This window comes from Numida meleagris, chromosome 1 (genome assembly GCF_002078875.1).
Source record: "Numida meleagris isolate 19003 breed g44 Domestic line chromosome 1, NumMel1.0, whole genome shotgun sequence".
Classification (NCBI taxonomy): domain Eukaryota; kingdom Metazoa; phylum Chordata; class Aves; order Galliformes; family Numididae; genus Numida; species Numida meleagris.
In genome coordinates, this window is record NC_034409.1 from 183,094,401 (window position 1) to 183,238,257 (window position 143,857).

At 44.2% G+C, this 143,857-nt stretch overlaps 3 protein-coding genes across 6 annotated transcripts in view; 2 read left to right on the plus strand and 1 right to left on the minus strand.

Annotated features, from left to right (window-relative positions):
* MAML2 (mastermind like transcriptional coactivator 2) overlaps window positions 1-43,957 on the plus strand; it is a 205,604-nt gene extending 161,647 nt beyond the window's left edge. Inside the window, exons 3-6 of one of the 2 annotated variants that reach the window (XR_002433660.1) lie at window positions 31,531-31,734; window positions 34,770-34,881; window positions 39,256-40,821; window positions 40,896-43,957. Coding sequence is in view for 1 of the 2 variants with exons in the window: in XM_021381510.1 (XP_021237185.1) it covers window positions 31,531-31,734; window positions 34,770-34,881; window positions 39,256-40,235 (1,296 nt within the window). In the remaining variant the exon portion in view is untranslated. Of the gene's footprint in view, window positions 1-31,530; window positions 31,735-34,769; window positions 34,882-39,255 lie in introns of both variants that reach the window. The other variant, XM_021381510.1, reaches the window with a different exon arrangement.
* MTMR2 (myotubularin related protein 2) lies at window positions 59,128-119,357 on the plus strand. 2 transcript variants are annotated; one of them, XM_021381521.1, is made up of 15 exons: window positions 59,128-59,309; window positions 79,231-79,336; window positions 95,959-96,034; window positions 98,321-98,415; window positions 98,610-98,720; window positions 100,711-100,812; window positions 101,614-101,697; window positions 108,214-108,363; window positions 109,166-109,354; window positions 110,317-110,502; window positions 111,374-111,580; window positions 113,125-113,217; window positions 114,779-114,892; window positions 116,278-116,454; window positions 117,345-119,357. In XM_021381521.1, the coding sequence occupies exons 1-15, from the start codon at window positions 59,227-59,229 to the stop codon at window positions 117,504-117,506; spliced, it is 1,935 nt and encodes a 644-aa protein (XP_021237196.1). In that variant the 5' UTR covers window positions 59,128-59,226; the 3' UTR covers window positions 117,507-119,357. The 2 variants fall into 2 exon arrangements, with proteins under 2 accessions (XP_021237196.1, XP_021237201.1); XM_021381526.1 differs by lacking the exon at window positions 59,128-59,309 and adding an exon at window positions 71,969-71,987.
* CEP57 (centrosomal protein 57) overlaps window positions 130,650-143,857 on the minus strand; it is a 14,828-nt gene continuing 1,620 nt past the window's right edge. For both annotated transcript variants that reach the window (XM_021381534.1, XM_021381538.1), the window contains 9 exons: window positions 140,985-141,164; window positions 140,559-140,680; window positions 139,529-139,642; window positions 136,061-136,138; window positions 135,126-135,230; window positions 134,892-134,972; window positions 134,326-134,567; window positions 133,537-133,681; window positions 130,650-131,883 (listed from right to left, as the gene is read on the minus strand). In XM_021381534.1, coding sequence (XP_021237209.1) covers window positions 131,647-131,883; window positions 133,537-133,681; window positions 134,326-134,567; window positions 134,892-134,972; window positions 135,126-135,230; window positions 136,061-136,138; window positions 139,529-139,642; window positions 140,559-140,680; window positions 140,985-141,164 — 1,304 coding nt within the window. In that variant the 3' untranslated portion in view covers window positions 130,650-131,646. The remainder of the gene's footprint in view (window positions 131,884-133,536; window positions 133,682-134,325; window positions 134,568-134,891; window positions 134,973-135,125; window positions 135,231-136,060; window positions 136,139-139,528; window positions 139,643-140,558; window positions 140,681-140,984; window positions 141,165-143,857) is intronic.

Here is a 143,857-nt window from a genome sequence, read left to right on the forward strand (position 1 = left end):
AGATCCAACCCCCCTGCCACAGGTGGGGCCATCAACCTCCAGATCTGGTACTAGACAAGGTTGCTCAGGGCTCCATACAACCTGGTCTTGAACATCTCCAGGGACGAAGCATCCACAGCCTGTTCTAGCACCTCACCACTCTCTCTGTAAAGAACTTCCCCCTGACATGCAATCTAAACCTTCCCTCCCTGAGCCATCCCTGTGTTTCAGAATGGCACCATGAGCTATCTCTGTGGTACAGATTGGTGCCATGACTATCAGTGGGGCCCAGGTTGGTGCTGTAAGCCAGTTCTGTGGCCCAGCATGAGCCCTGTTGACCAGTACAACAGATGAGTCCTATGTGACTCAGTTCTACAGAGTTGTCTAATGATAGAGGGAGATATGCATGAGAGCTACGTGTGTTGAAAGCTTGTGAAAATGCAAACATAGACAATACATTTTTTTGATGAAGATGCTCAGGCAAGATGAAGGTCGGGTTTTCTAGAGCTCTCAGCTTGACAGCAGTCTCTCAGATGTACATCATTTGATTTTAGCAGCCAGCATGCACCTGCCATATCCACCTCCTTCAAAGGCATCAGTGCCAAAAGTCAAAAAATGGGAGCGTTCAGAAAGCTGATCCAGAGCTGCTGGTGGCTGTCATCCCAGGTTTGACGCTGAGTAGTACAGCTTGAAAGGGTGGATGAGTGATTGGCTCATGTAACCGAGAGCTGCTGCAGAGGTGTTAGCTACAGACTACTTACTGCATTTAAGCACTCAGTTTAGGCCTCGCTGAAGTCTCTTCAGAGAGGGGTTTGGACTATTGGCAGCTAGAAAAATTCAGTGATCCCATCTGACAGGAATCTTGAAGTTGAAACACAATTTGAGTCCAGCCCTTGGCAGCAGGTCTCTGTCATAACCCAATGCAACCACCCTTGGAAGGAGAAACAATTGTATTCTTTCTAGTTAGAATAAGATCTGTTGGAGCATAGGAAGAAGGAAGTGAGGAAAATAAAGGAGTATCTGTCTTGTCTACATTTCCATTTGCCTTTCAAGTTTTAAGGTTTTTGGAGAAAATCATCTAAAATAAATTTTGGAGTACATCTAGCCCCATTGCAATGCTCATTTTGAGGCCAGAGCTTCACTGGTTATAGAAAGAAAGGAAGAGAATGAAAAAGATACCTTCTTACTCAACTGATCTGTCCCTAGTGTGCTTGGTGAGTCATATCTGCTTATTTTGCTAACAGAAACGTTTTTACTCTTTTTTTCCCCTTTTTATTAGCAACACATAGCACTTAGAGCTAAGGAAGGACTGATTGGATCATACTCTGGCTCTCAGATGATCAACAGAATACTTAACTGCATTTTTATTACTGTGACGATGCACAAGCTAGAAGAGCACAGGGTGACTTTCAGGTCTCAGGTAGCATTCACAGTCTTGGCTAGAAGGCACAAATGAGGGATTTTGCAATGGAAAGAAAATGTGAGCTCAACCCTCTGAGTATCCGTGTTCATAGCAGCTACTGTGCAAAAGCATGGCTATATAGAACCCCACAAACAGATCAATAGATTGCTGAAAAAAAAAAACAACCCAGCCAGTTGTGGGACAAGTCCTACCCTACTCATGGTAAATCTTAAGCCAGTCCATGTCTTTCTGAGGATAGAGATATATTCTTGGGTGGGCAGAAACAAAGGTGAAAGGGAAGGCAATGGAGCTCTACAGGAGGCCGTATAGAAGCTTTTATGTATTTTTGTGGTCCAAGCCCAGGTATGCATTCACTCCACCAGGCATCACTACCTGAGACATGTTATTGGGAGGATGCCCTCATTACCCTCCCCAAGAAAATCTCCATAGCTGGACCTTGGTCATGCAAATGAATGGTTTTATGAATGATAAAATAGCAAGCTGGTTGATTTGTCCTGTTCAGTCTCCAATGTGTGCATTGACTCGGCATTAGCAGCCTAAGGGCTAAGCACCCCAGTCTGTTTCCCGTGATGAAAAGCAAGATTTACCCAAACTGCGTGGTTAAACTGGGTTAAAGGTGAGATAATATCATAGGGGTATGGCTATCTCTTACTAGCAGAGCGAAAGATGCCAAGTCCCACTGGTGAATCTTGGTTTGTTGCTAACCCAAACAGATCCTATTTAACCAGAGAAATATGCTGGGTAGTAGGTAACGTGAACTTTACACTCATTTTATTACCTCTATCAATTCAGCCTTCCATAAATGTAGTATATGTGGATGGACACTGGTGCCAGCAGTCTTTTTCCCTCCAGTTTCTATAGAGCTGTTCACATGCATGCTATGTACACATATTTACATTCACTAGGAAACGCTCCCCACAGAGGCTGCTCTCAAGCACGCTGCCAGCACACAGCAGAGGTGAAACCACCAGGCCGCAATAAAAAGTTTCACCCTTGAGGCAAAATAGGGATGGAGACAAAAAGCATTTATCATTTCCTGTCACTGTTATTGTCTCCTGGTTCCTCCTTGGCTAATGCCAGACCTCTGGCAGTGGAGCGAGGAGGGATGGGGGAACTCCTGCTGTGCGTCCATTGAATGAACAGTTGGAGGGAAGGGGCTGTCAGTACCTCCTTGAAGAATCAGTTAGAAGTGAACCTCAGGCAAATCTCCTACTCTTTAGGTAGGTCCTTTTAAAGGGTAGGATTTGCCTTGGGAGTTATTTTATTTAGTTTAACTGAATGGTTTCAATTCATTCAGTTAAACTCACTGAAATCTGCAGTGTAATTCTATGGGCTGCAGTCAGTAGGAACTCTTCCAGTGACTTCAGTGGCTTTGATCCCATAAAATAATTTCTTTTATTGTATTTATTTAATTTATTTAGTTGTATTAAAGATTTCTGGCTTAGGAAAAAAAACATCTCTAGCTTCCTGATTTTAATATTAATACTAAAATTGAAACTATACCATCTAAAAATCATGTTTCGGTGAAAGATTTAATTCTACTATCAAATCAAAAGAAACACCAGTGGAGTCTGAGCTCTTCTAATGCTTATCAGATGTGGAGGCAACTTTAGTATGTACCAGAAATAGAAGGAAGAACCTTCTATTAGAATAAGAATCTAAAATTTCCCTCCACACTTTTATCTGCCTTTCAAAGTTGGGTATTTAATTTAGGCTGGAAAGAGACCCAGCACCAAACAAGAAAAACAAAGCCCTCAACATCAAAAGAACTTTTTGAAATACCAGCGTCTCCAGAAAACACTGATGATTTGAAAGCAATATGCTTGACCCTTTCAAAATGAGCATCTTCACTCCCATAGCAGTAGCACTTTTACTTTTGTTGCAGCCCAAAATCTGGCAAGGCACTCATCTCTCCACTGACATCACTGATCAATGCATTTGGCTGGAAGCTCGTGAGACAATACCCTCATGCTCATATTTATACATTTGCCTGATTTTACTCACAGTCCAACTACCATCAGAACCTTCTAGTTCACAGCATAGCTACAAGTAATTATGGAGGCTTATCATTTCACACTTCTACTGTAAAAGCAGATAAAGGTGAGCCAGATCACAGACGTGATGCCCTCAGTACACTCAAATATAAAGTAAATGGCAGTCAGTACACTAAAAATTTTACATATTCTTTGACTCAATTATCAACTGCTATCTCATTGTGATATTTCATATGAATATGACTGGAACTAATCATGCACATATTGCTTTAGTGGAAAATGCTGCCAAAGTGTTTTACTTACCTGCCTCAAAAGAGTTGCCGTTACTTTCCACTTAAACAAAGCTACGAGTCAGAAATAGAGTACAGTCTCCACCCCTTATTCCACACCATTTGTGTCACACTCAGGTTCCACATACTTAGGTATATTTGTATCTTCAGATCATTGTTACACCCAACATGTACATGCATATCAATTATTGTCACCACTATTCCCCTCCCTTAACAGATATTATAGAAACTATCTTCCCATTCTATGGGTCTCTCCCAAAACATCCAAAAGAGCCATCAGCGACTTAGGTCTTTTCTGCCAAGAGGGGTCACTCAGGACAGAAGCAGCAGGTTGGATTTCTGGCTGCCAGCACTAGCTTGGCCCATGTGGTTACAAGGTTATTTAGGAAGGGATCCCATAGACTTGATTCTCACTGGGTGAGATGCCATAAAACTTGCCTTGCCAGGCCTCAGATGGTGTCTGGAGCAATGGCATGGTTTGCTTCCAGCCACCTGGTAGTTGTTTCTACTGTGCTGACTATGTAGCATGCAGAATCTGCTTCAAAGATTGTTCTTCACCAGCTTTAAATATTTTACTTTTCAACCAGATTTCGGGACTGATATCTTTTCAGTTTGGAAATAGCACAGTTGTACCTTCAGTCTGACCTCTCAGCTGGTGCAAGGCCAGGATCTCTGCCAGCTCCTCTATAGCAAGCAGGGATGAGAGTATATAATGCAACACAAATGCACTTCATTAAAACCAATTTTGAAGTGACATCAAGTCGGGGGGACAGCAATTTCTTAATGAACACCAAGCTGATCCCTTGCTCCTGTCTGCCTGTGGCCAGTCCAAATGCTCCTGTAGGGCTCTTTTCTGCCCTGGTATGTGAAGCCTTCTGTGGCATGTCTATGTGCCCCTAGCTACAGAAAAACTCTTGCATGAGATTGTTTTGCTGAATCTCATTTTGCACTCATACTTTTAGTACAAGAAGTGGTCCCAGGCGTTCTGCAGCTCTCATTGTTTTGCATTTTTTGGTATAAACTTCTGTTCTTTCATACTTCTGCTGTGATGAGGAATCAGGGCCTTCCTGCCAGACGTGGATGCATAAGCAAAACTATGTCAGGCTTTGAAGGCTGAGCCTAGCACAAAGCATTCTCAGTAAGATCTGTGTCATGTATGTGATCTCTTCTGAAGTATCCCTTAAATGCTACACTAATTGTGAGGCATTAGTATGGGGAGGAATATCTGTTCATTTAATCATTCGTGACCAAGAGGTTTCTTGTAAACGTGATTCACTCTCTCATCTCCAGAAGTTTCATTCTTCTATCTCACTCCTCATTTGAAGTAGCAATCTGCTACTTATCCTGAAACAGTTCTCTCCAGGCCAAAGGAAATGGTATGAAGCGGCTTTTTCCTTCTCGCAGGCCTGCGGCCAGGACAACTGGGTCCAGAAACTTGCTGCTGAGTGTCAGATGCAAAGTCCCAGCGGGGACCGACACTGTTCACAACCTGGATCAGACGTGGGGAGGTGATGTCTTTCCCCATCTGCAAATGTCACATTGCCTGAGGAAAAGAGCTAGTTTTAATGTCAAAACAGAAAAGGAAGCCGGTGAATTATTTTCCATAAAGTTTATTTTTATTACTTACCTTGCTGTCTGGGTGATGACTCTTATAAAGCTCATGACTTTCCCTCTTCCAAGTTGCTTTTTAGGGTGGGGGTACCCCTTTGAGTTGGTGGGTCTCTGTCATCACCCTCGAGCTAGAAATGCAAGGAAGAAAAGAAAGAATGAAAATCCTGTACAAAGGTCAGAGAAAGCTTAAAGCCTGCAACTCGAAACCACTGGCGTGGTGCTGCAGCACTTCATATTTCTGCTGGGAAGGGATCCCGCCTGTGGAATCAGAATAAAAGAAGTTCTTGTGAATCCTCAGAGTGAATGCAGCGATACACAGAACTATGTGTGTCTGTGTGTATACACACATGCATGCTTGTTATATATGTGTGTGTATATGTGTATATGTGTGCAAAGATGGAAATCTTTAGGGGTAGTTTTCATTTGAAATCCTTGCTTACTCCTGGGTGATTAGAAAGGATAATAATAACAAAAAAATACCCTCAAATGGGGATTAAATCCTCAAGAGAAGAAGTGCTCCATTTATTGGAGCCTTGCTTATCTCGCACAGAGTAAGGGGATTATGCGATTGCTTTTGTGCTCTGAACGATTGTGGCTAGACAGTTTCTGACATAATAGACTTGCCTACTGAAATAGAAACATTACTGTTATATGGATTTGCAGCTGGCTGCAGAAATGCGTTTGTCTGAACAGAAATGTCCCTTGTAACTCACTGAAACACTGGCTTTGAGTGTGGACGCTGGGCCTTTTGGGGAAGGCATACACTGCCTTTTGTTACGCTCGCGAGACGCCGCAGCCTTCGGAGACACCAGCGAAGGGACCTGAGTTCAGAAGCCCTTTTGAATTGAAAACGCAACCCAAGACGGAGGCTGAGCATGTAAGAAAAGCTGGCTCCTGGGATGTGTTGCTAATGTGCAATCACTAAACGAGGAGCTTGATTCATAGAGGGTCACAGTGGGGTTATGTGGTCAGCTGTCGTGGGCTGTCCCTAAAAGCAGGGTTTGGAAATATTTTGGTGCCAGAGCCCCATCTCTCTGGACATGCAGCGTACAGGCTCCTTTGTGATAACCATCGTCAGCTTTGACTGCTTTTGGGGAGATTCGGGGCACTTCGCTCTGCTAATTCACACTGAACTGGGTGATGTGTTCCAGGGCTGCCGGGCTGCATTTCCTGGGTACTGATGCCCCCGTCTCACTCTGGTGTCGTGATCAGAAAGGAGCTCTTGAGTGTTAGAGGCAACTTGTAGAGGAGCAGAGATCCTAGGGGGACAGCTGAGCCCATCCGCCCCTTCCACAGATGGAGCAGACTCATTGGTGGGAGCATCTCTGGGGGCATGGCAGCCCAAACCACAGGAGTGCTGCAAAGGGACAGCAAGGGTTAAGGTGTTTGGGCCATTGCAGCCACATCAGATCTACTCTCCTTTCCTGTTTTCATTCATCTCTGGCCACTTCCTCCAACACACCCACTCCCACCCCTTCCCATAACCTGACCACTTTGTTTGGGGAAGACAGTAAGAAACTTCAACAGTGTTTCTTTTACTGCGCTGGGTTTTTTTCTGTTAATTTTTATTCTTTAAGATTATGTCATTTATAAATCGTTTCACTTCTAAAAATGACAATAAACTTTACACTTCCCTGCTGTAAAACAGGCCAGTGCTGTCACTCCTCTGCTCGTTCTCAGGGATTTACAGCCCCGTGTCTGATGTGATGCAATCCTCTCAAATGAAAAATCATCACGACTGAGCCGTAGCACAAAGAGACGATTTAAGAGGAACAGGAATAATTAAGGCCGCCCCTTACAAGCCCGGCACAAAGGCATTTCTCAGAGCGGCCTGAACTGCTAGTGAATAGGCAGAACGAGACCTTAGTTTTCCAAGACAGAAATCCCCCCAAGTCTCACAGCATCTGTGAGTGAAGGCGAGCCTGTGTCCTTAGCTGGTGCTTGGGGAAAAAATCAGCACTGCCATTCTGGGGGGATTTTTACTATCCTAGCCCTCCAGACCCTGCTAAGCCTTTTTAGGGGAGGCCAGTGCTGAGTGTGTGTTGGATGGCTGCCGCACCCACAGGGCTCTGCATGGAGACACTCGAGGTCAGGTTGAACGGGGCTCTGAGCACCTGATGGAGCTGCAGGTGTCCCTGATCATTGCAGGGGGGTTGGACTAGATGGCCTTTAAAGGTCCCTTCCAACTCAAATGATTCAGTGATTCTATGATTCCCTCAGGGGCCCAGACACCAGACCCCTGTTGTTCTCCCCAGCTTGATGCCACCAGGCCTCCAGTGCTGCAGGTCCATCAGGAAGGGTCCTGTGGAGCAGGGATCTTCACCTCTCGTGCTTCCCTAAGGCACCAAACTGCCTTTGTGGTGCCAAACTGCCCCATAAATGTGTTTCCTCCTGCCCATCTCTTACATGCTTGAAATCAGAAATTGGAGTGCAATTAAAACGCAAAAAAAATCCATTTAAGGAAGAGAAAAAGCCATGTTATGAGTGAAGTAATAGCATGTTCTATTTTGTAACAGTCCCCACAAAGACATTTTCCACAGAAATCCAGAGGATTTTAGATTGCCTCTTTAAATGAACCACAGTAGGTGCTTGGAAGCTGGCACGTGTTGTGTTAGCAGCTCTTGCAGTCGAGCTGCTCTGTCTTTGGGAGAGCAATTCATTTCTAAAAGTAAAAGGAAATGACCACTCCACTTAAATGACAGGGTGGTAATTTCAAAACCACACAGCTTTAGTTTATCTGCCCCTCTTCAACTGAAAAAAATGACCAGACTTTGGCTGAAGTATCACTCATTATCTGGAAATGTTACTGAACAGAGTACAAGCAAACACATTACAGAGATCCAGTTTTTATTTATACAAGATTTTGCACTAAATAATGCATATATTTTCTAATTTTCAGTTTGTGGCGTGGCTTTGTCTGCCCTTCCAAGAGGGCAGCTTCAGATTATAAGGACAGGTCAACTTGCGGCTGAAAGCACTCTAAGATCATCATCTTTGCAGCACTGTGCTCACAAGTGGTGCAATTTAATAAAGATAATAAACGTACCAAATTTGAGAAGTGTGCCAGCACTAATAGCATTTCATATGTGAGGGGCTTTTTTAGCCTTAATGAGGGGAAAAAAATATATATCTATCTTTGATGCAGCTCCTCTTGTTTACCATCAGTTCTGTGATTATTGTTTTATGTACTTTTAAAATCTAATTACGAATGTGACTCACTGGTGTTCTCAGTAGACTGCATTCAGGGAGACTATCTTGTCAAAAATTAGAACTGAGAAAGTGGCTCATTTATTCTGCACGCTCTCATTTTCTGTTTGTAGGGCATCTGTGCAAATTCCTGATATTCAGATAATTGCTTTGTTTGAGTTTATTTGGAGGCTTGTTTTTAAACTTTGGACTGATCATGAAGAATGCTCTGCGAGCATTTCATGGCTGAGTTGTTATAGTTAATTATACGTGGCCACACCAGCCCAGTGGTATCATTTCTATTTGTTCATTTGATAGCTATAACAGCTAGGTTTGAAAAGGCAAGATCTGTGTTCCTCCAGAATACTGGTTTTCACTGGTCAGTAAAGCGATGCCAGTTGGAGATCACATCGAGCTGGCCTTAGCCAGCATGCTGTCCCAGGAAGCGGCACTGCCCTAACTTTTTCCTTTGTTGTGTCCCACCATTATGTCTTCACATTGTCACCTCTCCCAAGACTCCATTCTAAGCACCTTTTCCATCTTGTTTTTTCCTACCTCCTCCAGCCTTTTCCCATCCACACCACCACTCTTAATGGTAGAATTCAAGCTTTGCTCTTCCCGAATGCTGCTCCCATCCTCCTCTCCCCAGTTTTTTGTCCACTGTCTCTCCCTGTTTCTTTCACAGTCTACAAAAGAACTGGGCTCTGAGGAGCATCTAGAGGTGGATCTGCACATCTGCAGAGCTTAAATTGCTGCTGTGTCTGCACTAGTCAAAGCCTGAGCCAAATCCTGCCAATTTAAACTTACTAATGGGTGTCACTCAGTCACAGGCTCATAGAATTGTTTCAGTTGGAAGATCATCTGGTCCAACCCCCCTGCAATGAACAGGACACCTACAGCTCCACCAGGTGCTCAGAGCCCCATCCAGCCTGACCTTGAGTGCCTCCAGGGATGGGGCATCCACCACCTCTCTGAGTAATCTGTGCCAGTGCTTCACCACCCTTATTGTAAAAGACTTTTTCCTTATATCCAACCTCAATCTCCCTCTTTTAGTTTGAAACCATTTCCCTTTGTCCTGTCGCAACAGACCCTGCTAAAGAGTCTGTCCTCATTCCTACAGCTCCCCTTTAGATGCCAAAAGGCCGCTCTCAGCTCTCTCAGGATCCCTAGCTCTCTCAGCCTGTCCTCATAGGGGAGGTATTCAGTCCCTTGGAGCATTTTTGTGACCCTCCTCTGGATGCTCTCCAGCAGGTCCATGTCTCTCCATGTCGTGCTCACATTGTTATCCTTTGGAGTGGAATGAGAGAACAGTTTGCAGCTAACTGCACAGGAGGATCTGAGGAAGAGTTCCTCTCTCTGCATGTTTGCTCAGTGTCTGGCTGAGGCTTGCAACTCCTGCAGCTCTTCAGCTCTTGCTGAGACAATCTGACACTTGTCTGGCAGCCCCATTGCCCTTGGTACTGTTGCTCCCGCTTGGTTTGGTTAAGGATTATATATTGTTTTGGAGTTTCTGTTACAACGCAGAGCAAGTAACCTTCGTCCTTTGGTTGCTTGCATTGCACTGACCTGTGAATAAACATAAGTTTTCTAGTGGTGAAAACCTGGAGTTTCCTTAATGCAGAGAAAAACACAGTGGATCAGGCTGCAGAATGGACATGTACAGGGTGGATTCAATCCTATTTGCACTTTGCTTCAGCACATTTCCTGCACAGATAGAATATAAAACTGTTGTTTTCAAAGCGATGGTAGGCTCTGTCTTTGGCACATGGTGAGCTTTGGTAGAAGTTAGGGGGAGATGCCATCTGCTGGAAAGCTTGGACATTGTCAGAAGGAGAAACAGAGCTGAAACAGCTGTGAGCAAATAACACGGAGGATTAAATTAGCGCTCGGCATCTGTGCGTAGCAAGGGTCTCACCTCTGCGGCTCGGAGCGCTGAAGCCGTGCTCAGCTCCCAGCGGGACGCTGGTCCGGCCTTGCTGTCTGCAGGGAGTGCATGGCAGGGAAGAGAGAAGGAGGACAAACAGAAGGATTTAGGACAATCACTAAGAGTAGATGTAGAGGCAAATGAAGGGTTAAGAATCTAGAAATATGAGCGGGAAGAAAAATAAGCCCACAGAAGCCTTGGAAGAGAAAGGTTTTAAGAGCAGGAACCGCAATAACAATAATTGTCATCAATGGGGACTGATAAATGTGCATCTGTAATCCAACAAAATGCTGAACTTCACTGCACAATGCTACTGACACCTTCGTTAAGTACTTATGCAAGTGCTCGAATGATAAAGATAAAATGAAGCCAAATGCAGGAAACAGCATGTCAAGAGTAAAATTGTTAATTGTTTTTTGATTTAATCCTCTGATTCTCATTACTGCTTCCCTCTACTACCCACTGTGTTTTCACTGTAACTTTCAAACTTTCAAGGTGGTTGTAGAGAAATAGGTAGACCTTAGCGCTTTCTTCATTTCCCCCCAGTGTGTGATTGCACTAAATGTGTTTTTAATATTGCTTTTTACCACTTTGATATTTTATTTTGTTGTTGTTGTTGCTCACATCAGAAAACCACAGGGTAGGCATTAGATATGATTTATCAGGAAATATCTGGGGCTACGCCAGCTGATTAAGAAAGAAAAGGAAAACAAGCACAACACACACGGGAGGTGAATAAGATTCACTGGGCAGCAGTCGTGAGAGAAGCTCTCTGCAAAGTGGAATTGGATGAGCTCACAGTAATAACGATAACTGTCTCCAGCACAAAAAAGGAGAAATGATACCTCATGGCATATACTGGTAGGAATTAAAAATAATGCATTCAAGCATCCTTCTTTAGAGTCATAGTTCAAACATATACAAATGTATATTGCTATGGAACTCCACTGTCAGATCTTACCTAATATCCACATGGAACCTTACAGGGAAGTGTTTAAAAAATGGATAGCTGCAGCCCAGTTCTGCTCCTGTCGGAGTGGATGGGAGAGGGAAGAAGCCACCACTGACTTTATGGCCAGTGTTTAGCCCTTGGGAACTGTGAACTGTGGGGCTTGCTGTAGCAGGAGGCCCTGGCATCATCCTTAGGTGGATCTTGGGGCTGGGGAGTAGAAACAAGACGGCCATGGAAAAGAAGAAAAGGAGACGGAATGCAAACAGAGAGAGGAGAGAACAGAAGTGTAGGTGCATTGTGTATCTATTTTGTGCTGTCAGCTTAATTTAACTTGGAGACTCAATGTCTCCCTTGTACTGGCAGCAATCAATAGCTCATAGTAATGACTTGCAGAACTGTGAATCATTAGAGAACTGTAAGGTTTAATCTTCAAATTTCTTATTTCAAAGACCATATCTCAAAGATCTAGAGGAGTTAGGATATAATGGTGATGAAAAATAGGTAGTTATATAGGTAGCTGGGTAGCTGCATATGTAAATGGCTAACCCAGCAGCTAGCCAGCCAAGTATTTTTAAAAAGTGCCTTTTGGAGGATCTGTATTTCATTTATTCAAATGTTCAAATCTTTTCTTCATCTTCTGGATCCCAAAAGTGGCCACTGGAGAACTTGCAGTTTGCTGGGACTATGACTGTTCTCTATGAGGGTTTCATGCCACGAAGCACATCACCCTCAGGCATGGGCTCACCTCCTCCTGTAGTCAGTATGAGGGGATGGATGTGATCCTGCAGAGGGAGTCCATACTGTTGGAAGCATGCCATTGCCTCTCAAAACCAAGTCATGGCGAGAATTTCTCCCAGCATGAAGATGGGAGAATAAGACCGTTTGTGCCATCCTGCTACCAACTAGCTCTGCGTGGGCTCTGGACAGCAGCTCCACAGGAAGCGGAGGGGTTGTTCCAGCTTAGAGGAGAGAAGTGGTTTGCTGGGAGGGGAGAGCAGGAAGCAAATGTGTCTGTTGAGATTCACCTACTACTGAAAATCAGAGCTCTCTAAGCTTCCTGTGTTTTGTTCTTATATCTAAAGTTTTCTTCGTGCTTGTCCCTACACTTTAATGCCACAGAAGAAAATAATCCCAGAGAACTTCAGCAGAATGCAATAAGACATTCCATGTAATTAAACTAGTACAATATGAAGAACAACTCCAGTAATTACAGTAGCCAGAGGAAGAAGAGAGGTTGTAAATCCTCCTGTTTGAAGAATTCTTCATACACTCAGAGCCCATGAGCAGCATTGCTGTTCTCAATGCTTCTTCTCCCTCCCAGAGAAAAACAAGGTATGCCCTCCCACTACAGAATATGCCAAACCGCATGTGAATCAGCCCAGGCGCTCTGAAATCCTATCTGGAATGTTAGGGGAGTAGTTACGCAGCTGCCTTCTTCTTGTCATAAAACTCGATAGGTTTTGCAAATATGTACAAGCAAAGGTTTTGTTTACTTTTAATGCGTTTGAACACGCACACTGCCAAAAACATAAGTACCTCCAACAAAGCCTGGTATCACTTCCTTCCCATCTTCACTTGGGTGCATATAGATTTGGCAGAAGGAATTTACCGGACTTTGGACAAAACAAAAAGTAACCACAGACTCATTGTCCAACCTGAAAACTTCTAAGAAATAATGAAGAGTGGACATTTGATAAAAACCTGGTGTTCTGAGGATGGAACAAGAAAAAGGGGGCAGGGTATTGAAATACCTTCCTCCACTGTCTAAAACACTTGTTCCAAACAGGAAACTTGGCACTTAAAGCTTTTATTAAATCAGTTCAGAGGGATCTGTTTTCAACAAATGAGATAAATGTCAAGATGAAGTTTTTAGGCACTCACAGTACATCATATTTTCCTTCCCCAAGAAAGCAGAACGAAAATGTGAACAAATGAAATTACTTACATATGTAAAAATTACATTTGTTTAAATGATCTTTTCTTCCTGGCCAAATGTATCAGCAACGTATCAAAGCTTAAAGTCGTCTTTTAAGAGTATGATTATTTGGGGATGTTTTCATCCTCTCTACTCCTTATTGTTAACCTACATCAAAGCCAACCTGTAAATACAATTTACCTGGATAGCATCTTGATTTTGGTCGCTGTGGTTCTGGATGCTTCCTATGTGTATGAGGAAAGGGACTCTTTACTCTTTTACATCAGTAATAATTCTTTACTTTTTTTTTTTCTCTTATCCACTTAGGAACCTCTCTCTTTCTCTCTCTCATTGTCTCATCTGCCATTGTATGCTTTTCAGACAGGTCCAGCTCCTGGAAATCTGCTTTTTGTCTGCCTTCTCTTCATCACATGCTGCGGATGCACTGGTAGTGGTGGACAGGGGAGAAGGTCTGACATGGAGACGGAGTCATGCTGTTCTCATCAGCAGCCTTCCATCTTCCATTCCAAGTTTGTCCAGGGCCTTTCTGCCAGCTGAGTTCTTTGCATTTTAGTAGATATATGGCCATGGTGTTGAGTGTTTATATTCCCCTTTGTGGGAGAAAAGTGACAGAGAATGTGCAAGTTGAGAAAACACTAAAACACTTCTGGGTCTTGTGAGGTCAGAGAGTGGGATAACATTGATCCCATCACACTGACTCTGTTCCCTAAAGATCCCAGCAACATGCCTAATTACCCACGGGAAGGAAGGCAGCTTTATTTCCCATTTCTCATCTGAGTACCACCTGATGATGCTTTTGCAATACAGGGAAGTGAGCATACACACAACTTAAAGAACTGGGAGGGTGCTGTGGGAGTCTTTTGATCCCAAAGCTTTGTAATCCTTACTCAAGCAAGGGAAGGCTATTGTCAATAGTCTCTTGATATTTAAGCTCTCCAAACCACTGAGTCATTGGGCCTACTCGTCTGAGTCATTACAGAAGGGAGGGAGCACTGCAGTTGCACAGAGGTCTGTAGCAAAGGCCGGTTTTCAGAGGATATCCCACTGGGCAAATCTTCTCCTATCTGAATGTGAAGAAAGGGATATGGTATCAGGTGGGAGGCGGAAAGCAGAGAGGAGGACAACAGATCATCCAGCTTCTGTCTTCTCCAGAAAACTGTTTGTCATCCCTGCTTCGTGGGATTCACTTTTTGCTCTCCCATCAGAAGTATGTCTCACAAAATCAGGAAAGAATAATATGGAAGGAAAAGAAAGTTCGTGTAAAAGCAAAAGCTGAGAAAGGCTTGGGGGAAAACAAAACAAAACAAACAAACAAGAAGAAAAAAACAACAAAAACAGGCCTGCTCTTTCATTTGTGATAGGAAGAATCTGTGAAGAACCTGTGACATCTCATATGGGAAACTTGAGCTGAGTTGCTTATATTGTGAATTTATCAGTGATATTTGCAAATTATTATGGGTAACCAAGAAGGACAGGCCAGACTTTTGCTGAGGCATCAGCTACAATGAAGGGAAACAGGCCCAAGTTTAGCTTGTGGGCAGAAATTCCCCAGAGTACATTGGCAACCGGGCAGAATGAGCACGCTGGCTGGGCTCCCAAGCACATTGACTCCTCGTTCCAGCACAGGAACAAACCTAGGCAGTGTTTTGTAAGCCGGGTCAAATTCCTCAGAAGAGACAAGATTCAAAAGTATCTGCTAGTCCGTGACTGTGCCCGAAGTCCAAGTGTTGCAGCAACTCCACTGCACAATAGGAAAGGGCATCGCATGGTGACACTTAATGAGGTGTTTCAGATTGATAAAGCTGTCAGCTACCTACCAGCAGTTCAGAGGAAAGCAGAAGTCGCAGCAATGTTGTTGTAATTATTGGGATGCACTATCTGTCATCGTCCCTAGCAACACTCAAGCAGTGAACGTGCCCCTTGTTATGGAGCATCACGAACAATTGTTGTGTCACACTGATACTCCTAATAAAAACAAACACATGTTGTATGATTAGTAGTGCTGCCAAACAGTGTTCTCAGCTGGTATTTCAGATATCTGACCTACAGTTGGTGTTATTTTACTGTCAGTGATAAGTGATCATCGTTTTCATGTGGGTCCTCAGTTCAGATGAGAATCTCACACCACTGCCCCAGTGTCACAGCACTCCAAGGACGCACTTGGCCCAGGCACCTCTGTCATCCTGTAGGAGATGGGAAGTGATGTGATGAGACAGGGCGCATACAGCAAGGCTTTCCTGATGGTGAGCATGGGCTTGGATTAGATCTCACAGCATAGCAGCACTGCAGGAGTGGCTCAGACGCTGGAGGACATTTCCTTAAGCAGGGCGGTTCACCTCTGGACTGAGGGAGGCACCGCAGGGTTAACTGCTGGCACTGTTTTGAGGCTGGCAGCAGGGATGTCAGGAGCTTCTGAGCAGCTAATCAGCATGCTGGGAATGGCGTGCTGAAGCATGAGCTCTGCCCAGACTCATTTTCCTTGTTTCTGAGCTAGCTCAGAGCTATCGCAGCATCTCTCTGAGGCACAACATTGTGCAGCTGTCTGATAGTTCCTCCAGAAGTCACATGGATGTGCTCTGTTAAAAATGGGAAGGAACTAAAGGTCCTTGCCAGCAGACTTTAGAACTGACTATGTCTTAATTTGTCCATGGCAGAGTGTCTTACTCAGTAGGTGAGAATTTAGCTATGAGTATATCGAGTAGCAGCCAGCTTGGAACATGAGTCTAATTTACTGTAACTCTTGCTACATTCTGTCTGATCACTATCGGGCTGAACAAAATGTTTTTAAAGTGCTTCTGTAGGGTTGAGTGACTTACTCAATAATTTATACCATTTTGGAGGGATTAGAGGATGAATTTAAGTCATCAAATAATGTCATTATGGCTCAATGACTACGTTCTTTATCAGGAAAAAAAAATCAGTTGTAATTACACTCCAAAAGACAAAGCCTCTTTATTCAGCCATTCCCCCAAGAACAATGATATCAAAGATGTTGATAGGTCTCTCAGCTGTACCAAGGGCTGTCCCTCTTTGTTAGGAAGGAATAGATCAGCTGCCATCTGCTTATCTATATAACCATTGTGCCATTTATGCCACATATTTTCAGCGTGCCATGCTTCTAAATATCTGCTCCTTGCAGAGGCATGTGATCCTTCTGTGTACAGAACTACATGCATCCCCCAGGAAGCAGGAGGGGAGCCCATGGCCTTGCTTGTGTTGGTGGAAGTTTTGTCTTTAATTTCAGCAGTTTTCCCACTGCAAGAGCTCATGGAGCAAAGAAAGGGCACTGTCCTTGTGACTCTCTGGAGACTTTCACTCACACCAGATTGTAGGGTGTCAGTCTGGCCCTTAGGATATTTTTTCCCCTTTGTTTTTATTTATCTAAACTAATAGTTGCTGTAGCTAGGGCACCACTGGTGTGTCAAGTAGGATGTGCTTTCCCCTGGTGGGCTGAGCACTGCATGATTTCATTGGAGCCAGCTTATGTCTAATGCTGGCATACTAGGGGTGTAACCCAAAGCTTTCATTTTCTCCTTAAAGGTATCCAGCGAAATCGTGAAATCCTGCTCACTTGACCTCTGAGCTGGCTTTTCAGACCAGCTTTTAGCAGCTTAGGAAGACTTATCTCAGAGAGGAAAATCAGGTCATGCAGTGTTTGTGGACAAAGACAAGATAAGTCTGATTTGAGCAAGGGAGGAAAATACATTAGATCATCCCTTATCCTTGCAAAATGACTGTGTGCACAAGATGGGCATTAGTTGGAGTAATTCCCCCAGAAAACCTTGGGAGGAGCAGGCCAGAAGGAAGCAGACATCTGCGTGAGGGTGTTTTGATTTGGAGTTCCCTGCACGTCTCCACGTTCCTCAGTGACAGCATCAGCCACAGTCAGGCAGGACACAAACTGAAAGTTTCTATTAAAAACAAGAGCAATGAACACAGAGAACATTCAGTTTAATGTCTAAATGCATGTAGATTACTCCTATGCTCTCTGTACTTGAACAACCTTCTGTTGCAAGCATTGCCCTCCACATGATTTGGTGTTACAGGACTTTTCTAAAGCACACTTCTCCTCATCCAAAATGCCAACTGGCTCTCCATGGCTGCGTCCTTCCACGTCACATGTACCTTGTGCCAACAAGCAGTGAAAGCTGGAAATCCCTGTGTTATGCAAGAAGAAGCATTCCCCATTCATCTCCCTTCCAGCCATGCTTTCACAGGTTGAGCTCTGAAGGAGACTGGTCTCTGCATTCCCTAAATTTGTTGTCAGTGCCATGGATTCTGCGGGCTAAATGAAGCTATTAATGGCAGGTTTGCTGTCCTGTTAGTATGTTAATCTTTCAGAAGAGTAAAGAATGGAAAATATTATGTTGGTGACTCAAGAATAATAGTACCATTCAGCCTTCTTGTCTGGTAATGGTTTTGGCTGTACAGGGCTTGTAGGAAACAAAGGCAGAAGTTGATATTTTGGCCAGCTTCACCACGGCACTAATCTTTTCATTAGGGCCCCCAAGGCTCACTGTTTTTCAACCAGAATACACTTCAGTTGGTCCTCACAGCTGGGCAAAAGAACAATTCTGCCAATGTGGGAAATATCTTTATGCGGGCACACTGAAAATGCTCAGAACTGTGTAGGAAAGTATTTGAAGCGCAACTATGAGGAGAGTCTTTGAATTGTAGTGATATCCCTCTGATATCCAGCTGAGAAAATTAACAAATGTAAACATATGGTTTGGTCGTGGTCTTGATTGCTAAATTTGATATGCATAAGAGGAGGATAAGAAGGTGTCATTTTACCTTTTTTTCTTCGTTTAAAGGCAAAGCCAGCCTCTCTCTAATCTATGGCATTCCACTACATTATCCTTTTCTACCAACACTACAGTGAAGGAACGGCATGACAAAGAAGATTTGCATGTGAAGATAATGCATGCAAGGGTAGCACCACAAAACAAATCAGAACAGAAGCACTTCCAGGTCCATGCCTCTGGAGGCAACTAGTTGCCTTCTCCCCATGAACATCATAGAGAGCATGAGTGACTGGATTGGATACCTAACCTTCTAGTGACATGAGGTGAATCCATTTCAGGCTCCTAAACAGAACAACACAGTATCATTGAACTACAGAATCATAGAATGGCTTGGGTTGGAAGGAACCTTAAAGGTGATCTAGTTCCAACCCCTCTGCTGTAGACAAGGTTGCCAGTAGCTGCTGTCCATTGCATGTCTAGGAAAGCAGGGACTGGTGGGTCTGGGTATTCAAACAGCTGTCTGAATCACTCAGCACTGTCTTGAATTAGATGCTATAGTAGTTGCGACACCTAATTACCCATGCAGAGTAGGTGGTCCAAATTGGAGTGCACAGCAGAGCAGCAAATGTAGGTTGCTGCTGTCAGATTAGATTGAGATTAGATACTCAACCCTATATTTTCATTAGATTCAGCTCAGATTAGTCACACAGCAATTATTACAGAAAAGCAGAAGAGGCACAGTCATTATTAAAATCAAGGAAGCATTTTTACACAGCAAGATCTCACTAGCAAGGGGTTATTCCCCGAGTTTGACACCTCTTTAGTCTGGACAATGAGATGTCCCTGGAAGGAGCTCTCTAGCATGCCAAGCAAGTATTTCCTAAATGTGCCCTTTGCTAGCCCTACACATCCCAAGCCATCTGATTTTTATAATCACACATATTTCAACATGCATTTGAGGTACTGTATGCCGTTGTTTAAAACTCACATTATTTGCTGTCATATCACTTCTATATTGTAATAATAAGAGGTTCACAGTAGTACAGAGATGCTTTATCAAAGCTCTTTCTAACACTAGCACAATTTATCAAGATTCTTAGTGTCAAACCAGCTTCACTTCCCAAATGCCACATCAGAACTCCTTGCCACTCAGTTTCAAGTCATTTTCATGATATTCTAAATAATGTGAACTCGGAATCACAAGACTTTTTCCCTTTGGTGGAGGTAAATTCTTCTCTGTCAGAGCCTCCTCTTCTGAATCCATGAAGTCTCCATCCCAGTAGACTTCTGCATCCACCATACAAAAAATTTACGAGAAACTTTTGTGCTGCCCCCAGAGGGAAGGTCATTTGCAGGAGAAGCCATTTGCTTTGAGTAAAATTTATTCCTGTACAAGATAGTACAAACCAGTGAGCCAAGTAAGTTACGTTTAGACCTTATTTTGAAGCTAAAGGAGTAATATGCTCTCTATTGTCCAAGACTGAATCCAACTTTTGCTTTCTGGACAAGAAAAAAAGTGTCAAGATCATTTTTCAGCAGAACAAATATGCAGACTTACAATATCTGAAATCCTACATAACCCAAGTTTGCAATAAATGAATGCTTCTCGCTTGTCCTGAATTGTTGTTGAGCTGTCAGGACTGCAAAGGGATGACCTCTGGCCAAGCCAAACCAGGCCAAGCCAACTCTTGTTTTTTTCTTAACCACTCTGCTTTCTAAGCATTTGCATAATGTAGTTTAACTCCAGTCTACATCAGTGTTTTGTCTGAGTTATATGGTCCAATACATCTCAACAGGCATTGCAGATGCCCATGAAAGGCTCCTTACTGTACAGCTGTCCCCTCAGCTCTGCCACCAGGTAGTGGGAAGGATATACTCTGTCACCTGAAAAGCCTGATAGTAAATCATAGGGCTGTGACCATCAGGTTGCATCATTCTCAAGTCTGTTTGTTCTCTTCTTCATGGATTGTACCCGGCCCATCCAAACTGTTGGAGAAGAGCTGAGCAGTGTAACACTCACAAAGAATTTCTATATTAGTTGCTTCTTATGTGGGAAATGCCACAGCACAATTTGAGGATGATTTGGAGGCACAGCAATTGCACTCACACTTTCCCCTGCACAGGACTTGTGATATTGTCCACCTGTTCTTTTTTAAATGTAGTTCTTTTTTAAAAAAAAGAGGATGCAGAACAGGTCCTTCACTGCTCTTGCACAAGAATAATGCAAAATAAACCAAAGAAGCCCACAAAGGTTTTTGTTGGCATCAGCCTCCCTATTCTCCTGAGTCGCACTTCATCTGATAGCTGGAATATGGTAGGCCCTGGATAGTCTCTTCTCATTTCCCACGCTGCAAGGTTTGGGCAGCAAATAGCTTAAATAAATGCCAGAAGTAGAATTCCTTTTGACTTCATCTGAGTTAAGGAAGCCTTTCTGCAGATAACTCCTCCCCAGCATGCTGTCCAATAGTCCCTGGTGGACTGAGCTATTCTGACCTCTGTAGCTGGCTCCATTTCAGCTTTCTGAAGGTTGGACTTAAAAACAGAAGAAACGAAGCACTGCATCCACATACTATTGGACATGTCTTTGAGTTCAGGGAGATGCCTGGCTCGCCTTGAAGAGCCTGTGCCATTACACAGTGCTTAGTGGCCTTCTGTCACTTTCAATTAACCTTTTCTTCTTGTGATGCTGGATAAAAAAATGTATCTCTCATGTCCAGCAATGCTACTAGAGGCAGTGAGCAGCAGATGAGCTTCTACAGTGGAGATCCTGGCCAGGTAAACTCTGCCGGGCTGAATTCAGAGGTTGGTGAGCTCCGTCTGGTCCCACTGCCCTCAGATCAGCACTGAGAGCCTCCAAGATACCCTGTAAATCCACACAGCCTCCTCCATCTTGAGTTTGTGATGAAAAATGAAGTGAATCCTGGGAGTGTTCTTCAGGAAACTTGCTGTTTTCTCTTTGCAATGAAACTGCTGCTGGCACAGACAGATCAAGGATAGTAGCTCTGTCAACTCTCAGGTTGCTGTGACTACTGGCATCATTTTATCGCATCGTCAAGATGGCAATAGGGGATGGCTAGAGCCTAAGTCTCATGAGAGGAGATTTAGATTGGATATAAGGAAAAAGTTTTCTATGATGAGGGTAGCAAAACACTGGCACACATTGCCCAAAGATGTGATGGATGCCCCATCCCTGGAGGTCAGACTGCTCAGAGCTCTGAGCACCTGATCTAGCTGTAGGTGTCCCTGTTCATTGCAGGGGTGTTGGACTAGGTGACCTTTAAGGGTCCCTTCCAACTCAAAAAATTCTATGGTCCTGTGGTTTTATGAAATTAGTACCCCTCAAATTGCATTACAGCAATCATTGCAAAGGAGGTCATTCCTCAGGACAAGAGAAGGGTGCAGCTTGGGCTGTACACAGGCTGAACATGGAGAGGATGGCTGGCCCAACTTGCTCACCTTGAGCCCCCTGTTGTGCACAAGGCCGGGGGCTGTCCTAGGGGGGGATGATTTGCTCAAGGAAGGGGTGGAGTCACCATCCCTGGAGGTGTTCAGGAAACATGTAGATGTGGCACTGAGTGATGTGGTTTAGCGACGGGTTGATGGCTGGATTTGATGGTCTTAGAGGTCTTTTCCTACCTTGATGATTCTGTGATTCTGTGATTCTATTTTGTTGCTCCCCCAATGCCTGGGGATGCTTGGTCCCCAGCTTGGATGCTGATCTCTGCTAGCATCTGTCATTGTCCTGCAACAGGCAGCATGGAACAAAGAGATTCATCCCCCTGTGTGTCCCAGGGCTCCCACCCAAGGCTTTGATCAGCACATGCAGACGCAGGTCAGAGGCATTCCCTTCGCTTTGCTTTTCAGCATTCGGCATTGTTTTCCACCAGAGCTGTGAGTGTAGAAAGCAGATCCCAGGAGGCTCCGGTTTGAGGATGCTCATGTTCTGGCTGCATATTCTCAGCAGGACAGCTTTGTTCTTAATGTGTCTCTGACAGTCGTGTCACCCATGTTGTGCCCATTTGCATTCAAGTGTTTGGTCCCAGTGATGTGGTTTCTCTGTTGTTGTTGTTCTTTGCATTTAATTATTCTTTCTTCATTAAACATGGCATTCAGGTTGCCTGCTCCCTCTTGCCCTCCCACAGAAAAGCATTTTGTGGTGTTTGCTTTACTTTGTTTTGTTGCTTGAGGAAATTTTTCACATTACTTCACCATCTCATTTGTTTTGTGATTGTTATTTTGAAGCAACACAAATGTGTTTAGACTGGAATTAATGGGGAGGGTGAGTCCTAGACCAGGAGAGGCATGGAAGGTGCAAAGAAAACCTAGATAAATGCAGTGGGAGAAGCTAATGAAACTAGAGAGTAGTGTGGAAATCAAGAGGAAAAACAATTATGGTGATTTTCTACTGAACTTTGGAACTTTGCAATAGTATTCTTGATCAGAAAGAGACACAGATCTCAAGTGTCATTTTCAGCACTTCTCTGCAAACTGGGTGGTTATGGGTGAGCACATCTGTACGAGAGTGCCTCCTGTTACCCAGTTCCCAACATTTCCTCTTACAAGACCCTATTTCTGATTGCTTATGCCTTTTCTGAGTGGGCTGAAATTTTCCATGCTCTGTATCATCCTCAGGCTAGCTAATTTTGGGGAATGACAATAAACATTTGGCAATGAGACAAGAACATCTAGATGGGTAAGATATGCATATCCACAGACAATATATACCCACATTAAAGATACAGACAGATAATCACAAGTGTTTCATTCAGTCAGTTTAGAAAATTCTCACTGCCCCAACTGGAAGGTACCACTCCTTAGCAGGCAGCCTGCAAGCATGCACGTACTTCGTCCTGGAGCACCAGGCAGAACCAGCTCCTGCTCTAGTTGGAGGAGTAACATCTTCTTCAACCTCTCTAATTTGGTTTCCTGCAATTGTGGGGTGATACGGTGAAGAGGTTGGCTTGCTGTAATATGGTTATTGCATTGTACGGACACTGCAAATAATGATGCTAAGGTAGAGCAAATCAGTATGTCTCTGATCTTGTAAAAAAACTTCAGTATTCATCATTTACGGTTATTGGCGTACTTATTTCAGTGTGAAGTTAGAGCAGAGAGCTCCCCATAGACCTCAGGGGACATTTGCCCAGGTGCATCAGTGGAGTCTCATTGCTGGTACCTGCCTGAACCAGAAGGTGTGACTTGATGTCATGCTGAGCCAAGAGTGCCACTGTGTCCTCATGGCCAATGGAGACCTGGGGTGAATTCATGGCCCTGCCGGAGTCAGCTGGAGTTCTGCCATCAGCTCTGATGGATCCAACATTCCTGTGCTGACATTTCACAATAACTTCCTCTGCTGAATTTTCAACACGTGCGCGTTATTTTCATTACAAATAAACAACATCTTTCTAAGATGGAGACCTACATACATGCATTGTGCCCAAACATTGCACTAAAATTTCATCATGATTAAACACTGTGAATCCATCCTTGAAGTCTCTGGGAAAATTTCAGATGTGAACAAGCCCCATTTAGGCCGTTGAGGCTGCACATCCAGCCATCAGATGTCAGCTGGGGGTTTATGAGTTCTGCAGAGCGCACACGCGCTCGGCGTTGGCCATGCTCAGGAGCGGGGACAAGCGTTGGGCTGCGTGCTTGGCTTTGGGAGCAATGTCTGTGTGTCCGTCCACAGGCCCTGGTACAACGCAGACAGGAAACGTGCCAGACTGCCTCGGTGGGAGGCTGCCTCCAACACGTGCAGAAGGGAACAAGAAACTGCTTAATGATTAATCACTGTCAACCTTTGTTCTCGTTAAAGACTGGCTTGTTGGACAAGGCTGCTAATGAGGCTCTGTTCTGGGTCTGTTGCTATGTGATTGTGCAAGAGCTGGTCCGCCATCCATGCAAGACACAGCTCCCACTTTGCCCAATTTTAATGAGTTTGGGTGGAAATGTCGTTATCAGAGTGCCTGCTAGTGGCTATAGGGCTGCAGCTCTCCAGCAAGTGGCCTCCTCCCTCCTGGAGATTATCATGAGACGACACATAAATCACTGGCGGCTGAGAATCGGTTCACAGGGATCTCAGGGGTGAGCGGCTTGCTTGTTGGTGCTGAAAGGCAAAAAGCTGTAAAAAGGTCAAGGAAGAACTATGCAAATAGCTATCTGTAAAATTCCTTCTGACTTCTGGCTTCTCATTGAAAGTAGATGTAGATGCCTGCGTGATATCAGATCACCCATTTTTAGCTGGGAGATTGCGCACAGTATCACTTTTTAATTATTTTTATGCATAAACTTTTAAGATAATATAGGTCTACCTTTCTTGACAGATATTTAAATTTTGCAGAATAAAATCACTGAGGCATCAAAAAAACCTACCTCTGACTCTTGCTCTCTTGCTGCCTCATGGGACTCTGCAGGTATGCATACAGGTTGTGCTGGGTGGCAGAACACTGTGCCCTGTGAAAGCATCCATCCTGCCCAGCTGCCCCAGCAACAGCTGCAGCAGCTGGCTGTGCTGAAGGACATAGAATCACAGAACCATTAAGGTTGGAAAAGACCACTAAGATCACCTAGTCCAACCATCAGCCCACCCCCACTGTGCCCTTTGACCATGTCCCTCAGTGCCACATCTCCACAGTTCTTCAACACCTCCAGGGATGGTGAGTCCACCCCCTCCCTGTGCAGCCTGTGCTGATGCCTCACCACTCTTTCTGAGGAGAAATTTTTCCTAATATCCAACCTGAACCTCCTCTGGTGCAACTTAAGGCCATTCCTTTTGCTTGTTGGACATTTGCTGCAGCAGAGGCTTCCCTCCAAATCTGTCACTTGTAGGGTGAGTCCTGCCGGAGGCTGCAGAAATGTGGAGTGCACTCAGTCTTGTCATGACCATTCCCAGCTCTGAAACATCTGGAGTGATGCGTCCACGTTTCCTCTTAGAGCTCCTTTGCTTGGTTTGTTGGAGGAGTCACACAGTGTTTATTTCTTTTCCCTGGTTGGACAAAGGCATAAGTATTTCTGGCAGACAGCCTGGGCTTGTGAAATCACAAATGCTGGTGTCCATGATTCCTTGTGCATGTGCTTTGGAAACATGGCCCTGAAATACTTGTGCTGAGAACTCAGATTGTTCACGGGAGAAAAACACAGGAGATGGCCCCATGTGACTGAGCCAACTTCTTATAAACATTCCACAAAACTCCTGAATGGAAACATCTTGCATCCTTCTCCCAGCTCTATCTCCAGGTATTAGATGCAGGAAAACAAGTCTCAGGATCTTGCAATTTTCAGGTTTTTTTCAAGTGCTATTTCCTCTAATTTCATCTAACTGAGATGCTCAAATATACCTATGAATGTGATCTTGCTAGAACCTATAAAACCCTCTCTGGTGGGGTATTAGGAGAAATTCAGCCTATGACAATATATTCTACACGATTCACTTGAGATGCTTTTAGGTCACTCTGTTCAACATCCTTAAAAAGCCATTTGCCAGTGCTTCAGTGTTCACGCTTACTCTGCCAGGCATCTTGCTTAGGTGTGACTATAAGCATCTAAAATTAGGAGTGAAAGGGAATGTTCCTATCATCTAATTCAGGCTCCTAACTCAGATGTCTAAATTAGGCACCTAGAGCCTAATTATACAGCCTAGTGCCTCTGTGTAGTGAAGGGGTTTGGAGAGAATCTGTTCTAAGCCTTTGGTTTCAGACCTGAACTCAAAGGAAATTCACTTTTATGCTGTTAGTTCCTCAGATGCAAAAAGATGGAATGAGTCTAAGGTGCTCAGCAAAGTACTGTTTTACAGCCCAGTTGGGCTGAGTGAGCAATAAGGAAGGGAGGATCAGGCTGTGGTTCTGCACAGTCTGTGTTATTTCCAGCCCTGATACGTAAATCACATCCTCAGCTGTTGCAAATGAGCATAACCCAGGAACTGCTTGGGGCTCTCACAGGCGCAGAAAGCAGCCCTCTGCGTTCCAATCAGGAGTAGGAGTTATTCCTAAAAATAAGAAAACATTTTTGCTTTTTCAGTATCACTAAAGGAGCTTTCGCTCCTCAGGCACCCTGCCACGGTCCTACTGCAGTTTGGTTTTCCTGGCTGCAGCAAGGACAAGGGCGGGCAGTACTCAGAGGCGAGACATCACCAAGTGAGACTGGTTCTCCTATAAGCGTGGTACTGCTGTGTGCCGGGAGCTGCTGGGGAAGGTGAATTTGAGGCTGTGGAAAGGAGCATGCCAGCAGAAGCAGTTCAGGTTCACACCGGCGGTCTGGGCTTTGCCACCAGCCTTGCATCACTTAATGGTGTGGCAGGACCTTGGGCAACAACTGCTTGCAGCCCTCCTCCTCCTTGTCTCCTTCCTTCTCCTCCTCCTCCCAGCGCTCAGCATCTGTGGTCTATCCCTGAGAGGCTCCTGGAGTCAGACAGTCACCATTTTACATCCTTGTTTTACAGGAGGAAATCCATAGAGGTGCCTTGATCCTGGCCTGTATCAGAAATAGTGCAGCCAGCAGGAGCAGGGAGGTGATCATCTCCCTGTACTCAGCGCTGGTGAGGCCGCACCTCAGTGTTGTGTTCAGATTTGTACCTCTTTACAGGAAGGACACTGGGGCCCTGGAGCGTCTCCAGAGAAGGGCAATGAAGCTGTGAAGGGTCTGGAGCACAAGTGTTATGGGGAGCAGCTGAGGGAACTGGGATTGTTCAGTCTGGAGAAGAGGAGGCTCAGGGGAGACCTTATTAATCTCTACAACTGCCTGACAGGAGGTTGTGGCGAGGTGGGGATCGGCCACTTCTCCCAGGTAACAGTGATAGGACAAGAGTGAATGGCCTTAAGTTGCACCAGGGGAGGTTCAGGTTGGATATTAGAAAATATTTCTTCTCAGAAAGAGTGGTGAGGCATTGACACAGGCTGCCCAGGGAGGTGGTGGAGTCACTGTCTTTGGAGACATTGAACAACTGTGGAGATGTGGCACTGAGGGACATGGTCACTGAGCATGGTGGGGATGGGTTGGGGTTGGACTATGTGAGCTTAGAGGTCTTTTCCAATCTTAATGATTCTGTGATTCTCTGATTCTATGATCTCCACTGTGCTCACTCTAAACATCCCATTAGGTCAATTTATGTTGCCTAAACTACACTGAGTATGAGTGAGGATGAAAGGCAAAGGTTGGTGACCAGATACATACCAGCTCTGGCCCTGGAGAGCACCGGGGAAGCAGCTTTTGGTGAGCCCCTTCTGTCGCTGAGTGGACTCTGAAGCCTTTTGCTTTTTTTCTTTTAATTCCCCTCCCCTTTTGATGGAAAATCTATGAGACCCAGGAGCCCGCCCTGCCACTCTAGTGCCAGCTCTCCTGGCTGAGAAGCCAGCAGCTTCTGCAGGCATTGTGGTTTAGCATAAAATTGGCCGATTGTTTTTGCTCTGTCCCACAAAACTATTCATCAGCCCAAGGCATTTCAAGGAGCGGGAGGCAAGAGGCTTGCACATGCTTCTGTAACCAGTTGTCCCTATCAGCTCCTGCATGGTGAACTGCAGAAGACATTCAGGGCGTCCTGACAAGAGGGGAGGAAGGGAGAGGGCCGCAGGTTGCCCTCGTGGCAAAGGAGCCCTGCCAGCTCCTAGTCGTGCCAAAATCCCTCTCCAGCTGCACACTGCTGTAACTGCTACAATACAAAAGCTGTGATCAATCCCCTATTTTCCTTGGTGACTTCACCTTTACAAGCTTTGTGGAGAAAACCAAAATGAGTCAACCTCAACACCTGGAATGGCCGCATGAGGGCAACAGATTTGATACTCAGCCATACCCAAACCCATCAGCAGGGTCTGCAGCATGGGGAGGAATAAACCGTGAGGAATGGACTTATTCCCTCTACCTGGGCAGGTAAAGCCTGTCCAGGACACAGCCAGGATGGGACAGCCCTGCAGAGAGCCTCTGCTCCACCTGCCAGCATTCCTGCCATAAATGGACTCCCAACAAATGCCTTGGGCCATCCTCAGTGGGCAGGAGGCTGGGCTTATTGTCATCTGCTTTGTAAAATGGGATTGGTGCTTCCAAGGTCCACATGGTAACTATGTTGTCAAGCAGACAGGACAGGAACCCAGATCTGAAGTCACTGCATGGAGTAACTCTGGCATATGAAAGGGAACGGAAGTGTAGGGAAGGTGGAAGAGAAGGGAAGGGAAGGGAAGGGAAGGGAAGGGAAGGGAAGGGAAGGGAAGGGAAGGGAAGGGAAGGGAAGGGAAGGGAAGGGAAGGGAAGGGAAGGGAAGGGAAGGGAAGAAGAATAGAAGAGGAAAAGGAAAAGGAGAAGGAGAAGAAAAGGAAAAGAAAAGGAAAAGAAAAGGAAAAGAAAAAAGAAAAGAAAAGAATAGAAAAGAAAAGAAAAGAAAAGAAAAGAAAAGAAAAGAAAAGAAAGAAAAGAGAAAAGATTTATTATTCTAACACATATGTGAGTTAGCAGCCAAAGCCTCTCTTTATTTGCACGAATAAAAGTCAGTTGCAGCAGGGAAAGTGAAAGGCAAATCCAATCTTAAATGCTTTGATTTACTGCTGATCTAAACATTTGAGCATAATGTTCTTTGTGGCTCTGGCAAACAAAAGCCCAGTTGTGCTCCCAGCTCCGCGCTGTCTCGTCTCGCTGTCCCTGCCGCTCTCCTGCTCCTCAGCGGTTCTGTCTCTCTCAGTAACTTTGGTGAGAGATGTTGCCAGTGGCTGTGAACCCCTCCTGGTCCACAGGGATGTGATCGAGGGGCAGAGATGGGCTTCAGGAAGGGTCACACAGATCATCCCTGTGCTGCTGGAGCTGCTCTGCCTCCTCCTAGCACACCACTGCCCATGGGAGCATGACTGGATGAGGAGCACAGCGCAGCCTCATCGGCTCACGCTGACATTTCATGAACAGCAGTGAAAGGACTGAATGCAAAAAAGCAAACTGGCTCCGAGTCCTTGATTTATGCTGTTTTCTCAGGGCCTTTTTGCCAAGCAGTGAGCATGTCGTGCCAATTGCTGTTATAGAAAAGCTTTCTTTGATAGGTAGCGTGAATGGACACTGCCCAGTTTATGTTAAACAAAGTCCCTCCCCACAGCTCACAAGGGGCTGGCAGGGGATAAGGGAGAGAGAAAAGGTTGGGCTTTGTTGGTTTGTTGTTGTTTTTGTTGGTTTGGGGGTTGTTTTTTTTTTCGACTGGACTATGAAAGCACATTTGGTGGAGTCTGCATTATCTGTGCAAAAACACAACAGATGAATTCTATTAATGGAAATAACATGTGGCTGGGTTCAAGCTAGAGTGTCATTTGAATATAGAAGTCAAAGCCAATTTATTGTAACATATTTTTCTTTTCAAAATATTTTAAGAAAGACAAAAAAGTTTGCGCAACAACTTGGCAAGCAGGTCTGTTGAGAGGAGGTAGTTTCTATCTTGCAGCGAACATAAGGGCTGAAAAATGTGGCAGTGCTGAGCAAACCCGGATCCTTTCTGGAACTGAAGGAAAGTGTGCGGGATATAATTGTGTAAGAGCCCAATAAATTTGCAAGGGTGGGTTTGTAACACTGCCCTGGGGGCTGCAGGTGGCTCGAGAAGAAAGTCATGGTTTTTATTTCATTAAGAGACATCAAATACTTGTATCCAGCTAGCTCTGCACTTGTGTAGCCCCATCTAAAAGCCACAGAATTATTTTAAAATAGAAATAACTCCAACAATCATTGCGTTTCTTCCATGCCAGATGGTATAAAGATAAGTTGGATTAGTTTGCAGTATGCATGTTACTGTGTGTGAGAGAGTGCTTTTGTGTGGCGAGCAAAAGCTAAGATGTGGAAATGAGCTTTCCTGGAGTTTTCAAAGTGATTGCCATTGATGCCCTGTGGTCTGTGGGGTGTGGGAGGCTGTCTGGCCCGTCCTTATTTCACTGTTGATTGGTCCTTCTTTCCCTGGATGCCATGAGAGGCCATGGTCATGGAGCAGGGCTTCACCCTGGGACTACATCTCAGGACTGAGAGGTGCCACTGCAATGGGCATCGCACTGCCCTTGCCATGGATTTGCCCCAGTGCTGTGTCACAATAGGCCACTGGATATTAAGTTATATGGAATTCACCAGTTGGTTCCTATGGTGAATTGCAACAAAGCAGAGTCAGAAAACTGATGTTTCTCATAACAGTTGTGACCTCTCCAGCCCTATTTGCTTGCAGCTAAGGAGTACCTGACTATCAAGTGATCCAACATAGACTGAATATTTTTGTGGGCTAGCACATTTTTGTGTGCTGATTGAGAAAGCTCTTTTCCACATTTGGTGAAGGTCCAAGTTGCAAACTCTGGTGGAGCAAGTAGACAGAAAACATATTTCTGTCAACAGAAACCATGGGTAAAAAAAAGTGAGCAGCATATTCTCATCCCATGTCTGTTCTCAACCTGAATGTTCACAGTCTGGACTTCCCAAGTACCTTCCCCATTGAGATGACCTTTTGCCAACCTTTCCACATAGAATCATAGAATCCTTAGAGTTGGAAGAGACCATTAAAGGTCATCTAGTCCAACTCCCCTACAATGAACAGGGACGTGCAAAGCTAAATCAGATTGCCCAGGGCCTGATCCACATGAAGCTGCCCATAGGTTGAATATTAGGAAACCTTATTCTCTGAAAGAATGGTCAGGCAATGGAACAGGCTGCCCAGGGATGTGGTGGAGTCACCGTCCCTGGAGGTATTCGAGAAAAATGGCGTACTTAGGGACATGGTTTAGTGGGCAATATTGGTGGCAGGTGGACAGTGGGTCTAGATGATCTTAGAGGTCGCTTCCAACCTTAACGATGCTATGATTCTATGATATGGGGAAGAGGAAACATATTGAGATTTGTAGAAAAGACCAGGGAGATCCTAAAGCTCCCTTCAGGGTCCTGTCCATTTACACATTTGTTTTATCAAGTAAGCCAATAAGCTCTAGGCCTATTTATTTAATCCAGTGCTAATTGAGTCAGCAATCTCAGAGACCATTCTTGTGAGGGAAGTGAAGGGACAAAAGAAAATACCATCACTCACTCCACTGCAAAGTTGCAGCTTCCAGCTTCTGTATTTTCTAACAGTAGGTATCACTTGTAGTAATGAGTCTTCTCCAGCAATGAGTCTCTAAACAATTCTTGCTGCTGCTCACCAGGTGGTAGGAACCAGCAGATGGAGAGGTTGTTCCCTTGTGGTCAAACAGGCTGCCATGTGGCCCAATGGAAGTTTCCTGAGAGGTCCTCAGGACAGCTCGGTTACTTCTGCTAATGTTTCCCAAGCTCCTGGTACAACATCAAGGTTTTCCACTGGAACCACCTGGCAAGTTTTCATAGTCTTCCATGAGCGATAAAGTTACCCCATCCCTTCCTTATTTTGTCAAAGCCTTTGTATCAGTCACTTCTCCTGAGGGTCTGTAGACTGTGTCCTATACTTGAGCAAATTGCATAAAAGGGATTATTTCCTTCTCTTGTTGCTTGTTATTATTTTCATCCTTCACGAGCCATTTTTTCTGTTTCAGGATCAACACTCTGTGGTAGGCCAGGGAGCTGGCCCCACTCCAAGCTCCAGTTCTTGCTCAAATCCAAACACTGGAAGTGGTTACATGAATTCATCCCAGCAATCAATGTTGAATCAGCAACTGATGGAAAAGAAGCAGGCTCTGCAACGGCAAATGATGGAGCAGAAACAACTCCTCCTACAGCAGCAGATGTTGGCAGAAGCTGTAAGTTTTCCAACTCCTTATTTTACAGGGAAAAGATTTTTATGGAAATAATAGAAAAGTAAGCTAAGACAGGGAGAAGAAAGTACCCAAGACTTTGAGGTCATTTTGGCAAAGCCTAGGCCTTCTAGAGTATGCCTCATATTTCTCAGCACTTTGCTAAGCCCTTTTGAAACTCCTTCAGTTTATATGAAACAACTCAAGTATCAGAGCTACCGTGGTTTCCTTATAAGAACTAAGCATATGCTTAATCCTTGGCACATGAATATTTTCAGTAGTTTTCCTTGTAAGATAAGTTAAGGTGCACTGTTGCACTGCCTTGACCCCAGAGCAAATCTGACTTCCAGGCTATGCAAACTAGGCAGCATGGTATAAAGGCCCTGCGTATAAGAAAGGATTGAGTACATTGATTGTAGTGTTCAAAACAAATATGTGTGCTTGGCTGGGATTGCCCATGAATCCTCCTTTCTCCATTTCTCTCTGTACATTTCCAGATAATCGTAGCCATTTCTTCTCTCTCTCTCGTTAACTGAGGCAAGGGAAATATGTGTGGTCTTGATGGGAGTGATAGACCCCAGCACCCACTAGTTTTGTTCCACTAAACTAGCATTGTCATTGATAGCACATCCAATCTGCTGAAGGTGCTAGATGAGCATGGCCAATGCAAAGGAACATCCCAGCTGCCCCAGGTCAAGGCGATACCAGATCCCCAGCCTATGGCTCATGTACCTCGGGACAGCCTACAGGGCACACCTGTTCATGCTGGCATGGCATTCTGAATCCAGAACATTCTCTTCTATATAAAAACAGATTCAGAAAAACTGGCATATTTAGTGAATGCCACTGAAGAACATAGAAATGGAATAACATCCATGGCTTGGTGTGGAAAATTTCAAAACAACAGCAAAAAAAATCCATATTTTTACAGATATTTCTTTGTTTACAAATGTATGTCTATTCCAAAAATACAAATTAAAAAGACTTGAGTTTGAAATTCAGGATTTCATTGTCCTATAAGGGAAATAACTGTTAGCTTTTTAATTTATGCAGAAGAGAACTGAAGTGTCAACTCAGCTCTGTGCTGCAGTTTTCTGAATTCTTATCAGAACAAAAAGTTAATTGCTCACATAGCTCTTCTTAAAAATAAGTAAAAGCTAAACAGAAATTAAAATAACTCTACAGAATGAGATTTTTTGATCAGCTGTTGTTTGCTTTGTACTGTGGACATGGCAGTATGCACAATGCCTAGCTGCATTTTTTGCTGGTATCTCAGGGATTGCCTGCAAGTTAACTTGCCTTTTTCTTACAAGAGTTCATGCTGACTGGTACATTGAAATGAACTCTATAAATCTCACTCCTAGAAGGCATTAGGGAAATGCCTAAATACTACAAGAAAGGCTTCTTCTCCCAGCATTTCTGAGTGCCTCTCACAGCAGGAAAAAAACAGATTTTTCCTAAGAAAGTCCACTTGTATGCTGTTTCGAGTAGAAGAGCCCTGAATAACTCTGACTGGCTTCAGACACACACCAGGCCTGGTCCTCTTCCGCAGTGATGAGCTGGTTTGCTGTTTGGGCAGATCCAAGCTCCTTAAGACAAATTTGCCACTGGGCCACTGGATGCCCTCGGCCACTGCCCAGAAAGGATTTTTCCCCTCATGCCCGGGCTGGAGTGTACCAAGGGGAGAGCTCAGGGAGCCTTTGATATGGTTTCCCCAATAGATTTTGTGTGGAAATTGCCATGGATTAGCCAGCCTCAGGCCTCCAAGCACAAAGCTCAGGTGCATTGGTGAGCATGTTGTGGAGAAGTGAGCAAGGCCTTCCCAGTGGGCCTGACTCCAGGAGGCACACATACACCAGCAATGGTTTACTGAAAGCTAAGGTGATCAAAGCCACATTTTCATGCCATGGAGCCACATAGCTCAGAATCATAAAATTGTTAAGGTTGGAAGGGACCTCTGGGTCCATCTGGCCTGAACCCACAGCCTCTGGGCAGCCTGTGCCAGTGCTTCATCAGCTGCACAGCACAGAATTGCTTCCAGTGTTGAAAGGGCGCCTGTTGTGTTCCAGTTTGTGCTGGTTGCCTCTTTTCCTGCCCTTGGGCACCACTGACAAGAGCCTGGCTCAATCCTCTTTGCACCCACCCCTCAGGTATTTATGGACATTGATGAGATCCCCCTGAGCCTCCTCATCTCCAGGCTGAACAGTCCCAGCTCTCTCAGCCTCTTCTCAGAGGAGTGGTGCTCCAGTCCCTTCACCACCTTGGTGGCCCTCTGTTGGCGGCCAGTAAATCCATGTGTGTCTTGTACTGAGGAGCCTAGAGTTGGACACAGTGCTCCAAGTGTGGCCTCACCAAGAAGCTGCAGGGCAGGAACACTCCGGAAACACCAAGTCACAGCACTGGTGTCCAGTAACAGGGACAACTTCATTGTGCGTTGATGCTGATGAGAGATTTGCAGCTGACTCCAGCACTTGCACTTAGCAAGTCTTTATGAGGACAGGACAATTAGATTTCAATTCAAGGACGTGGGTTTCTATCTTCCTTTCACTAGACATGTGTCCCTTCAGATCCAAAATAAAAATGCACCCCTACTACGTAGCTTTTTCAGCTTTCTTTCCTCACGGTCCTTTCCCCGGTTCTTGCACTCCTAGCATACGAAGTAAAACAGTGCTGTGTACATTTACAGGGAAACACAGGGCAGTAGTGAGTGGTATAAACAACCATTCTAGCACAGTCTTTGCTAAGCCCTGGCCACGTCTCCTGATGGTATCTGTGATGAGAAGAGACATGAGGGGGACATAAGGGGGATCTCATTGATTTCTGTGGCAACTCCTCCCATGTAGGAGGAAAGAAAGAGGGAGCGATAGGACAAAGCATGTTTAATGGCAAGCTAAAATCCTCTTTGCCAGCTGTATACATTGACCCAGGTCAGCCTGGGTGAAATGGGCTGAGAAATATTGACATAGCCAAGGGGCAGGTGTGGACCTTGCAGGTCTGGACTCTTCTTGCTAAATTAATATATTTCTACTCTCATCCTCTAGGAGAAAATCACTCCACAAGATCAGCTGAACAGACACTTGACACGACCACCACCGGATTATAAAGACCAAAGAAGGAATGTGGTCAACATGCAACAAGCAAACCAATATGCTGGTGAGTGTCCATGTACTAAAAGAAACTTTTTCCTCCCCTTCAGTTGCAAGAGCATCCAGAAGAGCCAGGCATGCACTGATAACAAGGGCCTGATTTTCTGGGTACCCTCCCCTCAGCACTGCCTGGAGAAGATGTGCACTGAAATACCCAATACAGATGTGTCTTCATGAATGTGCAGCCTTGCTCTGTCCAGAAGTTTCTCTTCTGGTACTTCTTGTTTCAGGGATTGAGATGAGAAACATTCCTCCTTTCAAACAGAAGCTTATTTACAGCATGAAGACTCTTACACTGATTGTTAAGTGTTACATATGATGCCACCATGGGCATCAGAGCCACCAGTTGAACTTTTAGTCCATGTTTTAATATGCCTCAGTGCTTCACAACAAGCAGCATTTCAACAAATCAGCCAAGCAGTGGGATAAAAGTCCCTGTGTTCAGCCACAACTGCCAAGAGTAGACAGGTCCTTTGTTTCAGCTCCTGAGCCCTCACCTCCTTGGAGAGCCTGGGTTGGGAGCACAGGACTGTTGGGCTTCCATGCTGTCTGTGTTGCTGGTTGGCTGCAGGCTGCTCTGAGTACAGAGTAAAGAAAAGGTGTTGGGGAGAGAGAAGAGGAAGGAGGGAGTGCAGCAGGTAGGATCAAGGATGTTCTTTATCCTGTGGTGTTTGTGCATTTAAGTATAAAGGGATCCTTGCCTTCCAGTGATCTCTGTATGCAATACACTGAGAAAAAAACAGATGTTTTAGTTTTTTTCCTTAACTGTTGGCTCTGCAAATTCAGCAGGGATATGAGCCTTTCCTTCCTACCTATCCTTTGTAGCAAGACTTCCTCACTTTCTCTTACCTCTTTAATGGGTTCCCATGTGCAGCTGACTCCTTTGCCACCCTCTGCCCAAGCTGCTGCCACAGCACCAACATGGAGATGTTCATGCACTGCTTTGCTGTTTGCAAGTCCCAGTAGTGACAAACTTGCTGCATTCTACAACCTGCTGCTTTCTAACAAGTCTGAGCATTTCCTGTCTTCAGTAAATTTGCACGAGCATCACTGATGGCAGCATAACTGATGCCAGCATAACAGCCCACTGTGAGGGCAGTGCCACAGGGCCCTGTTTGCTGGCTGGGTACTTCCTGTGCTATTACAACAAAAGCTTTGACAACGCTAGCAGCTTTGCTAGGGAATCCTGGGATTTCGTGTGTTGCTTAAAGGTTCATTCCTGGAATCAAATGATTAACTGAGATTCTTGGCTTATACTTGTAAACAACACATCTCTAGCCTGAGAGAGAACATGGGAATGGCTGCAGCCACGTCTGCAAAATGCTCCAAAACAAGTAGACCGCCATTGTTCTGTGGCCCTCCTTGTTTGAAATCTGATGGACTCCTTGCCAGGCCTCATGGCATTTGGAGACGCATCTCCTGGGTTTGCGACATGTGGGATTGGCAGCACTTGCCCATGCGAATCTCCCCTCTGAGGAACACCAGGGAGGAGAGAAGCATTTTGGGTGAGCCTGGGAGAAAGGGCTGTGCTGGGAGCTCACCACACAGCTACCAGATGGGGTGGTTAGGAAACTCTTGCATAAGGCAGCAACACGGGGAATCTGTTCCCTGTTTTTCTGGGAAGAGCTTTGCTCAGGTCAGGGAGAAAAAAAAAAAGCAAAGTTAACTCAAATTCCATAAAGGCCTGAAGACATGTGGTGAAGTATTTTATTCCTCTCTGCTTTTCCCTCTAGAGCTGTGTCACAGCAATAAGCCCCTGACGCCAGCAGGTGAATGGGGCAGGGAGGGCGTTTCGAACTGCTGCCACCCGGGGTGTCCAGCTGCCGTGCGCAGCGCTGCTCGGGGAGAAATGTCTTCCCATCTGGAAGAAATCAGGATGGAAAATATTCGTGTTAAAAATAAAAGGATTAAAATAGCAATACAAAAAAAAAAAAGAGAAACTTTGTCTTTTGCACAACATGTACAACCCACGTCCTGAGCTCATGCTCTTTAAAGTGCGTGGCATTTGCACAAGCAGGATGCCAAACCTCGGGCTGCCCCACAGCTGGCAAGGTCACCCCATAGGGCTTCATCCCGCAGCGAGTGCAGTGACCCCTCCAACCTGTTGCAGCTGCTTCAGTTTGACTGCGGAGAGAGGATTGCTCTCCCCTGATGCTGTTCTAGGTCTTTGGAAATGTTTTCTGTGCCATTCCTCCATCTCATCAGCAGCTTAAGGGAGCAAAGTCTGTGGGCCCCAATTACTATCACCCCTACAAGCAGAAAGCAACACACAAACCACCAGCAAAGCCAAAGACAGGGCTAACTGTGAGGCCTTCTGCATAGCACTGATTTTCCTCCCAGGAGCAGTGTAGCACATGGGGGAGAATCCAATGGTGGGCTCCTTGGGGTGTCTCCTGTCCTAGGGGCTGCTCAGCTCTGGGACTGAATCAAGATTTTAGATCATCAAATCATAGAATCGTTAGAGTTGGAAGGGATCTCTAATGGTCATCTAGTCTGACTCCTCTGCAATGAATAGGGACATGTACAGCTAGATCTGTTAGGTCAACCTCCCTAAACTGTTTTGTAAGTAAGCATCTCCTACTTGGAGTCAGTTTGTGAAGAGCTCACCTTCCAGGATAAGGTGAGTTTCTCAGTCTAGGTATCTGTTTATATTGACTTGGAATAAGCAACTCTGGTTGTGGAGTCACACTCGGTGTTAATAATGAATTGGGAAGGGATTGTTTTCAAGTACTTCAGTGAAAAAGGAATCCTCTGCATCCATTACTAAACAGCAATAGCATATGTATAAAAATAATGCAGAAACAGCAGAAATGTATGATAATTCTTTTATTCTGTTCCATTCTCAGTGAACTGAACATCTTTATGGTGAAATTTCAACAGGAACACATATTAAACAGCTGTTACTGTTTATAGACTTTTTAAATATGTATGTGCATGATTTGTGTTCAAGAGTTCTACAAGAGCAGGCTGAGAGGTTCTCCAAATTCTTAATGTCACTTTTTATTCAGTCCTGAAACTCCAAGGAAGAAAACTAAAGCCATAACAAAAATTAAATGAGTAACAAGGTAATTGATACCGTAGTGACCTAATGTGGAGCCCAGCAAAAGTACTGGGGATCTAATGTAGGCTATATAATGAAGAATTTAAGAAGAAAATACAATTAATGTCAGGCAACCTGGGTTTTTCATAGAAGACATCTTTTCAAACTGTCATGGTATTTTTTTTTTCAATGAAACCACAACTTCGGTTGATAAAGGTAATAGTTGTTCAGGTAGTGTACTTTAAAGCATACGACTTGGAACTGCATATTTTGATTAAGAAACCAGAGTAATAAAAAATTAACATGGCACGTAAGGAAATGGCTAATAGGCCTCCAGATATCCCTGCAAATGGGCTGTGCAATTACAACTGAAAGGACACAGTCTGAGGTGATGCTGAACAAGAAATAAAAAGCTTGCTTTACATCCATTCTGGAGTTGTGCAAGAGCCATTAAATACTGTGGGTAGCTGTGATGTATAGCCTTGAAATCAAATGCTGAAAACTGGCAGGTTTTGAAAAGAGCTGAGAAAGACTGAAGGACTGGAAAATATGCCACACATTGAGATACCGGAGAACACTGCAGACACAGTCATGGTCCTCAAGCACCTGCATGGTAAGAAGGGTTTGATGATGGACCAGCTGATAAAAATTGTCGAACAGACTAATGCATAACAAAATTTGGTGATGAAGTCAAAGTTAGTCAAATTCAGCCTAGGTTTGTAGATGGTTTCAGCCATCATTTATATCTAGAAAATGTTTGGTCTTCTTCAGCCAGCCAGTGGGGCCTGGAATTGAATTCAGACCCTTGCACTACATAAGCAATGGTCTCATGCCTGCTCGGTCACCACACAGGAGCAAGCAGGTCACAGGACTGAGCAGCTCTCCTGGCATCTGCCTGGGGCAGAGCCTGTGTGCTGCAAGTGGATGAGATGCAGTCCTAGCTGGGCAGGAGAAACGGGAAAAACGAGTCTCACGTCACTTAAATGGGTTTTGTCCTGTATTTCTATCATTTCTATTAAAAAAAAAAAAAGGCTGAAAAGTGTTTGTTCCTTCCCATTGGTTCTGTCTGTCCTTCCTTATTCCAATATTTCTCCTCCAATGAGCACCACTTCTGGCTTATCTGAGGTCCTCTGAAAGGATGGAAAGACCACCAGTGGCTTCACATAAAACAAACCACCCTTTAGCTGATAGGCACCTTTAAGGCTTGGATCAAGTACATGCAAATCCTAACAGAACAAAACAGCTTGCTCAAGAAATTCTGGATTTTTAATCTGTTGGTATTTGAATGACACTATGCATCGATCCACTTCTGTTTTAACACACTTGTTTTCTTCTTTCTAGGTGGTTCGCCAGCTGTGAGCATGAGCTCCAGCATGTCCTTATCAAACCCAATTTCAACACACAGCATCATGCCTCAGAGCTCCAGCCTCATGTCCACCCCTGCTGGGACCCGAATGCCTTCTGTTCCTGCTGCTCGGAGTATGGGCTGCTACGGGAACCTTCCTTGCAACCAACCGAGCGCGTACAGCGTGACTTCAGGAATGAACCAAATGCAGCCACACAGAAACCAAAACCAAGTCCTGCCCACTCAGAATAACTCCATGATGTCTCGACAGCAAACCATGACGCAGAGCAACAACGTAGCTGCTTTTGGGACTGGGTCAGTGGTCAGCTCACAGCAAGTAAGGCCAAATTTGAACCACGGGGCCACAGGTATCCCTGTGCAAAGACCACCCAATGTGATGATCACAGCTACGGCCCCTGCTCAGACCTGGGCCCCGCAAGAAGCTGCTGTGAAGCAGCAGGACGCACTGAAACCCGCAGGTGTCCGTTTCCCCACAAGCACTCCATATTCTAACCAGTCTTTGCAACGCAACGTGGGCAGCCAGCATTTTCCTCAGCGTGCGTTGGCACCTCCTAATCAGTTAACAGCGGGAGTCCAAATGAGGCCTCCTCTGAACCAAATGCACCAGACTGTAAATGGACAATCTGCTGGTTCGTTACGAGGCCTAAGTGTAAGGCCTAACCAGCTAAGAGGACAGACTGTGCCTACGCTGAATCAGCCAGGAACAAGTATGACACCTCCGTCATCTCTGCCATCTACCAGTTTCACGTCTACCAACCAAAACTCCCGGGCTTACCAAGGAGGTGACCACGGTAGTGACCTAGCATTTGACTTTCTGAACCAGCAGAGTGACAGTATAGGACCTGCACTCAACAGTGATTCAGACTTTATAGATTCTTTACTGAAAACGGAACCTGGTAATGATGACTGGATGAAAGACATCAATCTTGATGAGATTTTGGGGAACCACTCGTAAGTGGCAGTGCCAAGGGTGAAACAGATGAAGAAGCAGTAAGGACGTTAGCTTTTTCTTTAGATGCCAACAATCTGCTTTATTAATTTACACTCCAGTAACTGGGCTGTCCTTTAAAATACCACATAGGGCAACTGCCTTGTTTGAAGAGTTGCTCTAGGAACAGCATTGACGTCTCCCCGATCAAACGATAATGGAAATGATAGTCATGCCTGCCAGAAAGGAGTGAGAATACGTGAAGGGTCTGTTCCCCACGCTGGTGCCCAGCACATTGCAAACTCATTAGTTCTTCTCATGGGTGCTGTGTGGAAAAACATTTAGCTTCCCACACGCTCAAGCACCAGAGAGTAGTATGGGCTGTGAAACATCATTTCTCTGAGCGTAAGTAGCAGCCCAAGTGGTCCAGAGATCTTCAGTCATTGTCTTCGCAGCCCTTAACTACCTTGGGACTACTCAGCCCTGACAGGATCAGGCTCTGTGTAAATCTTATGGCGTTACAAAAACTGTTTACTTCTACATAGTACAGACTCACACTTGTGTTTCCAATGGTTTTGTTTTAAACCTTCCATGTTTTATACCACACAAAAGGGTAAGTGTCCCATCCAAGGAAAGAAGGAAACAAATCATGCAACAGACGTCAGTGTATAACTCGGTGTGCTCTAGTTTTTGCTTTCTCTCTTTTGCCAGTACCTGCAGCCAGTATCAGAGGAGGCTGCCTTCCTGTCAGCAGCACATTTGGAGCACAGAGGGAGACATGACATGAACTATGCCAGAGCTCGGGAGCCTCGCTTTGCCACCTTGCCCTACCCCAAGAACACCAGTGACTTAATGGACAAATTAATTGAGAAAGGTGCTCACAGTTTGACCCTCATGGGCTACCTTCCCAGTCCAGCTTACAGGAGGGCAAATACATGACGTGGCTCGGTGAAGCCACAGCAAGTATCCCCATTTTCATCTTAATCCAAGGTGCGCGCGGGTCAGGTAATTCAGCCCAGTCCCATTCTATCAAACAGGTTCTTCCCCGCAGAAATTCAAGTCTCTCTCTGGAAGAGGCTACCATTTTAATTGCATGGTATTTTGGCTCCATCCCACTAACCAAAGCTCACCTTTGGCATATGAGGGGAGACAAAAGAGGTCCAATGATGGATGATGTCAATGCAGCTTCCTTCAGCAGAGTACAAGGGTTTTGCCTCCGGAACCAGCGTGCATACACATCCCTTGTAACCACCTGGGTTACTTGCAGTATTCACTCAACCACATCTATGCTTGTAAATTGAACAGTTTTGAAGAATATTTCTGGGCACTGGACTTGGTCATCTGTTCTAGTTTTTGGGATAGTTCAGCTAACATTGCCTTGAGCAATTTCAGTAGGAAATTAACTTGGGTCATAGCGAGTTTGCAGCCACCTTGCCTTGGAGGTTAACAGAACAGAGTAGTAAGGATATGGGTTCCACAGTGCTTGACTTTGCTACTAGAGAATAGTCTTGTCCATGTTAAATTTTCTCCTATAGGCTAGGCCAGTAAGGACATCAGAAGGAGGTTCTATGTCACAATAAAGTAGCTCTACTGTGAGTCTGGCAGGAGGATTCAGAAATGGGAACAGATCTTGCAATTCAAATGAAAATGCTGTTCTTTAAAATGATGTGGCGAGACGTGTTTCACAGCCTCCTCTGAATTAGCTAAAACTGGATGTGGCAAAAGAATACAATGCCTACGTTCACATGCCTCAGCGCCAAGAGGCACTGCTCTACCCCATCCATGTAAGTGCTTTATTCATCCTTGTTAGTGGCAGTGGGATGAGTAGACTATCTGACAATAGCCTGTGCACTTATCTGACCTATTTCTCAAGAGAGGTTTTAATAAGCCAGTTATTTCACCCTGTCATTTCATGTAGGCACAATTTTTCATGATGTTTCAAGAAGCAGAGTCACACACATGAGTGCCAGCACCTCCAGGAAAGGTGTAATGTGGGCATTTGGTGAGACGAACCAGTTGAGGCAGGTGGTCCAAGATGCTATTAATTCCCAGACATATTGTTCATGGGAGAGATGAGAAACCATGCTGGAGTGTCCCTTCTGCCCCACCTAGTGATCGTTGCACATCGCTGCCTTGCATACTGTGGTAGCTCGGCTGCCCAGAAAGCTCCATTTTATCCCCAGTTTTCACTGGGGTGCATGCAGTACAAATGTTTCCAAGTCTTTAAATAGCTTTGCAGCTCAGGCCGCTGGCACCCTACCTACTTTGCGAGTGATACAGATGCAGTCTAACAAATACATCCCCTATACACTGTGCAAAACTAGAGTGAAACAATAGCTACAGGAGTTTAAAGTGGAAAGAAGATCAGGGCACAGGCGCACACACCATCTGTGAGCAGGTCAGCACTGACCACCCAACCTCTGGTATGAGCAGACAATTCTGATGCTAAGGCTCATGCTTAGTTGGTCTCATCATGAGCAATGAGCACTGAAGTCTGCTAACTTCAGCCACACTCACATGCCATTGAGAAAGCCACCACTGGTCTCTGTACTGAGATCAGACTGTTTTCCACATCCTCAAATGATGTAAAATAATGCTCAGCCGAGGAGCTGGTCCCAAGACTTCAAGCTGTCATCCAGTGCTGGATTCAATGCTGAGCTTTGTCCTGTTGGCCCCAGCCTGCAGTGGAGGAGACACTGGGCATCCCTGGGATCAAAATGTCCTTCTGTCTTAAGTAAAGCCAGCAAGGCAGAGGCCAGTGCAGTCCTGTAAAGATAGGCCTGATGCATTTGAAATAGAAACCGGCGAAAGACTTCTTGCTACCAAAACTTGAATCCAATGTCATTTCTTCAGAACACCTGTGTCCGAACAGAGTTAGTGTCATTGTTCTTCTTTCTTTGCAATGGCAAAGTGCACTACCCTTAGAGTCTATTTTTCACCATTGACCGAGCACTCTTCACAGTATTGGGTTGTAAATATAAAGAATTATTTGTTTTGTAAACTTTTGTAAAAAAAAAAAACAAAAAAAAAAACAAAAAACAAAACCAAAAAGTAATAATATTTTGGTAGGAATAATAAAATCATATTATTTGGGTTATATTTATACATATGTGAAATAAATATACTATCAGAAAGTTGTATTTTATACAAAAAGACAATGGTTACCTTTTGTATTCTATATACAAAGTTTTGTATGATACGATTGTTTATTTTTATCTGCAGACTTCGGATTTTGGGGGAGGGCAGAATGGGATCGTGCTTAAATAGCTGGGCCTGACCCCAAGCTCACTGAAACCAATGGAGTCTTTCCATTGCCTTCACAGGGCTTTGAATCAAGCCTTTAAATCAACTTCAGGTATATTTGAAATCTGAAGCTCTCTGGAAACCTCAACATGAAAACATTCCAGGTTTCAATTTCTTTTTTCCCCGAAAAAGGCTTTTATTATTCTTCTTGTTGTTGTTGTAACTCCTGGGAGGCAGGTGGGACCTCTGTAACTGTCACGTCCTTGTTGCATGTATGTCTGCTTTATATTTTCCCCATATTATAAACCAGTGTTTCTCTATACAGACTGAAAAAGAAAAGTTGCTGTACAGAAATGTTTGTGTTTATGCATTTTTACATGTGGCTGTATATACCTCTTAGTACTATGCAGTGACACTTATTTGACTCCATTTATTTTTCACCTAAACATGAATAGTATGTTTTTCAGTAGCTATCAAAACTCTGCCAAGTAAATCAATCAAAATTATCCCGAGTGTCTCTTTTGTTAATGTGAATTTTAAAATTAATGTCTGTTTAGTCAACGGCTCATTCATCTGAGTAAATTAAAATTACAGTTCTGTTTTAGGAGGGGGTGAGAAAAATGTGCATCTGGCAGCTTCTGGGAGCTCACTCTGCTTCTTTGCAAGAGAGCTGGGATTTTTTTCTCCTGACTGGAGCAATAGTTTTGTGCCAGGAGGGGTTAACGAGTAACATGTGGGTATTTTTGCTCCTGAGGAATAGGTTGGTGTAGTCTTGCAACACAGCAATTTGCTTATATGCTCCTAAGCCCTGCTGCAGCAATGAGCTTGCAAGTATATCTGTAAGCCCAGAGCGTTCATGCATGACATGATCCAACATTTCAATAAACCTCGTCAAGCTTGTACCGAGGATGTGCTATCTAATTCATGCATCACCTCAGAGTGAGCTGAAAAACAGCCACGAGGAAGTGATTTCTCATTCCTTGAGAGGCTTCCCTCATAAGCCAGGCTCCATCTCCACGCGGATGGAGGTGACACAGGGGTCTCCTGGGATGGACAGGGGAGAGGTGCTGGCATTTCCACTGTGCCTCAACTGCCCACAGTGCCCACATCTCCCACAGCTCTCTTTTTGCTTCAGCATCTCCAGGTGGCAGCCCAGGCTCCCCTCTCACCCGGGAGTGGAAAACAGGGCACAGTCTTGCTCATCCGAGAGCATGCCTGAAATAGGTCACAAGACTCATGCCCTAAAGTGCCTCTTTGTCTACCCCAGCTGTAAAGGCATTCAGACAGCCACTTCAGACACTTACCCTGGAGGCTCATCTGGTTGGATGAAACCTCCCTAGAGACAGCAGCAGCAGCAGGACAGATGGAGGAAAGAAGTCTCCTATTTCCATTGGTGCAGGGTGGTTTCCAGCTGGCCGGGCTGCCCAGCATTCTGGTGATGCTTGCTTGCCAGAGAGCACTTCCACCTCATCCCTCATGCCTAGCTTAATCCATAGCCAGGACAGAGCTGGTGGGACTGGAGAGCCTCAGGCAGGGCTGTTGATTGGCTGAAAAAGTAATATCTATAGTATTAAGCTGAAAAACAGTCGGGGGTGGGGGACCTCCCAGGCCTTGGTAGTGCCTGGGTGTTACGACCACTGCCAGGCACATCCCACATTCACCACCAAAACCATTCCCACTGTGGATGCAGTTTTGCTCTGCTAAGGGATACGAGGGTGTGATAACATGGACACGAGTCACCCTGCACCACATGTTCTCAGCACCACAGAATGTCCCCAGACACATTCCGCGTGCCTGGGGAAATGTGGTCAGAGAGACCACATGGGAGACAAGGGTGGCAGTGAGCATTTGCCCTGCCCAGCCAGATGCACGACAGCAGGATCTGCACCACATCTGGGCAAGGGCTGACCTTTCCCATCGCAGTGGAATCCCATGGGGACACACTACCAGATCAGTGCAGAGTGCTGGTCCCTCCCACGGCAGCACAGCAGCCCCACAGCAGCAGGAATGTGGGCAGGATCCTCCTGTAGTAAAAACTTACACCATGGGAAAAGCTGACATCACGCCAAATTTTAAATAAGGCTTTCTGGGTCATGCAGGCTACTTTGACAGAGCTCCTTTAATAGGGATTCAGATCATTTCCCACTGACAAATAAATGACATATAAAATTTCTTTTTTTTTCTTCCAGCTCACAAGATCATTGCACACTAGCTCAGCCACAAGTTACTGTATTAAAAAGATTGCTTTTTCTGCAATGACTCAGCCACTTCTGTGCTGAAGAGCACGCACAGTTCCCGTTGAGCATGTGGTGATGTTTGCCTTACCACTGCATGATTAGAATCATGGAATCATTAGGTTGGAAAAGACCTCTAAAATCATCAATCCAACAGTCAAGCCATCACCACCATGCCCACTAACCACGTCTCTAAATGCTGGATACCTTCCTTACTCATCCTCAGAACCAATAGTGGGCTCCTGAAGCTGCGTGGCCGAAGGCTGAGGGGCTCCACTTGTGTGTAAAACACAGCCCTCACTCCCCAGACATGGCATGCATTCCTCTGCAGGGCTTGAGACAACAAAGATGTGCTATCTGTGGTTTTTGGAGGGCTGCCTGCAATGTTTTCACTCTGACTGACTGGTCTGCCTTGTTCTCCAGACATAGTAACTGTTTTATTCTATGTGCCCATGAGCACTGGGAAAATCCCATGGTACTGTTCAGCTTTTGGGTGAAATGCTGAGTGTAGGGGCATCCACGAAGCTTGTGTTAAAGCTGGAAAAATCTAATCCTCAAAATCTATTTGACATGAAGGAAAAAGTTCCTGGTCATGGTGATGGTCAATGAACAAGACATAAGGGCAGGATTTTCCCTTGATACAGTTATGTTGAGGTGACATGCCAAAATAAAACCAGGCAATGTATTCAAATTGCCTTTTGTGCTGACCTGGTCTCTAAATACAGCAGGGAATTTCAACTCCGGTTGCAAAGCTATTCCAACAGGTAATATTCTGCTGAATTAGTGCCTGAAGAGCACTAACACCAGGGTCTGAGTTGACTGCAAAATCCTTATCAGGAATTATTACATTGTCATTTGAGAATCAGATTTGGAAGGCTTCTTCTCATAGGAATAGCCCATAGGGTTTATTCCATACACTGATCTCATGACAAATGATGGGGCATACAGGCAAGTCGAGTTAATATGTGAACATAACTCATATAAGAATGTAATTTCCATCAACGAAAAGCATCTTTCTCTAGGGAAGGCATATTTTAAGCATATTGGCTGCAACTCTTTAAATTTTTTTCAGAAAGAATTTGGTAAATTTTCCAAAAGTGTAGATTTTAAAAAGGGAAATGTGTTCAAATGTACCTGGCATATGATTCTGATTCATCAAGCTTACCAGTAACTCTAAGGTAGTGATGAATATCTAAGAACATATGCATTGGCCAAAACATCCCTTTGTGAATCTGCACATGAACTTTGCCAATGATAGTTTATTCCTCTTTTGAGTTCCTCTTGCTCATAAGGTCCATGATTTTATCCCGTGTTACTCATCCTCCAGCAGGACTTCTACCTGGCATAACATTAGTCCTCACATCTCTACGCTCTGTACTAAATTATAACAGAAGTAAAGAAACCTGTTGGACTTTCTCCTGTGGCTTCTTCAGTGTGTCAGATGACCAAGCTCAAAGAATGTGTGTACCAGAGGGAAGACCTACATGTGTGATCCCAGAAGGCTAATCAAAACTGCAGGGCCACGTGGCATCCTCCTTCACATGTGAGCAACAAGTTAGCTATATTAGTACAAATAAAATTAGGATTTCATGCATAACCCCACCTCAAAGTGAGCTTTTCCCTTCATTTAAGAAACAAATCCCCTAATTAAAGGAGTTTCCCCATAATTACACTGCATCTTTATATTATAATGTGCCACAGTTGTCTAGTGGAACTTACCATAGCAAAACCATTGTATGCTAATCTTATTCATTAACTTTCCCTTCAACCCATGCCCTAGGACTTAGCCTAGTCTGTTTTACAATACAATCTGCTAGATTCTTACATACAAATACCAACAGACCATCTGTTTATGCCAGGGAATTTAAAACCTTCCTGTAGAAAATGTCTGAAGTGTTTTAGAGGGTTACAAAGAGAAGCTTTAAAACGCTGACAGGATAGTGAAAAATAAGCAAATTGTTAAGAAAGAATAGCGAAAAATTCCATCCTAGGATATGTTTCGTTACCTCCTCTACCCCAGAAAAACCCCAGAAATCTCCTTTTGCTATATTATTCTTCTGAAGTTTCATTAGTTGCCTATTTCGGTTTTCTGTTCCATTTTTCAGCTTACACTTTTTTAAGGAAATGGTGTCCTTTTGATACACTTGGCTGGGCCTCCAAAACCTCTTGCTGTTAGATGGGTTTTAGCTTTCAGTAAGCAAGAGCAAGCAGGCAGAAGGAAGCAATGCAAATGATCAGAAGTCTAGAAAAGATAAGAACTAAGGTTGTTTAGCCTATGGAAGAGAAGGTCTGAGTTGGGGTAGGATGAATATTCTTCAGATAGATGCATTGTTGCTGTCAGGGGAAAAGAGTTACATATTTCCATACTGATTTCAACAGTCAAAGAAATAATGGGTTCAGGACAGCTGCCAGGTGGAAATTTTTAACATGAAGGGTAATGCATGGGTGGACTAGGTGAGGAAAATATGGAGTCTGAAGTCTTTAAGGCCTGGTTAAGCATGTCAGAAATGAAACTGGTACAGGTTACCATGCCTTTGGCCAGTTGTGTGGACTAAATGTCTTTTTGGATCCTCACGGAAAGAGAGTAAAACTGTGGAAAACAAGTGGGAAGTTTTCATGTGAAGGAAGAAAAGGAAAAGAATCAGTAAAGGCAGTTTTATGGGGCACAGGTCAACTAATACTCACAAATTCACTTAAGCATCACCCTCTAACCCTATAATGCAGCTATTTGAATCCCTCTGCTCCCATAGCATAAAAACACTGCAGGAGACCTGAGAGATGTTTATCCCAGTGGTCTTGCCTGCATCATCACGCTTTCTCCTGGGGAGGGAAATGAAGGAAATCTTCCATTCGAGCTCCTTTTCTGTAGAGAACGGTTTTTACTCTATGCTTGCCCTTTTGTGCTAAAGTTACCAAGGCACACTGGCTAATCAGCGTGCCTTGATCAGATCAGAAGGTCATTGAGATACCCATATCCAGCACTGAGCATGTCTAAGTTGATGTCTTTGTTCACCTCACAAAACCAAACAAGAGTAGTTTGTGTGTGGATTAGATATCTGCAATTCAATCCAGATGATCGCTTTCTTACGGAAAAAAAATCCCTCTTCATACCACCCAGAAAGACAGCCATCATGGGATGAAGCATCACTGGCTTCTGTTCCACCCCAGTTGAAGCTGCAGACTTTAAAGGCAGAGACAGAAGAAGATGTACAGCTGCTGAAGGAGGCAGGCTTACAAGTGTGTGAACACCATGTGCTTGTGAGGGAATCTAAAGGATTAGGGGAGAATTAAATGTTGTCTGTCTTTGTTGTTCAGCACAGCTTCAAAGCTGGAAGACGATACTAAAGATGATATTTCCTCTTTTTAAATACCGGAAGGGGACTCCCAAAACAATAGCTGGAAAGTGCAGGCATGATCTCACAGATGTATACACAAATATGCTGGATGATTCTTATCAGATGGATGAGGAACATACTATTCAGCAGTATAAAACAGCGATATAAAGCTGACAATTTTAAATACCAGTGAACAATCCTCTGTGTGGACAAAAAAGCCAGCTCAAAATTCCTTTCCGGGAAATAGAAGGCAAGCATCCTGGCTGCTGATTTCAGTGTATCTTGCCACGCTGCCCTGGGGATTAATGAACCAGCATGAAAGTGGCATTATCCACAGCCACTTCTCAGTGCGCTTCTCTTGGGAAATGTTTGGACAATGCTCTCAGTCATAGGGTTTGAATTCTGGGTTGTCCTGTGTGGAGCCAGGAGTTGGACTCAATGATCTTTCTGGGTTCCTTTCAACCTGAGATATCCTATAATTCTACAGATTTTTAGTGAACAGAGAAACCTGCAACTCCGGAATGGGGCTGAAGTGGTCTAAAGACCCCATGGCATGACCTCGATCACGAGCTATTCTGCATAGCTTAGGCACTCTTGAGAACTGGGATAAATAGTGGCATTCTGCTCACCCCTCTGGGTGCCATAGATCTGCTTGGGACAGTCTCTGTCTAAAACTACGCTCTTAGTCTGGGCCCTTGTCTCCAGCATCGTCTTTTTAAAATACCACGGTCAGTGCTTCTGAAAAGCATCTGCAGAAGGCAGACTGATGGTTGTTTTCTGCATGAAAGAACCCCTCTTCCAGCTGAATTTGGGGGTTTTATGGATTCTTTTTCACTGCTCTGATTCTTCTGTTCATTATAGAAGAAGCAGAGCAAAAGTGAAAAGCTTGCTCGTTATCTCTTTCCTCTCTCCTGCTCCAGCCTATCTGTCTGAAAGGTGTTATCACTGAAATAGTTATTTTGGACTAGTAGCAATTGATACCATCCTTGGATCTCTGCAACAGCAAACACTCATTCTGAATAAAGGCAGTCCAGATTGCCTAAGCTGCCCATCACCTAGCACAGCTGCACTACTTGAGACTTCACAGGCCCAACAGTGAAGAAAATAACTTTCTTTATCTTTACTGCAGACACTGGATACATTTAAAATGTGATAGGTTTTGTGTTAGTTTTAATCAGCACAGGAATGTTCTCTATAGAGTATTATCCAAGCGTTTCTACAATGGGCACTGAACAAGTAGACATTCAGGTTATTGAGCAAGGTTATTATATTCATGGAGCCACAGGCTTTAAATCTTGTCCATGAAGAAATGTTTGAGTGGGACAAGGATATTTCTCTCCTTTCTTTCTTTTTCTTTCTAAACCTGAATGAATCTCTGTTACAGGGGATGCTGGATCACCCTACATTAAGGTTACGTAATTCTTTCTGTGGCACAGGATTCTTGTGAGCTTTTCTCTAGGAAGGGATCACACCTCCATTTTTTGGTATTTGACATTCGGTGTGGGCAATGCCCTCAGATCAAAGGAGCTTCTTTGCCCTGGGAAATTCCACTCTGCTTTGCTTGAGACATTTAACGTTAAGCTTCTGTTCTTTCACTTTTCTCAATTTCCTCACACTGGAAAAAGTGCTGGCAACGTGCCTGAATGACTGAAGGATCGGAGGGAGTTGTGAGGCACACTCTGGCAGTTCATGCTCCGGCTCATTCTGGATTCCTGCTGGTTTCAGGCACTGCCAACCCCACAAGCACCTCTGCTCTCCGCAGTTGCTTTTGTAGCAGAGCTGGCCAAAGCAAATATGTCCCATTCGAAGCATCAGACTCCAAACTGTCTCAGCTCACGAACCATCAGAGGTTATCTATCAGCATGCTGAGGATGGGCTGAACCTGTTGGCAGAGCAACAACAGGTAATGCCCGGAGACCTGCTAAGTCACCTGAGCTGCTGCAGTGGGGAGACAGAAACTGGTGCCTCGTGCCACAGCCCTGTCACAGCACCCCGAGGCCCATGCCTCGTGTCATAGTACCCTGAGGCCTGTGCCTCATGTCATAGCCCCACCACAGCACCCTGAAGCCCAGTGATGTATGTAATAAGGTTGCTCTGGGCTTCTTTCTTCTCCCTCCCTGGTACTGCCACCAGCTCCAGCACCAAAACTGAATTTTCATCCCTTCCCTTCCTTGCCAGGAATTCCTCGGCTCTCAGGGCTGAGAAATAAGGTCCATAATCTTCCACTCATAAACTTCCCAGCAGTAGCACAGATCCCTCTCAATCTCTCAGACAAACTGCAGGGACATGAGGCCCTTGTCTTCCAAGGGCAGGAAAGAAGATAGTGGATTGTATTCCTCCTCTTCATTGTTTGAACCAAACAGATGCAGACAGAGATCCTTTTCAAACATCCCAGACCCCAAACACACACACATGCACAGAGCAACAAGGATTTCTGGGTCATCAAAATCTCTGAGTTACGGTACGGAAGGCTCAGAGGTCACCCACTGCAGATGACAGCAAGGTGCTTCATTACATCCACATAAGACTACTAACACTTAGATACAGAAATTACAGGATTTTATGTGTCAGCACTGCAGGTGAGTCTTGCTCTTCAGGGTACAAGTAGTTGACATCCAAATGCTGGAATACAGCCAGAAATTGTATATTTGGAGTTCCTTATGAGGCCTGAATTCAGCCAATGCTTTTGTGCAGGCATTAAAATTATGTTTAGTTACACAGTCCCGCTAAGCTATTTTTGAACACTCATTCCATCCGGAGCATAGATGGGATATCTAAATGGGATCCACGGCATTGTAGCTTAAAATATTTCTTTCATACTTTCATCTGTTGAATGCAACATAGATTTGACTATATGCTGATCAGTTTCCTGTGCAAATCAGAAGAGTCTGAGACAGCTAGTAGGTCACCGCACACTCATGTCTATTTTGGAGGGTACTTTGGATACACATCTGGTAGGAAGGGAGACCCACCAGGCAGGTATTTCCATGGCAGGAAACGATGGGCAAGTCTTGCACATCTGAAGGCATGGGTGCTTGACAAGGAAAGCTTTGTGACACTGTGCCAGAGGCTGGGCAGGGAGCAGGGAGTCTAACCTGGTGCAGATCCATCCCTGCCTTGCACAGCACTAATTCTGAAAGGGCAGTGTGGGTATCTTGAAGACAGCAGATTGAAGCAACCCGGTCAGTAAGCTAAAATTAAGCAGTGTGATTAAAAGGCTCCAGCACTTAAATTTGCTTCTTGTGCATTTGGCAGTATCAGCAGCTCTGTGATCTGCCATATCTAAATTACAGTAATTGAGTAAATTACTGGAAAAAGAAATAATCTGCCTCCCTCATTCGGTCCAGTGGCTTAGCATGTCCTCACTACCTTCCTGTATGTTTTTCACAGCTCATCCACTGTAGATAGATCAGCAACACTGAGCAGATATTCAAACACCTCTCAAATGCTTCATTTTTATTGCACTCATTCTAAAGCTTGCAGCTCTCCAGCCCTTTCATCACCGGAGCCACACACTCTATTGCTTCTAAAACAAAATCAGGCAACAGCATGAGCCTTCCACATGGAAATGTGAGCCATCAAGGTAAATAAAAGGAATTAATTCCTACTTCATTTTATATTCTAGATGTGCCTTTCATGCTTTTATTATCATTTCCAGATCTTACCATCATTGTTTTACCGTGTTTTATTAAAACAATAACACAAATGCACATTTTCCTTAATAGGAAGAGAAACGTAAATGAAATAAAATCAAGTATTCTTAACCATTTCCCTAATTGTAGCTCTCAAATACACCAGTTGTAAACTAAGATTTCACTTTGAGAAATGTGCACAAAGACACAATATAAAGACACCACTATTTCAGACAACGTAGACTTAAAATTACCTGTATTTGGAGTGGCTGTTTGCTTGAAAATTGGTGTACACGTATGTAAAATAAAGATGTGATCTAAGAAGTACAGAGCTCTTACTCTGCATATGAACACCTATTACTGTTAATAAGACTGCTCTGTGTAAATGCTATTGATAATATATTTTTTTTTAAAAAAGGAAAATTTTTGCTTAAATGTCCTTCTGTCCTGGCCTGATCACCCTACCAGTTCCAGAAATACACTTGTTTCCAACATTTGTGGTTTAACAAGCACAAGAACTTTCAGATTTAACTCCTGTAAGTAATTCTTAGTGTTCACCAGACTGGAGACCATTACACAGATGGCAAGGAGCTGCTGAAGTGTTGCAGCTCAAACTTACAGGCAGCTGCTGTAATGCATTTAGTACTTCAGGAAGAAAGGTACTATACCGCTTTATTCAAAGTGACACTCAAAATTGATCTCCTAAAACTATACTGTGTTTTGCAGTGCATAGTGGAGGTGCTGTCCCTAGAGCCACAGGAGTGCAGCGCACAGCTGGTGAGGCAGCTCCCTGTTCTCCAGAAAAAGGTGTCTGCACCTCCAGACTTCACAGTCAGCCTCAGACTGGACTGGTATTGCTCAGCCATACGCAAACGCATGCTACAGTATGTTGCAATAAATCAGTATTTGCAGAGGCCATTAAAAATTAAAAGCATAAGGCAATTAAAAGGCGGGTGAAATGCCTGACGCCAGGTAGTGGTCTGCACACACTGAGCACATGTTGGAATGGATTCTGACATACTCGTTAGCCTGTCTGATATGTGATGCCTGCTCCATGAGCAGTAACTAGCTGGTGGTGGGAGCAAGGACAAGAAAGCACTCCACAGGCAGAGCAGCATGTAGGGTAAATACTTGGCCTCTCAGCAGTGCTCTGCAAACTACTGCATGTGGGAATAAGTTCAGGTTGAGTCCAGAGCTCCACATCTGTAACACTCTGTACGAGTATGTGCATGACTGCATAAGAAAGGCAATTAAGTGAAATAAAAGAGTATCAGAGGCCCACTGATCATTAGCTTCTGCTTCTATCAGATGTGTGGGATGCAAGGCAAAAGCGTTCTCTGGGTGTCATCACACCCAGCAAAGAACCACACCATGGGTGAATGAGGGTAGCCACTCTGATCAGGTTAACCTCAAGTACACTAAGTCTCTCTCTGGGTTTTGACTGGTTTCCAGCTTTGACAACACAGGCATCATGCATCAGCAGGATCAAATCTGTGCATGTGCCCTGTGACCATCTTGTAACAGATGTTCTCACCACCACAAGCAGCTCTAGCTCCAAATCACAGCCACAGCATGCTGCTCTTCATCAGCCTCTCTGTGTGTGCCAAAGCTCTCGCTGTTTCTGACCTCATGCTTTATCAGCTGATGAAGCCTGACAAAAGGGATACGTGCCACCTTCAATGTGATTTGGTGATCATACATCACAGTGGGATCTAGTCAGTGACAATCGGCCCTTCCCAAGGCACTGAGAATCTTTTATCAGCTGCCCACTGCCCTTAAGCTGTACATCAAGGAGACAAGAGAACTTAATAAATCTGAGAGCCGTTTTAATGAATCAAAGGGAGAGATGAGAGTGTCTCTAGTCGTGCGGTTTTTAGAACAATTATGGGATTGAGTCATGCTGCAAATTTGTTGGACCCACTGATGTGGACTAGTAGAGAAGAAAGCACAGTGTGTGAAGCTGCCACTGCCTTGAGTTATTTAATGTGTTGGCTAACAAGGCACAGGCAGTGATACAGGAACACATGAGTAATTTGAGGAAAACATGGGCAATCCACAGAGTTCCAGCAAGAAGAGCGAGTTTAATGTTGGCGTTGGAGTGAAGGGGAAAAAGGTATTAGGGCAGTCCTCTTCCCTTATTTACAAGGCTTTCAAAAAACTGTGTTGTTTGACGGAGAAGGGGAAGGAGGGGAATGTGTGTTGAGCTGTATGATGGAAGGGTAGGGTATGATAAAGATTGCAGCAGGAGAGCATGCCTTCTTAGAATGGTTTGAGCACACAGTCTTTTCCTTTGACCAGGGTAGAAGCATGACTATTGCTCTGCTCTGGCACACAGTTTCCCAGCTACATTTGGTCAAGGAGTCCCAGACCATGACCAAACATCCCCACAAGATCCATATGAGCAGGGGACAGAGTGAGGCTGTGCTGGGATGCTAGGTGCTGTGACTGTCCCCAGCTCTGGGGAGCACTGTGCTCATAGTGCCAGACAGTGCCTGTGTTTGGCTGTGCATCAGCCAAGGAGTTCCAGGATTGGGATACTTGTAACATCTGGCACATTCATCTATCATACACCAGATGTATGCACTACATGCACACATTCAGCTAGAAAGCCCTTATTTTACAGACACGTAGTTTAGATATAATGGATGCAGACACTATCTCTTTTATGTTGAAGGACTGAGCCAAAAGTTTTACTTCCCCTCACTTGTTTTATATGCTACATAAAATTGTCCCCTTTTCTTTGTATTTACCACAGCTTTGTCAGCCTCTAAACACCTAAGAAAGAGAACCCAAGTTAGAAACAAATACAACTTCGGAAAGTACTGGCCGATATCCACCTGTCCTTGGGCAGGATCTTCCACAACTTTGCTTCAAGAAACTTCCTTGGCCTTCTTTAAGGATATCATTTACCTCAGCTGTGTCTTTGAAGATGAATACATCATTTTGTTACCTCTCCTTGATGTTAATTTTCTTTTACTGTCTTCTGCGTTCAAATCACAAAATGATGGAGTGTTCCCACACAAAAGAAACCAACAACTGATATTTATAAGATAATGGTAATAAAAGGGACATGGCAAGCAAAGTAGGTTAACATACTGAAACATGCTTATTTTGTATCAGTTATAAAACAGTCTTGTGAATTTTCCTTAATTGGTTTTGGTTATGTCAGGGCCTTTAGTTAATTCTCCACCACTTGCGAGGGCCCTGAGGTAACTCACTTCCCAGGGAGAAAATTCTGCCTGACTTTGAAAACACTGTATTGCTGAGCAAAGAGACTCACTGAGCAGACTGGTAGTTCTTTTCAGCAGCAGGAGAGATCCAGGAGGTGATTAGCTTTGTTCTCATTTACAAAGCACCAGTGAGAATTTCTAAAGGGTTTCACAGGCCCTGGGGATAAGGCCAAGAACAAAACAGGGCAGTGAAAAGCAAATAGAGCACTTCATCAATAAACTTCTTAGAGATGCCACATCAATGGCAAATTAGGATGAAAAGAAGGCACTCTAATACTTTCACATAGCAAAGGGGGCTTGTATATTGTTTTTATTCCTACTTGACTTTTTTTTAAACAACTGCACCGCTATCAAACTACATATGCAGTGGGAACGAAGGTAACAGCAACTCACCATAAGGGTATCAGTCTGATAAGATTTGAAAGGGAGACATGCACAGCTCTGTACCACTTCTACAATACCGACCTCTGCTAAGGGTTACCACCTTCAGGAACTCAGTCCCAAGAGGGACCGGGAAGAGAATGCAGCACTGAGGAAAGGCTGCCAGGAGTTAGGTGACCGCTTATCAGAGATGCAGATCTACTGCTGCCTCTACACCCACTGCCAGCCCATCTCCAACAAAAGGCAGTGGGCACTCCAGAAGGCACAGCCTATTTGCTGCAATAGCACACTAGCAATTAGTTTATGTTAAAAATCTCACTTTAAAACAGAAAACACTTGCATTTTAGAAAAGCTGACACGAGCTCAGTTTTCTAGGCTGGAAAAAAAAAAAGACTAGACAAACTCATTTGCCAATTTATAAACTTTTCAGTAAAAAAAAAAAAAAAGTGAAAATTTGCTTTGACGAAGCTGTGTTTTCAAGTTTAAGCCAGCTTCAAACCATCCCACATCGAGCTTGCTCAACAGCAGCTGAAAGACACTAAAGGGAAGAGCGAGGGAGGAAATTTCACAGCAGCTTAATGCTGTCTCAGGCAGGGCTGCTGCAACCCGGCGTCAACATCCTGCTCGCCTTCACCAGCTCACAAGTGACTCAAACTGCTCTGGAGTTATACCCCAGTGACAGGAGCAAACTGGGAAACAACAGGAGGCGGTACATCTACTGACTTACTCTTTGGAGAGCAAATGGGTGATGAGTAACCATTTTATAGCTACAGAACATTCAGATTTGTAGAGGATTTATGACGTTTTGAGTTACTGTTTCAAGCATGGATGTCCCCTGGGAGTCATATTTATGACATTGGGTGTTCTCTTGCCTCTACCAACAGGCAGCGCTGACAAGCAGGCTTTACTGGAAACCCACCTGCTTGCTAACAGTGTTTTGGCTTCTTGTCTGCCTCACAGAATCTTCGTCAAAACAGCTGTGCATTCAGAAGACACCCTCCCTCTGTGAGAGGGAAGCATCGGCTGCAGTTCCTCCTAAGTCCTTGTAAATAATGTTAAGAGCCTTTCTCTTGCTCATCAAATTGCTCCAAGGAATCAAATGTCCTCCCTGCAGAAGGACTTGCCTTTGATAGGGCAGCCTGATCTAGTGGTTGGTAACCCTGTCCATCACAAGGGGGTTGGAGCTCAATAATCTTTATGATCCCTTCCAATCTAAGCCATTCTATGATTCTACAACAGCAATCTCTGTAAAGCTTCCTGGGCACAACAAATACATACACAAGCTCTCAGCCTGGTAACTCCTTCCTCCACGAGCACACAGCTCCAGCACGCCGCAGAGCCATGTAATTTGGACCTGGCACATACACAGCTCCAAACCCAGCAGCTTCTGATGGGATTCTGGAGAACAGAGGCAATTAAATATTGTGGAATACTTAGAGTTGGAAGGGACCCTCAAAGGTCATCTAGTCCAACTCCCCTGCAATAAACAGGGACATCCACAACTCTATCAGGCGCTCAATGCCCTGTACAGCCTGACCTTGAGTGTCTCCAGGGACGAGGCTTCTACCACCTCTCTGGACAGCCTGTCCAGAGCCAATGCCTCACTACCCTTGGTATATAAAACTTTTTCCTTATATCCAGTCTAAATCTCCTCCAGTTTCGTTTGAAACCATTTCCCCTCGCCCTATCATCACAGGCCCTCCTAAAGAGCCTATCCCCTTCCTTCTTACAGCCCCCCTTTAGATACTGAAAGGTCGCTCTCAGGTTTCTCTGGAGCCTTCTCTTCTCCAGGCTGAACAGCCCCAGCTCTCTCAGCCTCTCCTCGTAGGAGAGGTGTTCCATCCTTTGAATCATTTTTGTGGCCTCCTCTAGATGTGCTCCAACAGCTCCATGTCTCTTCTGCACTGAGGACTCCACATCTGGATGCAGTACTCCAGGTGAGGCCTCATAGCACAGAGCAGAGGGGCAGGATCACCTCCCTCGCCCTGCTGGCCGTGCTGCTTTGGCTGCAGCCCTGGATACAGTTGGCTTTCTAGGCTGTAAGCGCACACTGCTGACTTGTGTCCAGCTGCCAAACACCAGTACCCCCAAGTCCTTTTCAGCAGGGGTGTGCTCAATCCTTACACCCCCAGGTTGTATCGATAGTGGGGTTACCACAGCCCAGGTGTAAGACCTTGCCCTTGACTTTGTTGAACTTCATGAAGTTCACCTGGACCCGCTATTCGAGCCTGTCTAGGTCTCTCCAGATGGCATGCCATCCCTCCAGAGTGTCATCAGGAAACTTGCTGAGGGTGCACCGATCCCGCTGTCCGTGTCATTGATGAAGATGTTAGAGCTGGTCCCAATACTGACCCTGACACCACTCATCACTTATCTGCATTCAGGAGCACAAGTGCATTTCATTACGTGTACAGAATGAAGCACAACAGGGGCCTTAGCTGCCCCAGGTGCCACAGCAATTCGAAGATGACTTCAGGTGGGTGCAGGACACGAGATTTCCTTGCTTTTAGCAATGACTGTCACATCCAGATGCACAGGGGAGAGGACAACCGCAACCCCTGCTGTTGGGGAAGTTATGAAGGGGGGATCCTCACCAACTCCGACGCACCCTCACCGCGATGAGCACACCCGCTGCCCCTCCCGTCTCTCACCCCACGCATCCCTCCTGCCCTAGGGGGACGCGACCACCACCTCCGTCCACGGCGGCCCTCGGGGCGCTCGATGACGCCCGTAACCTCTCCCTCAGCGACCGCATCCCCGCCCTCTTCCCCGCGCCGCCGGGCCTCGGGCAGGGGGAGGCGTGCAGGCTGCGGCAAAGGGAGCGGCGGTGCTCGGTGCCGCCCCGCCTCGGCCCGCCCTCCCCGCGCGGCACGCCGGGCCGACATGGCCGCTTCCTGCGCCGCCGGGCGCTGCCCCGCACTCGGCTGACAGCCGCCCGCCCCGGGGCCGCCCCGCCGCCCGGCATGGAGGAGAGCTCCAGCTGCGAGAGCCTCGGCGCCGGGCGGGCGGTGGCAGCGCGGCCGCCCAGCGGCGATTCCCTCTCCAGGTAACGGCCGCCGCCACCGCCGCGCCATCGCCCCCCGCGGGCAGCGGGGCCGCCGCTCCTGCTCCGCAGGGCTGGGCCCGAGGGCCCCTCTCGCTGCCCGGAGCCGTCGCGGGGCGGGGGGAGAGCATCGGGGCTGCAGATGATGCTGGTTCTCCCGCCGCGGTGCCCCGCTGCTGCCCGGGGCTCGGTTCCGCTGAGCCCTGTGCCATATTAACAGGAGCAAACGTCGTGGGGTTCGCTGAATCCGTGTCATTTTGACCCCTGGCAGCTTTAGGAGAGCCTGAGATTTTAGTCTTAATGACATTTAAATGCTGCGTGGGTGATTTCCGAGAGGAAATTACCTCTGTGAGGCTTCTTGTGGGTATCTATGAGGTGTGGATGCTGTGACTCAGGATCCCTCAGTCCTGCTGGCAGCAGGCACGGCTCAGAGACCAGGTCATGCTGCTCCTGGAAACGTGCAAGGATAGGGACTGCCCATCTTCCGTAGGCTGTCCATCTCCTTGGTACCTTCCGTGTAGGTTCTGCGGGCTGCCTGTGGGTTCCTTCAAAGTTTTCCCTGCTCCAGGCTGACCAAACCCAGCTCCCCCCAGTCCCTCCTTATGGGGCAAGTGGTCCAGCCCCCACCCTCTCAGCGGTCTCTCCTGAGCTCCATCCAGTTTGTCAGTGTCTTTAGGGAACTGGAAACTATGCAGATCCCAGAAGCACTCCGATGGGTGCTGGGCTGAGGAGGCGATCCTTTCTCTGGTGTTGCTGCTGTTCTTATAGCCCAGGGTGACATTGGCTTTTGCTCTCAGGACACCCCGTGGGTCCATGCTCTGCTGTGCCACCCAGCAGGACCACCAGGATCTTCCCACAGTGCTGCCCCAGACAGGCAGTGCCTGCTCTGTGGCTAGAGTGCTTTCTTCTCATGTCCTTCATGACCCCTTACCTTCATTTCACTGTTTCATCAAACTCTTCTGTTTTCTGTATGTTTCTTTAGTGCAGTTTACCTGCCAGAAGCGTAGAGGCCTCTTTTTCCCTTTTCCTCACTTCCCCAATATACTTTTCTTTCTCCCTCTGCATCAACTTGGGCAACTTGGACGCATCTGAAGGTCAGTCACTGTATGGGAAACTGGGACCTGTGGTCATGGAAACACAGCTTATCTTGGAAGAACCTTACTCAGCAGCATGCTCTGTACGGATGGAATCACTGGGAGATGGAGATGGTAAATCTGTCTCTGCTGAGCATGCACAGGACTGTCCTCCAAGTCTTGAAAAGGCCTTAACTTGAACAGTTTTCTTGGAGTATTAAGAACCTTATCTAATTACCTTCAGAATTTCAAATCTTGGCTCCAACACTTTGAACTCATAAAAGAAATCTGGCTAATTTTTTGTATGAGTTCCAAACAAAATACCTTTTTCTCTGGCTGATTATTGGAAATTGATAGACCTTCTTCATATTCAGTTATTAATTAAAAAAAAAAAAAAAAAGCTTATCTTGAGTTGGGCACGTTAGTTGAAATGGTTAAGGTTAGGGTGAAATTATAAGAAAGTAAAATGAGGCTCTTATAATGAGAAATGCCTAGTGACCTTCAGGATGTTTATTACCAGCTCTCCCTCCAAATCTAATGGTACTCACACACAAATAATCAATTTTCCTGTGAACAGGACTGTAGATCCCTTGTTCAATTACTAAGTTTAGATTTTAGATCTGCAGTGCAGTCTGATTCTGTGTGCCAGAGCATTGCCTCTGAAGCAAATACTTTGAAACATATTTGTATGGACATACGTATTTTCATCTCTTTCTTATTGTGGTACATTAGGTAGGACAACTTTGATCTGTTAACCTATGACTATAGCTGTGTGAAATATTTGTACTAAGTGGGTTCTTTTGTTTGTTTTTAAAAGTTTACTTTGGGAGCATATGAGGAGTGCAGTGAACTGAGGAGGTGCTGTCATCAGTGTTGTAATCTGTTTTATTAAAAAGGAACAACAACAACAACAGAGTAGAAAGGCACTCATCCCAGATTCACAGTGAGGCATTAGTGAGTTGTGTTTGAATTGCTATGTGCAAACTTTGTAATACTTGGAAAGGTGCTAGGATTAAATATATCTAGCAACACGTTCTTTGGATTCTTTCAGCTCCAGCTGAGAAGTTAAGCGAGTTTCATATTTCTGGAGATACTTACATTCTGACCTCTCAGTAAGGCATGCCTGGTAGAGTTTACCATAAGTAAGGTTGCTCACATGAATAAGTGCCTTAAAAAACACGTATTAGAATGTTTGTCTTTCAGTTGTGCAAATGGGATGTGGCAGTGGTGACATTTGACAGTGAAAGCTGCTTTGATATTTCAGTAGACCTGAGTAATTCACAGTACCCGTTTTCCTGGAGTAAGATACAGGAATAGCCAAAGAAATGTTACCTATTTTCTGTGGCGCCTATAAAAATATTCCAAAAAGTTTGAGGCTCACAGTACGGCTGTTTGTACATTGCAGACAATCCTCAGCTCTGGGTGGAAATACTGAGTTGGTTTCAAGTGAGCAGGTCATAGCTAAGAGCAGAAACAGCCTTCTCATTGTGCCGGTACAGCCATTTTGCTTCTCCGCTCTGAGTTGTCTCACCTAGTGCTAGCTTTAGGTGGTAGAGCACTGGGTTCTGCAGCCCTCTGGTTTCCAAAGGGCAGTATTTAGGGTGGCCTTTCTCCTTGGATCCTGTTCTGTGGAAGACGGGTGATCACAAGCCAACCAGTCATAAAAAGGTGCGGTGGCATTCAACTAGCAGCTTGCAGGGAGCTTGTGTGTGTACTCAGACCAGGAGCAACCATGAGGCAGAAAGGAGAACGGTAACACTGATTCTAAGGGTATCTGAGCTGCACTGTGGTTATGTCGGAATAACACAGAAGAACAAGCTTTATTCAGTGATATGGACTTCTTATATCTGTAAAAATGGTCTGGGGCTTCTGGGTGAGTGATAAATACCTTTCTGCTGTGCTAAGTAATGCTTTGGAAAGACTCTGTGAAATTAATGCTTTTTAGAGGTTTTTTTTTTTTTTTTTTTTCTTGAAGCTGCATACGGACCTTTGGAATTCCAAGTAACAGCCAGCAAAATTCTGCCATGACCACTCTTTCTGTGGAAGGAAAGCCAGATATAGCCACACATGACTTTAGTGAAGTGCCTGGCTTGATGAAAAAGGCAATGTCAAACTGTAGGTGTCTAATTTACATTTCATTAAAGGTGATAAGGCATTTTGTTTTGTGATTACGTGTCTTAGTCTCCAAATGAACAGATCTTTTAGTGTTTCCATAAAATGTTCTCTGAAAAACATATTATAGCCCTGTCTGAACAACAGTGAAGTAGAATAGCCAGGAGTCTTTCTGTTAGGTCCCCTGAAAGTAAATTTGTACTGCCTGTGCTAAAGCGTGGAGGTGATTGTACAGGAAGGAAATTGCTGCAGGAGATGTCGGTGATTTTTCAACCTCAGTCTAAAATGACAGACAGAGATAAGGCAGTGGGCAGATGTTTCCTGCCAGCGTGACTGTAGCAATGTTTGATGTTACCACTTTCTGGTTGCTTGTTACCACCTTTCTGCTGGCGGTTATCATCCGCAGAAGTCTGCAGGCACAGTGAATTCTATGCACTACACTTCTGCTGAAGCATATGAAAATAATCACGCGCCTTGTCCTTAGCGTTTGCAGGGATAACTTGGAAAACATAAGCTCTGTGTAAATCAGTGCAGCAAGGTCTGTTGAAGCAATAGCTCCATGAGGTATGAACTCCTCCGTTCATCTCAAATAAGGTCCTGTCAATACCTGCTCTGATTTAAGGCTATGTTGAAGGAATTCTTTCCCCACAGATGAGAGTGATGCTGGAAGGAGTTGGATCTGTAAGCTGTTGGCTGAGGAGGGCTCGCTAGCACCACATTGCTACCAGATGTGTGTGATTTGCTGATGGAGTTGTTTTGTGATGAGTCATTGAAGTTAGAGTTTGAAAAGGAAGGGTTTTGCCAGTTCTGGCATTCAGTAAAATGCGAGTAGCTGTCTTTTTCTTCCTGGACTTTGAGAGCACTTCTTGCTTTTGATTTCTTCTATGCGTGCAGCAGGATTTCTCAAGAGTTGTTGCTGTTGAGGACAAGTATGTTGCTTGCTGAGTGTTGATAATGAAATGATTTTTTGTATCTGAGAAAATTAACACTATCCCTAGAAGCAATTAGCAGCTCCAGGCAGGCTCATTGTCATTAATTTTAATATATGAGTGATAATTTATAACACTTACTTTCGACTGAGGTCCATTCTGAGATAGATTTTCAAGTACTGTATATTGTGAAGACAAGGAGTAGTTTTGACTTGCAGAATGAGGAGAGTCTGTTGTTCGAGGATTTGGTAGAAACTTGATAAAATAAAGCTGTAGAATCTTATTGGGTGAACATTATTTGCAATGCACTTGTGAAAAGAAACTCTGACCTTTGAAGAATATGGGAATTGCTTTTAGTAGCAGTCTTTGGCATCCACATTTCAGTTCCTGCTTCTCTTGGCCTGTGAGACCTTCAGCCATACAAGTTTCCCTTTTGGGCACACACAGATTCCTTTGTCCAGATTCTAAACATTCAATAAAAGCGCACGTGTTGTTCTTTTTTTTAGGTATGTTTTCCATTTGAGAATACAGAATACAATTGACATTCACCTATTTCTTGTATTCTAATTAATCTTAAATTATTGGTTAGAGGCCTTACGAGAATTTGTGGTTCTACAGCTGTAGCTGCTGTACAAATACAGAAAGAGGTGATTTCTGCACTGGAGATCCAGGGCTGCTCTATTTTTACCAGTGCCTGGCGGGTAGTTTTACTGAGCTGTTGGACGTGCAGGAGAGTGCTGCGGCTCCTCACTGAGAGATGGAGCGAAGAGCGAGAAAGTCTGAGAATGAGATGAAAAAATGCTGTGGAGAGACGAGGCCAGATCTGACAGCTGATGAGGAATAGAGCGAGGCTAAGAACACGGCCCTCTGGGGTCCTATCAGGCGCTGCCTTTTCTGAAGAGAGATGGTGCTATTATGTTGACTAATAGTCTGTTTGCTAGACAGTTTTGAGTCTTACGCGTAGTTCCTTAACTACAGGCTATTTACAGCAGGAACACAATTACAGAACCTGAATTTTAAGACTTGGGATGACCCAATGATGTCAGTGACACAATTCCTATGTATTATCTGATTCTCCTCCGGCTCTGACTTCGGTTAGAGGGTAATACTTATCTTCAGCTGTTTAGTTATCTATTTCTTATATTTAATGGTTGCTTTTCTTCCCTTCTTTTATTGCTCTTGTCGAAAGGTAAGAACTACATTTAGAAAGGTCATAACACCTCTTGAATGGCTCAGCAGAATCAATAGCCCACAGCTTCTTTTTCATTAACGTTTTCCTGATGACCTGCTTTACTGTTAGCATTTTTTCAGTGTTGAAAGCATGGGGTGGTGTAGAAGAGACCTGATCCATACCCCTAAGAGCTTTCGTTATCTGAAAACTTTGCTGGGGCGGAAGAAAACAGCCAGCATACATTAGAAACGCATCAGAAGCTTTCCAGAGATTGCCATGATCAGGTGTTATATACAAGGTGTAGTTGTATAAGGGGACGTAAAAAAAAAAAAAAAAAAAAAAAAAAAAAAAGCAGTCTTGTAGTTTGTCCATGGGAAACTCATTCCACTCTAAAGAAGAGGGTGATGGGAAGGTAATGAAGTGCTTCGCTTGTAGAGGTGTTAGGGATAATAACCCAGAGAAGGGAAGGTACAAAAAGGACATTGTCACAGTAATTACCCCAAGTCTTCATTTTCAACTGAAAAACATCTGGCTGTTTTATAGCCCCAGTAAGTAGGAGCTAATTGAAGAAAAATTCTGTGAAAGACAACAACAGAAAATCAGTGGAACTTTTCAAGTATTTGTTTTTCCTTTTCCTACCATCTGTAGTTTCCTTTGCCAGACAATGTTCTCACTCAGTAATTTTCCAGAGATTTCAAGGTAGCTCTTTTCCTTGCCTCTGTTGCCTTTCTGCTCCATGAATTCTTTCCCGTTGCTTTCTAAGCCCTGATGTATTTAATGAAGAAAAACTGTTAGTAGTTTTCTAGTCCATAACCCCTTCAAAATGATATTCTAGTCATCTTGCTAGCTATGCACAAATGCTCCCGCTTGACAGACCTAGCCTTTCTGTAGGCTTCTGGCTGAGGCTCCAGAACCACTAACGTTACATCACCCAATGGTTCAGAATTGATCTGGATCAGGTGTGGGTATGATCATGTTTCTGCTGTCAGAGAGCACGAGCTTATGGTGTTCTTTTCTTTATTTTGGGAAGATGGGCAACATCTGGTTAGAATAAAACAAGAGTTTTATTTGGATTAATTTATTGTGATGTAAAGAGCCTATGTCCCGGTACAAAGTGTTACACTCAAAATCTTGTTCATTGGCGAAAGGGCAACACGTCTTTATATAGCCAAAATGTATTGTTAGTGTAACTGAAATCTTGAAAGTCTAATCATTATCAGTCTGGATGCAGTTTTTACAGAAAAAGAAAGAATAATCAGTTAAAACCTTCACAGACTCAGGTTTTTAGCTTCTGCCCCTCTTCCTGGTACTGGGCTCACCCCTCTCCAGCGCGTCTGGGTCCCAGGCTGATGGCATTACTCTGGCCCTGGTGGATCTTACACAGTTGTCAGCATCTGGAGTCATTTGCCAGGAGGATTGAGGTTCATGTTGATGGTTTCTTCTTTCCAAAAATTTAACTGGTGGAGTGAATATACATCTTACGTTTCTCGATGTATCTTACATGGCTCAGTGTTTTGTGAGCAAGTTGTTTTTGTTCATGGTTTTTTGTTTGTTTGTTTGTTAGTTTCCCTGCCACAGGAGGCACTAATTCTTGAATTACTTAATATTTGAACTCCTAAACCACAGCCTCATTCATACCTCTTGTCTTTCTTGAGAATAAAGAATTCCTGTTGTATCAAGAAGTCCTAATGATTTTGACTGATACCACTGTTACAAGACAGTGGTCTTCTCAAAGTGAAAGACTGCGGGGATGGACAGGACTAAACTCATCAGTTACTTCAGTAAAATCTGCATATGGATGAGCTGAAGCCAAGGAGTGAGTTGGTTATGTGTGTAACGATAGGAGCTGTTCCACAGATGCTGGAGATAGTGGGAAGTGACTGAAACTTGTGCTACCCGAGATGTGGTGCTAGAGGATAACTGTCAAAATCAGCAGTTGGGAGATACCTTTAACAAATAAAAACTGATCGGCATCTCTGGTTAAGAAATATCTGGAATCTTCTGCTTCCATTTCACCCAAGTTAGCTTTTGGAGTAGACTTTTCTTGAAAATTCAAGCTATGTTCTTCAGTCTAGAATTGGACATTCCACTTCTACACCGAAAATGTTATTTGTGTATTCCACCTTCTGCTTGCATCTCTCATGAAGAAAAATACAGACCTCCTGGATAAACTTCATCTCATCTCACTGCAGACCTCTCTGATACACATCTGTGCCAGTCTCTGGATTTCTTTTTGTAGACAATGGGAATCAAGTGATTCATCTCAGTTTCTCCCCAGCAACTGTAAGGAGAGCCGACAGTGAGTAATTCAAATGTGAACACCTACACAGAACTCTCTCCCCATCTTGCATCAGGGTCAAAAAGTGTACTGAATTTGGCTTGTTCTCCACTCCAAAAAAGGAAGGAGCTATTAACTCATGTTCTTCCTCTTTTTCATGTTGGCTAAATGTGTTGGCAACTGAAAAGAGAGCAGAGATTTATAGCCTGGTTTTCTAAGCCATGTTTCCTCATGTATCAGTGTACATCTGTCTACTTTGTTCACCATTAGCTTCTGTAACCTTTGGACAATCTTAACTGTGTTTGTCAGAGGAGTAGAAGTAATAACTTATGTCATGTTTTGCATTTAAGCAAAGATGGAGATGGCAAGGGTGTCCATGTCAGTTTTTCCATTAACAAAAATGCTTGTTTCCTTTTCAACATAAGGAAATACCGTGATGAGAAAGATGTCATGAACATGTGGAAACTTCTCTTGGATCAGACTTCTCTCAAGTTGGAGAAATATATAACCTTTTGTCTCTCATTTTTTTGCATTTTATTCTTTTCCTGTGCTTTCTCTGGAGCCTGCAAAAGGCTGTGTTCTGTTGAAAACAAAGCATATACAAACTTATTTGCCACATGACACTCATCTTCTGGAAACCAGAGTGGGATCTGGTTATCTCCTAGAAGGTATCTAAAACCACTGTACCCTCAGCAGGGTCAGTACACAAACTGAGCAAAGATAGATGCCCACTCTGGCAGCTGAATCATTTTCTGGATTTCATTGACTTGATTTCAGTTGAATAATTGGGAACAGACACCTGTTGCATGTACCAGAAGGAGCTGAACCTGTCCAGACTTGGTTGTTCCTGCTCAGTGAGTTACTCCGATTTTTGCATACACTGATTTCTACAAGTAGAAGTCTCAGGAAGAAGTGGCTGTGGCTAGTGGCTGATCACAGAAGGTAAAGCCACATTTCAGATGCATTGGAATTGATGTACAGAAAAAATTCAGATGAACTTGTAAACTTCCCATGTCTCGTGTCACTTTAAGATTTATGACCTTTGTTTTCAATGTGTATCTATGAATGACTAGCCAGGGGGGTGAGCACGCAGAGCACTTAGGCTAATGTGGACTGTAACAGGAGTTGATAGCTGCTGAGCTCTTAGGAAACCAGGCTTTGTGTTTAGAGAATAGATGGGATTGAGTTCTTAGGAAACTTGGACCCAGGTGTCAGTGTGGAACATGGGGACTTTGAAGGATCGTGATCTGCAGCGATGCTGGGCTCTCTGAAAATTGTTACACAGTACAGGTGCTCAACATTTATGAAAACCTCCTGTGTTGTCTTAGTTTGAATTTCTGGAAATAAACTCCACAAGTTATTGAATACTTGGTAATATTTTAGCTTTGTGACTCCACCAGGGAACAACTTCACGCAGGGGCTGTGTTGCTGACAGAATTTTGTTGTTCCAAATCCTTTTTTTGAGCTGAGTCTGGCAGAGCATGCTGTTACAAAGTGTCTTTGAAAGCATATCAAGGTGTTATGCCACCTCAGTTTTGCTGGGTGATGCATGACTCTTCAGATTGGCTGTATTTATATGTTCTTTCCTCTGTTTGATTATTCGCAGTATGGGAACAACTCATGTCATTGATGAGTAAATTGCTGGTATTTTTAATTCCTGTGGATGTTTGGTTTATTAGGGTGAGGGGGTTGTGTGGTATGTGTTTGAAAGAAAATCAGAACATTTAACAATACATGTTGCTTTCTTACTAAGGTGTTTTTTAAACAGGGAGATAAAAAAAGAATCCAAAGAAGAAATGAGACAGCACATGAACTGTGGGAAGTATACATGTATTTGTTTAAACCATGCATAACCAGCTCTTAGTTTGTAGCTAGAGATGAAGGCACTGCCAGAATACAAGTAGTAAAATAAATCTATCTTTTTATCCATATTTCCTTCCTGTCTTAAGTGCCTTCTCGTATAGGTATTATTTCTATTTCTTGATCAAGTTAGTATGTTTCTTAAACAAACAAACAAAAAAGAAAACCAGCCAAAGAACCACCCCAAATAACATTTTAAAACAAGCAAACACAGTATTTGAGGACATACGTTGTTTTCTGTTCCTCTGTTTCTCTTTGCTCTCACACTCTTATTGTTGTTATTGCATGTTACTGCCCATATTCCATTAGCATGGGACTGTCTGAATTTGTGTCAAAAACTTTGTCATTTTCTACTTGCATGTTTTACTCTGATTTAATGTACTTTAAAGGAAGGAGGTGGAAGCTTATATGTTAAGTACTGTAAATAGTGAGAGCGGTTTTGAATTGTGTTTAGGATTTCCAGAATGACTTCTTTTTGTATTCACATAGAGGAGATAGCAACACTATCCAGGACTCTTCTCTGCACAAAATATCCTGAGCCCTGGAATTGGCTTCTTCCACTGATAGTCTTGTAGCACCAGCAAATCACAGAATTATAGAATGGTTTGGGTTGGAAGGGACCTTGAAGATCATCTAGTTCCAACCCTCCTGCTATAGGAAGGGACACCTCCCTCTAGACCAGGTTACTCACAGCCTCATCCAGCCTGGCCCTGAATGCTTCTAGGGAGGGGGCATCCACAGCCTTACTGGGCAACCCATTCCAGCATCTCACCACCCTCACAGTAAAGAGTTTCTTCCTATTACCTAGTCTAAATCTACCATCTTCCAGTTTAAAACCATTTCCCCTCATCCTATCACTACATGCCCTCATAAAAAGTCCCCCCCCAGCCTTCCTGTAAGCCCCCTTCAGGTACAGGAAGGCAGCAATAAGGTCTCCTTGGAGCTTTCTATTCTCCAGGCTGTAGAGCCCCAGCTCTCTCAGCCTGTCCTCGTAGGGGAGGTACTCCAGCCCTCTGACCATCTTTGTGGCCCTCCTCTAGACCTGCTCCGACAGGTCCGTGTCCTTTTTGTGTTGGGGGCTCTGGAGCTGGATGCAGTAGTTCAGGTGGGGTCTCACGAGAGCAGAATAGAGGGGCAGAGTCACCTCCCTTGACCTGCTGGATTTGGATTCCTGAGTTGCCTTTTTGCTAGTGAAGGTTGTGCTGCATCAGAAGGACTGTGGCTGTAGGCTGCCCAGGCAGTGCTTGAGCTGGTCAAGAAGAGAGCTGTGAGCTGAGACAAATGCTGATCGTCATGGCCTGAGAGACTGCTGGCTGGACAATCCTGTAGATGTGGAATCCTAGAATCTTAGAATATCTTGAGTTTGAAGGGATCCACAAGGATAGAATAATAGAATCACAGAATATCCTGAATTAGAAGGGACTCACAAGAATTATTGACTCCAGCTTCCCGCTCCACTCAAAATCAAACCCAATGTCTGAGAGCGCTGTCCAAATGCTCCTTGAGCTCCGGCAGTTCGGGGCCGTGCCCGCTGCCCTGGGCAGCCTGTTCCATGCCCACCGCCCTCTGGGGCAGGCCCTTTCCATAACCCCCACCTGCCCCTCCCCTGACACAGCTCCATGCAATTCCCTCAGGCCCTGTCGCTGCCCCTCCGCTCCCTGTGAGGAGCTGCAGCCGCCATGAGGCCTCCCCTCAGCCTGCTCTGCTCTGGGCTGAGCACACCAGGGACCTCAGCCACTCCTCATCCATCTTGTCTTCTAGGCCCTTCACCATCTTTGTAGGTCTCCTTTGGGTGCTAATAGTTTAATGTTCTTCGAGTATTGTGGTGCCCAGATGTGTTGCTGATCTCCCTGAGGGCCTTCTGTCTGTCACTTTGTGGTGTTTCTTCAAAAATCTCAAGCTTTAGTTACTGGAACTTTTCTACCTCGACCATGTTTTCATGACCCAGAAATTTTGTTTACTCAGAGTAGTTCTTTATTTGGAGTTCAGTTCTACCCTCCACAGCATCTTAGATTTTAAAACAAGGGCTCTGGCTCCTTCTGAACAACCCCAAAAGTAGAGCAGTAGCCTGCGGCGTAGGAAAACACAGAAATGGGTGGGTGGGAGCACTGTTCTCACAAGCAGTGTTGTGTTGACAGTGAGCAGGGTTGCATTTTGAATCCCTCTTTACCCTATAGTCATAATTTATTTTAAATGCAAAGGGTCTGTCCTAGAGAGTGGAAATGCAGAAGTTTGTAAGCACAGACCCAGGTGTGCACAGACATCTGCAGAAAGCACGTCAGATCTCTCTGCCACAAGAAATAGGGCAGAGCCATAGCTGCTGGACTGCCTTCCCACCTTGTCTCACCTGGAGGAGGTGGGCCATCTACCTTGCCCAACCATCATTGCTGTCATTGTTAATGCTACAAGTGAAGTTGCTTGCAGTAGTATTATTTTTGCAAAGCAAATGTATTTCTAGTAAGACCTGGTATCAGACTGAAGTGTTGGATTGCCAACCTGTTTTCAGGATGTAGTAACTAATTTTGAACTCTGTGAAGCTGGTGAAACAGAGGTATGATGTCAGTTCCAGCAAAAGTTTAATAATTCTTTGAATTTTTTTTTCCCTTCTGTTTCCTTTCCTGTAGCTGAGTACCACCCCATACCAGCCTGGAGCTTCTTAGAAACCCAGCGCCCCTTTTGTTCCTGTTGTGCATACAGATAATTTTGTAGTTATCTTCCACATGCTGATCAGGATATTTCAGTTCAGGCCTCTGATTGCTGCTGTTCTTCCTGTTTTTACCTTCTGGGGTGTTTGACTCATGAAAGCATGATACTGCGAGCTGCTTGCTGTTATTAATTATGTGCTGCATATTGGTTTGTCTTTGGGTGTTGGCTTTCTATTCCTGGAATCTTGCAAATATTTTAGACAATCAGCCTATTGTTTAGCAAGTGCTCCACACGCACTGCAGGCCTTTTGTGAATTTCTTTAAAAAAAAATAATAGAAGAATGACTAATGGAGCATGAACAGTGCTTGTGACACTGTAGTCCATTGTGTAACTTCTGAGAGCAGAATTTGCATTCCTAGAAAAGCTTGTTCACAGTCAAAACTTAGGACATTCTCTTTATGGCTCATGGAAAAACATGTACCATATATTCAGCTTGGGATGCAGCTTTAAGGATCAACTTAAAAAAAAAAAAGTCATTCTCTTTCATTGGAACATGAAGTCAGACTGAGACCTGGGTTTGCTTGGCAACAGAAGTGAATCTTTTCCATTCAGGCAAGTGGCGTGGGGGGGCTATTTTAGGTCTGTCACACACATGCACGATAATTTGTTTGCTGAAATGGCTTCTTTTTAGTATGTTGTTAAGCTCTGATGTAGCCAATCCTTTTGCATGGCAAGTGTATATTATTATGTAACTGTCTGCCTCTCCGGAATGCCAGAGGAAGCCTGGCAGTTGGTTCTCTTCTTTCCTGCGAGAACATATTTGCTTCTGGCTTTTGTCTGCCTCTGAGGTAGCTACAGGTCAAGCAGGGTTGAGGTGGGATATTTAAATGTTTAGAAAGATTGTGAGTTTCATGTAGTTCTTAAGTGTAGCAACTGTGTATCCTGGATGTCTGGAAAAGAGGGTCCTGTGTATTCTGTGAGAGTAGGAGTGCATCTTGTATGTGCTATATGTAGTTTCTTTTGGTACAGAAAGTAAAATGAGCCTGTTCTGATGTTTGTTTTTCTGTGAAAAAATAAGATTGAGTCCTTCCTTCCTGCAGATGCTGCTCCTTTCTCCATCCATGGAAGCTCTTCAGGAGAAGGACTGCCAGTTGTTTTGGGCTTGTGCAGTGCTGAGCACAGCGGGGTTCTTGTCCTGGGACAGACAGAATGTAAAGACTCTAAAACTTAATTTACAGCTGCAGCGTTTGTTGTGGCTCTGGCAGAACAGATGCCAGCACAGAATGCCCTGCTCCTGCTGCGAGGCCCCAGGTCCATCAGGCACCAGCTGTGCTGTAAGCCCTTCCCTGGACTAGGGGGAGCAAGGGATGCTTGAGTACCCTTAGGATCTGTGTACCAGAAAGGACTATAGGGTTGCTTTGCATCCCTAGAGCCACACAGAGCTGCTGGAAATGGGAGCCCTGATGTGGGCGACAGCTGGATTTCCCAGGCCAGATCGGGCAGTACCAGCTAGGACAAGGTGATATTCATGGGAAACAAACATCACTTTGTCTCCTGTTGCTCTGATGTGACCCAAAAGGTTTTTCAGTATTTCTCTGAAAGAAGCAGTAGCATTGGAAGTATTGAAGAGAGAAAATTGCCAGCTTGAACTGGGGAAGTGCGCAGGGAGTGCTCGATACCTCTGTGTAATTATGCTTTATAAAGAGAGTGTCCAAGTACTACAGGTGCTCCTATTTATGGTCTTGCTGTAAATCTGAACCTTTTGGATCCTGTTCTTTTGGCATCCAAAGCTTCCATATGAAATTGTATTTGCCAGTAGTCAACATTAATTTGCAGTTTGCACTTTGATTAATTTTTAGGAATGTACATAATGAGAAAGTTTTACAAAAACAGGAAGAGAGGAAATGGAAATTTGCACTCTGCAGTGCTTTTCTCATTTATGACCTTTACAGCTCAAACTGTATTGCACAGTGGTGCGTTTTATCACCTGTTTTCCATGTCATTTCAGTGACTATTGAAACAAAGTGTATGGTTTGATAGAGAAGAAATTGTATGAGCAGCTGATGCCAATTAGCATCTGAGTAATTGGCACACCTTTGCAAGCAAAGAAGCAGCTACTTGTAGCAGCAGGGAAGGAATATTCATAAAGAAGGCATTGGAGAGCTGACTCTATCATCTGTGACTGCATTTCAGTTGTGTTACTTATAGGAGTGAGCTCGGTTAGTATTTTCAGACAATGGTGTAGGAAAAAAAAAATCAAACAAAAAACCATTCTAAAGCCCTATGTGTATGTTGTTAAATGAAAATGCCATATTTTCCAGAGATGTATTTTGCTTCTGTCTCATCAGGTTTTCTGAGAGTTTTGGATGTTAAACTCATATACAGATTCTCAGTTGTAGATTTAGGATAGGAACTTGAGGAAACTGTATGCTTCTGAAGTCTGAAAAAAATTAACCTTGGGTAGATTTCTGGAGAGTTGCTACTCAGTCCCTTTTTGGACAGGATTGTTTCTTATCTTTAGGAAGGTGTATATTTATGTGGAATTTTGATGTTCTTGCTGAACAGAGAGAGGCAAGCCTCCTAAGATGCTTTCTTGGAAACAGCAATTCTCAGCAGGTACAAAGAGGGAAGGAAGGTTCATCTGAATCATGGTGATACCATGACTTTTGCCTAGTGTTTTGCTGGAAGCTGTTGTGCAGTTTTGGCTTGTAAATGAAACTGGCTGTCTTGTTTTTCTTCTCGGGTCACACGACCTGGGAGAAGAGGCTGTCCTTAAGCTTGGCTTTGGGTTTTCACACTTGGGTTCTGACTGTTCCCTTGCATCTCCGTGCTTGCCTCCTATGTAACCTGAATTCTCTGGGCTGCTCTTGGACCCTCATGTGGTCATATTGCTGTATGTGTGTTTTTTATTCTGTGAAAAGTTATTGCTTATCTGCTCTAGGAAAGCAGTAACTGCATATTCACACTTACGTAACAGCAAAGCGAATAGCAACAAATTTTTATTTCTTTTTCTTTACCATTTTATACACCATGTTACTTGAATTAAAAGGGTCAGAGGGCAGAGATTGCCTCAGATGGCTCTGGCTGTTTGATGATACTTTTTGAAGTGACCTCAGACTTTACCACTGCTTTCCGCAAAAATATTTCCCCGCACCTTCATAGTGTAAGAGGATAAGTTTGCGTGTCTCAGACACTTCTGTTTGTAGTTTCTTTACATCTTTGTTGATGGCTTAAGCGAAGCATGCTGGCATTCTTTCAGTTCTGCTATGGAGGCTGTAATACCTTTCAGTTGCCTGAACAAGCATCACCAGAGGGCATCTGTCTGAGTTATGCTTGAAAACCACCTGGCGTATTGTGGGTTAGTCCTAATAATAACAATGAAGGCTTTAGCAAGAGTTGAGTCATTATGCTTGTTTTCCGTTTTAATTTCCATATTAGTTGCATATATGTATTCCATATAGCCAAGGGGTTAGTGCTGCGTGCAGACACTGTACGAGACAATTGTGCTGACAGATCTCATTTAGACTCATTTATCATTCAGAATCTGGCCATAAAAATACATTTAAACAATAATTACTAAGTTGAAAGACATGTATCAGTGCTAATTGCATCCTAAACCTGTTTTCTCCTTCTGCTTGGGGAGCAAAGAGGTAGAAATGGGAATAGCAGCAAAAGGGGCAAGATACTTTTCTATGGAGGTGCTTTTGTGTTGTAGGGGTCTGTTGTGACACTTAGCACAGACATCAGAATGGGTGCTGTGGAGCTGCCTGTGCAGCATGGGAAGAGAACTGCTCCTGGAAGTCCTCGTTCTTCACAGGTCGGCTCTGAAGCACCTGAGCTCTGTTTCTTTCCTGGAGGGAGAACTTAAAGTATTTTGTGAACTTGAATAAATGCTGCTTCCTAGAACCTTAGCGAGGTTCAGAGATGATAGTCATTTAGACTGAATCATAGAATGAGTCATAGAATGGCTTGGGTTGGAAGGGACCTCAAAGATCATCTAGTTCTAAGCCCCTGCCGTGAGCTGGTTGCCACCCACCAGCTCAGGCTGCCCAGGGCCCCATCCAACCTGGCCTTGAGCACCTGCAGGGATGGGGCACCCACACATCTCTGAATAGCCTGTGCCAGGGCCTCATAGCCCTCTCAGTGCAATATTTCTCCCTGACATCTAACCTAAATCTCCCCACTTTTAGTTTAAAACTGTTCCCCCTTGCCCTGTCACTGTCTACTGAGTTGCACTGAACCAGACTTTCTGCTGGCAGTGATGGGCACAGCTCCAGTGATTTTTAACCCTTGCTGAAATCAGGCCACACGTACCTGCGTTCTCAAATGTTTGTAACCGAACTCAGCAGTGACATCTGACCATCATGTATGTGCTGTCACACAGGTTTGCCCTGTTCTGCCTTACTTGTGAAGGTCAGGAATTTGGGGTATTTCTCAGAGGGGCCCTCAGCACTTTAGACTAGCATCAGTACTACCCCATCCCACTGCCAAAAACGCTGTAGGAGACATCTCTAACTTTGCATTCGTAGAAGGTAGGTTAATATGGAGAAACTGCAGCAGCAGCAGGATTTGCCCTGGGTGCAGAAGAGCAGGTGGCAGATGCAGAGGGAGCTCTGCTCCTTGCGTAGTAGCCGTAGCACCCCTCTCCTTCCCCCACCCCGCAGACACATTAAGCTGCATGGCTTGAACATCTTTCTTTTTGCTTTGACAGTAGGGAGAACTCCATGTTTATTAAACTACTGAAACTAAAAAAAACTTCTCATGTGCCTGCAGGGACATCAGGTTAATCACTTGGCTGAGCAGCAGAACTGGAGCCATGCAAGCTGCCTGAGCATGGCTGGAGGGAGTGGCGAGGCAGCAGCAGTAGCTCAGTACCCTGCACCTTCCTCCATCACAGCTCCCTGTAAGTGACAGGTGAGCGCAGAGGCAGCCAGCCAAACATGTGCAGCCTGTGGATACTGCATGGTATTGCTCACGTGTGTGCAGGCAGCGATTCCCAGAGCTGTCCCCGGTGTCACAGGAGGTGACATGGCTGCTGGAGGCTGCCACAGGAACACAGGGGGCTCTGGTGCTGGGAGCCTCTGAAAATTCCCTTCTAAAATGCAAATGCTTCCGTTCACTGAAACCCACTCGAAGCCAGGCATGATCAACAAACACAAAACACTTTCACAGTTGTTATTTTTTTTTACCCTGCACAAAGCAGTTGGCCCCTCAGCCTGCTGAAGTAAAATTAACTAACAATTTCATAACAAATTTTGGTCTGTTATGGTTAGATAATCACCGCTAGTGTATTTGGTAAAGGCTGGGGATGTAGGAGGGCAGGCAAGTTGTGCAAGAAGAACAACTGGTGGATTTTGACTCCTTTTGTTAATGCTTTCCCTGGCTGGGAGCAGTGATGAGCAGGTTAGGTGGACAGGCTGCAGGGATTGCTTGGGAATAGCTAGGGAGAGACTACTACTACTCATGAAAGGCCTTTCCAGCTCCATTTTCTGTGATGAAAGGACATGAAATTCTTGATGCGAATCCTTCTATTACTGTTCCTGTGCTCAGTGATTTAGTGCTGGTCAGTAAGTACGCTGCTCTGCATGGTGCAAACAAATGCCTGCTCTGTGCAGGCACATGGGCTTAGATTAGCTGCCGGTACATCCCTTGCTTTGCTATTTACATTTGTACTAAATGACTTCTCAACACTGAGCTGTGTCACTGACCTTAAATGCATTTAAATACACCAAGAGGTTTCTGCTGAAGCTTTGGTTGCCTTGGCTGGAGCTGGCTCCATGGGACTGAGGCAGAGGAGGCAGAGCTGCTGACTCCCAGCTGAAAACTGTTGGTGCCATCCCTGTATGGGCTGCTGCACAGTACGGTGGTGCTGCTCTGTGGAACGATTCGATGGGGTGATTTTAACATGACTTTAAACCACAATCAATTAAGCAGTTGCAAACGTCAAGGCGAATGCTTGGAAGGTGAAGACTGAATGTGCAGAAAAGCAGGCTGAAATGAGTTTTGAGGGAATACATGCAGGGCTCTGAGCTGGTTTAAGTAAAGCAATGTAATGATGTGGTTTAGGGCTAAGCCTCATTTAGCATGCCTGCGGGCTGCTGTGCGCAGAAGTGTTTTCAGCCCTCCTCATCATTTCCAGATACAGATTCCCTCCTTCTCCTGTGCACTGCCTCTGATTTATGTGGCCACGTAATGAATCCAGTCAGCCCTGTGATCCAGCAGAAGACTTTCTTCATGTTTAGCAATCGTTTGCTGCCCCTGCAGATCAGCAAATCAAACCGCACCTCCTGGTGCTCGCAATGGGAATGCATGGCAGTGGAGTGCAGCCCAGGTCGAGGAGAGGAGGAAGAGAGTAGGAGCATGACCAGCATTCAGCAGCAGTGTAGCTTTATCAGTTTGGTTGTAATGTGGAACTGTTTGCGCATTCTGTGTATCTGGGAGGCCCTTTGTGCTGTAAGAACAGGTGGCTTTGCTGAGTTGGTTCTTGTTACTTCAGCGTGGGATTATTTTCTGTCCGTCCCTCTGAAAAGTAACGTCGTGGTAAACTCAAAGAGTTAAGTGGGTTGGATGCAGAGTGGTTAGCTGGTGAACTGTGTACAATAAATGCATTCAGTGGAATCGGGCTATTCAGTTGGCACAATGGTATCGTTTATTTAAATGGTTTTTTACTGTTCCCAAAACTTTGGTTTCAAAGTTTCTACATCATAGGATTAAAAGCTTGCCAATGCTCTTTAATCCTTGGGCAGAAAGGAGTGACTCCCAGCAAGAGCCCAGCTTTACCATAGTACCTCATGTTTTTAACACTGCCTGCCTAACGCTTTGCCAAACCTCGAAGAATAGAAATAAAACCAGAACGTTCTGGCCTCTCAGTGGCTGTTTAGCAGCAGTTAAGCAGCAAAACAATTTTCAGACAATTAACAGATCTCCAGGCTCTTTGGAAGCTCAGATAAAGCTGATTGTAGGTTGTCAAATGATTAATTAATACAACTAATAACATAATGCTTGTGTGGGTTTTCTGCCTTGGTCAGGTAGCTGCTCTTTAAGGGTGTCATAGCACCCAAGTGAAACCTTTCTGGGGTCACAAGAGTGTGGGAATGAGCTGCTCCAGGTAGTGTTTGCTGTTGTGCCATGGCAGAACATTGCACCACAGAGGTCTTTCTTTGCAGTCCTATGGGGCTTTAAAAGCATTATTATCAAATGCTAATTTCAAGCAATTACGGTTCTAGAAAAGCTTGCAGCATGAAAATGTCATAAAATAAGCTTATTTTAATGGCTTACAGCTGTCCTAGAAAAACGGTGTGGAAAAAATGGTAACTGTTTTGCTTTGTTTTTAGCAAATCACACTTTGTATCACCAGAGAGGTATGCTGGGAGGGTCTTCTTCGTTCTCCTGGGGCTGTGCTTACACCTGAAAGGGGGAAGTTAAGTGTGGTGGAAAGAGGTTTTTATTCTGAATTCATTCCACCATTGTAAAGCTGCGGTTGGAGTTGTGCTGGCGTGCATTCAGGATCCTGTCTGTTTTCATCAAGTTGCAGTGCACTAATTTCTCCCATCTGAAAGCCTGAAATGGAGGCCCTTCATTTCGTTGATTTAGGATTTGATCAGGTTTGCGTTCGTGACAACGCTGGCTCGGTGTGAGCTGCGATTTGATAAGGAATTGTGTGTGCTTTTGTAATCCGGAGGAACAGAGGGTAAAACAGGTTCTCTGAAACCACTGCTGAGGACTAAGTAACTGAGAATGGAAAGGGTGGAAACCAGGGAAAATTGCCTGATACAGCTGCAAGCGAGTGGCCTTATTTGTAGGCTTCTGAGCAGTCCTGAGCACCGTTTTGATAGTGTGGTATTTCTCTTTTCAGTGCTTCCACTTCTCAGTCGGACCATTCTGCTCATACAAAATCCGCTTCTGTTGTATCATCGGACTCGGTCTCCACCTCAGCAGACAACTTTTCTCCAGATTTAAGGGTATGTATGCTTTGTCTGAACAAAGGAAAAAGAATCTGTATCTCTCTACCTATCTGTATATGTTGTGGTCTCCATCAGTGACCATTTCTTGCTCCTCTGAGTTTGGATATAGTAAAATGATTTTAGCTTTCAGGTTAATGCCAAATTTTATGTAGCCAAAGCATGAAAGGTCCCGAAGTCAAACAAGTGAAACAGAAATTGAACTTTAATCTCTACCATATTATTTCCTTCTTTATAAAGTTGTTTAATCTTCAAAAAGCTGACTCTGCAACCCACATTTGGAGATGAATTTTCAAAGGAACTCCTTTTTCTTTCAAGTGCTTTAAGTAAGTGAAGATCCTCAACCAGCCAGTTGTATAATCGTTTTTTTTTTTCCTCCTCTGGTGTGTATCTGAGATGGTCTCTTTTGAAAACTCCTTCTTGTTTGTAAACAGGGAGTCCTTGGAAGTATCTTCTTTCAGAGAAAGATTGTTATCTTCAAGCTGCTAAAATAGTCTTCTGTTACAATAAATGGCTTTCACATAAAAGTCCCAAACAAGGCTCTTTTAAGTCTGTTATTGATTTGTTAATTTCAAATCCAAAGTTCTTGTTTAGCTCAGAAGAGTTTTGAGAACTCTTTGTACGTTTGCCTTATGAAACCAAGGGGTTTGCTAATATTCCTCACCTTTGCAAAAAGCTCCCTTACTGTAAAACCAGTGGTGTTGGGACATTCTTGTAATGACTTCTAGCATTTCTCAGCTGCAGCTGAGCAGTTCTGTAAAATCAAACACCATAAGATTGCATGGAAGCTGTTAACACAAAACTAATTCCTTTCTCTGACAATCCTAATATTTTGTCCTGTGAGTAGTTACAATTAACAGAAAGTCCACCTGTTCAAAGGTGGCAAGGATTTTAAAGAGTTTTATTAGCCAGTATTAAGCAGCAATTTGTTAAAGAATCAATAGTTTATGTGTAAATGTTAGTTCACAACTTTTACCTATGGATATGAAAGGTAATCCTCAGAAATTGTTGGGGTAAGGTGCTCTGTAGCAGGTCTGAAGCTTTTCCTCTGTGAAGTTGAGGTGTTCATTTTCTCCTACACACAGCAGAGGTGAAGCAATTCATTGGTATAAATATATATGGTGGCAGGCGCTGCCACAGCTGTGGTTGTGTATGTAATGTCATAAATTTTTCACTGACTTATTTTCTTCTTTCTTTTTATTTTACATAACTGGGAATTGTTTTACAATTCTGACGCGCCGATCAACTGCTGTTTTGCAGGTTCTTTTACACTTGAGCATTTCTGTTACCAACAGAGAGCCATCAGTATTCCTTGTCTAGATTCAGGGCTTTCTTTGCTTTGTGGTGGCTTAGGTGGCTCAACATGTTTTCCTTGTAACTCCAAATGTGTCTTCTTGTCTCCTTTCTTTTTGTCACCTTGGCTGTGTGAAATCTCTATTAGACAGGGATTCCTCATACCGTGGGTTTGTCAGGTTCCCCAGCCAACAGGGCCCTCAAAATCACTAGCAAACAAACATGATGTTTGCAGAGGAATGTTCACTTAGCAGCATGACACATTTTTCACTTGGAAGATGCGTATGTATTGTTTGCTGGAGGTCATTAGAAACCCCTTCTTCCTTGCTATCCTGTAATTTGCAAGACAGTTTCTTCACAGCTTGCCCTTTTTTAAAGAAAAAATTATTAAGCAACCTAAATTTCTGCTGTGGTTGGAAGAAGTGCTGTTCCCCTTTCATTTTAGAATAGCGTTTAAGGAGAGGTGGTGAAAGCAGGGAATTATTTTTCTAGAATAAAAGTACTTGAAGCCAAGTGTGAGCACATGCCTCTGCTGGCAGAATGCTTCCTCCTGTTAACCTGCATCAGCGCTGCGGAGCATCAGCATCACCCGCTGTGCTCCCCCTACAGCTTGCTGGTGCCAAGGTACTGTGAGCGGCTGCGATGCAGTCAGATGGAAGCAGAAAACTGGATCGTGCATTTACACCTTGCTGGCTGCCTGTCAATGCTACGCAGGCCTGCAGAGCATTGATTCCCATGGTCCTCCTTGTGGGGGAGTATAGTGAGAAAAGTGCCATTTCCATTAGTACAGACTGCCTTTCTCCCTCCTACAGGAATTCATGCAGTAACTGTTTATCTCCTTGTGGTTTGGAGTGGTTGGTACTGGAGAAGAAGCTTGGGTCTGTCCCCTTCCAGTGGGCAGCCTGTTATTTTGGTATTGCCAGAGTGGGCGCAGTCCCATCGGCTGAGATCAATGTCAGTGCTTGTGTGTCTGTGCTGGGATCGTTCCTGGAGCCTGGTGTGTGCTCCTCAGTGAGATGAGCTGGGAATGGGAGATTTATTCTGTGGTGATCGGCTAAAACCAGTTTCTTTCAGCTCTCACAGAAGATGAATGCTTTCTCTGGACCCATCGCTCTTCGTTCAGTTTTCTCTGAATTAACATCTCTGTCCTGTGACAGTTCCACCGTTTTTTTTTAAAGCCGGTTCGCTGAGAAGTTTTTCAAGGTCCTGATTGCTCTTACAGTTTTCTTTTTCACCCTTTTGATGTTGCAGATGATGCTGTGCCATTAACTGATACAGCAACACGTTTTGTGGTAGCTCTGTGGTATGTGAGACAAGTGCCTGGGCTGCACGATGTTCTCACAGGAAGGGCTTGCATCAGTTAGCTTTAAGAGGCTGAAAATAAGCATTTCAAGATTTCGAAGTGGATCTGCCAATTGTGGGTTTATGCTCTTGATGTGTATTTAAATTTTCCCCTCTAGAATGAATTGCTGCATGGATCCGTCATCACTCCTACCTCTACTTGGTCTCTGCCTCTGCGTGTGCATCGACTCAAATTTAGGAATTAAATTTCTGTGGTGATGGAAAAACACTTTGTGATAGCTACAATTAGCACTCTCTTCTTCTGTGGAGAATTTTTAGAAGAATAGTAGGCGTCCATCAGGGGGAGGGAATGAGGGGAAGGACCCATATCATTTCTTGCAGTCTGTGCCTGCAGATTTCTTTTGGAGTGCAATTAACACTCAGTGTGTGTGCGTGCATGTGTGTAATGAGGTAAATGAGACAACCACTGGGGATTCCTACTAAATGCATATGCAGTATTTTTCCTAAATCTTTCTCCAAAGTATTTCATAATAACTTTTATGAAGTTTTGTTGTATTTTTTTTTTCAGATGTATATTCAGCATTTCAATATTTGGAGCTAAGATTAAATTGTCTTTCCATTACAATTTATGGAATTTTCACTTCATAAACTATTTCTAAATAAATGTTGGCTGCTTCAGTTGGCTGTACGAAAAACAAAACCCAAAAGAATGCCACCCTCCAAGTATCCCTAAACACTGTTAGGTTCTGTTCCCCTACTGCCCCGTTCCTTTCTGATCTCAAGTCTGAAGCTGTTCAGAATTTATTATTCAGTGGGGAATGCACTTTTTCAGGGAATTTTTAGCAAATGCACAGCCGTATGTTTTAATATACGTTATAGATCAGGCAAGAACACAGTTGAGTAGTAGTAATTGAAGTGAAAATGAGCTGGAAATTCATAGATACTCTGTAAATTGGAATGAGATTTTAAAAACACCATAGAGCCAACATTGCCAAAGGTACCTAAGTATGTCTCACAGATCTGGGAACGTGGTGATCATTAAAGTACAATGAGTTTGTTGCTCATCAGTCTTATGGATGTTGTTTTCCCCTGTGTCTATGGGTAGATAAGCCTGTGCAGTTCATAGTGCTTCCCTTAAGCTTTGTTGCTAACCCTCTAGCTTTTATCATTTGGGACTTTCATTTTGAGTTGGCTGTTGATTTATAAGATAATGCCTGAAGTTTACCATATTCAAAGCTTTGGAGTAGCTCTCATAAAAGGGTTGGATCCCTTCCATCGCCAGATGGGAAGAAATGCATGCGGCCAGCGGAGCCTGCTGTCACACTTCCCTTAAGAACGATACCTTTGCCTTGAAAGTTAAAGGTTGATTGTGCTTAGTTTTAAATTGTATACAGTAACAGCCTGAACCAGAATTCGGAAATTCATAATGTTGGCTTTTTGTTGCTTCTAGTCTGTTCTGCGGGCAGAGGAAAATCTGTTAGCAAGCCTCCAGCATGGCAGACCCGTACCTCACCTGCTTAGTTGCGCAGCCTTCACAAAAAGTAGTTCTAGTCTTTGTTCTTGCTGTTTGGTACCACTAAGGTTTTCTCCTCTTCGAGGGTGATATTGAGATTCACAATTCCCGATGTTCCTCTGAGATCCAGTAAAATGTTGTATAAGCTCATGTCCCCTTTTCTGTGATTGTTTGCTCCATCCACAGTAAAAATTTTCCCCTTTAGTATAAGAGGAATCAGTGGTTTTGCAATGGGTTTATAGATGCAAGAACATTATTGTGGTGTGCCCAGGACTCGAAGGTTAGGAAAGGAAAGGAACACACAATTGCTTGCATAACATTCATTTGTCATCCATTGCGTGCTTTGTTGAAGACTTAGGCAAGCCTTTGTGGTTTGTTTTCTAAGATACATAACTGAGGCATGACAGAAGATATATGAAGTAGTTTTCTTCTTCCAAGATAGTTAACGGATGCCCTTGCTGTCTTCTGTAGATTTCCAGAATGAAATTCTTTAGGGCTAGTCTGCATTCAAGCTAGTCAACCACAATTCGTTTGTAGTCAGTGGAAAGAAAGACATTGTTTACAACGTGATTTATCTTGGCTGTAAAGAAATGTCCACACTAGGTGAGAACATCATGTATAGCTAAGCTATAGAAGCTCTTGCTGTAGGATGTTGCGAAGAGAGTTTAGCTTTGCTCCAGTAAAGGTGTAGTTTTGTCTCATTTGAAAACTGTTTCTCCTCCAGTTATGAAGACAGCTCAGGATAACTTGTCCAGATGTAAACCTTTAAAATTCAAGTAAATCCTGTCTCTCAGGCCATGTTGGGCAAGATTAACCAAAATGCCAGTTACTGACTTTGCCACCTTTGTGTTACTTTATTCTAGCTTAAGTGCAAAGTGGCTTAAACTGGCTTTATGTAGAGCATGCACGTTAGTAGAAAAACATATTGAAGAAAGATGTGATCTTTTTTCCCCCATCCTTTGCTGTAAATCACTAAAACTAGCCTCAGTGAGCTTTTCCATTGCTATCTCTCTGCCAATGCAGGAAGTGTCAGGCTTTGGTTATGTGTAACACATGTTCAATAAGAGCTGGGTTTAGAGAGAGGCATAACTTCTTAAGCTTTAAACGTTCATGTAAGCTGTGTTTTTACTTTTGCTTTCAAGGGACTTTTTGCTTAGTGAATGATGCTAGCATTGAAGCACTAAATCATGGAAAAACCTCTGCCTAAGCACCTTCAGGGTTGTCCAAGACCCTGCCACTCGATTCCATCCGTCGCTGAGCAGATGTGTGGGGATAAGCTCTCCTGTTTTGGACTGGCCCTTGACTCTTTGCGTGGGACTGCCCGTAAGAAGACTGGCTTATAGGAAATGCGAAGATGTCTCTTGTGATGTGAGCTGTTCTTCCCAGTGCACTGGACTGTGGCTATATTAAATTACAGACCATATTGCCTAAGCCACCATATGGCGAAGATAATTGACCTGTGGTCACAAAAGACTTGGCTAGATGCAAACACCAGTGAAATTAAATAAACAGTATATCTTTTTACTGTCAGTTTGGGAAGATCTGACCATATGTGTTTCTCTGTGTCACCACTTTGGACTCCATTATATTCTCACTCTGAGCACACCTTGCATTTCTGTGGGTGTACAGGAGTGGAAGCTTCACGGGCAGAAAGAAACCTTACTGTATATGAATGTAGTGTTCCTGCAGGTCCCTTTGCATGCATAGCTGAGCTCAGGGCCTAATCCAAGAATGGCTCACACTGTCAAAGAAATCGAGCAGAGGGACTTAAAATGTCTGAGAAGTAGGAAAATCTTACGGAGGACAATTTTGACTGTGTTGAAGCTCTGATTTTTGGCTATACTAATTGCGTGTGTGCGTCTGTGGGAAATGGGTTTCCTTTCTTTGCTGGAGCATTAAGCTGTTGATGAACAAAGGCACAAAGGTTCTGGAGCATGAATAATGCTCTTGTCCATAACCATGGTCATTCCAGGACAGCCCAGTGAGTGGCTGGAATTTAGCCCCTCCATTAACTTGTTTTTCTAGGACTCCAGTTTCTAGGACTGTAAATACTACATCTTTCATGAGAATTACAACTAATTTTCTTTTTAAACTGCAAAATCTTGTCCCTCCCCACCTCTCCGTAGCAAGGCCTTTTCTGCACCTCCCCCTGTCAAGGAAGCAGAAATACAAGAGTAGCCAAGCTCTGGGTTGCAAAATATTGATTTCATGCAAATGAGATGGGGAAGAAAAGCCAGATGCAGTCAGTTTTCTGTCTCCTTTACACAGAAATAATACTCCCTAAGTGCTCGTCTAGTTAAAAGAGAGCAAAGACAGCAATCATTGCTAATTTTTATTTTATGGAGGTACCTGCATGTTTGAACATGAAGTAATGTGCAGTGAAGGAAATCTCTGGAAGCATTTATTATTGCCTTCTATTAGGAATGGAAAACTAAGAAGAAAAAGCAAATGGCCTTCAGATGTTACTCAATAACATTTTCAGCTCTTCCTAACCAACTGCCATATTTCTCCTAGCTGCAAAGTGCAAGAATTCTCCTTTTGCTGATTAACACTGGGTAAGAGTTATTCATATTCTTATAGTTTTGTAGACTGAAGCAGAAATCTGACAGGAATGAACAAGCATGGTATTTAAAAGGAGCTGCTGGATATGGGACTTCATGCGGCTCTTGCCAAGATTTGATTTTTCTGAGTATGTTTTTGCACTGAGCAAAACATCCTTCTCGGTGTGCTTGTTTATTGACTGCAAATATATAATTATTCATACCTCGTTTCCTTATCTGACACGATGGTTTCCTAATCAAAATTCTTGGTAACAAAGACACTTTTTACTGTAACTTATTTTGGTTGGCGGAATATATAACCCTTGGTTGTCAGAGCATTTTTCTGTTATTTCTTCAGACTGATGCTGTGAATTTCACTGAATTAGTTTAAGGCTTTCCTTGAAAAATGTAATCTGCTTTCCCTTATCAGCTATTTTTTAAACAGAATACAGTAAAAACCAAAAAGAGGAGGGAGTAAGACTAATGTGTTTTCCAAAGTTTTTGAGCAGCGAGTGGAGAACAGAACTGTTGTCTTTCAAGAACCCTTGGCAGTGAGGAAGGTTCTGCATTAAAAAATGTTGGGCTTGTCTGAATAGATAATATCAGCAACCTTCTGTGCCAGGAACTGTTGCTGTGTTGAGTCAATGATGACTGGAGCCCAATAGGAGAATTGTCTCGTGGCACCAAGCCATACAAACTTGAAGAGACAAGCCAGCCGTGGTGGATCGAGTGGCCCTCAACAGTGTGTTCCTTTGAGCTTCTAAGCTTTGCCATAGAAGGTAAGGGCCCACGAGATTCACCAACCCAAAGAGACTTCTTCATCACTAGAAGCTTGAGTCTGAGGGGAAGAGGTTCATCGTGGAGAAAACAAAGCAGAAAACCCCAGGAAAATTCTGCAGAGTGGCTACTTCCTCCTCCAGGGGAGTTCCTCTCTTACACTGCTGACCGTATTATTATTAATATTATTATTTTAAATACACTAGTCTTCGGTTTCTGTTTAAAGATTTTTTTTAAGGCAGTGGGAAGTAAGGAAGTGGATTTCTCAAGCCTTTTTATGCTTTCTGAAAACATACACGGTAGGTCTGAATCACAGTTTGCAATTTGTGTTTTTGGACTAGGAACACATAACTGAAAATTCATTTGTAGCATATGTTATATGTGATTATTGTCTTCTAGAGTCGTGTATTAGTCTTAAATTTTTAAATTCCTTAATGTGTTGGAATTCCTCGTGTTGTTTTTTTTTTTTTAAACAAGCTAGGAAGCCACCCTTAGTTGTTTTTTCTCTTAAGAGCTAGTTTAAGAGTAAGTTTGATGTGCTCTTTATCTTTAACAGTATGTTGACTCTCTGTGTTCTACTCTGGAATGCTCTATGTGCCCATGGTCTTTTCCCTTTTTCAATTTCTGATGTCCACAAGAGTAAGACACAAAGCATTTCCCTGCAATTAATGTCTTGCTGGTCTGAATGCCTAATTTTCCAGTGCATCTGGTCATAATCCTTAGAAAAGTCCCTGTGCCTCAGTCATGCAGAGATACTGTTGTTCTTTCTGCGATGGTATTCTTACTGATTCAAAAATAATCAACAGAGTCCATTTACTTGCTCAATTTATGTTTTATTACATTTCCAGTAGGATGTGTAGTACATAAATCTTTTTAAAGTACACTTAAAATAGCCTTAAATGGCAGCTGAAAATCTCTCCAAAGTACAATATTTGCAGTCTAGAGGAGGATTTATCATGTAAGCACAGCTACTGTTTTACTGCTTTCCTAATTGAGCATTAGGAAGGCAGAAGGACAGAAGCATTTTGGCAGCAAAATGCTAGAAAAAAATGTGCCCTCAAAATTTGCCCCTTCTCTGTCGTAAGAAATGTTTCACTTAGAGTGGAAACCAATGCACTAATGAGAAATTATCCAAGATAAGAATATGAGTCTTGATTTTGTGCGTATTTGTATAAGTTCTGCAGCTTTTGGTAACATCAGCGAGACAGAATTAGGCCTCCGTGTACTTTCTGAGGTGACTGGAAGGAGTATTTGTGTCTATTTTATTTCAGAGGTTCTCACACTATTGTTAGGGTAATGATACACCCTGATTCATGTAGCACGGTGGCACTGTCCTTTGTTGATTGACATGCATGGCAACAGCCATGGAGAAAGAAAGGGATGGGGGATGGCAGTTTAGGGGGAGTAGTAGACAAGCATGGTCTGAGACAACCAAAAGACACTTAAAAGGAAAAGGTTTCTTTGATTTACTACTTTGTACTGCTTTGATTTACAAAGAAGAGTTTTAAAGAAGAAAAAATAAAGTATGCAAAAATAATCCTATGGCTAAATCTTTGCAGAAAGGCTGACTTCCCTTCTGTGGTTCTCTGAGACATGAGAAAGGAGCCAGCTCTAACCCAAAAGCTGTTTCTGGTAACTCAGCTAATAAGCCTTATGCTATGAGCTTTGAAGTCATGCCTGTTTTACTGATGTTCATGCAATTCTGGATCTGAGTGGGCTCACCTTTTGCTGCCTCTCTGCACACAGTAAGTTTGGACTTCTTGAGAAACTAGTTTGACTGCTCTGTCATACAGAGGTATCCAGGTTGGGCACTGCTACACTTGGCACTGTGAGACACCAGAGCTGGGTTTTCCCTACCAGATGCAGATGTCTGTGTCAGATTTATTTACCCTTGTGCTCTGCCATTGCTGGGAAGCAAGGCAATCATCCTGAAGATAACCTCCTAGGTCTTCTTTCTACTGGCTGTACAGAGTGCCTGTAGCGACTAACTCAGATGCAGATCTCTGGGTTTAGATGAAATAGATATTCCTGCAGTTTGCTGGCCACTCTACCTTCAGAATGGTGAGACTGCTGATTCAGGAGGGCACTTACTCATGTGCCAGCCCTAGAAAGAAAAGCACTTAAAAACAACAACAAAATAAAAGGAAGGCTTAGATTTTATAACTATTCTCAGGTAGTCCGTTAAAATTTGAAGTGTCAGGCAAATGTCGTCATGTAGGAGATAAAACTTTTCACTTGGCTATTAAGTTTCTAATCCACAGTGTTCACCCATAATTTGAAACCTACCTATTTTTAAATCTGCTACTTCTGTGTGTGTATTCTTTTGCTCATACATAAATTCCTGTCCCCTCTGGCTATATCCTGCCTGTTGCTGCTGACCAGTGCACAGTCACAAGACAGACATGCCAAACCTGTGAGTTCAAGGGCTGCAGATGCAAAGGCATTTTTTTTATGTGTGTGTGCATAATGTTTGTCTCTATGTACAGGTTATATATGCTTATGTCAGGGGATCAGTTAAGAGACCCATTTCCTGTTACAGGAAACAGAACAGAACTGTATGTTGCTGGAACAGAAGCAGCTCCAAGCTTGGCTTTTGAATAGGCAGAGCAGAGGTGGTTTGGGGAAGGCAGTAATGCAGGAGCAAGGTGGTCGCAGTGTCAGCGTGTCTCGCACCAGCACTGTGGCTTTGTACATCACAAATCTGTACAAAATGTGCAAAATCATTTGGAGTGTGTAGGAGGTTACCAAGGAGAAATTAACTCTGGGGAAAAAAATCACAAAAAGGGTACATTTTAATTTTGTCTAGAACAGATTATTTCTGTTAATTCTGGCTGCTTCAGAATAGAAGAATATATGCAGAATTGGGCCAAAACGGCCATTTGGTGACACGAACCTGTAGTCTCCTTTGACACTACATAAAACCAAAAACCTCCCTTTGTGTCTGTGTTTGGTTTTTCAGGACTCAAGTACTCCAGAGAAAGTCGAAGGGAGTAAATAGAAAATGAGTGGGAGAGGCCTCAGATGCTCTCTTGGCCTATCTCTGTGTCCTGAGACTCTTAGTCTACTACATGGAAGTTGCAGATGTTGGTGTCCAGGGCTAAAGCTACTGGATTATAGGATGGTTTGGGTTGGAAGGGGCCTTAAAGATCATCTTGCCCAGCCCCATGCCATGGGCAGGGATGCCTTCCATGAGGTCAGGCTGCTTGAGGCCCTGTCAGGGCCTAGCTGCTCTCCCTCCCCCACCCTGACATTAGGCCTTCCTGGTTGCTTGTGTAGTCACACCCCAAGCCAGTCCTGTCAAAACAGCCCTGGTTACAGAAAAATATATGTGGAGAAAGCCATTAGGTTAACCCAGGCATCTTGACTGAGCTAGATATGGGAGCAATTACATGAGCCGCGATGCTGGCAGGTTTGCTGGGAGGAGGTAATCCTGGCTCAGCCTCAGCCAGAGCAGGATGTCTGCTGTCATCCTGGCTGTGCAGCTCAGCTGGTAGGTAAAAGCCTGCAGGAAGTGCAAGAGGAAAATGTATCAGTTGTTTTGTTCACAGGCAAAAGAGAACACTCAACACAGAGTTAGGAACACCCTCTCAGGTATCATGTCCTGGAACAGTGTCCAGCGATGCTCAGAACTTTGAGACCCTGTGGTTGGATTTACAGTGCAAGATTAACTACAGTGCAAGATTATGCATGAGTCGTGCAGGAACATGAAGCAGGAGAGGGATTTTTTTTGGAGCAGCGTGCTGGCTGCTGTGTTCAGAGGCAGTGCAAACACGGCTGGGGAGGCTTGGCAGAACTGAATCGCAGTACAGAGAGATGAGTGATGAGGCAAGGAGTTCTTTAGCGTGATGTCAAGCTCTTCCCCTGGCCCCATCCATGACAGCAAAAGAGGGGATCACTTGGTGCTGAGATCTAGAGATTGTGCTGGCAATTAAGGGTTTTCCTGCCTTGGGCACTGTAAGTGGGAGAGTGTAAAGGAGCTCTGCACCTTCAGCTGTGGGTAAGTGGGATGAGCTATCACAAGATGGGATCCTGGAGTTCGAGAAGCAGTTGTTAAATGTAGCAGGTGTGGGTTTGTTCTGCCAAGTCACTGCTTGAGAGGAGAACACAGGTAGGTGGTGGCATGAAGTCCTCACACCCTCCCTGAGCTGCGGCAGGACTTGCTTAGGTGCTGAGGTGCTTGCTCACTATCCTGGCGAGCTGCTGATGGGTGTGATGGGTAGAGTATGCTACACGGTAGAAAACAAAAATAAAGGTTATTCTGGTATGTAATTAAACTCTTCCTTCTCCCAGACAGTTACCGAGCATAACATTTTTGTGGGGAAAAGATACTGAGGAGATTGTTAAGCTCAAAGGTAATGCAGACTAGGCTACAGATTTTTGGTGCTTGTATTTGTTTCTTACAGAATCATAGGGGTTGGAAGGGGCTTGTGGAGATCATTTAGTCTCCCTGCTAAAGCAACTTCCCTACAGTACATTGTGACAGATAGAGTCAGCGTGTGGCTTCACGACAAAGTCCACCTATTCCTAAGTAACGCTGATTCTCCCCAGCTCTGCCTGCAGCCTTTGTTGTAGATCACAAAGCACTCTTTGTTTTTGTTATCCTGGATGCTTTAAAAATCGGAGTCTCAAAGACGTGGCACTTTTCAATTACAGATATATCTAAATGTCTCAGTTACGTTAATGCATCAGTAGCCAGCCTGTCTCTCTAGCCTCTGATCCTTTGCTCTTCTGCAGCCGGGTTGCTGCAGCTGTGTCTCTGAGCTCCCCTGTCTACTTCATTGCCTTACTGTGGCCCTGAATTCTATTTAGCAAGGATGTGCAGAGGGCTAAATTTATTTTTTCTTTAGGGTCCAGAAGTCTTATTTTTAGAGTCTTGAAAATAGGCTTAAGTACATAAAAAGATTTTTCTGACTGTTTGATGAACCATTGCTGTAGGGGGAAGTAAAGACGTGGAGGCTTTCACGTCATCTCCTTAGTCATATAAAGGGCAGAAGGTTCTAGAAAGTTTCTGTCCTCTCAGAGCTGCACACGACCGCTTCATTGTCCCCTCCCAGTCTCTCCCCTAGATCTATTTCCAAAACTTCTCTTTCCTTATCCACCCGCTTTTCTTCCCTCCTGTAACATCCTGACCTTTAGCACTGCCCCAGATGTCTCTTTCTGTGCCCGCTGCTTGCATTGTCACCTGCATACAGATTGCATTTCCCCAAATCAATTTTAAGGAGACACTGATGGAGGTGGATTTCAGCAAAATGCCTACTGTTCATTTCTAGGTTTCTGCCAGGATGGGTTTCAAGAGTTCACATTCCATCTAGGAGGTTCATTCAAGGTCTAGAGCTAGGTGGATGCCATAAAGACTAGCACAGCAGAGAAGTGTTTGGGTTGGGCTTTCTGACCCTGTGTGTCACAGCCTCTTGTGAAGGGTGAATGTTATTCATAGGTGATGTATATGGACTGACTTTGCAGTCATCTGGAAGGCAGTTTGTACTGGGTTACGCGAATTAGGTCACATGGCTGAAGTCAGCTGGAGGATAGTCAAAATAATAGTTTAGTCCTTAATTGTACAAAAAAAAAAAAAAAGAGAGAGAGGATCAGTGGCTTCTGCCTATCGTTTTACTTCCTTTAAGTGTTGTGCTTGCAGGAGGTTATCTGTCCACTACCCTGTGTTGAACTGAACTCAGATTTGGATCGCTAACCCCTACTTCTGACCCTGGGGACTCCACATTTCAAAGAGTGTGAGTGAGCAGCTGGATTTTATTACACTTAGAAGAGCCAGTTTTTAAACCAAAAATGGCTTTCAACTTTAACAGAATGGTGTGGACGCGGAGATTTTAGTCTTGCCTCCTGCTTGCCTCTTCATCCTTCTGTCTCCTGCTTTCAGTGCAATGTTTAAAGCCCACCTGTGCACTGCCCACCTAATGACCGCAGCAGTTCTTTGTCCTGCTGAACACTTTCTGTATACCTTACCTCATATTTATTTTGGCTGAAGATACAACCCAGTCCTCCAAATGTTTGCTGCTGGATGTGCTCCCGCCGACATCTGCAGGAGAGCAGTGAGTCCAGCTGCTGGCCCCAGCAATCCAAGAGCAGCTGCTGCCCGTTTGGATACAGACCTTCCAGGAGAAGTTGTGTATCCTGTCCTGAACACAGAGCGTATTTTTCACTTATGTCCTTCCAAGATAAAAGGCAGCAAAGACGACCACCACTTAAGGACTAATTAGCTAGAAGCCTCCATCTCATTTGGCATAATCCAGATGTTATCCTGCTAATTTCAAGGCTGTTACTCAAGCACAAAAATTGACACAGAGGAGTTGAGTCTGGGTCTACATCACAGGCTTTTGCTGGGGAGGCCGTCAATCAGGGCTTTGATGGAGTGTGTGATCTTTGGCCAGCACAGCTGTGCTGACAAGAAGTCCCCAGCATAGGCTTCTGCTAGTTATACTGGTAAAGCCTTGCTTTTTGTGGTATTGCTGATGGTGTGGGAGAGAAGCTCTCTTGCAAGTTCCTCACTGACAGTGCTGACCTCCCTTCATCCACCCCCATGCACATCAGTCCAGCTGCACTGGCTGCTTCCCAGGTAAGAGCTGCCCCAGGTTGGCACATTGCTTTATTTCTCCAGTAGGGAGGTTCCTATTAGGAAGTTAGGACCACGCTTGCTTTTTCGTTTTGATTGTTGTAATTTTTAGTCATTTGAATGCACTTTTTAAAATGTACATCTTGTTCTCAAGAAGGCTTTGATCTTAGCAATCTTTTCATCTGTACATCAATCTGTTGTGTGAAAATGTTGGAACGTGCTTTCATTGTGGCATGGGATTTCTTCATTTTTTATTTTCATTTCTTTGTGTAGTTGAGAGAATTTTTCATCCCTGAGGGTCTCCCTTTGGCTTGATCCTTCATAAAAGTTGACCACACATGTGTCAGGCTGTAAGTGCCACTTTAGGCTATATCTTTCAATTTTCTTTACAGGGATTTCCTGATATTAAATTAAGCCAGTTCTTTTTCCTTCCTCACATTAAGATAAAGAAAGCATTTTGGCCAAGTCTGCACATTTTTGTGAGCAGACGTAAGCACTCACTGCCTATCTCCACTAGGAAGGATGCACACCAACTTCAAACCCAGAGTCTTGTGGTTGCTACAGCATGAGGCAGAATCTGGACTGACTTACCTGTTCTCCTCTGTGCTATTAGATTGAGCAATCAAATGCTGCTCGATGTGGTCACTTGGCCAGTTCAGGGCATGGGCATTATGATTCAGATCCATCTGCATTTGGCCATGCAGACTTGGCCTTAATCTTGATTGCTTACACGTGATCTTCTTGTCTCCTTCCTGCCATAGGAAGTAAGTTTAAGCATCGGGTGAAAATCGTAGAATCATAGAATCCTTAGAGTTGGAAGGAACTTTTGAAGGCCATCTAGACCAACTCCCCTGCAGTGAACAGGGACATCCACAGCTAGATCAGGTTGCCCAGGGCCTGATCCAGCCTTGCCTTGAAAGTCTCGAGGGATGGGGCATTAAAACCACTTCTCTGGGCAGCCTGTGCCAGTGCCTCACCACCTTCACAGTAAAAGACTTTTTCCTTTTATCTAACTTAAATCTACCCTCTTTGAGCTTGACACCATTTCCCCTTGTTCTATCACCACAGACCCTCCTAAAGAGTCTGTCCCCTTCTTTCCTGTAGCTCCCCTTTAGATACTGAAAGGCCGCTATCAGGTCACCTCAGAGCTTTCTCTTCTCCAGGGTGCACAGCCCCTAGCTCTCTCAGCCTGTCCTGTCACCTGCAGGAGAGATGTTCCATCCCTTGGATCATTTTTGTGGCCTTCCTCTGGACATGCTCCAACTGGTCCATGTCTTTCCTGTTCTGAGGACTCTGTATCTGTATGCAGTACTCCAGGTGAGGCCTCACCAGCGCAGAGCAGAGGGGCAGGATCACCTCCCTCACCCTGCTGGCCATGCTTCTTTTGATGCAGCCCACGATATGGTTGGCTTTGTGGGCTGCAAGGGCACAGTGCTGGCTCATGTTCAACTTCCTATCCACCAGTACTCCCAGGTTTTTTTCGGCAGGGCTGCGCTCAGTCCTTTCATCCTCCAGTTTATATTGGTAGTGGATGTTATCTCGACCAAGGTGCAAGACTTTGCCCTTGGATTTTTTGAATTTGTTATGCTGCTATAGTTAGAGACATGCTTTCTGAAAATATGTATCTCCTTGCACTGTGCTGTTCCAGTGAAAACCCTTGTGAAATACTGTTATATCTGTGAGAAGTAAGTTTCATCCCAAGGGAAGGTGGAGGAGGGTTTTTTTGGCAGACAGCAGAAGAAAGGTAACCTATACCTCCTGTACATGCCTATAAGAATGTGACATTTTTAAGAGATTATTACCACTGAGCCAAAAGTGTATCTCTGCTGTTCCTGGACCATCATTGAGGATATTGATGTGATAAGACATCTTTCATCACTTTCCTTAGTGTGAACTAGAAATTGCTCTACTTCATAGCTGGCAGCATCGTGGTAGTAGTTGATCGTTCTAACCTACCCCTCTGGTTCTTTGTGTGCAACTGTGGATAGAGAGTTTGGCTTGTAATGATATATATATAGGTTGAGGAGAAGATTGGTGTGTGGAAGGCAGCCACTTTGTATGGGTGCTGCCAGAGCACAGCCTGCTTGAGCAGCTTCTCCATCACAGGCATCCTTGCTTCAACACTTTTGCATTGCCCGGTGGCATGCTCAGAGATTGCAGGACTGAGCCATAGTCTCTTGCTTTGTGTTGACCTTTCAGAGGCTGAGGCAGTACCTCAGCATCTTTGAAAGTTTGTTGTTCATGATGAGCTGGGGGTCGGCCTCTTCTCTCTTGTAACTAGTGACAGGAGGAGGGGAAATGGACTCAAGTAGCGCCAGGGAAGATTCAGGCTGGACAGTAGGAAATTTCTGAAAGAGTGGTCAGGTGCTGGAATGGGCTGCCCAGGAAGGTGGTGGAGCCACTGTCCCTGGAGGTGTTCAAGGAACATTTAGATTTTGTGTTGTGGGACATAGTTTAGTGGGGTTATATCGGTAGTAGGTGGATGGTTGGACTGGATGATCTTGTAGGTCTTTTCCAACCTTGGTGATTCTATGATTCTATGATGTTGTTGACTTGTTGGAGATAGGGGTAAACTTCTTGCTTCATGAAAATGTAACTGATTTATTTTTCTGCTGCTTTTGTGTAGGTCCTACGGGAGACTAATAAATTGGCAGAAATGGAAGAGCCACCTTTGCTGCCAGGAGAAACCATTAAAGACATGGGTAAGCAAAGAGTATATTTCTTACTGTTTGCTTGACCAAATAGAATACCAATAGAGCGAAATACTTGGGCAGTCACTGACCAACGATAGCAAATTGCTGACGTTTTGAGGCCTGTGCAGGTTGTTTCAGCAAGACTGTATTTTGAAGTCTTCAGGGAGATCAGCGTTAACAGTGTTTTATCCATTGGCAAATAACACAGTGAGCCATGTGAGTCTGTAAGGCTAGGTGGCTTTCAGAGCGCTGAGTGAGACTGAGCATATTAGGCATTCCCTTGGTAGCAGCTCTAGTACAACCTCTTTCATAGCTGGCATCCACATTCTCAAAAACAGTGGAGGAATTTAATGCCATTTTAGGATTAAGATGAAACAACTGGACGTTATAGATACGTATGTACATGTGCAATGTGATTAAATAGAATAGATTCCTTAGGAAACCAAGCTAATGTAAACATGACAGGTGGTGTGGCTTATAAATTGGCAAGACTAGTGTTTGAGATTATGCCTAAGATTCCTTACCTAGAAAACATTTTTCTAGCACCTTTTCCCTTTACTGAGAATTCCTGTTCTTTTTCAGATGTGTGTGCACGCTCCTCCTATTAGTAGTTGGTTTTTTTTTATTTGTTTAGAACATTTAGAAACTGCATTTTCAATAATGAGAACTGGAGCGGAACAACCAGGCCGGGTGCCCTTATGTGTTTCATGAGTCTGCTTTTAAGCTCCTGTCAATCTACTCTTTGGAAAGAAGTAATTAATAATCATGAGTAATGAAACAAACATTGGTTTAATTAGAGCTGAAGCATTTTGTGTTTAATAGCCCTTACAACAGAGGCATTTCATTTTAAGTAAATGAATAATGAGGTTGCTAGCATATATATTTTAAACCAGAAATTCTCTGCTCCTTATTTTGCTCCAGACTTGTCATTCCTCTTCTCTTTTCCCTGGAACTTTCTAGCAGAGGCTCTGAAGGCAACCAGAGCAGGTTCTGGCTGCCTGCCCTCTGTTGGTTTTTAAGGATTCCTCTCAGTATCCAAATCTAGAGAGTCAGCAATGACGTTGTAGAAGCAGAGCTGACATGAGGTCGAGACAATTGTCCTAGAGTAAGGCAGTGTCCCTCCCTCCAGACTGAAACTCATGGGATAAGGGTGGAAGAAATTTAGGTCCCTGTGACACTTCAGCAGCCTCGCACTGGTGTGCATGGTGGCTGTCACCTGGCTGGGAGGTGAGCTTTCTTACTGCCTTCTTGCAGCCCTTGTAAAATGGATCCCTTAGGGTTTGTAGGCTTAAGGTTATTAAGATGGGCTGGGGATTTTGTTTTCTTTTCCAAATTTCATGGATCTGGCAGCTGTAGTCTGCGGGTCTCCTTCTGAAAGGATGTCTGTGTTTAAGGAATATTGCTACCAGTTGGTAATAGCATCACCACGGCACAGCCAGCCCACTGTTCAGTGACAGAAGGTGTGACAGGTCTGATAGGTGTTGGTGGGGGGGAACAACTTGAATGTTGGCATTTTTAATTGATAGAAAACAGAAGGGCAGTTAGAGGAGGTGTTTGCTGTGGAAAACCAGCAGCACCTCTTTCCTTTTGCTGGCGCAAGCGAGAAACGTTTGAGGCCTTTTACGAAGGAGACTGGTTTGAGTCACCGTCACTCAGGTTCAGAACTAATTGAATTGTTGCAGAGTAACTTGATCGCTGGGTTAAGGTTTAACATCACTGGCAATTGGGTGCTGTACAGATTTTTGGTTGCTGGAAGTCACCGCAGCTCTGCTGGCTTCAGTCGGGGCCATTAGCAGGGACTGCATCCCAGGGCTGACTCTGTGTGCATGAGGACCTAAGCATCCTAAAAGCCATCTGCAGGAGAGCTGTCTTCTCTTGCTCTTGATGGCACAGAACAGCTTACTGGCAGTCAGTTTTTATGCAGATTGTTGTCAGTTTCAAATATTATGTTTAGACAGAAATTGTCTCTTCTCCTGCACGGTGTTGTCTGGTACTGGTACTACTGATGAGACATTGCTCAGGAAGAGTAAACAGTTTGCACCAAATGCTGACTTTTCTATTGGGTTCTGTGCAAATGTGAGATTCCAGGTGATGGTACTTGCCTTTAGTTTGAGTGTAAATCAAACTCTTATCTTCGTAACAGAACTGAGTTAGTTCTAGGCTAGCACGCCCGATTAAGCCTGTTTTCATTTCATGGTCTGGAGAGTAGAACACCCTGACTATATTTGCTATAATAATTTTAATCCCTTAAATTAACCATGAAATTCACTCCTTCTTTTTTTTTTTTTTTTTAAGCTAAAGATGTTACTTACATCTGCCCCTTCACTGGAGCAATCAGAGGAACCCTTACTGTTACCAATTATAGACTGTACTTTAAAAGCATGGAACGGGTAAGCCTTTGTAACCATCTGCTTCTGTGGGCTGTTCAGACTTGAGGGCCTAGGTGTATTTTGGTTTGTTTGTTGTTTTCAGTGTAGTTGTGTGTGAATCATAGCTGTATGTTTGGGAACATAGGCATAAGGGAACAGGAGCTGGGATTTTCCCCCCTCCCCTTTTTAAACTCACAAATTTCAACTGTCTACAGGACCCTCCTTTTGTCCTAGATGCATCTTTAGGTGTTATCAACAGAGTGGAGAAAATAGGAGGTGCTTCCAGTCGTGGTGAGAATTCGTATGGGCTGGAGATTGTATGCAAGGTAAACTTTTAAGTCTGTTTTACAATGGGAGAAAGGGAAAATATATTTTAAAAGATTTTCTCTATAATACTATAAGAAGTTGTGGAAAACCTGATGGTGTTTTTTCACACACTTCAAAAATGTCTGATTTTGCAAGTCATTTTCAGGATTCTCTAGCATCACTCATTAGAGATGAGATCCAAACCTTTATTAAGGCTTAGTTCTAGGTAAGATCTTTTTTCTTCATAGCAGAAACCTAAGTCTGTATTCCAGCAGTGCAATCCTCAAGACTTCCACATTGCTTACCAGGACATCCCGGAAGGACTCTACTCATTGTACAGTATGGGATGCCTTCAGTACAATTGCACTTCAGGAGCAAAAAAGGGGTTCATGTTTCTCTGGAGGTCATTAGCTTGTGTCCACCTGCTGCTGTGTTTTGTGGTGAGGGACTGGAGAGTAACCTTCAGTTCCCCTTGAGGCTATTCTTGCATTTCTTTCAAGGTAGTAAATTTCTAAAGTATGCCTCTCAAGAGCTGTTGGAGTCACTTGAAAATGCCAACTATCGTAGAAATGATCAATTCACCTCCTAGTGTCTACTTGCTGTAGACCCCAAAGTAGATAAAGGCAACATCTCTAGTCCTAAAATCCATACCTCTGCTCACCAAGGCACTGCCCTTCTGTTTTTCTCAGTGGCAACTTGGGGAGAGCTAGATTCTGAACCTGGTAGGTCTTAGGATGCTGCTTTCTGCTTGAGAGCAGATGGATGCATGAAGATGAGTCCCAAGCAGCGCTGGTCACTGCTGTGATTTTGAGGCACCTGGAAGCTAAGCAGACTTTCAAGCTGTGGGCATGCTGAGTCACGAACAGTTGATATAATCTATACCAAATCACCCAGCTGCTCCCTCAGCCTACTGCAGGCATAATCCTCTCTGGCTACCATGGGGGTGCCTGTGCTGGCAGGCCAGTTTGTTCTCTGTTTTGCTTTGGATTCTTAGTCCTCTTCTCAGCCATTTTGCCTACATGCAAACTTGCATACACAGTGAGTTTGGAAAGAACTGTATTGTTTCCCTGGATGGGAAACCCAGGCACAAACTAAAAGATAGATTCCTTAGCACTACACAACATACATATATATTGCTGCCCTCTTGGCCCAGGCAGCAGTTTAGTGCTGGTACACATACAGCTTATGCATCATGAAATTTTGTGTGAGACCTGTCACTTCATCTCAGTCTTGTTAGACAGTCTTTTTGCTATTTTCCTTATTCTCTGACTTAATGTACCATCTTCATGCACTTGACCTTGATGGTTCACTTCCTGCTGGTGGCTGTTAAACTGTTTACTACAAATGTTTGCGTTTGTAGGCTTGCCTGGAAAATCATGGCACTATAGAGATGCTTTATTTAGTTCCTGAATTTGATTTTGTAGATGAGTACAGGAAGGATGTCCTGGGTTACACCTCTTTGTGGAAACTGCTGCTATACAAAGTGGAGGAGTTCTCAGTTTCACTCCACCTTTTGAGTGCTCTGAGTTGGATGTTTTAAAGGGAGTTGGCATTAGTTACTTAGCAGTGAACTAGCTGGGCTTGGGCTCCCTACATGAAGTACCTCTATGGAGATGCTTTTTGAGGCAATCCCTTCCAGTTGTCTTCTGGCACAGCTCAGCTGGGGAGCACAGTAGGAGCTGTCTCACAAAGTCCTGCCAATCAGGGATGGTTGTCCCTGAGCCAGGTCTCTCCCCTAGACTTTCAGCAGGAAGAGAGCTTCATATAGAGGCAACGGACTGCCCATGCACTCCCTTTACTCCCTGTGGTTGTGGCAGGTTTTGTTGGAGGCTACAGCTGGCCATCAAGCCAAACCCAGGGCTGCTGTACAGTGCTGTTCAATGTGCAATACTAAATCAGTACTATAAAGAACATCATGATGTGACCTTGCTTTGATTGCTGGCTTTTGGAGTTCTGATGGATGTTGAAGTGGTATGGAAATCTACCGTTTGGTTTCCTTCTTCTTCCTAGGACATTAGAAACCTAAGATTTGCTCATAAGCCTGAAGGAAGAACTAGACGATCCATATTTGAGAACTTAATGAAATATGCTTTCCCAGTTTCAAATAATCTTGTAAGTATGTTTTGTTTTGTTTTCTTCCCATGTTGTTATCAAAAGATGCAGAATGGCAGTAAACTGTTTCGTTGAGTTTCATCTACCTGGTAGAATATTCACATGACGTGTTTTATGTTGAACAAGGTGAAATGCTGTTTTAAATCTGTCTGAAAATTAATTTGGTCAGAATTGTATAGAAAACAGGAGAAATCTACTGCCATTTGGCTGGGTTACTTTGTTAATGAACAATAACTTTCTGATCATCCTCATAATGGCTGTAAAATATTCCAAACACAGTGACATCCATCAGAGGTTTACAGCTAGTGGTGACTGCACTGCTTCCAAACCTGGAATGCAGTTCCTCTGTTCCGTCATTTTATGACTCTGCAATTGTTGCTTCAAATACTGATCGAGTCACACAGTCACTGGATGGTTTAGATGGGAAGGGACCACCTCTGGATCCATCTGGTTCAACCTCCCTGCTCAAGCAGGGATACCCAGGTTGTCTAGGATCATGATCATGTTGGAAAGATCTAGTTCTTAATGTGTAAGAGTGTTCTTGCACAAGTAGTCTTTTCTTTCTCTCTTATAATGAAGTTCTTTTGTCCGTGAAGTACTGGGTGATAGACAAGAAAGACCAGGGTACTGAGGTAGATACCTGTTGTACAAATGAGCACGCTGATCTTTTTAACAAATCCTTAAAAGAAAAGTGAGGGGGAAAAAAAAGGACCCATCAAGAGTTCTTACTTCAGATATTAAGCATCCTGGAAATGGACACTCACTGAGTGGGCTCTTAACAGCAGATTTTCTTTTTTTCAGCCACTTTTCGCATTCGAATACAAAGAAGTTTTTCCAGAAAATGGATGGAAGGTGTATGACCCCATCTGGGAGTACAGAAGACAAGTGAGTACTGTGCCATACCCTTCCTAAACCTCTCTGTTCTTCAGAAGTGAGGCGCTGTGCGACAACAGAATTACAGGTTGTATGGACAGAGAATGATCCTACTGACAAATGTCTTGCAGACCAGAATAGGATGTTGTTCTCCATAGTGCAGTGACTGATGATGGCAGTTTTAGGGATGGTAGCATCCACTGATGAGAGATTATTCAGGCAGCAGAAAGCTGACTTTAGGTTTTGGTAGAAAAAGCTATTGCTCTGTCTCAGTAATCAGCTAGTGCTGGTGGTAAGGAATTGATGTTGGTATTTTGCAGTTACGGGCATCTCATTGTTGGGCTTCACACGTCTATTCTTGCTTCTATTAGTTTTAATTCTTTTCAGCTTTCTCTAAAATATCTCGAACAAGAACTTGGAAGGAAACAAGTCTAAGTGTAGAGTGCCTTCATTTTTGGGGGGAATCAGAGTAGAGAGCAGCCTGGAGAATAGATAGTTTGAGTGTGTCCAGAATAGACTGGTCAGAGGTTCTTAATGAGCACAAAATGGCGGGCTGTCAATTAGAAATACCAGGGTAAAAAGTTGAGTGCTTCTCCCTAGGGAAAAAAAGATGGGGGATTTTTTTAATTTTGTATTTTTTACAATGAAATCGCTCTTATCATAAAATTGAGGAAACAGCACAGTTTGGTGATGGTTCTGCTCTGGATACAGTAAACTTTTGCTTCATCCAGATCTGTCAGGATAAAGTCAATTTTCCTGTGTAAAATGAGGTTGTTTACAAACATATCATTTAAAGCTTTGTTTGGATCTTTCTCATAAAACAGAAGAAGACAAGACCTCTTTCTCAGTGGAGTTGTTCATGTGACTCTTGACATCTGAAATCTAAGGAAGGAATACGTTTTAGTAGCTTTAGTCTTCTAAAATCTGGGCATGCCTTCTAAATTGCTTATCTAGGCCTATCATTAACAGATGTGGAGAGAGAGCTTCACTGCTGGAGGTGATTTGTTCCCTTCTAAAATAGCTACCTAAGATAGATCACTGTCTTCTAGGATGCTATTTGAAAGTGAGATGTATCTTACCCCCACTTTCTTCATTGCAAATAAAGTGTGTGTTTTGCAGTGAGACACTACAATGTAAAACACCAAAGGAAATAAATTCTTGTGTGATCAGGTTGACATTGGCTTGTTAGACCAGATACTTGCAATCAAAATAATTTCCATTGAAAAGCACAGCATTCATTCAGCTAAGCATCAGTTTAAAAAGATGAGCTACAAAAGACATTTGTACAATATCTGGAAAGAAGGAAAGAATTTCAAGATAAATTAATCCAGCTTCTCAATCCTGGTGCGCTGTTTCTATAATGGAGGCTTTCTGTTCATATTACCTTTTATATTATGACTCATAGTACCTTAAATTTGTCATGGGCTCAGTTAAACAGTGAAAAGGTACAGAGATTTACATGTAGGTGATTTTCAGCTTTTCTTGACCTTTCTGTAAAGCAGATGAGACTCAGGGTCTTGGAGTCTTTGTTTCTGGTTGGATGAGGTAGCACTACAGTATGTTAGCATGTCACGATTGTGACATTGCTGCAACGCGAGCTGCTTTTCTAATGACATGCTTTGGCATCATTTTTGAGTGGACAAGGAAAGCTTAGCCTGACTGCTTTTATGTCTGGAAACCAAACTGATGTCCAGATGCTAACACCCTCAATAATTTTCTTGCATTGATAACTGTGAAAATGAATCCAAACAAGTTTTGTTTGCAGCCATGGCCTATCTGAGATTTACACATGCTGGACCACCACTGTTCCCATTCCAGATCACACAATCTGTCTGTCCCAGCAGCTTATCTCCAAAAGTGACCAACGCCGGCTGCTGAAGAGGGAAACCATGCTGCAGCAGGCGTTTGTGTCGTAATCTGGCCAGGAGGAGAATTTCATTCCTTTCATTATAATTGATTTAAATCCTGCAACATGAAGTTTTATGACCCCTCCAAAACTTTAAGATAGTTCAGCCTGTTTATTTAATTTTGGCATTTATAACTATGGATGCTCAATTTATCTGTGTGAATGTCTTAGCCTTTTTTTCTTTATCCAGCCAGGTTCTGTTAAAGCAATAACTGCTACTACAGTAAATCAGGATTATGTCCTGAAATGGCAGCAGGGATTCGTTAACAGTGAAACAAAACTGGCATCATCTGATCAGATAATGGGATTACCTGTCTCTGACTGTATGAATTATGATCAGAAATAGAAAAGCAGGACATATGCACTTTCTGCAGGACCTTTTGGAATTAGTTTAAAAACTAATACAGAAGAGCTGGCCTAGGGCAAAAGCAACCCAGCAAAACAGTCAAGCATTAACTTGGGGCACATTGGGCAAAGCCACTTGTTTTCCTCTGGGAGCAGGAACACAGAGAGAGGGGAGCAGAGCAAAAGCAGAAACCAACTACGAGGCATCCAGAAAAAAAACTTTTAGAGGAGGCTCCATGGTGAGATCTATGTCTGCACTGGTAGACATGGCAAGGTCTGTGTGTGGTATAATTTTTTTTTTTTCCAGAAAAGTGTGTTGATATGATAGAGATTCTAGCAATTAGGGGTTTACTGAATGTCATTCCTTCCTTTGCTGCTAGTGTTCTTGGGAAAGATGGAAATATGTAACTTATTAAAAATCTGTGATTGTGTAAAACTATGGGGAGTAATAAACAACCTGTGGAGAACAAAAGGAACTTAGAGAGGTTTGGGATTTAGTCAGTAAATGGAATCACATGTGGCAAATGAAATTTAAAACTGAAATTGCTCCCTGATTTTTATTACACGCGGGCTGGCAGAGTATAAAACAGAACTGCAAAGTGAATAAGGCTCAGTTGAAACCAAAAGGCCTTGAGATGCCTTTGGAGTAACTTAAAGCTTTCATTTTCCTTAACAAGGTGGGGAGGATTTGGAAAATATTACAAGCAGTTGTGAAGCTGGAAGTGTGTGATGTTTCCCTACAGAAGTCTTGCTTGTCTAATTCTGTGCTCTGGTCTTAAGTACCACAGAGCCACAGCACAGGGCTGCGGTTGCTGCTTTCTGAGAAAGCATATAGCAATGAATAACTTAGAAGAGAAGCTGGAAGTACCAAGCATTAGTTCAAGCCAGAGTAGGAAAGGTAGACCATGAGAACAGAGACCTACAGGGGAATGATGGGTACATTTAGGAGAGGAAAATGAGAATTGAATTGTTACATGTCCCATGGTTTAACTGTGATCCTGCTTATGTGAGGTGTGTCGATACTGCAAAAAGGATCGTCGCTTCCCTTGTGCTAAGGGAAGACAGTGTGGGCTGAGCACACGGCAGAAGGACCAGCTTGGCTCTGGCAGCTGTAGCCTGTGTTGGTGCAGGTATGTGCTTGAGCTGAAATGTTCAGCTTCTTGATATCTCCTGGCCCAAATCCACTCTGGGGGAGGAACGGCTGGTAGGTAGCTCAGGACCCTTCTTGCTGTGCCTACTGCAGCTGTATGGCTAAGCTCAGAATCAGTCTGCTGGGTCCAGTGGAGAGAGATGTCCAGCAAGGACGTGATTTTTTTTCCTATCAGTGAAAGATCGTCATGTGTTTAAATTTAAACACGCTTGTATGCTTTGCAAGGTGCTGATTTCAGCGCTGTGCTGGTTTGTCTTCAGCAGTTTTAACTTGCAGACGAAGTGAACTCCATCCTCTAGAAGGCATGCAACATGTAGGTCAAGTGATAACTGAGCATGGATGATGAAAGTAAGGTGTGAATGACTGGCCGGAGGGAAATTGAGCTTGTTTTGTGCATGGAGATGACACAGTGACTGTGTCTGTGTGGTTAGATGATGTGGCCATAAGGAGAGTTCCTGAGCATTGCCTTCATCGCAAGTTCCAGGCACAGCTTCAGTGATTCTTCTGAGTGAGCGTGTTTGAGCATCTTGAGCCATGCATGAAGACGCTCTGCCAGCAGACTGAAAGTATAAATTTACTGGCTAGCACATGAAAATGTAGCTGGGATTTAACTAGCTACTAGGCTGAACGTTGATTCTTACCCCAAAGAAGGCATCAGCAGAGACTTTCTTGGCCAGGTAGGCATCAGTGAGAGAAGGATCAGCCTTTCTACACCTTCCTTGATTGAGTCGCTGTTGCTTTCTTCCTCCAGTAATACTAACACCAACACACGGGATGATCCAGTCGTTGGCCTTCACCCAATGACTGCCCACTAGACTCATATCTTTTCCTTTAGGATTTTATACCTTTTTGTGGTGGTGTTCTATCTCTTGAAACCATCAGTTGCTAGTGGTCCCCATCTCAACAGTCTTCTTCCTGTATCTGTAATTTCAGATTTCTTACCTTTCTGTAGATTTTCTCACAGCTCTTCCTCATAACTTTGCAATATCCTTGCCAGTCTGAGCTACAGTTGTGCACGGGACCCTGGAAGAGGTGACTTTGAGCCGCAATGGAGCAGAGATGAGAGAGATTTGCAAGGCCAACCAGCCTTCTCCCAGGCCATTCTCGGGCACAGTTCAGAGGCTGCTGGAAGGCAAGGATCACCAGTAGGCTTACAGCTTACCCAGAAGCAGTGAAATGCATCTTACATGAGGAAATGCCAATGTGCTTTATATCACGTTTAACTTTTGCTATCGATTCCAGCTGGAGAAAGTACAAATCTGAAGCAACCCAAATAAATGCACCGCGTTGTAGCAAATGTCCTGGGAAGATGCAAGTTCAGCTCTCTTCCAGCCCACTTTGCTTATTTCTGCTTGCTTTGAGTCCTTAGAGGAAGTTACAATTGGAATCCAAAGCCCTCTTTGGGTGGTGCTCTCATTCAGGACATTCCCTGTGATTCAAAGGAAATGAAAACCTCAGTGACGTGCACCTTCTTTTCTTTCTTAAGGGCTTGTCATGGATTTTCTTGGCCTGGGTTATTGCAGATGAAAGATATCATTTGGCAGCAAAAGTGGCTGCAAGACCTGGAGCTTTGAAGTTGTCAGTTCTGGACTAAGTAGCATATACTGAAGCCATTCTGCCTGGTGCTGTGAAGAGGATGCTTTACATTGCTTAATCTTCTTAGTGAGCTTCAGTAGAAAGTAAAGGAGCTCTTCTTTTGCGCAGCTGCTTTTCAGCCCCCATTGTATTTGTCAAGAGTGTGCCAGTGATATAGTTTTAATTCAGATTTGGAGGTGGAGGGAGCAGAATCTCCAGGCATTGTTGATGGATACATTGCCACATAGTCATTAGGATGAGAACAGTTTTAGGATGGGACCAGAAGATCCCATCCTTAATATGTACAGCAGGTGGGCCTCTGAGCATGCTGTGCCCATCAGTAAGCTTGGGCTGTGTGCATACACAGTTTGTTTGTAGTTTCTGCAACTTTGGTATCAGACAGCGCCAAATCCATCTTCCTCTGAGTTTTTTTGGGTACTCATGATCCTGGTGGCTTTGCTAATTCCTTGTAGTAGCATTTCCTTCCCAGGGTATGTCCCGGGACCAGGGGTGGTTCACAAGCTGGGTGTGACCAGCATTAGGCACAAGGTCTTTCACCTCAGATTTCTAACCCTGACCTATTCTGACAGTGTGACTCACCACACTAACATGGAACTGGCTGCAGTCTGTGTGGGTCAGCCGTAACGACTGCAGCTCATCTGATTTGTGTTAGATTTGTCATTTATTTCCTGTGGGAGCCACGGCAGGGGAAACCAGTCACCCACCGCCCTCCTTGAAGTGAAATACTGTTTATTAGAACAAAAGCATGTATTGTTTTAAAAGCTGATCTCCCTCTAAAACTGACTGCCTAGCAGCCTGCCCGTATGCAGAGAGGACCTGCAGTAGATCTGTATTCTCACAGCCTTCTCCATTGATGCTCAGTGTCAGCGCTCACCCTGCTGCAGCATGTGTCTGAATCTTTCCTTGCAGGCATTACAGTAGGAGCCACGCCATTTGGATCTGCTGCCTCTGTGCGTTGGCCAAACTAAGTCTGCAGATTTTCAGGACCTTACCTCTTGTGCTTCAGGTGTGAGCTGGTGGTTACTGTTCTGGGAGGTGTTGAGTTGCTTCGTACCCAGGGCACACTGAGTTCCGTGGTGTGCGGGCATACATTCCGTGACCTCTCCTCCATCCTGTCTGGTAGCTCTGCTTTCCATCTCTGGTTGCCACCCACCCTATTTGAGCTAAGTGTTGTCCCAGGAGTGGGAGCTGTCAGTCACTGGTTCCCATTGTGGGAACAGAAGAGATGTTAAAGAAGCTCTTGGGGGGACCATCTCATCTCTTGCTTCATCTGCAGCCTCTACAGTTCATTAACCCTGGATGAGCCAGCCTGCAGTCTTCTAATTTTCTTTTTTCTTCAGTGACATGAGCAAAACATCTGCCTCTCTGGAAAGAGGCATGAAATGCAAGTTACCAAGATAACGCAGTCATAGGGTCTAGCTCTAAATGCCCTTCATTAACCAAAGCTGCCTTGGATTTCAGGTCTTAGAATTGAACTGTAGTGAAGCCTCAGAGCAATTTGTTTGCTAACCTGCTGTTGTTTCCTCTTCAGGGGATTCCCAACGAAAGCTGGAGGCTGAGCAAGATTAATGAGCGCTATGAGCTGTGTGATACATACCCTGCCATTCTAGCTGTGCCCGTAAACATTCCTGATGAAGAATTAAAGAGAGTGGCATCTTTCAGATCAAGAGGACGCATACCAGTGAGTGTGACAAAAGAAGCCACTTTGATGTGGTTTTGTTACATACCTTTGGGCCATAAATAATGCTAAGATCGGACTGAGTGGATTCCAAAGAGCAAATAAATGGTCAATGGATAATAAAAGTGACAGCAACATGACTGAAGAGTTAGAAAACAGCATTATCTGCTGGAACTGCTATTGTGAAAGAGATGTAGACTAAACGAAAATGAGAAGATAAGATTGCTTAGCACAACCCAGACTGAATCTCAGTTCTGTTCCTGGGAAACGCCAAGTAGCCCTATTGGGTTGTTTACTGTTGTCTGGCTGACCCTGACACTCAAGACAGGGGGATACTTAGCAATACTCTTAGCGAAAATGTTTATTAGATTAAGACAGAAGACGACAATATGATGGCTGTTTCAGCAGCAACTGAAAATGTACTTTTACCTCTCATGCTTACAGAAAATTAAAGTCGTTCCAAGAGTCCTTAACTTTTACACACTGTAACATAAGGTAAGACATAGCCCAGTGACTGCAGACTGAGGTGTTTTTGTGACTCACAAAATGGTGAGAAAACAGTCAGACTTAAGCCTCATCAGTCACCTCTTGTTTATTTCAACTTTGGGAATGTAATCAGAATGAATAAGTACAGAACAAATACATACAGTATATTTGTTTCATTCAGTCACGACTTAATAAAATCCAGCCTTTTGGAACCAGATAGTATATGGGAAGATCCCAGAACAAGCCATTACAGGTAAAACACTTCACTCATTTAATGAATCCCTATTGTCCCTCATTTCTTTTGCATTTGTTTCTGAAGGTATTGTCATGGATTCACCCAGAAAGTCAAGCAACAATTACTCGCTGTAGCCAGCCAATGGTGGGAGTGAGTGGCAAACGAAGCAAGGAAGATGAAAAGTACCTTCAAGCCATCATGGATTCTAATGCTCAGTCCCATAAAATCTTCATATTCGATGCAAGGCCTAGTGTGAATGCTGTAGCCAATAAGGTCAGCTTTTTTGTTTCAGCTGTCAAGAGCTGGAAATCTAGTCATCTAGAGCACACATCGCACCAACATTTCAAATTATTCCTGAGAATCACAAAGGGTTTCCACTGAGAATACATACACAGTGATCTGCTTCACTAGACAGACTACTGCACCTGCGCTAGCATCACTAGATATGAACATTAAAGGTCCATTTGGATTAATACATAACTTGAAATGAGATTAAAAGGGAAAAATTAAGGTGGCCAAAAGAGGAACAGGATACTGAGGTCAGTAGTATATAACAGAGAGACTCTAGCACGCTGGATCTGGTGCATCACCATTTTTAAAACCACGTGATTGGACATCTGCCTCCTCTGAGCGTATCAGAACTCCTGTCCCTGTTAAACCTGACGGGAGCAGGGAATGCTCATCTCTTCTGAAAATAAGGCATCGTGGTCTTTAATTTCAGAACATTACCTAGTGTTCTCTAATGTCCAGGAATATCACTGTGGTCTTACTGCTGTTGTGTCTCATGCCATCACTCTAAGCCATTTAATGGTAGAGCTACTTTCGTGCACTAAAACTGAGTTTTTATAATCTGTCTTTCCCACTACTTAAGAAAGGCAATTAGTGTGTGGGATATACTGCTCTATAATAGTATGGTAAATTTGTAAATGACAGAATAGCGAATCTAATGAGCTAGCAGCTTGAATGGGGATAAATGATAATTACTGAGAAAAAGAAAGCTTGTAATGTGATATTATTCAGTGAAAATTATAGCATTCATTACTGTTGCAGGAAAGAGACACAAACTGTGTATATATTTGTTCTCAACTGTAAGATAAATCCAATGCTTTAGGTCGCATAGACACTGCTATTTTGTCAGCTCATATTTGCTCAGAACAAACCATTGGAATAAAATATCAAATATGCTTTCACTTAGTGATTTTTATTTTATTTTATTTTATTTTATTTTTTTTCAGGCTAAAGGAGGAGGTTATGAGAGTGAGGATGCCTATCAGAATGCAGAATTAGTGTTCCTGGACATTCACAATATTCATGTCATGAGAGAGTCACTGAGAAAACTGAAAGAAATTGTATATCCCAATATCGAAGAGACCCACTGGCTGTCTAATTTAGAATCAACTCACTGGCTAGAGCATATCAAGGTATGCATGTCTGCATCCACTGGATGTAGTTGAGTCTGTACCACTCTGTCTATTGGGAAATGCATCTAGAGCTAACTCCAGTGACGGATCTTCAAATAATAAGAAATTTAATTATTTAAGATTAAAATTTAATAATTTCCAATTTAAAACAAAACTAGAGTAAAACAAAAATAGAGTTTCTGGGGATGGAGAATTTAGAAGAGATGTCAAAGAGTGCAGGAGAGGGGATGTCAAAATACTGAAAGATGGTGTTTCAGAAGTGAACTGTGTTCCTGGGTAATGTGTAACCATGAAAGCTCTCCTGAGAACATAGGAGTCTCAGTTTCCATCCTCTCAGCTCTGGGATCCTTGACATGCAGGTGTTGCTGCCTGGCTCAGACCAGCAGATGTTGGGAGCTGATGCCTTCACAGCCTTTCAGGAATTGAAGCGGAATCAAAATGACTGGGGCAAAATGCTTCATCTTCTACAAATGCTCATCTTCAAACTAAGCTTTCTGTCCTAAAAAAGGTACAGATTACATTGTCTGCCAGTTAATACAGAAAGGACTCATTCTGCTTCTCCAGCAATTGCAAGGTAGTGGCCGTTTTGAGACACAAAATGCTCCTGGGCTGAAATCCTGGCCTGTCCAAGGGTGGCTGAGCTTAATGCAGGGGCTTTTTTAGAGTTGTGCCTACATTATGGTTTAGATGTGTCATGGTTACAAAAAATGCGTTAACCAATTTGCTGCCCTAGTTATAAAGAAGTTGGAACTAATTTACCATTCTCCTTGAGGCAGATAGAGCCCTTGGTTTGTCCTGTGTCATCAGTAGCTTTTGTCATGCACAGTTTCTGTTCCAAAGAGATTTTTGTAACTTTTTTTTCTTGTCCCAGCTCATTCTTGCTGGAGCCCTGCGGATCGCCGACAAGGTGGAGTCAGGGAAGACGTCTGTGGTTGTACACTGCAGTGACGGCTGGGACCGGACAGCCCAGCTCACCTCTCTCTCTCTGCTGATGTTAGATGGCTACTACCGAACTATCAGGGGCTTTGAAGTGCTAGTGGAGAAGGAGTGGCTGAGCTTTGGCCACAGATTTCAGCTGGTGAGTTATTAGCTCTTGGAAGGTGCTGAACAGAAAGCTTTTGTACACCTTGAACGATTTTCAAAGGAGTTTAGCCTTTTCTGTGAGAGGTCTCCCGGCTGAACTCGCAGAAGAAAGGTGAACGCTACTGCTGCTGTTTTCTGTCTATAATTGCTGTCATCTCTTAACCTCCTTGGAGACAGCCTTGGTTAGATAGGAGGAACAGGTAGTATTTAACTTCTCAGGCGCCTGACTGATACTATCATGCTCCCATGCTCGGTCTTAAACTAGCAGTGTGCTCTGGGTTCAGTATAAGCTGGGAATTGACAGAGCGGGGTATTTTGTTTGTGTTTTCCAGTTCAGTCCATTTTCTGAGACTGCCTGGACATTGTCAACAAATGCCATAGTACTGAAGAGGCTGGGGAATTTTGCAGTGGCCTTGATCTCACATTTTTTTCAGGCACATTTTGCTTTTGGGGAAGCTTTTAATGTTTAGGCAAAAGTCTAGCTGTTTGAGATCATAGATGTGTGCAGAGGGGCAGCTTTGTGAACCTGTGACTTGGCTGGTTTTTTTTGATTTGTATTGGGAGAACGCTTCAGTAGTATCCTTTTCGTCTTTGTTCCTATGGTGTTTTGCTCATAGCTGTTCTCTTGTGGTTGTTTATTTTGGCAAAGGCTAGAGCAAGGTCTGTTTACAGCAGATGCAGTGATGGTGATTTGCATAGTCAAATGCTGTTCCCCACCTCTGAAGAAGGTGGCATAACTGAGGCACTGAGTAACTAAGGTTCTGCTTCAGCAAAACCATTACCTGGTGTATGAACTATGAGCATTTTTGCTTCCCTATCTGTACAAAGGAGATAATGATACTGATTTCCTCTGCTAAGGGGACAGCACTGTTACAAGAAGAGGTAACTCCATTACCTCCATGCTCTTGTTCTGTCTTTGTACAGATCTTAGAGCTCCTGGGTAATGTATACCAGTAATGTGCTATATAGTCGTAAGGAATGATGCGTCACATTCTTGTCCAGGGCCACACAGCGTGGTGGGGGTTGGAGGCCTACTTCTGGGGATACTTTCTTAATCACATCTCTTGAGGTGGCAGGAGATGGGCTGAGTTGGTGTTTGTACAGCGCTTGGAAGCTGTGAGGTGTTGTGTGACGGTTATCACCACATGCCGTGTCTGTAGGTAGTGTTTAGATCCAGCAAACTCTACTACTGAAGTAGCCAGGACGACAGCTGCAACTGAAGCAAAAAGCGTTCTAATTTTTTTCCTCTGAACTTTAGCTATTAAACTGAAATCAGTGCCAGCGTAGCATCTGGAGCCTCTACTCAAACAACTCGTTTTAATTTAACATGAAAATATCCCCATAAAGAAATTTCACTTCAAAGACTAAGGGAGTAGCTATCCTTTACTGCTTTACCCACTAATATGGTCAGAGCAAAATCAAGACTCTTTTGAACCTGATTAAATCTGATGGTGCAGTCCTGGGTGACTGAGATGAGACCCCAGCAGCTTCCCCACAAAACCCTGTGCGTTTCATGTTCTTTGTCCTGCTCTGTTCCAGAGAGTTGGCCATGGAGATAAGAATCACGCAGATGCAGATCGCTCTCCTGTCTTCCTCCAGTTCATCGACTGTGTCTGGCAAATGACAAGACAGGTAAATTGCTGAGCAGCATGTGTCTGCAAGGCCACTGTACCACGATGTGGCACAGGGTCTGGCCCCAGGAGTCATTTCTAAGCTGACCTTACACAGACTCTCCTTCCTGGGCTTCTACTTTTGTTTTGTTGGACTCTGACAAGTTTCTTTGCTGTCTCAGTTTAGCAAGGAGCCTGAATGCACAGCTGTGCAGGAAGGCCGTGATTTAGTCTTGTATCAGATAAGTTAGCCAATGGGCACTGCTTACATGAGTGCTGCTACAGTAAATGTGAGCTCGTGAGAAGCTTACCACCCTGAAAGATAAAGACAGCGTCTTCACATTTATCGGGGTAGGGCCAGACTCCTCAGCCACCCTTACTTAGCCCACTGTGTCTTCAGAAGCACAAGTAACCTGAGCTGCTAACTTAAGTCTCTGGCACTGAGGATGCAGGCATTTGATCATGCTGATCCCATGAACAAACCTGCAGGGAAAACTTAAATATTCTCAAAAATGACTTTGTCTGAAAACTGATACGTTGCTCCTCATTGATACTGGAGTTACGGAGCCAGGAACTGCTCCTCAGCTGAGATCAGGCCTGGCAGAAGCCCAGTTTAGAAGAGATCCCCAATGGCTAATGGAGGTTTTCCCTGCAGCTATGTGGGACCTGGGATATTCTTAATGTCTGCTGTGATCTCTGCACTGTATTTTAAAGTGAATGTTAGCAATGGTCAGGCAGTTCACTGAAACAGACAGGCTCATCATGAACTATGATGGATGAAATGGGGAAAAAAACTGCCCCAATATATGAAGCTGTAACTGTATCCGGGCAGAAAAAGAGGGAGACTTTACCTTCCTCTAAAATTGCTTCTGTTCTGCTGTCCTCAGCATCCTGATGGTGAGGTGAGAACTGCAGCCAGGGCAGTCAGGGAAGAGAAAGGTGTTTTCCAAGGGAGAAAGGCCTCCTGCTGTCCTCTCCATCTTTGCAGTTTGCTGCACGTTCTCCTTCTGCCCCTTCGTGGAGCTCCAGTTCTTCTCTCTGTCATGGATCTGCCTGTATTTTGTACATCAACAGCAGCCACAGCCCCTGTCTGTACACCTCTCTTCATCCCACTGACCCATATTGCATGGTGCCTTTCTGCTGTGCCCTCTGCAAAGCGCTCTGTTGGGCACGCACATTATTTCCATTTGGCCCCAGGGAATTTCCATTTCTTTATGTATTATTTCACGTATGCTCCAGCCTTTTGTTTGCAGTCTGGTTCAGTGGTCTGTCATTAGGGGCAGGCATAGCAGAGCAAGCTGCAACTTGAAGCAGCGCTGAGTGTGTGTAAACACAGCAGTCAGAGCCTTCACGCATCTGGCTTTTGCTCAGAATACCTCTCTGCACGTGTAAAGCAGCTTCCAAGAGAGAAACTCTTGCTCCTGGGAGGAGCAAATATGACCCCGAATATCCAGCCAGCCGCAGAACAGAGGCAAATGCTGTCTTAGAGATGAGAGGCAAACAAGCTCCTTACCAGTGTGGGAGAAAGTTTATTTGCAACTGCTGTTCTAAAATCCCAACCCATTTTCTGGTTCTGTCTGAAGTTTCCTACAGCATTTGAGTTCAACGAGTACTTCCTGATAACCATCCTGGACCACCTGTACAGCTGTTTATTTGGGACGTTCCTGTGCAGCAGTGAGCAGCAGAGAGTGAAGGAGGTAAGAGCTTCTCTCCAAGGTGGAGGCATGGTACTGTGATTGCTTTACCTGGCCAGATGGTGCTAGAGAAACTGTAGCTGGTGGTAGGTACTGCCAAGCCCCCATCTTAACAGCTGGGACACAACAAGGTCTTTTCCATTCAGTGTCAGCTGCTCTCTGTGGGGACATTACATTTCAGAGCAATACCCTTCTGCACACACCCACTCTTTTCAGTGAGTCCTTCAGCTACTTGCTGGTGGCTCAGCAGCTCCTGGTGTCTCCCAAGTAGCTGGAAATGCAATTTTTCTTTGACCTTCAGTTTAACAAACTTACCTCTGGAAGCTGGTACCTTTCTGCCTTCCCTTTAGGTTTAAACTAACAAGTGCATTGTCATTCTGCACACTCCGATTACAACAAGTAGCAGGTCTCTGTGTGCATTCTTGCTGTGCTTGCGTTTTTCTGGGAGAGGACAGAGCTTCTAGTTTGAGAAAGGATGTGCCTCTAGGCCCTTCCATCAGCCAGCTCTGCCCTGCACTCTGGTCTAGGTTTGTTTGTGACTGGTTCCAAGGGAGTTGAGTATAGATCACAGAATCATAGAATTAGATGTGAACATTCAGATCCATTCAGCACCACCCTGCTCACCACCAGCCTGGAGTCAGAAGGAGTGACACTCATTCTCTCTCCTACCAAAGAAAGAAGGATTCCATCACTGAAACATCTCAGCCTAACAGCCCACAGGGCAGCGTTGTATTTGACAGCACCTAGTTAAGAAATAAAATAATGGTTGTAATCCAGAGTGATCGCATTATACCAAAGTGAAATCAGTCCCTGTTTTTTGAGCCCACAGTGACTTGAATTTCCAGAAAAGAAAACCTGCATGCTCTTTGAGGTTTGTTGTTTTGTTTTAAAGCCTCAGTCTAGCAAAGTACTCAATCTAGAAAACTCTTCAACGGCCATTTCACTGCAACTGTCCATGAGCCTAATTACTCCACTACATCAGGACTTAAGTCACATGGATTTTTCTTTTTTTCTTTTTCTCCCCACCCCATTACTTGATTACTTGCTCCAGCAAGTCCTCTGGGATCACTTTAAAGAGGTGAAGGGTGACCAAAGCACCGAGAGCTCACGTGCCAGTTCTGTGCTGTGTCCCCTTGTGCTGATGGCGACTTCAGGGCTGTGCTGAGAGCTGGGTGTTTCCATGCCAGGGTGCGTGTGTGCCTGCCTGCCTGCATCCATGTGCTTCGATTCCAATAACCACATCAAAAGAAGAATTCTTTTTAAGCTACAAGAAGGCAACCAGATCTGTATTAATGACAGGCATATGTAATGCTGTTTAAGTACTCATAAAGCTTTGTAGATAAATGCTAGTATGGGAAATAAAGCCTCCTCCACCCCTTCCCCTACAGAGCCTTCCAAAAAAGACCGTGTCACTTTGGTCTTACATCAACAGCCAGCTGGAGGACTTCACTAACCCCTTGTACGTGAGCTACTCCAACCACGTCCTGTACCCCGTGGCCAGCATGCGGCACCTTGAGCTGTGGGTCGGCTACTACATCCGCTGGAACCCCAGGATGAAGCCGCAGGTACGGGCTTGTTGCGATCCCTTCCACGGATCCTGCCTTTCTTTCTTTCCCTCTGTGCTGGTACTAATGCTGTCATTGTGGAGCTCAGGGCCTTTAAAGCACAAGGAGTAATGCTCAGACTTGAGCTGCCGCTGCTTAAAGCTAAAAACAAAAGCCAAAGTGAAGAAGCAAGCAAACGAGAAGAGCTGCAAGCACAGATGGTGGTTAGCTGGAGATCGCCACCTTGTGAAACTTGCAGGAGCTGAAGCTGCTCAACAGTTGGTAAAAATTTCTTTGAGTAGCAGGAAAACCATCATCTGTGGTGTTCCTTCTTTAGAAAAGAATCTGAGCTCTGGGGCTGCAGGTAGATTCCTGACACTAGGAACCTGCTGCTTACTTTGGTTGTCTAAGGCCCAGGGGTGCAACCCTTGTTTATGGCCTTGAAATTTTACAGCAGGGGAACTGGCTTCCCCAAGGCAGGCACCTGAGACAAGCAGCCTGAACATGGCCCTAAATGCTTAAATCACTTTTATATAGGAAGAGATAGAAATTCGCAGATTGTCTAACTGCAGTTAGCAGTGTTTTGCAAATCTGGGGCATTAGAGGAACCCAAGAAATCCTTCTCAGCACTGTTCAACAGTCAGGACTGTGTGAAAATATTCAGAAAGACGGATACTGCTCCTTTCCCCAGAGTTCTGAAATTACGGCCAGGCTGAGGTGCCAAGGCTGGCGTCTCCCAGAAGCGGCAGAGGTGAGAGCTCTGTCATCTATCAGGATACACACTAGGTTTTGTTTAGCCACGGTTACTCTACATGTGTAGGGTAAAGTTAAAGTGCAAGATCGGTGGCACCGTGGCGCGGCTCAGGCTTGCACACTTGCCGTCCAGCTCTCAGCTGCAGGTTTTCTTGCAGGAGCCTGTCCACAACCGCTACAAGGAGCTTCTTGCCAAGCGGGCCGAGCTGCAGAAGAAAGTGGAGGAACTGCAGAGAGAAATCACCAACCGCTCCACCTCGTCCTCGGAGAGAGCCGGCTCTCCCGCACAGTGCGTCACTCCTGTACAGACAGTGGTGTGACCCAGACTTGCTTGCTGAGTACCTTCCCAGGACCATCAGGACCACTTTCCTGGAACTCTCTGGATTTCCTCTGTAGTGTCTGGGGGATGCCAACCTATTTATTTATTTCTCTCCAGGGTAATTTATTAGTACTGTATCACTAACGGAAGCTTAAGCAAAAACAAACATAGCCCCCTATGCAATTAACCTTCTCAGTGGCTAGATTATAACACAAGCCAATTGCACTTGCCACCTAAGAGAAACCTAGAGCTCTTTCTTTATTCACTTACGTGTTGGAAATCACCTTGCTTTACAAAAGGGACTGTGTGCTAGAGTGAAGTACTATATAGGAAAAATGTTGCCTCGGGAGTTTGAAAAGGCTCCCCTTTGCTAAAAGAAGTATAGAACCCCGCTGTGTTAAGGGTATTAACATATGCAGAGCAGCGTGAGGATGTTTACCAACACACCAAGGGAGGTAGCGCTAGAATCCAAAACATATCACTGTTCTCACTTCTACTAGATTTTGGGAAGCCATGTAAAATGATGCCTTACATAAGAAGGGCATCTTCTACCACTACCACGTGGCGGTAGAGGAGCAACTTACATGACTTATCTTTATAGGATGATGTTTACTTCCATCTCTGCAACTTTAGATTTTTGCTTATGGTTTACAGTGAGTGTGCCAGGATGTAAATTAAGCACCTCTATTTCGGAGGGAGGGAGCAGAGCGTGGCTCCCCCGGGCTTCCTGCAGCTCTTCTGTTCTCCAGTGCCTAATCCACATCAGGAGAAAGGTAGTGGAACACCAAGGGATGCATGTAAACTGCTGGGATCAGTCATTTCATTTTGCTTGGGTAAGCATTACTTGTGATTTTAATGCTTCTGTGCAGGACCATAGCGGTGTATTCAAGGTATTTCAGCTTTCTGCTAACTAATGGAAGCAACTGTAACAACCAAAGAAGCCTTTCTACCTGCATCACAACTGGTACTTAATATTCCAGTAGACTAAAAAGCTTAGCTGGTTTCTCAGCCCTAGCTTTTAAGTCTTTTTTTCCTCACAGCATACTTCAAGAATTAGGGTCATCTGACTAAACATAAATCCAAATTCAATTTTAATACAAACTTTTATTGTAGATTTTATTGTAGAAGTAGATAAACATTCAGTGAAACCGTGACTGCTGCATTGCTTGTCAAACACGTAAGAGGCTGTAGGTGGCAGGGCTTCCAGTGAAGCTGTGTATCTGCAAGGAGCTTTGCTCCAGGCTGCTTCTCATCTCTGTACTGAGATCATGGCTTGGTCTGGGCTCCAGTGTTGTTTTTGTGCAATAGGAGCCATACCGTGGGCACCTGTTTAATATACACATCATGCTTTTTCTCTCAGCCTTTCTCCCAAGACAGAGAAATGTTTCTTGGAGGGGGTGTAAGAGTGGACCAATTTACACACGAAATTCTTTCAGAATCCTCCCATTCCTTCAGAGGGAGGAATAATTTCCAGCTGCAGTCTACTTGTATGATAACAGGTTCTAGAGCATTGCTGCACATGTTACAGGGCAGCCTGCTAGTCCACATCTCATTAGTGCAAAGAATCCACTCAAAATAGCTTCTGAAAGACTTAAAATTGCTTTAAGGTTGAAGGGCAGACTTACTGTTAAGTACAATCATTGTATAAGATGGGTCATAGCGTTATTCTATATTAGCAAATTGACTACGTGTGTATATTTTGGTTTTTTTTTGAATGAAGGCTGGTTGGTTTAACACTAATAAAAAATGATAAATGGATGAAGTTCTTCCTGTGCTTGTTTTCTACTATGTGGTTATCAAAGCCAAAGGAGTTGTAGACACATAATAAAGCAGCACTGAATTTTGGATTTGACACGCTAATCTTATTCATTTCTATTCATACAGATTGACTTGCAAGATGCTGTTCTTTGAACTCTGAAATGCAGAATGACAGGAAAGCAGTATATCTTTGGACAACTTTATCTGCACAGGAAAACAAATAGTACTTAGCTGCACAGCATTACAAAAATACTTTTACAGTGAAAAATAACCAGATTCTGCAATTTACAGTGCTTTAGGACAGTCACTTCTGTGAGAAAGGAGTATTCACATTTTTCTACATAACATATGTTAAATCCAACTTCACTGAGATGATTTGGTATCTACAACTCGAGGCCTGCTCCATGACACTCAGGTATAGAAGAAATCATTCCAACTTGGGCACCTCACTTGGAAGTCAATCAACCTCAGCCCTCTTCTAGGTTTTCCAGTTGATCTAAGACAGCCTGAAGTCATGCTGACGTTCACCCTCCTTTGAGCAAGTAATCTCCAACCATCATTTCCAAGCAAAATCAGTGATGATAGTTACAGCCACTGATGTTCAGGACCCCTGAGGATGAATTGATGTTCAAGTGGTTGCTCCAGCTACACAAAGCGCACGTCCCCAATTTAATGGAGCAGGGTAGCTCCAGGTGTGGTAGGCAGCTTCCAACTTCTCATAGCTAAAACCTTTTGAACTTCAGATGTGAGAAAACAAACAGGGTACCTCACCTAGAGATAATTAAAGTTCAGGCCCTGCTGCCGGGCTGGATGACTTCTGTGTTGCCCGTACAGAGTTCCCTGCTCATTCAGCTACACAGAGTAGACAACTCTGACCCACACTTTAATTCCCGTTTGCTAGCAGCTCACAACACCAAGAAAAAACATACTGGAAGGGACATAATACTGCAGCATACATAGTTTAGAAGAATTGCAGCTTTCATAGAATCGTTAAGGTTGGAGAAGCCTTTGAAGATCTTCTAGTCCAACCCCAACCCACGCCCACCATGCCCACCAACCATGTCCCTCAGTGCCACATCTCCCCGGTTCCTGAACACCTCCAGGGACAGTGACTCCAGCACCTCCCTTCACAGCCTGTGCCAATGCCTCACCACACTTTTCCTAATACCCAACCTGAACGTCCCCTGGCACAACATGAGGCCATCACCTCTTGTCCTATCACCTGAGAAAAGGGGGTGACCTCCACCTCACCACAACCTCCTGTCATGGAGTTGTAGAGAATGATAAGGTCTTCCCTGAGCCTCCGCCAGAGGAAACAATCCCAGTTCCCTCAGCCACTCCACATAACACTTGTGCTCCAGTGCTCCAGACTTGTCACAGCTTCTTTGCCCTTCTGTGGACTCACTCCAGGGCCTCAATGTGTTTCTTGTAGTGAGGGGCCCAAATCTGAACACAGCACTAGAGGTGCAGCCTCACCAGTGCTCAGTACAGAGGGACCATCACCTCCCTGCTCCTGCTGGCTGCGCTATTTCTGATACAAGCCAGGATACCATTGGCCTTCTTGGCCAGCGGGGCACACTGCTGGCTCATGCTCAGCTGAGCATCGACCAACACTTCTGAACACCCCCACATGCACCCCCCAACTTTCCAGCCACTCTGCCCCAAGCTTGTAGCAATGCATGAGGTTGCTGTGACTGAAGTGCAGGACCCAGCCTTTGGTCTTGTTGAACTTCATTCCATTGATCCAGCCTGTCCAGGTCCCTCTGTAGGGTCTTCCTGCATTTGATCAGATTAGCCCATCCTCCCAGTTTAGTGTCATCTGCATATGTACTGAGGGTGCTCTCAATGCCCTCATCCAGGTCATCAGTAAAGATACTGAACAGGACAGACCCCAGTACCAACCCCTGGGGAACACCACTCATGATCAGTCACCAGCTGGATGTAACTCCATTTACCACCACTCTCTGGGCCCAGCTCTCCCACCAGTTCTTTAACCAGGGAGAAGCACAAATATCCTAGTCACAGGCTGCCGCTTCTCCAGGAGAATACTGTGGAAGATGGTATCAAAAGCTTTGCTGAGGTCTAGATAGACTATGTCAACAGCCTTTCACCACGTGGGTCACCTGGTCATAGAAGGAGATGAGTTTGGTCAGGCAGAACCTGCCTTTCATGAACCCATGCTGACTGAGCCTGATCCCATGGTTGTCCTGCACACACAGTAATGATTACATCAAGATGATCTGCGCCATAACCTTCCTCAATACAGAGGTCAGGCTGACAGCCCTGTAGTTCCCCAGATCCTCCTTACAACCCTTCTTGTGAATGGAAGTCACGTTGGCAAGTCTCCCATCATAGAATCATTTGGGTTGGAAGGGACCTTTAAAGGCCATCTAGTCCAACTCCCAGCAATGAGCAGGGACACCTACAGCTAGAACAGAGTATTCTCAGATCCTGGTCCACCCTGACTTTGACCATCTCCAAAACATTCAGTCATCCAGAACCTCCCCAGTAGACCAGAACTGCTGATAAATGATGGAAAGTGGCTTTGCAAGCTCTTCTGCCAGCTCCCTCAGTGCTCTCTGCTGAATTCCATCCAACCCCACAGACTAGCAATAGTCTAGGTGGAGCAGTAGAACTACAGGGAGCTTATTCTGCTCACCCTGATGGTTTTCCAGCCCAGGGGGCTAAGTACCTTTAGAATAACAACAGAAGTAAAGAAGTTAATGACTACCTCAGCCTTTTCCTCATCCTTGATGATAATGTTCCGTGCTGCATCCAATAAAGAACTGAGATTGTCCTTGGCTCTCCTTTTAATGTATTTGTAAAAACATTGTGATATCTTTCACAATGGTGGCCAGATTAAGTTCTAGCTAGGCTTGTCACAGAATTATAGGTTGGTAGGGACCTCTAGAGGTCATCGAGTCCAACCCCCTACTAAAACAGGTTCCCCACAACAGGTTACACAGGAAGGCATCCAAAAAGTTCTTGAGTATCCTCAGAGAAGGAGACTCAACAACCTCTCAGGGAGCCTGTTCCAGTGCTCTGTCACCCTCACAGTGAAGAAGTTGTTCCTCATGCTTGTATGGAACTTCCTATATTCCACTTTCTGCCCATTACCCCTTATTCTATTGTTGCTCACCACTGAGAAGAGTCCACCCCCAGTGGATTGATTCCTGAAATTAGGTAATTTATTAACCATGATGAGATGCCCTCTCAAAGTACTAAGGCCTGAACAGTAAGCTTCAAACCCAGCTCGACCTCTAGATGAATCTTACGACCCAATGTTACATAGCATCAGTATACAACCATGGGCAAAATATGTAACTTGGACAAAACATCTCCGTAGCAAGAGATGCAGCTTAGATAAAGCATGATGGGAATGTATTAACCTTTCCTTGTTTAGAAGCATAGTGTCAAGGCCTACTAGTACACAAACTTCCTTGGTTCTTCCTTGAGCCCTGGCCTGGCCAAAGGGAGAACAAAATGAGATGTTTCTTCCTCATTGTCACAAACTTGTTTATTCAACAATATAAAAGCTGGACCCTCTTGCAGGTGAGGTCTCCAACGTCACAGAAAATGGACGCACTACATAGGACCTCCCAGTTGCCAGGAAAGGCTCTCCCAGTCCTCACTGCAACCAGGGCTCCCCAGCAACTGCAGATCTGGATGGTGGTAAAATGTTAGAGCAATTGGTGATGTATCTTTCTTAATCACTATCATTGTCCTCAGGTAGTAATGGTTATGTGCCTTATTCTATATTACTCTTGCTGTATCATTTCACTTAGTATCTCATTGCTTTAAACTCAAGATAAATGCACTTCTTTAACTTGGTGTCTGTGACCTTTGTGCTGACTTCTTCCCGTGGCTAAACACCCTCTCAGCCTTTTCTTCTCCAGGCTGAGAAGCCCCAGCTCTTTCAGCCTTTCCACATACAGGAGATGCTCTAGGCCCCTCATCTTTGTTGCCCTCTGTATGGGAACTGCTGAGTCATGGCCTGAACCACTGATTGAGCACATGGAGGAAAGACCCAGTCAGCCCTGGGAGCACAGGTGAAGGCAATTCACCTGTGTGACCAGAAGGCCTCATTTAAGGGCTGACTGCCACTGAAGAAGGATCTTTTTCTGGAGATCCCTCCTTGGTGGAAGCCTTTCCCTGTGAACCCAGAATCTTCTGATACAGGTGAGCAATCTACTTCCCTTCCCTTATAGCACCTTGCTATCATGCTGGTCCTTCCACCTCTTTTGTAACCCTTCTTCCATTGTGTTGGTCCTTCTGATCACTACATTTGGTGAGCCAGACAGACCAAAATATTAAAATGGCTTTCCTTTTGAATATCTTTAAGTGGGCCAAGGGGAGAATATCATCCCTCTAGATAAAACCTTGCTGGGGCACATCCCAGGATTTCTAGGTTCGCCCTTTTATGAACTGGCAGCCATAATTGAAAATGGGGTCCCTTGCGGGATAGTGGAAATATTTCCTAGTCACAATCTGGCATGGTAAAATATTTCTATGGATTAGATAAAAATATCCTAATTACAAAGGAATGCCAACTGGCTGCATCCACTGTGGCATGGCCCCTCTTAATGGCTCTAAATTACGCAGAACTTTTGAATAATACTTTAGAAAATGAGAACCAACTACTGCATGATCACATTGAAAAACTTGAGCAAGAGCTTGGCCTATTGACAGGGAAAAAATCAAGTTTAACTTTCTCCTTAAAGCAAATATGGAATATTGCATTAGAAAATACTCAGGGCCCTGAACCAGCAGACCGGGGTAATCCAACAGGAAAAATCTCAAGATCGGATCTTGAAGCCCTACTTGAGGTGGATCCCTTCGAGATCCAACCTGTAGTGACACAAAAAAAACAAAAAAGATACAGGATAGACCAGCGGGGTACCCCCTCATCAATGGCCCCCTGCCCAAACCCATCTCCATGTAACAGCTCGCCCCTATACAGCATCTGAATTGATGGATTTGGTGCAGTGATTTTGGCAGAAACCAAGGGAAAGTGTACCAGCTTGGTTACTCCAATTATGGGACATGGGGGCAGAGAGTGTTGTGGTCAATGGACCAGAAGTTTCCAAGCTCGCATCCATTACCTCGTACCCTGCCCTTAGGCAAAGACTATATGCCACTGTGCAACATAATGAGGAGAAGCATACCCTCATGGACTGGTTGATTGGCCTAATAAGGCCGATATCCCGGTGTATGCAGGTTTATGGTCCTCCATGGAGGACCTCCAAACGTATATTTGTGAGCTAGGAATGAAAGAGGTCATTTACAAGGAAGCCTTTGAAAGTCCTGATTTTGTAAAATTCTCGGCTGGAATGAGGGACCTGATTTTACAACAGGCATCCTCCCACCATTATGGCACACTGTTATCTATATTGAACTCCCAGTGGTCTCAGAGACCATTGTTCAGCAAGCCGCCCAATTGGCGGCTGATATGGGGGAGACGGAGCGCTTAAGGGCAAGGTGTAATATTAGGACAGTGGAAGGGGCTGAGGTATATCCAGTAATTAAAACTGGAAAAGCTGCCCCACAGACACCCCGATAGGGCCCCATACGGGTGTCCCGTAAACAGATGTTCAATGACCTTATACAGGTCGGGGTGGCTTTTGCTAAAATTGATTGCCAACCTAATCACATTTTGCTTCAATTATGGAAACAACTAAGGGACGGCCAAAAATTTCAAAATACCTCCAACAGAGCAGGGGTACGAATAATTGAACGAGTACCAGAAAATACTTGGAACCTAGAGGACTTTATAGTCTCTAATAAAAGGAAAAAGCCACCCCAGGTGACTTGGGCTACGATGCCCTTGGCGCTTGCCCAATTCATGGCTTGATAGGGTATATTAGTCCCCATGTAACTAGGGCCAGAGGCCCTATGTTGACCTGATCATTTTTTGGTCCTGAAAGAACATACAAAGGGTTATGGTGTTGGTTGACACAGGCAGCAGATTAATTAACTACCTATCTGCAGGAAAAAGGATGGGCTATAAACCTTCAGAAGGTGCAGGGTCCAGGCCTGTCTGTGAAGTTTCTAGGGGTAGTTTGGTCAGGAAAGACCAAAGTACTACCCAGTACTGTCATAGATAAGGTTCAGGCATTCCCAGTCCCTACAACACCAAAGCAGCTGCAGGAGTTCTTGGGTATATTGGGATTTTGGCATTCCTTTATACCTCATTTAGCGCAGCTGCTGAGACCATTATATAGACTCACAAAGCAGGGGCAACTATGGGAGTAGGGGAGAACAGAACGCAAGGCTTTCCAACAGGCAAAACTGGCTGTTAAACAAGCCCAGGCACTGGGTATATTTGATCCTACCCTCCCAGCTGAATTGGACGTTCATGTCACTCAGGATGGCTTTGGCTGGGGCCTGTGGCAACGCTAGAGTTCTGTTTGGACCCCAATCAGGTTCTGGTCTCAGGTGTGGCACAGAGCAGAGGACAGATATAGCATGATTGAAAAACAGTTATTGGCAGCCTACTCTGCATTACAGGTGGTAGAGCCAATAACCCAAACATCTGAGGTCACAGTTAAGACCACCTTGCCAATTCAGGGGTGGGTGAAAGATCTGACCCATCTTCCTAGGACAGGGGTGGCCCAAGCGCAGACAGTGGCACAACGGGTCGCCTATCTCAGCTAGAGGAGTAGTTTGTCTTCATCACCGTTGAAAGAAGAACTTCAAAAGATCTTAGGCCCAGTGATGTATCACAGCAATGCACCAAAAGAAACAACGGTCGCTCCACCAGAGAAGAGTCCCATTCCAGGAGGGGAAATATCCCATTCCTGAAGATGCCTGGTATACAGATGGGTCCAGCAAAGGCAACCCGAGCAAGTGGAGAGCAGTGGTGTACCATCCCTCCACTGACATGATCTGGTTTGAAGAGGGGGATGGTCAAAGCAGCCAATGAGCAGAGCTGCAAGCCATATGTATGGTTATCACCAAGGAACCCAGTAACAGTGCACTGAACATCTGCACAGATAGTTGGGCTGTGTATTGGGGGCTCACTCTTTGGATCGCACAGTGGGCCACCCAAGACTGGACCATCCATGCCCAACTGATCTGGTGCAAGGAGATGTGGTTAGACATATGGAATGTGGTTAAACGTAGAACCATACGCGTCTACCACGTTTCTGGATATCAGCCCCTGCAGTCACCAGGAAATGATAAGGCTGACATGCTGGCTCAAGTACGGTGGATTGAGAACTCTCCTTCTGAGAACATCGCCCACTGGCTACACCAGAAGTTGTGACATGCTGGACAGAAGACAATGTGGGCAGCTGCAAAGGCATGGGGGCTGCCCATAACTATGTCAGGTATTGTCCAGGCACGTCATAATTGCAAAGCCTGCTCGAGAATGGGACCGAAAGCCTTGCCAGAGACGACTGCCCACCTTGCCAGAGGACATAACACTCTCCAGCGGTGGCAAGTTGATTATATAGGCCCTCTCCCATGATCTGAGGGGGTCAGATATGCATTAACTTGTGTCGACATAGCAAGTGGACTGATGCAGGCCTATCCGGTACCAAAAGCAAACCAGCCCTAGACTATTAAGGCTTTAACCAAGTTAATGGCAGTATATGGGACTCCACAGGTCATCAAGAGTGACCAGAATACACACTTCATGGGTGCGATGATACAGCACTGGGCAGAGAACAACATTAAATGGCGATTTCATCTGCCATATAATCCAATGGGAGCAGGCCTCATTGAATGCTATAATGGCATCCTGAAGGCTGCTTTGAAGACATACAGGGGTGGACAAAGAGACTCTATGAAACCCTGTGAGACCTGAATGAAAGGCCTAGAGATGGCAGACCCAGTGCCCTGAAGATGCTACAGACAACATGGGCCTCCCCTCTTAGGATCCAAATTACAGGCACTGACAATCGGGTAAGACCCCCAAATAGGTAATGAAAATAACCTTCTGCTCCCTGCCCCTGAGAATCTAGAACCCAGTACCCATAGAATAGAATGCCCTTGGAAGGTGCAAGTAGGACCAAGGTGTGGCCTACTTGCACCTTGGGGGAGATTATTGGAGGTGGGACGTTCAGTAGTCCAGGTGATTGATGCATGGCCTGCTGACATCGTGGTCAACACTCTGGTCTTCATTGCTAAGGGGACTCTCATCATGTCCCTATGGCAGATCAGGACCTCTCCTTTGGTACCTGATATAGTTACACAGCCACAGATCTGGCCAAAAGGTGTGGTACAGATGGCTGGGACGTGCCCCAGTGCAAGCCAAAGTGTTGACCCAAGGCAAGAATAGAGCCTGTATCTTGCCGTGGAAGGCAGACCTCCCCCTCTTGGTACCATTGAAACATCTGTATTACTCCCTGTGAGTCTTTTTAGTCTCTAGGATCACTGGAAGGAGCAAAATGTCATCAGAGCGTTCCAGTGTCGCTGTGAGATCAAGCACGACACCCGGTGATGGCTTATGTGGGACTGGTGGAGCATGACACGGACCTGCACTAAACAACTGCATGCCTCCAGTAACATCATCAAGCACTGGCCCATGAGACAACATGATCCTCGACCACAAACCGATCAATCGCCTCACATTGCATCAACCTGCACTGCAGAACTGTATAATCATTGCAGTGTGTCAGATCCCTGTATCAGGGAAGGCTCACCCTCCAGCTGGCTCGATCATTGGTTCATGCCATGGAGGGGTGGAGTGTATGGGAACTGCTGAGTCATGGCCTGAACCACTGATTGAGCACATGGAGGAAAGACCCAGTCAGCCCTGGGAGCACAGGTGAAGGCAATTCACCTGTGTGACCAGAAGGCCTCATTTAAGGGCTGACTGCCACTGAGGAAGGATCTTTTTCTGGAGATCCCTCCTTGGAAGAAGCCTTTCCCTGTGAACCCAGAATCTTCTGATACAGGTGAGCAATCTACTTCCCTTCCCTTGTAGCACCTTGCTATCATGCTGGTCCTTCCACCTCTTTTTCCATTGTGTTTGTCCTTCTGATTGCTCCACCCGCTGGTGGACTCTCTTTAGGAGATTCTTGTCTTTTTTAATTTGAGGAACCCAGCATTGTACACAGTGCTCCAGCTGCGGCTCCAGCAGCCCAGAGTAGAAGGGGAGGAACACATCCCTCAACCTCCTGGCCACACTCTTTCTAGTGCGCCCACATGCTTCTCCGGATATCCTAGCAAAATCCTTGTATTGTTCTTATCTGCCCCCTATTCCAAAGTTGGTAAACTCCTTGTTTTCCCCCTGTGAGTCTCAGCAAACCTGCCAGTTCAGCCAGGTCAGTCTTCTTCCCCAGTGGCATACAGGGACAGCCTGCTCCTGTACCTTTAAGATCTCCTTGAGCAGTGCCCAGCCTTCCTGGACCCCTTTGACCTTCAGGACTGACTCTCAAGGAACTCTCTCAAACAATGTTCCACACAGAACTCTATTACCACATCGTTGCTATGCTCAAGAGTGCTTCTGACTACCACGTCTCCTACCAGCCCTTCTTGGTTTGTGAACAGCAGTTCTAACTGGACACTTCCCTGATAGGCTCTCTTATCATCTGTGTCAGGAAATTATCATCTTCCACACAATCCAGGAACCTCCTAGACTTTTCCCTCTGCTATATTGTATTTCCAAGAAGTGTTGGGTAAGTTGAAGTCCCTCGGTGATGATTTGACGTTTGCCAGCCACCTACAGAATGCTTCATCTGCCTCTTCATCCTGGTTGGGTGGTCTGTAACAGACTCCCACCAGGATATTAGCCTTGATCCTTACCCATAAGGACTTGACTTCAGTTACCAGCATTGAGCTCTACAAAGTAAAAACACTCTCCAACATAGAGAGCCACCCCACCACCACTCCTTCCTTGCTTATCCCACCTGAAGAGGTTATAGCCATCCATTGCAGCACTCCAGTCATGAGAATGATCCCAACCCATTTCTGTGACAGTGACTAAAGCAAAGAATCATAGAATCATTAAGGTTGGAAAAGACCTCCAAGATCACCCAGTCCAACCATCCAACTACCACCAATATTTCCCCACTAAACCACGTCCCTCAGTACAACATGTAAATGGTTGTTGAGCACCTCCAAGGACAATGACTCTACCACTTCACTGGGCAGCCCATTCCAGTGCCTAACCACTCTTTCTGAGAAATTTTTCCTAACGTCCAACCTGAATCCTCCCCCCAGCACAACTTGAGGCCATTCCCTCTAGTCCTACCACTAGTTATGCAAGAGAAGAGGCCAACCCCCACCTTGCCCCAACCTCCTTTCAGGAAGCTGCAGATTGATAAGGTCTCCCTGAACCTTCTCTTCTCTGGAGGAAACAATCCCACTTCCCTCAGCCACTCCCCAGTAGACTTGTGCTTGACTCTTCACAGCTTTGTTGCCCTTCTCTGGGCACGCTCCAGGGCCTCAATGTCTTTCTTGTAGTGAGGGGCCCAAATCTGAACACAGCACTGAGATGCTGCCCCACCAGCGCTGAGTACAGAGGGACCATCACCTGCTCCTGCTGGCTGCACTATTTCTGATACAAGCCAGGATGCCATTGGCCTCGTTGGCCAGCTAGGCACACTGCTGGCTCACATTCAGCTGAGTGTCAACCAACACCTCCAGGTCCTTTTTCTCCACACAGTATTCCAGCCACTCTGCCCCAGGCCTGTAGCATTGCACAGGTTTGTTGCAATTAAAATGCAGGACCCAGTCCTTGGTCTTGTTGGAACTTCATCCCACTGGCCTCAGCCCAGCAATCCAGCAGGTCATAGTTTTCCTGCTGCACAACAGCTTCAAGCTCCTCCTGTCTGCTGCCCATGCTGTATACACTGGTGCAGACACACTTCAGCTGAGCTAACAGTCTCACTCCTAACCCTGGCATGCTGCCCCTAAGCTCATCTCTAAGGGGAAGGGAGATAATACCAAAGTTCCTTCAAACTTAGCTGAAAGCCCCCTCAATGAACCCTGCCAACTCCTGGGCTAGAATCTTTTTCCCCTTTGGGACACCTGTCACCAGTAGGCCTTGTACTTTATGAACTGACCCCATGATCAAAAGGACAGCAAATCCAATGATGGCACAAAACTTAGACACATGCTGATCAGTTGAGTTTTCCTGTTCTTCTTATCATTTTTCCTTGCTACTGAAGGGATCAAGGAAGACACCACTTGAAGACTCACTCCTTCAGCTAGCTGCTCTAATACCCTAAAATCTCTTGAAAGCCCTCAGACTTCTCTCTGCAACATCACTGCTGACCTGAACAACAAAAAGCAGGTAATAATCCAAGGACCATACAAGACCAGGGAGCTTCCAAGTGGTGCTCCCCGTGGGGAGCATCCAGTTGGCATATCGGGCCCTCTGCTTCCCACAGAAGGGAGTTGCCTATGACAGCTACCCTTCTTTTGTTCCCACAATTCATTCAATAGGCAAGCTGGCTTTTTATTATTTTTCAACTGTATAAACAGATAACCTGGGTCTTCTATGCATTCCATTAATAGGAAATTCTTTACATTATTAATGTAATAAATAACATTTACTCAGCTGTGCAAGTCAGAGTGCAAAATGAGATGCACTACTACCAAAATAGATCTCTCATTAAAGCACACATTTCAAGTTAAAAGCAAGATGCCAGGACCAAATGGCGTGACTGAGGCACTTGCAGTTTAAAACACGTTTTTATCTCGCTCCCTTACCACACAAAGCGAGGGACAAGAAGAAGGGATCTTAACCCCATATCCTGCAGCCCTTTCATTAAGTATGAGTTCTGAAGAAATATTTTACTCTTCAGAATCAAAACAACTCCATCATTAAAGCAAAGTAATTTGTAAGTCACTTTTGCATACTTAAGCATCCATTGCCATTAATGCTGACTAATGGAATGTGCAGAACTAGGAAAGCTTTTTGAAGAGAGCTACAGAAAAACACTTCTGAAGGAGTTTACCTGTTCTTCCTTTTACAATCACAGTTTGAGTAATTGCAGCTACACACAAAGGCAGAAGCCCTCAAGACTTAAGGACCTGCTGTTGTTTTCAAGAAGATGCATCTGAAGAAGCCTCTCAAAGCACAGGAGTTCCACAACAACATGTGATATCACAGTGGCATTTCACACAAGCCAACCCACACAGACAGTGTTGTTTGGCGTGCTGACTGAGAAAAGGGAGGGACTACTGGAATCCTAACACAAAGGGAACTGGTAGAAACACATTTAGATCCAGTGGCCAGATACCTTATGAAGTGGAATGCGTTTTAAACTAGACCATAGTATATACAATAATCACCCACAGAAAGAGAAATTAAGGACCCCCATTTCAAAACCACACTTAGCATACAGCATTCTCTCACATGGCAAGAAAGGCAGCTGCTTTATATTCGGAGTATGACTGGGATGGTTTCAAGAACATCTCCTGCACAACAGTCAGTAGTCCCAGCTGATATCATCCTTCTGCAGCGAGGTTTGTATGGTCTGCATGTCTCTCAACAACTGAAGGTTTTTACGGCTCTTCTCTCCAGGTTTCACTTTGATGGGACCAGCATCCTTTCCTTTTGTGGTTACTGTCGTCGTTACTTTAACCTTACTCACAGGGAACCTGCTGTCTTTTTTTTGTTTAGCAGAAGTCTTTTTGGACTTGCCTTCTCTTTTAAGTCTCTCTAGCTGAAAGGAAAGCCCAAAGGAAAACATTAATCACTGACATTGCTTTGGTTTAAGTTCTGCAACAACACCAGACAACTGAAAAATTCCACCACTCCACTCAGTCAGCTACACAAACAGATGCTTCCGTGCTGCCCTGAATAACACACATCTTATTTTCCTTACATGGCATTGCTATATTCAGATCTTTAGTGCTGCGTTCAGCTTATAGCCTGAACTATGAGGTTCTCTCTTTAAAATCCAAGAAGCTGATTATGGTTTTAGAGGGAGTGTCTCCACTATGAACATAGTAGAGGAAGTGTTGATTTGTTATTGTTATAATCCAGTGATTAAAAAACAGACAAAAGTTTTTCCACATATGTACTACTGATCTTAGCAGCTAGTCACTGCCTGAGATGTAGCTTCAGGGAGAATATCATAACACTGCTGGGACAAAGAGCTGCTATCCACAACAGCTCTACGAGTCACAGCTTCCAGGACACCATACTTAGCAAAAGAGTTGGCATAAGGTTGAACAGTGACTGGGCAGTCTAAGGTGCAGACACACTCACACTATTGAACTGCAAAACAAGCAGCATCTTCAGCTCCCCCCACGTTAGGTAAAGGTCATCTGCCCTCCCAGCTTATAGGAGTTCATATTAGCATGCAGCACATTCCCTTAAAACTCCCATCAGTATCTGAAAGCATACTTCACATGCATCCGTTTTGGATGTTACCGGCAGCACACTCAGTATATATTTTACATATAAGTTATACCAGATGAGCTGAAGTTTCTTGGATAATATTAAGCTCTGGGAAATTTTCACTAAAATGAACGGAGATTAAAGCAAACGGGGAACTGCAAGGTTTGACAGTTTTGAACGGACACGTTACACTATTCAACAAAATCTGAAGGGTGTTTGAAACTGAATCGGGTATTTCAGTTTTTATGAAATGCAAATTTAACATCATAAAAAGGTCACTAGCACCAAGCAAAGGAGAACTGTTAAAAGATTTTGCTCAACAGTGTCAGAGAAAGCCCCTGGGAATCAGCTGAGGTTATCAGAAGTTTGGGGTTTTCTTCAATGCATTGCATGAGGCCACGTGCAGCTGGCTGTCACTGTGGTCCTCATGCAAAATAACTGGTGTGGTTCACTACAGCTGTTATGTATGCTGGGAGTGAGAGTAGGACTGACCCAAACATGCAGCTACCTGATGTGCCAGGAGGCATGACCAGAAATACCTCCCAGACTGAACACTGGAGGCTCAGCGTTCTCTCCCATTCAATTCCTACTCTATGCACCCAACCTGCATACTGCCCACCCAACGTACAGCTGCTGAACTTGCTGTCATACTGTAGGTGATCTTTTCCCTGTTCTGCAGGTGAAAGGAGTATAAAAGGTAATGCAAGATCAGATGCAAAGCTCTGCCCAGGACAGAACTGAGAGTGGGCACACGGGTAACATGGTAAGAAAGAAAGCATCCACCTGCAGGAATACTGGGATAGAAAGACAGAGGCACACAGTCTGACTCTGGGACATGAAGCTAAAGCTAGGCACTGTGCTCTAGTAGTTATCTCTGCTTTACTCTATGGCTGCTACATTAGGATATACAGTAAAAAAAAAAAATCTTAATATAACAGCTTCACAGAAGCATGACCATAGGCAAGGAACTCACCTGCAGCCAATGCTTTCGGACTTTGCTGATCTGGTCTGCTTTTGCCTCCATCTTTCCCACTAGTGCCTCCAGTTCCCTCTCCAGATCTTCCCTGACTGCAATGGTTGGAGCTTCCTGGACAAGCTTAGACAGCTGCTGGTGATCGCTAGCAGAGAATACAGACAGATCAAGGCTTGCATTAGACTTAGTGCTTGTGTACACAGCCACAGTATCAGCAGCCCAACAAGTTCAGCATGTCATAGTGAACCAGAAAGAACACTTCCGCTAGTGAGCAGCATCATTAAGTTAGCACATCCTGGCAGCAGGCTGCTGCAATATGAAGTTGTCAATAACCAACAGCTTCAAACTTCTACATGCATTCTTAAAGTAATGACTCCCTGAGGAAGATAACTCAGCACTTGTTCAGTTACTACTTCATACATTTGTATCTAGTACTGCTGTGCAGTCAGACAGTTCATAGTCTGTTAGCCAGGATGAGCAGAAGAGCTAGTAAAGCTGTCCTTTTATGGACTATCTGCCCACTGCATTGGGGCTGTTACTACTTCTCCCCAACCACTCACAAACACGATACTGCTGCACATAAACACACATACGGACTCCCAATTGATTACCAGAATCAATCTGTAACTGCAAGGAGAAAGGAAAGCCTCTGCAGCTACTAGAACAAATAGATTACATGCCACATTCTTCACAAAACAAATGCCTTCCCCAGCAAAACTTTCCAACTTCAAAGCAAAAATACAAAGCATAAGCATTCGTAGTCTGCAGTGCTGAATACATCAAACTTACAAACTCATCTGCCCAAACTCATCCTGTAAAGTCAGCAGAACTTCTGAGAGCTCTTCCTGCGACGAAGAATAATCCTTTGGCAGAGGTGGCTTTCTGCTTCTGCTGGCAGGACCAGCACTGATGGGCTTTGCTAGAGGAGTATCATTCACCACACGACTGTTGCACAAAGCTTTTGTGTGATGTTTCATGAGGTGCAGGACATGTTGTACATTGGCACCAACTGAATGGCTGGGACTTGTAGACTAGAAGGAAAATACTTCTTTTAAGTGACATTGTCATCAACTTACTTATCTTAATGAAAAAGAAAAACAGCACTTTATTTGCTGCCAATGCATTTTTTTCTTTGCGTGAATATGCATAACAAGCATAGCTTGACCAGCAGCACAGAAGACCCGTGGTAGGAAATACCAGTTTAGCAAGTCACTGATATGCTTTTTCAAGATAAACTGGAAGAAAAGACTCAAAGAAAACAAGATCTGACCACTGGGTGTCAGGAGGGCACCAAGCCAAAGCCATTTAAGGAGCTGCAGCTACTGAGCATTAAGCTTTGGAGTTCGGCAGCTCACCTTCCCGGCTACAAAGGGTACATCACCCAGACACAGTCTGTAATGGGGCTGCGTAGTGAGATGGCTTGTGAGAGAGCATTTCTGAAAGGAAAGAAGAGAGAAACGTTTGTCAAAGATGACAGTACAGCAAACCTGTTGTTCCTCTGCTTTCTGATAAAAGAGGCAGCCTACTTTGTGACTGCGTGCACACATTTATTTCACTTCTCGGTAATCGCCCTTCTCCTCCCCCGTTACCTTCTCTGGCTGCTTCGTTTTCTTCCTGGGTTTTCTTGCTTTTGGAGAAAGCAGTGGTGATGCCGCTTGAATCAGCAGTCTGTTGGTTTCCAGGCCTGTCTGAAGCTGCAATTAAGGGAATGAGGGAAATTATTTAAATTATATTAATAGATTATGAGAGAGGACGCGTGAAGATTGGCAACACAGCAGTTTTTTAAAATACAAGCTCTCTGAAAGCAAGGGCTGCAAGTGTGTAGGATGCACTTCTGCAGCCCTATTTAAACATTAGACAAGAACACTTCCTTCAATAACACTTCCCATCACTAATCCTAGTCAGTTAAAGAACGAGTCGTACTGAATTACTGCCATGCAGGCAGGTGCCAAAACAACAGCTGTGTTTTGTACTTCAATATTTGGGAAGTCAGGGGACCAGGCCTCCTCCATTGATTTTGTGGCACGTATGCTTTCCTGTTTCTTCCTATTACTGCTTGGGAGATAGCTTTAGAAATTATCTCAACATATTTATGATTAACTTGAGCTTACCACTTACTGGAAAGGTTAAGACAGAGCCTACCATTTCACTTAAATACTTTTTCAGCATACAGCTGATGAGTATGTAATGACCACAGAAGGAGGCCAGTGTCCTTACAGACTCACATTTTCCTTTTTTGCCTCATTATGCAGTGCTTCTAGTTACAATTAGAAAGAAGCACACTTTCTGACCTTGATCTATTTAAAGCAGAGATCCTCATACATCCTCAGCTATAAATTAGTCTGAATTACTTCTCTTTTCCAACTAGATTCCGAGGCACCCAGAACATCAGATGAGAGGACAGGAGTGAAGGCTATGTCTCCTACATACAGAATGCAGACATCATCAGCAAGTTTAGTTGAGAAGCTGATGAATTAGGAAGAGCTAATTACAGCGCATAGTAGTAGAAATTTCCTGCTGTTACCTCAGCTGCTTTTTCCTGCACAAGCTTCCTTGCGTGTTCTTCCTCCTGAAGTTTCTGTTCCAGCTCTTTCATTTTCTTCTAGAGAAAGTAGAATGAAAACAAAAGCATTACTAGAGAAGCAAATTCTTTCTTCATGAAGTGTACAATGCTAAGAGGTTCAGCAAAAGTTTATTGGCTCAACTTGCAACTTCAAACTAAGTTAAGACTTCAATTCTGAAGTCACTGAAGAAATGTCACCTATACAGACATAAATCCAACAGTGAAGTGGTTATGCTTTAGATCAAATTCATTTCTCTATTTTTACTTTCAGAATTGGTACATGAATTTAAGTTGCAGCCTACAGGAAGAGCAATACATGAGGTTGAACTCTGAGAGGAATTTTTTTGACCATACAGTCACCTTCTTAATAAAGATTAGAATGGAAAGGCAACTTATCCACCCTTGACAATGTGTCAGTTTTTGATTCCCACATGGACAGTTGCACAAAGATTCCTGTTTAACCTGTAGCGTATGACAGCTTTTAACACACAAATGCTGATGCCAATCTTTTGTTTGTACTGAAGACTGACAGGAAGCCAAACCAATGCTTTCACACTGAAATGGACCAAGTATTCACTTGGTCAGTTGTCTCAGCTGGAGGCTGTAGCTCAAGTTACGCAGCAAGAATGTACCTTACCACATCTTCAGTGACAGACCACCATGAAAATCCTGTGATATTCCCAACAGATTTTTTTCTTACTTACAGCCAAATAGTATTCTGAAATCCGCCCTTCCAAGCTCAGCTCTCAGAATGGTTACATTCCACAGGCAATGTCTACCAACAAGAGGGAAGCAAGCCAGAGGCCTGGCTAGTAGAAACACAGACCTTCCCTGACCACGTTCCCCACAGCATAAGGTACCGTGACTGCAGGTTGGCACCAAGCTGACTACAACGCTCCGCTCAGTCACCACTTACCATTGCAAAAAGTTTCCATGTAAAAATAGAAATTAATTATTTTAGCATGTTTTTGTCCATTTCCTAAATTAAGTGAAATTTCATGTGGCCACCACCTACACAGGATCACTGAATTAAGTCTTAAACGACTTGAAACAGAAAGGTATGTGAGCTCAAGGATGCCTTCATTTCCTAAAAGCTGTCTGCTACAACAAACGCCCAACTAGATCTACCAGAGAGAAAACATCTCTGGTGAGAAGACAGCTCCCATCTCTGTGCTTCACTGCCCTTGCTTGGCAGCTGAGCAGTCAGCATGTACACGGCTCCAGCAGGGCAGCTGTTGCTTCTCACCACCTGGCAATAGGGGAGATAAGAAAAGCAGGAGGAGTAGCACGTTGCCACAACAGGATGCTCATTACTTCTGTTGTTCACAGAACAGCATTTTAGTTTTGTCTCATGGTTAGCATTAAGAAAAAGATGACAAGCAACCACAATTCTTCAAAGCATGTGACATGCACGTATATTCAAATTCTGGCTATCTGATACGCAGAAAACCAGAGCCCTAGCCACACTTGTAGAGAACAGCCTCCATCATCAGAAATAGGCATGCTCAGATCCTCTCAGTCAGCTGTCCTGCCACTGCAGGCTTACAGTTACACTGTACTTCCACTAGAAAACATTTTTGAGCTGAGCACTCTGATGAGGAGATGGTCACATGAATGTGAATCTCAGCATTTCCTTTCTACAGCCAATAGTAATATCTGCACATGGCTTGAAAGCAACGCTAGGTAGCAGCTCTCCAGATGCTGTTGACTAAATGCTCTCAGTAACACAACACACACAACTCATACTCTGTCACAGTCTGAAATCAGAAGCAGGGAAATCACTGCTCACTCAGAGCGGTCACCTCCCCACTTTTACCCTTTTCAGGGCATCATGTATGGAAATAGTCCTTACTTCTCACTTCAGATGAAGTTTGCAGATGTTCTTGCAGTCTTGCCACAACCAAAGCAGAGATGGCTATAGAAGGAACAGCTGCAACTGTTCTGAGTGTGCAGTCACCCTCTCAGAACAGTAAGTAACAGCTGCACAGCAAGGTTAAAGCAGGAACGTGGTTGACAAGCAGAAGCCCTCCAACCTGCTGATGAGAGCAACCCATGGCAGCAAAAGGATCACAAGGAAAGTGACCTTCAGAGCTCAATCCAGATTTCTCTCAGTTCCAAGCACTGATTTAATACTGGGCAAATTTACTATCCAACTGCACTACAGTTAATTATGACAACTGCTATTTCCTAGATCTATTAAAGGCTTCCTTTGATCCAAGAGAAATACCTACATTTAATGCCGAAATTCTGTTCAGTAGCCAGTGACAAGATGACAAATAACCCAGTCCCACCAAACTTCAGCTGCTATCAGTTAGAAAGCTCACAAGAAGCAATTCCTGTTGCTGAACCCCTTATTTCAACCCTGACACTGGAGAAACCTACTGCTGCTTTCAGGCAAGAATGCCTGGGAGACACCCATAGTTCATCCCTGGTAAAGAACACAGTTCTTCTTACTTCATTAAAGGAGCTCACCACAGTGGGGTGTCAAGATCTTGACCAGCTTGTTACTGCTGCCTTGGCACAGAGACTCTCAAGAAGAGCTGTGTTGTCTAAAGCTCTCGTAGCAGAGAATCTTCAGCTAGATTCTATCTTATGCACTCCTGGAAAAGCACTATTTCAGCACCTGGTGAGGGCTGTGCGTAGGTGGCAAGCTGACAATTTTGCTAGAGTCCAGAACTATCCCCAGAACCACACTCCAGCACCATACTGTCTGCTCTTGAAGGGGAGAGAAAATTTGTGGGTGGAAGCCTCTCCCTCATTAAAGTCTTCTGTGGTTCCCTTACTTTGGAGTCTTGTGGTGACTCTCCAGCAGCAGAAAGGACGTGGATTGGATTTCAGAAGCCAACAGCACAGATGGTACGCAGAAAAAGATAGAACTGAACATGGCCATGCTGAACTTTTAAAAGCTATTGGTTAAAACTTATCCAGAAAAAGCAGATTGGTTCAAATGCACTGACAGCCAGCCAGGGCTGGAGGGTAGGCAATGCTGATCTGCAGAATTCTGCCCATGAAATAACTGCATTTCTTAAGACAAAGGGCAAGTAGCAAAGAAATAACCCAAACCACCACCACCACAACAAAATGAAAAGCCAACCACGCTACGCCCTCAAATCAAGTCAGCTGACATCCAGTAGAGTGCAAGGTACCTCAGAGAAGTGAGGGTTCACAAACATCCACAATCCCATGTGCCACCCAAGTGTAGAGGACAAATACCAACAGACAGGGTTAAGTCTAAACAGAACTCCAACTGCTGTAAGGTGCAGTGACCTACAGCCTGACTGGCCACGTAGTCTTCCATCTTTAAAAAGATCTTTAGTTGCTCTTTTTCCCCTATAGGACATTATTTTACTCAGCTCTGTTACTGACATGTAACTACAAAGTGCTGCATACAATAAGCAAGACTGATCTGTTACAGCACACACAACAGACCTCTGCCAGGGACTGCATTGTAGTAAGCCTGCTGTACTCTTTCTCCAGCATATCCAGCTTCTCCAGTTTTGACTGAACATGCGATTGATCAAGTCGTTCTCTCTCCAATGAATCCTTGAAGGGAGAAGTAAAAAAGAAAATTATTGTAAGCACAGCAAAACAAGCACATATATAGAAAGCCTTATGGCTGCAAGGCAAAGGAGGACCACAGAAGAATTACTTCCTCTGTCCAGTTTTAAGTGGTGCTACAGTAAGGGGCAACCTGTCATTGCCAGCACAGCTGGCAACTCCACCCATGCTGGGAACCTCACACCCAGCCAGAATCAGATAAGAATTCTGCAGTCTCCTCTCCCTTCCAAACCAAATATGACAAAAGATACTCAGCAATTAGAGGCAATTTTCTTAATTTTTTTTTTCTTCAGTAAATGTTTAATAGACTGAAATAGGGGAGCCACAGAGGCTGGTGAACAGAGAGCTTCAGGTGATCCACGTTCCTACAAAACAAAGTTTAAGCTCATTTTCTATATAGACAAAAAGCTCATTTTCTATATAGACAAATCCCACAATAACTGTGGATAGGAAAAATAATTCACCCTCATTTCTACAGAATCACTATTTCAGATCCAGTTTCTTTTAATTAGTACTTTTCCTGATAAAATCTCAGTAGACTTGAAGACCAAAGACAAAAGGGAGGGTTTGTCCATTGGCAGACAGGTGCTATACTCTAAGGGATACAGATGAGTTAACGAAGGCAAGTGAGAATTACTTGCTGGTATGTGACTGACCAATATCAAAGCCTTTGGTATTGCCTTAGAGACACATGCACAAAGGTAAAAAAAAAAACACACAAAAAAAACCACCAAGGTCCTAATAATACTGAGAATTAAGTAGTGAAATTACCCACACCTAAGAATATGAAGGTCAGCTCAAAAAGACATCTACACTTGAAGGTATTAACTATGACAAATCATGACACAGTTCATACAATTATGTTCCCCCCCCCCCCCCCCATTTAATCCTGAGAAGGCACCTGCTTCTCCAAGAGCTGCGTCTTCTCCCTTTCTGCATGCTGGATCATTCTTCTCATGTAGTCCAGCTGTTTCTCCAGCAGGCTGCACCGAGACTCAGCAGCTGCCAGCTGAGAAGCCAGTTCTGAAGGTAACAGAAGGCCAAAAAGTGGAATTATGCACTGCTTGTTGGGGTTATTTATTGACATCCACTGGACACTTCAAAAACAAGCAAGAAAAGGCCCAGATAAAATGCAGATGAAGCGGAATCAACTCTTACACGCATGCAAACCCCTAGAATAAAGTTTGCTTTTAAAATGATTGCTTCAAAATTCCATGCTTCACTAGGAAGTAAAGAGACCAAACAAAGTCAGCCAGAATAGTTTCGTGCACTGATGAAGCCCAAATTTCACTGACATCAGTGTTCAGTATTACCTACAGCAACCAACCTTGGTTTTTCCTTGACACTTCAGTTCTGTCGTGCTCTCTGTGCTGCATTTGCTCACTAAGTACTTTCTTGTAGTCTGCTGTTTCTTTGCTGAGGTGTTTGACATTCTCCTCTGCCTGAAGCCGTTCCAACTCCAGCCGATGAATTTTTTCCTGAAGATTCCTCAGAGCAGAAAATATTGCTGTAATGGAGAGAGTATCTTCTGTTAGTTGCTTTTATAAGCACATTTCGAGTTCACTGTTACCTTGAAAAGTGTACTACATAAGAAAGCCAGTGTTCCTCCCCACCAGCTGGGACTCCCTCCATGAATTATGCTCCCATTGCTCACAACAAGCCAGGTAAATACTCTGCAGATTAAGTGCAACAAGTGCATCTTCTGACTTTCACCAACGAGAAATTAGAAGCGACAGCTGAACAATTAAAGCAGTGGCAACATCTCTGCATGCTTATTATTCCTCTACAAGTGCACGCAGGAAACATTCCTATTAATGACCACAGAGGAAAATAAAGGTTAGATAATAAGAGATGTTTATTTCCCCAAGTGGCTGCTAATCTGTTATATCTCTGCATTCCCCTCACATCCACCACACATGTACCCTCTCTGTGCTAACCAACTTCCCCACTTTGTTCCCTTTCCTGCTCCAACAATTGCTCAAAGCCCTTCTATATTCATAGAAAACACACAAAAAAAACAAAGCAGCTGTAATGCAACTTGCATCACCTTGCAATCAAACCACCTGCTGGTAACACAAAGCATGATGTCTGTTAGCTGTATTATTTCATTCTGCAAGGGGAACCATCAACATAAGCCCCTTTCCCTACACAGTCCTATTAAAGTAAAACGTGAGAAGGTCAGTACAGACAGCAGATAGAGCAGACTTAGCTGTGACTCATCTTAGCCTGCTCCTTCCTGCTTAAACCTACTCTAGAGAAAGAATACATGAACACAGGAAAAACTGAAACTGCAATTGTGGTTGGGCATCACATTACAAGAAAGGAAAAAAAAATAGAATGTGTCTTCCAAAGTGAAAAATACATCAAACCTTGAAATGCAGAGTAGAATGGATCAACAGAACTGCCTACTATAAAGCAATTTAAATAATTCAGAAGGGAGTGACAGCAGTCACAGTTAAGGGGAAAGCTGTAGATGGCCTAATCCAGTTTGTAGGATCAGAATCACCAGCAATACTCTCTTCTCCCAATATTACTGTTACCAGGACTCAGGTGGAACGCGCATAGCTGGAACTCTAAGCAGCTTTGTTACATAATTATCAGGGCTAAATTAAAACCTCTGAGTATTTACAACAGTGAGAAGCAGAATACATCAGTGAAGCAATTTCAGCAATGAATGAAAGGTGGAATGCAACAGGATGCCAAGTATGGTCCAGAGCAAAGAAAAAGATCCAAGGAATGGGTACTTTGTACCAGCCTTCCTGGTTAGAGTCTTAAAACAACCACGTATGCTGAAACACGCACACCACACAAGACATCAGAGTTTACTGTGCTCAACTTCTAGGTTTTTAAATATATATTTTTTTAGAACAGGGAGGCGGGTAAGGAGTCCTAAGAACAACCAGATCTATTCTCTCACTTGAAATTAACTCCCAAGTCTTTATCCTTTCTAAAATATACACTCACAAACATGTTTGGTCTTGTGAAGTCCACAGAGGAGGAAAAAAAAAAGTGTAAGATATTTGAGAAACTGCCTGTTTGGTTTTATTATTTCTCTATGTATTGCTATTTACATATACAGATTCTTAAATAAAGCCATTTTATAAACCACATCCCTTTTTAGCTGCCTACCTGCACTTATTTGAGAGTTGCAGACTACTTACTTGAAAAAAAGTTGGAGGTAAAAACTTTCATGCCAAGAATTTGTCAGTAATGCAACATAAAACACTTATCTACAAAAATACATCTGTGTCACAGCTCACAAATAAGCTCTTTGCTGCACATCCTGAAGCCAAGAAAACCAACAAAGTAACTTGACATGCCAGTGAGTTACAGCAAGCAGGTGTTCCCTTTATTACAGCACTGGGTGCCACCAATATGCACCCTGAGAGAAGCAGTGACTACCTATTGAAAGGTATAGCATATGCATATTCATTACATTCCAAGGACAGGCAGAAATGCCAGGAAATAATTAACATCTCTGGTGCTTGTGGGATGCATTCCCGCTGTAAATTTCCAACCTTTTTGGGGGGGAGCCCAAAGCAGTTCCCATTGATGTTACGTTGCGCTGAGGCATCTATTTTGCCTTCTTATCTTGAACAACAGGACATGTACTCTACTTTCTTATCTTCACCTGACAACGAGCTCTGTGGCCTCCTCCACATTCTGTTCTTGAGCTTACAGTTACAAGCTGAAGGACAAGAGGCTTGTGTATCTGCTCAAGTTATGCAAAAGGCTGTTCTCACAATATAGAAAAGCTGCTCTCATGATTCATCCAGTTTTTGTGTCATATAAGTCCTTTAGTTGAGTCAGCAGCACTCTCAAACTGACTGCATTGTGCAGGTCAGAGCATATCTTACATAACAGATCATGAACCAGTCCTAGTCTCTAGTAATTCCAACATGAACTACAATGTTGGAACAAATACTCGAACCTATCTTGACTTTATTTACATAGAGTAATTTAAGGGTTCATCTTAAATCTCACTCCCTTTTCCCTCTATAAGGAAGAACACAGCAGGTCTGTCACAGCCTCCGTGCAATGCCAGTCTTCAGAGGGTGTTTTCTCAAGGAGCCTGTGCCAGGCAGCTCACACAGTATCATAGAATGGCTTGGGTTGGAAAGGACCCCAAGGATCATCATGTTCCAACCCCCCAGCCACAGGCAGGGCCACCAACCTCCAGATCTGGTACTAGACCAGGTT

Bases quoted from the DNA above. Each gene is read 5' to 3' on its own strand.
- MTMR2 (XM_021381521.1), top strand. From the start codon at position 59,227: ATGGAGGAGAGCTCCAGCTGCGAGAGCCTCGGCGCCGGGCGGGCGGTG. The intron at 109,355-110,316 runs GTCAGCTTTTTT...ATTTTTTTTCAG, and splicing joins TGAATGCTGTAGCCAATAAG to GCTAAAGGAGGAGGTTATGA. The intron at 113,218-114,778 runs GTAAATTGCTGA...TTCTGTCTGAAG, and splicing joins TCTGGCAAATGACAAGACAG to TTTCCTACAGCATTTGAGTT.